The sequence below is a fragment of the Brachycentrus maculatus genome, unplaced genomic scaffold (assembly GCF_059751285.1).
Source record: "Brachycentrus maculatus isolate JH-2025_06_01 unplaced genomic scaffold, ASM5975128v1 h1tg000946l, whole genome shotgun sequence".
Taxonomy (NCBI): domain Eukaryota; kingdom Metazoa; phylum Arthropoda; class Insecta; order Trichoptera; family Brachycentridae; genus Brachycentrus; species Brachycentrus maculatus.
Genome location: NW_028281668.1, coordinates 39,586 through 142,108, shown reverse-complemented (window position 1 = coordinate 142,108; position 102,523 = coordinate 39,586). Strand labels below are relative to the sequence as shown.

General features: G+C 30.5%; 4 protein-coding genes across 6 annotated transcripts in view; 3 read left to right on the top strand and 1 right to left on the bottom strand.

Annotated features, from left to right (window-relative positions):
- The first annotated feature begins 7,248 nt into the window (after positions 1-7,248).
- On the top strand, positions 7,249-21,127 carry LOC148299788 (uncharacterized). Of its 3 annotated transcripts, none has more exons than XM_088275682.1 (8): positions 7,249-7,438; positions 12,966-13,082; positions 15,223-15,409; positions 15,775-15,848; positions 16,257-16,349; positions 17,180-17,775; positions 19,279-19,351; positions 20,892-21,127. In XM_088275682.1, the coding sequence occupies exons 1-8, from the start codon at positions 7,406-7,408 to the stop codon at positions 20,892-20,894; spliced, it is 1,176 nt and encodes a 391-aa protein (XP_088131808.1). In that variant the 5' UTR covers positions 7,249-7,405; the 3' UTR covers positions 20,895-21,127. The 3 variants fall into 3 exon arrangements, with proteins under 3 accessions (XP_088131808.1, XP_088131807.1, XP_088131809.1); XM_088275681.1 differs by having other exon boundaries at positions 20,895-21,076; XM_088275683.1 differs by having other exon boundaries at positions 7,249-7,547; positions 20,895-21,076.
- Positions 21,128-42,610: 21,483 nt separating this feature from the next.
- LOC148299787 (uncharacterized) lies at positions 42,611-89,230 on the top strand. The gene is made up of 2 exons (XM_088275676.1): positions 42,611-42,887; positions 86,724-89,230. The coding sequence occupies exons 1-2, from the start codon at positions 42,879-42,881 to the stop codon at positions 88,710-88,712; spliced, it is 1,998 nt and encodes a 665-aa protein (XP_088131802.1). The 5' UTR covers positions 42,611-42,878; the 3' UTR covers positions 88,713-89,230.
- Positions 89,231-92,275: 3,045 nt separating this feature from the next.
- On the top strand, positions 92,276-98,229 carry LOC148299786 (coiled-coil domain-containing protein 12-like). The gene is made up of 4 exons (XM_088275678.1): positions 92,276-92,558; positions 94,025-94,145; positions 94,765-94,983; positions 97,761-98,229. Exons 1-3 carry the CDS (start codon positions 92,428-92,430, stop codon positions 94,975-94,977), a joined length of 465 nt encoding a protein of 154 aa, XP_088131804.1. The 5' UTR covers positions 92,276-92,427; the 3' UTR covers positions 94,978-94,983; positions 97,761-98,229.
- LOC148299785 (carbonic anhydrase 4-like) overlaps positions 98,210-102,523 on the bottom strand; it is a 13,552-nt gene continuing 9,238 nt past the window's right edge. Inside the window, exons 4-6 of the mRNA XM_088275677.1 lie at positions 101,294-101,399; positions 100,542-100,769; positions 98,210-99,382 (exon numbers count right to left, since the gene is read on the bottom strand). Coding sequence (XP_088131803.1) covers positions 99,092-99,382; positions 100,542-100,769; positions 101,294-101,399 — 625 coding nt within the window. The 3' untranslated portion in view covers positions 98,210-99,091. The remainder of the gene's footprint in view (positions 99,383-100,541; positions 100,770-101,293; positions 101,400-102,523) is intronic.

Below are 102,523 nucleotides of genomic sequence, written 5' to 3'. Positions count from 1 at the left end.
CCAAAATATATTAATCCAATATATTTATGTGCTTTTAACCTCTGTAGATCAAACATGCTGACATTGCGATATTGAATCTTCGGCTTCTTGGAACTCGGTTATAATGTCGCCTTATTGATTTTACTCGCTTTAAGGAAGTTACCATAGATAAAACACAGTAAAAAGGAATTAAAAGAACTGTTTGGATACATGACAATTTGTATCATCGGATAGTGATCAATTTTGTACATTTTCAACACGTATGATTTGTTTGATTTTGAATGATGTAACATTGTTTATACCATACTTCTTACATTGTCCCTATTTATTTACATAACCAAATTTATTATTTTATTCCTACATTCTACAGTAAGTGATTGTTAGATGTCCCTACACTATGGGAATATCTTATGATTAACATAAAACATTATGGAGACATCATTCCACACCACAAGTAACAAATGTCAACTATGTTTAGATAAAAATGAGTAATTCTAATACTAAAAACAACAACAAAAATCATTTTAACTTTAAAAAAAAAACTCTTTCCAAAGAATTAAATAAAAATATTTTTGTAATTGGCAAAAAATATATTTTTTTCGATAACAGCCAATCATATTATTGATATGATTGGTTATTATCTCTCTAATTCAGTTTATAAAATGCTTTGCAATCATTTGGTATTCACTGGTCAATTCATTTTGTGTGTTTCAAGTGTAATTTTGTGAGATTCGGGGAATGTTATTATTAGAGAGTCCTTATTTAGAGATCAGTATCTAGCCGGAACTATTTCTCAGCTTTCAATGATTTCCTACCCGTTACATGGACATAAAATATCTGCATAGTTACAGCTGGTAGAATAGGGGAATGTGAAGAGTTTGGATAAAACAAGGTATGGTAAATAATATGGAATGTGCACTAATATTACCCATTGATTTTGTACCTGTTATTTTAAATAGTATAGCACAATTATATACCGTACTTTAAGTTTATTTGCATTCATAGTCAGCCATCCAATTGCAATATAAAGCTTAATGGTTTGAATATATGCATACCCGTACTATAATTTGAATATAAGACATAATTTAATTATATGTATTTACTTTTGAGGATAATTCCGCACAAAATATAATTATACACATAAATGATATACCGTCGCAAGCAAGTTTACAAATCTTTGTAATATATGTAAGAAAATTATTTGTCTTAAAAATTCCATATACAGTGCGATGCTCCTTTGTGTCATAGTGAAAAATTTATACAATTTATACAAGTTCGATCATTCCACTTAATGGCCCGTGGAACAAAGACATATTTTAATCAAATATTAACAATTTTCTTTTATTATAGTATTATATACTGGTATTATGTAATAATTCTAAATTATCTGTACATAAAATCATTTCATTTGGCTTAATGATAAAAGTGTTTATGTAGATTCACACAAGTACCTAAGCACGCTTAACGCGTGTTATTAAAACATACTTTATCAATAAATTTGCGTAAATAACCACTTTATGAATGAAGACAATACGGGCATTGTTTACCAGAGGGACAAAACTCTGGGCTGATGTACCAATACGCTATCAGTAATGAATCAAATGTAAATAGTATTTTCATATTGTATTTGATAGTGAATAACCTCCATGTGACATGATATAACTTATTGTTGCATATATAAAGGTGTGATTCCTGTAAAGCGGCGGAATGAATTACCACAACTTATTCAATGAGACAAATGCACGATGCAAATTTACCCAAAGAATGCAGCAATCCAACACCACATTGCTATACTGCTTACTTGCTTTCTTAGCGAATCGACTGCATTTCTCTTCTTGACGGCCTAGTTGCTTTTTAGGAATTCCACCTTTAAGGTGTCTCGACTTGAAACCAGTCCAACCTTTATATGTAAATTATTCATTTTATATATTCAATATAGGACCATTTCTTTTCCCTTGTAAAAAAACTGTCATGATTATTAGATTAGGAAATGTAATATAATATATAAAGGGATTGATTGAACCGAGAGTTTTGTTCAGGCCAAGAACCTGTATTCTTGTAATCGGTTGTGGGTTTTAATTCTCGTTAATCTATATTTACAGCGTTACGTTTGAAGCTGAATGAATCTGACGGCTTTTGGAAAAAAAATTGTGAACATTTTATGATTGTTGATGGACTTAAATAATATTATTTCTTTTTAATAAAATTATCCAAACAAATTATCTGTTTTATTCAATCTCAGGTACCTTATTTATTTATCTTTATTCCAAGCATTGAGGTGAAGTGTGCATGCCTCTAAGGTTCATATGTGAAAAACATTAATTAAACACAATGAAAAAATATAAATATTGAGTAAACTATACTAATACTTTTTGACAAACGATAAATAAGTCATTAACTGAATGCAAAACTATCTGAACTACACACGAGGAAATTTCACATAGGAGGAAATAAAACTTTTTGAATTATGTAAAGACACTGAACTTCCTTTTTACACAATTTAGTAAAAACACGGTCCCAAAATAAACAAAATGTGTGTTAATGGGACCGTCCACTGTCATTCATGAAAGTAATAGTAAATAATTTTTGATCCCTTTCATTTTTCAAAAGTATTTTTTTGATGAAAATGATACAATATACCTCAATGAATTTTTTTTTGATATCCTGAATTTGTTTTTACGCAAGGAAACTTATCCAACATTTTAAAATTATTATTTCAGTATACAGTAAACTTTTTAGTATCACATGTACAGTGGCGTGCAAAGAGAATTAATTAGGGTAGGTGGTAGGTAGTAAGGTAAGCTAGAAAGTACTTACTAGGGTAGGTAGTAAGGTAAGCTGGTACTACTGAGTAAGATAGGGAAGGTACTGGTTGCGTTTTTATATCACGCACGTAAGTTAGAATAGGCACTGCTTTTCTGTATATATGGAAGGTACGCATCCGCACATGTAACATATATACAATATGAGTGGGGACTTTAATGTACTCTCAATAACTTATCATTATTTTATTTTAACTTTTAGACTAACAATCTTATAAGTTTTTATTTCTCAACAGTTGAAAAAACTTAAAAAATTAAATGATATTTGTATTGTGGTGATGGATAATAATGATGTTTACTGAAATGCAATCCACAATATTGGCAGAAAGTATTAACATATCATGGCATATTGTCTCTGAGAAAATCAGGATCTGAATGGTTAAAATAGTGAAAAACTAATAATATTATTTTTTTAAATCGCAATCAGTATTTACAGAAGAAAAAGCTACAATATTTTCCTGCAATCATTGGTTAACTTTCCTGTCTTAATATTTTACAACAATCAGTTACCTTTCTTTAACTTACACAATAAATTAACTTTAAATAGAATTAATGCAAAATATATATTATTGGATACTAACAATTTTAATACATTGACAGTTTTACATAGAAGATAATAATTTTTATACTAGCTTAAAAGTTAATTTATAAAAAGGTAAGTCTAAATTCTAAATATTCATTTAGTTGCTTACAACTTTATGAAAAGATCCATAGATGTCAGTCATTGCAGCCTTTAACTCGACACGACTAATAAGTTATGTTGTATCTACAAATAATTAATATAACAACAAAAAAGTGTTTACAGTTACCAAGTTATTGAATAAACTGGTAAATAATTTATGTTTTAAAATCTCCCGAAATAAAAGCAAATAAAATGAAAAAAAAACTATTAATTTTATTAAAATTATACATACATAAGTACATGTTTTCTGTATTATCATTTTGATTGTTAATATTGGTATGACCCTTATCGTACCCTAACTATGCACAGAGCACCACATCGGATTGATGCAGTGCCAACTTGATCGTGAATTACATAAAGGTAAGATGATCAGTACTGTATTTCAGATTCTTGGCTGCAGAAGAAGATTACATGTATTTGATAGCATATAGTTGACACGAGTGAAAGAGAGTAGGATACGGGTTGTAAATGTTTAATGAGAAAGGAAATGGAGGATGTTAAATAGGTAGGAAAAGGTGAATAGCAGCAATACCTAAGGAACTCGGGGTTACATAACTGTAAAAATATTATATTCAACATTTAAAGCATTTACTTTGCGGTTAGTCATTTTTACTTTACAATGAGTGTGTAAATGGTACTATGGTGGTGAAGGGTGGCATTGTTTGCATGCAGTGATAGTGATTGTCCTGACGAAGAGACGGGAAACGTCTCGATACCGGTAAACATAAAAATCTCGGTGAGTGGTTAAATACTAATATTATTAACATTTTTTATAAAAAAATAAATAAGTAAACATATTAGTTTGTGTTACTTGGATACTGCTAATTTGCAACCGAATCCCGTTAAGGTTCAATTTATATTCTGTATACATTCAAATTTTGAAAACGTCTGAACCAATTTTTATTACGATATTTGTGTTGGGTTGTGGGTCCGTGGTTAGTGTCGCGGACACTTGAGTCAGAGTTTCTCGGTTCGAATCCACTTTATCACAATTTGATACCTATTTCTAATAATGAGCCGCCTAGGCTCACAGAAATAGAATGAAATTGAAGATTTTTTGTACACAATAAAAACACAAATATTTCTCTTTTATTATTAAAAAAAAAATTTAAAAAATGATATCGGGATTTTTTAATGCCGAAAATCTCGTGATTAAATGATTACATTAAAAAATGTGTTTATTTCACGAAAACGATGAGCTGTTCGGGTATTTTATTCAACAATAAAGCAAACGTTTAGTGGAATATAAAACTATAGATCGATGATGGACAAATTTGCTTTGCAAAATTCGTAAACGTATTAAAACCGAATGTCTAATAAAATGGATAGAAAATGAATCTGATTGAAATTTTTCACGGTGGCCTAGAACCGTCTGCCGCTTTAATGGAAGCAATGGTGCCCGTCACGGGATGGTGCTCGCTTTTACCACAGTACAAACCATGTATCAATGTTTTCCAACATTCTTTCGATCGCGATTAAAAATAAATATATTATTCTCAATATTATTAATATGTATAGCATTTACTTTGTGGTTAGTCATTTTTACTTATTTATTTTTTACAAAAATGTTAAAAATATTAGTATATAACCACTCACCAAGATTTTTATTTCTACCGGTTTCGAGACGTACCCGTCTCATCGTCAGGACAATCACTTTACGACGGTGGTATTGTTTGCATGCTGTGGTAGTGATTGTCCTGACGAAGAGACGGTTACGTCTCGAAACCGTTAGACATAAAAATCTCGGTGAATGGTTATTTACTAATATTATTAACATTTTTGTAAAAAAAAAAATAAGTATAAATATATTTTTAACTTAAGTTTAACTTTGTAAATACCACCATTTCTTAAAATGTATTGTGACACGTGTTCGATGCATTCCACACCATTTTCAAATACCGCATGTGAAGCTAATTCTAAATTTTAGAGTTGGGTTCTTGAAGGATGGACGTTGAAGTTTGAAGGTTGAAGGAGCTATTTTCTACATTTATTTATTTGTATTTATTTATTTATTTAGTTATTTATCAAGTAAAACATAATTTAATATTGATAGATTTACCACAAAGTGACTTCCGAATCAATTGATGGAACTAAAGGTAAATAAATATTTAAAAAAATCGGTGTTATTCACAAAATTTATATAATCTGTTTTGTTTGTTATATCGTTATTTGAAATTTATTTAACATTATATATATTTAATATCCTTCTGGACTAGTCGAAGAAACGCACCACTGATCACCTTGTCTTCATGCAATTAACGATCAAGATAATACTACGTCTTTACGATGCAGCTCCCTATGCATCATTGGGTGCGGATAGGAAGTGAAAGTTACGTACCTACGTTTTTCAAAATTTTAATTTTAATTTTAACGAATGTATAAATCCAGTTCAAATACTTAAAAAAATTTAAAAAAACGTAAAAAACTTTGGTGAGTTTTGAATTTTTTTACTTACGACACATAGTTTCGGAAACTTTGGCTTGTATGGTAAGGAGGTATGCAAAAATACGAAACGTCACCCACTAATGTCAGTTTAAAAAAATATTGTTGACTCAGAGTTGTTAGAATTAAACTAACCAAGTATTTCAGCATTCCGCTCAAAATTATTTGTTTTATGAATATAACGATTCAACATTTTTAGGGGGAAGAAAAACGAAATTTAGATGTATGTTATGGGGTGACACGCTTCATAGTAAAAGAGTTTTTTACATCACAAGCTACAATAAAATCTTATTTTTTAAATCATCTTCAACTGTCAATTACATGGTGTGTTTAGGTAGACAGATATGTGAATTATGTGTAAAAAAAAATCTATCAATTACCTGTATATTATTCAAATTTAAAATTCGCTGAAATATTCTCAATGAAATCTTATGAAAATAAAAATTAAAAACGCTTAATGAGAAAAAAATACTGCATTTTCTCAAAAAACCTTACCAGGGCCTAGATAACATATGGAAGTTGTCGTTCAAACTTCGTTAATTTACAGATATTCTCCCTTCGTCATCATTAATTTCTTTACAGTTCTGAACGACAACCTGATAAAAAAAATTAAATCGTTAGACATAAAAGTACAGACGCAAATTTACAGTGATGTACACTACATCGTTGACTATTTGTTATAATTTTTATTGTAATCAATTGTTAAAAAAGGAAGCTTTTAAGATCTAAAAAAAATGTTACACCCTTATGTAGATCTGGTATTACAAGCAAATGAGTAATTTTTGAAAGTTTGTGTTTACAATTTGACAAGTAAAAATTATTTTATTTTTATTCAATCAAATTAAATTTTGTTTTAATGTTATTAAAAAAAAAAATGATGATGGATGTCATGGATTGATATTTGTGAACGTTTTCAAAATACATTTTATAAACAATATTTTCACTTCTTATATACAAATATTTCCCCAATTTTAATCCCAATTTATCCCAATTTCGGACATGAAACACAAACCACGAAACCAAAAACCAACTTTACTCATTTAAGTTTCAAATATTTAAATTATTATATTAAAAAAAATTAAAAATGATTTCACTCGCCTGTTTCAACGCTGCAACGATACAATGAAGTGCTTTATGCACCATTAGATCCGTACATGGATTCACAAACTTATCTTAACTACGATTTTTCTGTTATTTTGAGCATAATCTTTTTTTAAATTTTATCATTGGATGCTGTTTAGGAAAAGATATCTTCAGAATAGTGGTGTGACGTTTAAACAGAATTTAAAACTGAAAACAAAAACAAAAAACACTTCTTTTATTTATGGTGGAAAATTTCATATCAAGAAACATATCGTTATTAATTCCTGCTAAAAAGTGACAGTTATTGATCATAATTTACCCAGAAAAGTTGTTCGCAAAGAAATCATATAAATAACTAGATTGCGTATTTTCCATTAAAATAGCATGACATGACAAGATGTATAATGGGTGGAAGCTTCCTGTTTTCAAGGTTGTCCTTTGATATTTTCCTGATGACAGCAAATTTTGCGTGTAAATTATACGATACTAGAACGGCCAAAACCACCACAACATTTTATTCGTAAAACTCGATAGTAGAGGTTAGTTTCCAATTTCCTTTATGTTTTGTTACTCTGAACAACTTGATATATGTAGACTTCACCTATGTATGTTAATTGGTTTGAATACTTAATAGATTATAGATAAGAAAGACATAATCAACTGGGTTTTAATTTTAAAGATAGTGAACTTATAAGTCTAAACGCCTTCATAGTGTAATGGTTATTTGCCCGATTGTTTACAACGCGTGTGGTCTTGGGTTTGCCCTCCAGAAAACCAATATAAATATTAGTGTATTTTTATAATATTATGTTGTATTGTTGGGATCTCAAGCGTAAGTACTCCACTTTCCCCCTTTAGACTCGAGCCGATTGACGACGTTTTTCATGGATATTTAAAAAAATATTCTCATTATCATATTCATATCATAATCCATACCTGTATAAGCGACCCTGAGGTAGTTTTTTTTTTTATGAAAATGGCTCTATTTAAATCATCCAAGATTACTTTTATTATTACTACTTTAATTTTATTTCTTCCACTTTAAGGGTTTGAATTGATTTTATCTCTAAAAATTTATGTACAAAGTTAAAATTTTAGTTCATATTTTTAAGGTATTTAAGGTAGTTCATATTGTTAAGGTATTTATTAAAAATTATCTGGGAAATATTAAAAAAAACACACAATTTTATTTTTAAATTTTAATTTTAATGATCTCATAATAGAATCTCAGAATAGATTATGATAAATAAATAATAAAGAAATTTAAAAAAACTACCTTCTTCACATTTTTTAAGATAATAGGTTTATTCGTATTTTTAATTTAAATGTATGATAGAATTGCTTAAATTGGAACAATATTACACCGAATATAAATATATAAAATTTCTAAAAAAACTTCTAAATTCCAATCTAAATTCTTTAGTACTAAAATATTTCGAAGACGATGTTAATTGAATAAGTAATTAATTATCTTCCACGCTAAGATAACAATCATTTGTTTATATACAATTTTACGATTATTCACACTGTTATGAAATTTAAAATAACAGTGTGAACGATCGTAAAATTTATTTACATATTTCTCCTCACATTTTATATCAAAACATTTCCTATATAAGTGGTAAAAAAACACTTTATAACACTGCTGTAAATTGTTGTGTACATGCACACACACACAAACATATAGAAATACTTGTAGGTATTTGTAACTATTTGTCTCTTATCCGCATCCAATCATGCCTGAGCCACGCGTCACTGTGGCACAGTGAGGTTAAATGGAAAGGAAATTAAAATAGGCAGCTCACAGTTATAATAAGTTTCATTTCACAATATGATCCAATAAAAATATTAAATATCTATGAAACAACAGTGGAATCTAAAAAAATAAAAATGCTAAGTGACAGCAGCTGTCAAGAAGCACGTTGTCCACCATGAGCAATGTTTAGTATTGTATGTATTGCCTTTACAATCGACAAACAGCTTTTGCGTTTGCGGTGAAAAAAACTTTAAAAGTAAATGTTTCAAAAACAACAACAAAAAACTGTCACAGATAAAAACACTTTATCGGATTAAAACACGCGCGTATTTGAATGCAACTTTATGTCAAAATTTCAACGCAATTGGTGAATATCTTAAGCAGATTTCAAATTTTGCATAAACGTACATCTCAATTTTAATTTAAATATTCGATTATTGTATATAAATATTTCTCTACATAATATTCGTCCGCCTCTGTAGTGTAATGGTCAGCACGCTCGGCTACCGTACTGGAGGTCCCGTGTTCGGTTCCCAGGGGGGGGGGGTCAAATAAATATAAGCGATGTTTTCACTCTAATGTTTATTCAATATTACCCTGGACTGGAGCCTGAAGCGGAAGGCTGATCACCTCCCCTTCAAGTGTGAACGATCAAGAAAACACTGCGTTTATATGATGCAGTGCCCTATGCACCATCGGGTACGGATAAGGGTTGAAGAAGAAGACATAATACTGTTATGATATGTTTGAACTAATACTAACAAAACTAAATTGCATCTTTTTTATTTTTGGCATCGTCTTAATTTTTACATAAAAATTTAATTTCCATCCATTTTATACTAATATTTTACGATTTAATTTATTACCAGTCTCGAAAAAGAAAGTTCACATGATTCGCTTTCCGCACGATATATTTAAGGGTGCTTTTAAAAACAAAAGTACATACTTTGATTGATTGAAAATGTATAAGTTTCTATGAAGTTTACGATGACAGTGAAAGAATTAGGTAACATCAACCGCGTAGCGGTTAAGGTAATCGATACTTATATTACTGTTTTCTGTATTCCGGGTAAAATTTTGACCTTGCTACGATAATAGCATTAAAAAGACATGTCGCTCACTCCTTTTAAGAACGTCATAAATAAAAAATCATCAATTTTCAATTTTCAGTGCATGTTTTCGGAATGCCCAAAAAATGTACTATATCCCAGCAAAAGGGGCATATTTTTAACTTAATACTAACCTGCTACAGGGCAGAAAATGTTGTTTTGCGTTTTGAAGAAAGTTATTGTTTAATTATTTTTTTAAATATACTAAATACCTTTCAAATGGAGAAAAAAACTTTAGGTATTACCTAAAAAAATCTGCTGCACAGTAAAAAGTTCAATAAGTGGCTTGATATTTATTTTTAATACATTGTGTTATATTTTTAAACTTTAAAAACGATCTCCTGAAAAATCAAGTTTTTTTTATTTATGACGTTCTTGAAAGGAGTGAGCGATATATGGAATCCTTACGTCCTGTACCTCAGGCTTCTGAATACAAAATCATATTTTTTCTTCTTTCTTTATTTCTATACCATTATCGTTAGAATTAAGAATGTATGTTGGGATTGTTTGGACATATGGAACGAATGAGTAAGGAAAGAACGGTAAAACAATTTTTTTGGCGACTGTAGTTGAAAAAAAGGGTAGAGGAAGACCAAGAAACTTGAAATGATCAGGTATGTCAAATATTTAATATTAATACTAAATGAATATTGGAGTAAAGAAACACTAAAACGAAAATTTATTTTAACCTCCCTGGGAAATAAAAGTGATCAGTTTTATGCTTTGAGTAACAGTTTTGGGTAATATTAACTATATATATGAATATTAGAGTGAAACAGCGATAAAATTTATTTTAAACTTCTTGGATATTGAACACAAGACATCCAGAATGGTAGCCAAACGCGGTAACTACTACACGGTGGAGGCGGATACGTGATCCTCATACTTAAAATTGCGAAAATTGACGGCACAGTGGCAGATCAAAGACGCCTGACATAACAGGGATAAGTTTTCTTTTTTTTTTTTGTTATGTTAAAAAATAACTATTAATCACTATTGTAGAACAGACCCAATAATCTATTATGCCGAATACGAAACGACGGCGTGTAATATTCTTGACCTCAGTCTAGGGCCTATCTTATTATGATTTATAAAGGTATCGTAAATACATGGAAAAATCGAGTCGTTTGTTATGGCGACAGTGGTTGATCAACAAATGAAGGTTTTAGAAAATACTGAGAAAAAAAAATCATTTGAAAATGTACACTTTATAAAAATAAATGAAAGGTATTTTATTGAAACATATTTCTTAACCTTTATCTGTACCCAGTGGTGCATAGGGCACTGCATCGTATAGAATCAGTGTTATCTTTATCGTTTATTACGAGAAGGAAGGGTGATCAACTCTGCGCTTCAATTACCAATCTAAAGTGATATTAAATACCAGTGTGAAAAATCACTAAAAAAATGTTAACTTTAAATGTCTTAATATATAAATGTTCAAAATAAAATTTTGTTATTTTTTTTTCACTGTAATATTTATTTTTAATCTGAATGACGCAGAATGTACAAGCAGGTGTCATAATAGATTTTAAGAAATAGTGGAATTTACTAAGTTAAACTTAAATAATAAAAAAAAAAAAATTACCACAAAATTAAAGAAATTATTTTAAATCTCGCTGGACTGGTACCTGAAGCACAGGGCTAATCCCCTTGTGTCATGTATTTAACGATCAAGATAACACTGCTTCTATAAAATGTACCATTAGGTTTAGATAAGGGTAAGAGAAAATTCGAATGTGATTTGATTCATAGTGTAGTTATTCTACAGACGGTCAAAAGTACCATTAAAAATACAACTTATATAAGTATATGTTCTGCGCGAATTCAGTTCTGCGAACCATTTCAACCACTGCTCCAAACTGTAGAGCCTTTTTGAGTTTCCATATTCAGTATTAGTTGAATTTCCCGACAGGACACGTGATTCACAGTTTTATTTAAGTTCAATATTGGCTATGATTTTAAAACTTTTTTTGAACGCGGTTGTACAATAAACGTATAAATAAAATAATACACATTTATGCATCAAAATAAAACTGAACTTATTCACGTTTAAAAATAAATGAAAACAAAACTATAATGTAAAAATAGCACTTTTTAAAAAGGAAGAAAAGGGATTTTTATAATCGAAAAAAATAAAATAATATTTGTATGAAATGCTTACTTATAATACTAAACGGTATCATGATCAGCGACAGGTAAGTTCAATAAAAGATCATTTAAGTAATAGTTATCATTGCTTTTTTTAACGTTGAGCTTTTTCACATGAAGTGAGAAAAATACAATGTTCGTTCGACATACAAGTATGTATATAGAGTATTAAAATTTCAAAAAGTACAACATGTGTGTAAAACATGAATGCATTTGTCTGCCAATTAAATCAAAATTAATATGTTTGATAGGATTTGTACTGAATTTACTGACTTCTCTTTTAGCATTTTTGTTTCTGCGTAGGGTAATAGAAAATCAATATTTTTTATTCCAGGAATAATAAGGTTTAAACAAAATTTTAGTACACTTTTAAATTAAAGTGGCTGTGGCGTAGCTGGTTAGAAATTTACTGCTTAACTAGATTCGCGGGTTCGATTCCCACCAATTGCGAAATGAATTCAAGAAAGATTTGTTATAAATTGTTCAGAGGGTTTTACGTGTTTTTTAACCTTTTCAGTCTTTATTATTCTACATTTAGAAAAGTTTTATAAAGACGGGTTTCGTGGATTTTTCCTATAAAAATATGGTTGAACATACTTAAATTATTTGGTAGTTTTAATAATAATATCATTGATGATAAAAATGTCAACCATTCGCTGTATCGTGTAACATTTATCAATATCTCATAAGGACAACCATTGCATGTTGTTGCAAATTTGATACCTAAGTATTTCTTGATTTTTCCTTGTTAAAAGTTTTTCATTCTTTCATTTATTTTTCCTCTAATGTTTAGAAATTATTTTTTTATTCAAAATAAAAGTCATGCAATGAAGGGTTAATGTTGCTTTTAAATGTTTAATGTTGTCGGTACACCATAAACATAAAAAAAAAAAAATTAACGTTTAAAATTAAAAAAGACGTACAAATATAATTTATTATAGGCCTTAGATTTACTGAGGACTTACAATCCTTGGGGAAGGCCAGGATGTGGAGCTCCAAATCCTACAGGGCTCAGAAGACATAACCTCATGCTGGACGGAATCTTCCCTGAAAACAAGGTTAGACCAGAAAACAACTCACAACACTACTCTTCCAATATACTCGTAGTACCTTAATTTAAGATGTTTTAGACGACACTCAGATAGTGAAGATTCTGCGACTTTCTTTAAAATTAAATCTCTTGATGATCTTAGTAAATCAACAGATGTGATAAAATTTTATAAATTGCTGAAACGCGAATATTTTAGAGTTCCCAGTCGAATAACCACGGCGATTAACACGTTAACGCTTCACATGAGTAGAACAAGCTCTAAACTAAATTCCTATATTTATCGTTCATCAAAAATCGTTAACCATAAATATGGGGATTTCGATATGTTCAACTCAACAATGTCAGTCGATATCATTGTAAGTCGACATTGATATCGTGATGTCACTCGTTTCGTACAATTTGTCTTTGATTTGAGCTTTGATCTTTCATCTTTCCACTTTTCCTCCCTCCCGTCCCTCTTTCGGATATTTTTACAAATGTGGAATTTTGCAATACGAGTATTTGTTTTATAATACTCTTATATGTATATAACTTGATGTAAATGTTCTGTTAAATTCCCAAAGAAAATAAAATAAAATGAACATGAATAGTTTTGGTCACGATACAATGGTTATTCATGCTTAAAGTACAAACGATGTTGAATGAAAAAGTTGTTCTAAACGAAATCTTAAAGGGCAAAAGATTTGATTGGTTAAAATCAATCTTTAATTGAATATTGATCGGTATCATTTTTGAATAAATCGCAATAGTGATGAATGGATCACTAATTTTGCTAACGATCAAATAATTTTTCTCATTGAAATATTTTCCGAGATGCGCGATTGTTTAAACAAACAATTATTTACTTTCGCTAATGGCTCATCAAATATTAATTAAAACGAACAAATAACGATAAAATGATAACTCTCTAAACATTAAAGTATGGCGATAGTGAAATATAATAAATAACATAAAAAAGCAGTAAGATTCGATTGCTCTAATATAATATTTGATAAATGAGACATTGAAACATTTTATGTTTTGTGGTCACGAAAATAGTTTAACATCGCATCTTTAGAATATGAATTTTAACAAGAATCAATACGAAATTTTACGGGTGTTTTATTTGATTGTTACAATAACATATTGTGTATGAATATACAATTCTTACTTGACACATACTACAAACCACACACGAGGACGTGACGTAATGATTATTTAGTTAGTTAATTCTTTTCTCAGAAATCGAAAAAAGGTATTCAAATAAGAATTCAATAAAAGCCAACTGTCAAACGTTTTTGAATGGATTAAAGCATAGATTTGTTTCATTTTGTAACTCTTTAGTGGTTAACTTTGAGTTGCTCCTACACACGGGAGAATGCTTTGACGAATGCATGTGGCCCAGGACATGCTTTGTCTCTACCTTTTGATATTATGTATCTATAGTGTTTTCCCTCAGCCATGCACTTTGCAGCGATCCGTTTACTGTCGGCTTTTGGTCTCAAACCGAAGTGGCGGAAATCAATCTGTCTCAGTCATTTTGTTTACAATTCATCATAGAGCCTCAAGGTGTTTTGTAATACCGCCAGGTTAGCCATGTTTACTATATCCATGGTCTCTTTGTTGCAATCCTTAAAAGAGGATGATCTCTTGTGGGGGGTGCCAACATGATATGATTAATACATAATATAGTGAAATGGATTGTGACAAAACATATAGCGAAACACTCCACCCTTAACTCTTCTGCCAAGTGTATCATCAATGTTTTACCAAATTTGTCAAAATACCAAATGAACCGAACTATCAAAAATCTATGAATTCACCTAATTCTTCACTATATACGTATTAGTCAACCTTGACTCGCGCAGTACTCGAAGAGGATCATTATTTCAGTTGTATGTATTGTAAAATTGTTTATAAGTACCTACTTATACTACAATACAAATATCACAAAGTCTGATAAAAAATTCAATAGTTATAAATTTTATACCACCCAATAGGAATATAGAAGTACATTTTAACTTCACATTATTTCTTTGACATCTCAACATAGATGAAGAAGAATATGGAAGTCTGGGTATTTACGGGGCTTACAACCGTCATAAGCTGGATTGAACTAATTAAAATGATTTTTTTCACTTCTAGCTAACGAAATATGTCTTCTTCAGTTTCAGAGGTATCAATTTCCAGAGAGAAGCACTATAGAAAGACGCAGAGTGAGGGGAAGGAGCGGGGGCCGTATCAGAAGTCGCGACCCACAGTTGTGTTACCATCCGGGAGCGCGCGCCACGGTTGAGAACCTCTTACGCTGGAGGACTCCCATACAAGACCAAATTCAATACAAGAAATGCCTCGGTAAATTATTTTCGCCCGTAGTACCTAGTTGTTATAATGCAATACCTAGACGTAAACTACAAATTTATTTCCGTCCGGGTCACAATAAATTAATGTTTTAAACATTAAGTTTGCTTTATTTTCTGAAGAAAATGGGTCGAACCACCTTATTTTAATTATTCATCGTTAATCATTTCAATCATTAATGTAACACAATGCAATATAAAGAAAAATAAGTAGAAAAAATCTTTCAAAGTATTCGTTTCTTTTCGTGAAGCAACATTGATTAAAATAATTAAGGTCGTAATATAATTTTAAGAGACAATATTAAAGCGTGAATATTAAAGGGTGAAAAAAAGTGCTAAAGCCCATGAATTTTATTTTAGATGAAATAATCAATTATAAAAGACTGGTACAAGAAGAAGAAGCGAAGAAAAATTCTGAAATTGATCGAAAAATGGTATGTTTAATAATATTTTGAAATATACATGAATTTTTTTGAAATAGTAACGTATCATATTAAGTCCTTGCATTATTTATTCTCCGCAAACTTATATAATATTTATTAGGCATAGTTGGATAGGCGTTCGACTACGGAACTGGCATTGCGGGTTCGTTCCCGACAGTTGCAAAATAAATTGAAAATTATTTATTTTTAATAAGTCTGGCTGTTTGAATTAAACTGAATGAAATAAATACTGTATTCTTGAATTGGTGAATTATTATTTACTTGTTAGAATGTAGAGTCATTTCGGGTTTTTCAATTTACTACTATTATTTAGTTTTTTTTTTATAATTTGTTTCATCTAAGTATTTACCAAATTTGTTGTTGTTATATTATGTTGATTGTTGTTTAATATTATTTCAGTTACTGTTTCATGGACCTTGGGGAGAAGTAGGTCCAGGAGGAAATCCCTGGAGACCTCCCAGGGATATAGGAAAGAACTTTTTCCATTCCATGGTATGTGTGTATGAATATTTTTTGAAGATAAAAAGGCAATTTACTGACAATATTGTGTCAAAAATCAGATCAAAACATTAAAATAATTATATCGAAAATGTTAGCATATTTGAGATTTTTGTGTACAAAAAATGACGTTTGACAGAAAATAGAAAACGGTGGAAGGTGGAAGGTGCTACTCAGAGAAGAGCCTATCTTTTGAATTTATTACGTGTTACAACCAGTAAAGTTTGGAATATTTTTTCATACTCAATCCTAGTAAATTTATCACTACTAGTAACTCCTATCAAATTCATAATCTGTAATAAATTATCGTAATTGATGAAGCTCGTAGTTTATTATTGAAAACATTTTCTTTCCGCCTTGTTCGCCTCCGTAGTGTAATGGTCAGCACGCTCGGCTACCGTTTTGGAGGTCCCAGGTTCGATTCCCAGGGGTGGGTCAAATAAATATAAGTGATTTTGTTCACACTTATATAAATTCAATATTACCCTGGACTGGTACCAAAGCGGAGGGCTGATCACCTTTTCTTCATGTGTTTACGATCAAGATAACACTGCGTTGATATGCGATGTAGTGCCCTATGCACCATTGGGTGTGCCTAAGGGTTTGAAGAAGTAATATATGTATATCCATTTTAATTTATACTTTACAAACTAAATACTGCTATTGTTAAAATCTTTTGTGATAGGCGTTACTATGCGTTCAGCATCATTATCAAACACCGTATAAATTGTTAGACAATGATTCTATATGTGTTGAAACGCGTGTCACAATATATTCATATAAAAAGTGGTATTTATTGAGTAAAATAAAAATATTTTTTCCAGGGATGGACTGGCGGAAAGTCATCAGAATTCCCACCGCTAAACAAAAAAATACCTGACCACCTGCAGCATCGCCATCCAGTGAAAGACATAAGAGATCCCTCGGACACTCTATTCCAAAATACGAGAAGGTATTCAAACATAGACAAAGAAAATATATATTCTAGAAAAGTACCAAATGCAAACGTATCAAAGACAAAGTATTTCATAGACGACAATTTACCAAAGATTGAGAATTTATTTTACAAAAATGGCGTGGATAAATTTAAAAATGCAAATGGTGCGGCTCAACGGGGCGGAACTACTCTGGGAAACGAGAATCGTAAACTCAACCAGGTGATCCAGAACAACCAGCATCCTTCAGGCGAATGCACGTGCAAGTTTAAGTGTTCGGATAGGTGTTTGTTAAGGGAAGATAGCGGAAAGAAGAGGAGGAGAGCTAGTTGCGAGGTTCTGCCGAGGAGCTATGTGGCGTCTCCGCGAGGTGGCCGAGCTGGTGGAACTCCTACTAAACAGCTGATGGAAATGACCGGGGGAGTGGAACTGGTTCCGTTATTGCGAGGGCGCGGTCGGCTGCCCCCTTCGTCCACACAACCCAGGTATATTTACATAAAGATTTTTGTATATTTACACTCATGTAAAAGACATTTATTTGAGCACTAACATTATACCTTTTGACAGTCTACCAACTTATGAGATTACAAATACAATGCTTCAAATAATGTTTAAAACGACTCACAGAAACACCATACCGATTTTTAACAAAGAAATTCATAATCATAATACACGAGGACATAACAAAATACATGTAGAACCGATAAACACTACTAAATTTGGAGTAAGGTCCTTAAATTATATTGCCAATACCCAAATTAACCAGCTGCCTGACATATATAAAATAAAACCCATTCAGGGATCCAAAATAAATAATCTGAGAAGGTACTTTATGGAAAGATATACTCTTATATATGTAGTGATTAGTCATATTTTCTTATTTTGTTTTTACCTAATGTTTTTTTTTATATTCTCTCGTTTGTTTATTTTAAATATGCTTCTTACCTTGTGTTTTCTCATTTATTTCTTTTAAATATGCTTCTTGTGCCTATTTATTATTTGTGTTACAGTCTTGTTAACCTTAATCCCATGTCCCAAAATGAGAAATATAAATTACTCATCGGGAATATTACATGTATATGTGATTTATATATGTAATATGTTTTGAAATAAAAAAATAAATATTTAATTATTTATTTATTTATTTAAACTTCATGTACAGAAAATAAAAAGTACATTGGCGGGCTTATTGCTAAAAAGCAATATCTTCCAACCGACCAAAGACGGACTAGTGATATTGATCAAAACGTTTGATATTTATTAAGTCCTCTTTTAAGAAAAATACGCATAGATAATTTATTTTCACGTGTTAGATAAATATATTATTGTTATTATTATTCTGGCTCCTATCCACATTTAAGTGGTGCATATAACACCATCGCACATCTATGTGTTAGTTAATTTTATCGTGATTATAACTGTACACATACACATACATGTTGCATATCTGTCTCGTGCTAGCTTGTGTAAGAAGTACACTGCTAATATATGAGTTCAGTATGGTTTAATGATTCAAATTTGTTAACGAAACTAGTTAACGAAACCCAATCTACTCACAAAAATATGCAAAACCGGTTAACTATTAATTATAATTGAAGTATTACCGTTAAATTCAAATCATATTACCGGTAATTTCAATAAATATTTTATTCATTTTATTAGTACCTACACTCATTAAGTAGTACTACAAATCTACGATCTCAAATCACCATATAAACGACCATGATACATGTTTTTTTGTTGTTGTAAAAAGTGTATTAATTATTTGATTAAAATTTTATTGCAATAATTAATAACATCTTTTAATTTTTTTCGTTTTTATTAAGATTTTGCTTAAAATAATATTTTAACACGTGGTTCGATGTATTTAACATTTTCATCAAACATCCTTACGGTTGTTGAAATTATTTATTTAAAACCGTTCGATACTTACACATGTTTGTGGTATTGTTGGTTGGTAAAGCCGGCATTTTTTTGTTTAATTTCAGGAGGAGAACTAGAGATTCGGAATATTTACGTGCTCTCACCGAGCAAGTCAAGATGCAACAGCGTCAAAGAGTGGTAAAGTCATCCCTGTTCCTACATAATATTGCTTTAGTTAATACAATATAAAGATCCTAACCAGGACCTTGACAGGATACTGCAGACTGAGGAAACATATGACAAAAATTGGACTACATGACTCCCCAGTATGGAGGATAATGAAACACCAATCCACATTCCCTATAATTGTAACGCACTCGCTCGCAAACGAAGTCACATCCTTGGAGGACTACTACTGGACTCCGAGAAGGTGAAGCTCTTACCACCAAGACAGGTCGTGAGCTACATGACTCATGTAGGTCTTGAAAGTGAGCTATGATACTGAGGGAGGTCACAATATACCTAATATGCTGGCTGTGACATAAGGGGTGCAAGATCCCTTGACCTCATATAAAAAAATAAAAAAATAAAAACACAATATAACATTATAAAATACAGTGGAACCTCCCATAGCGAGCAACTGCCATTAGAGTAATTCACATAACGGACAAAAAAATGTGGAAAAGTTGCTCCCTTAACGAGCGACATTTTGCATAGGTAACGAGTTACAGAGAAAGGTCAAGTCCCTTTTCACGACATCAACTTATGAGCCGGGACTTCTGCGCCAGTCAAAACAAAAAAAAATCGTTCAAAGAGTAAGATTCTGGAACGAATTACGCTCGTTATGAGAGGTTCCACTGTAATTATTCGGAAGAATTTTCAGAGTTGCATTCTTCATTACTTTTAAAAAATATCAGAATTTTAAATTCAAATTCTACGTTCTTAAAATTCTAAATCACAAAAAAAAGTAAATAAATTATTTACTGATTTGGTACGAGTATGAACTTTGTTTAAAAGCACAATGATTTAGACATAAAAACACTTTTCAGTTTATTAATGTATACATGACTAATTTCAATAATATTTGAAGTTCTTAAAGCATTGTTCTTAAACATTGTCGTGTTTACATTATTAAACATAAAAGTGTCTTATAAGTGTGTTTATTTTTATATTTGAGTCGTTTTTCAATTTCATAAAATAAGTACAAAGAAGAAACAATATGAAATTGTCGAAGGAAAATGGCTTATTTTTCAATCTCAGAATGTAAAATTATAACATATTTCGGACAATCTAGCATTTATAATATAATATAATATTTCAATTGCTAATGTGGCCCTACACTTCACGAACTCTAAGGAAAAAAAAATAAGAAAATTTACCAGTTAAATTTTACCTTGTGAAGTGTCATAAATATTTATATTTTTTATTTACTTATTAGTATTTAATTCTGTCTTTTTTCAGTAGGAACGACGCAATGAGTACAAAGAAGAAACAATATGAAATTGTCGAAGGAAAATGGCTTATTTTTCAATCTCAGAATGTAAAATTATAACGTATTTCTGACAATCTAGCATTTATAATATAATATAATATTTCAATTGCTAATGTGGCCCTACACTTCACGAACTCTAAGGAAAAAAAAATAAGAAAATTTACCAGTTAAATTTTACCTTGTGAAGTGTCATAAATATTTATATTTTTTATTTACTTATTAGTATTTAATTCTGTCTTTTTTCAGTAGGAACGACGCAATGCTGAAATAGAAAAAGGCAAACAGCACACTCTCGCCTGGGAACAAATTTGGGGGCACGAACCTAATGGGCGGTCACATCAACTACAGCCGATAGCGCTACACTAATAAATAATTATATTAAATTAATCAAATGTTATCTGTTATTAGAGACACTTGATAGTTTAGGCGTAGATGAATGAGAGAATATGATCACAAAATAAATCATACCTGAATAAGTTCAATTCGTGTATTTTAATTTCATTTAATACATTTATACCAATATTATTTTCTAATTTGGCATTAAATTTGTGGAATAATGTAATGATTCAAAAGTAAAAACAGTTGTAAAAGACCACTTTTAAATTCATTGATGTAAATACAAGCTGTTTGTATTTTCACCTGTTGATGAAGATATCAGTAGTCCTCGAAACTAGTCGTGTTTACATTAATAAACTCAAAGGTCTACACAAGTGTTCAATCATTAATACTACACTATTACACTGTGTTCTTGACTGTACGCTTTAGATGGTAAATAATGTATTTCAAACCACGATTCTTGGATGATGCTGACTTCCTTTATATTAAATAGTCGGAGTATTTTAATCGACACGGAATTCATACCATAATTTGTTCAATTCGTTGTAGAAAAGGTAGGTAATTTGCAATGAACATATAAAAAAACGACCCTATTTCCTAGCAAGCGAAATGTAAGGTCAATAATTTTCTTTTGTGTTAATCTTTTGTTATAAATTGATGGATTTAACCACGATTTATTCAATGTTGTGAAAATGTATGAAAAATTCGTGTCCATCTACTTATTTTTAAAAAAAATCTTCTGTCCTAGTGCAAATGAGAAAAGAACAATGGTATTTTGACCTTTTATTCCAATGTAAGGTGGACAATTTTGTAAGGTAACATAAAATTCTAGAGAAAAACTTACAGTTAATTTTCAAAGTGATCAGTTTTGCATTTCAGGTTTCTACTTTTTTTACTACAGTACAAGTACAAAGCTTAATTAGCTTTGTACTGCGTGAACTGTCATTTACGGACCGTATATGTGTCGCCTACTTTCAAAATGCGCCAGATCCATGTAAGTCGATTATACAAAAAAATAAAAATTCCCCGGGTACCATTTTTGTTTCAAAGATTTGTCTATCTTTAGATTTAATATTATGAAATAGAGAATTTTCCCATCTTTTTGGATTTTTTTTTGTATTAAAAAAAAACACGAGACACAAACCGATAATGACATCATCTCAATTTTTGACCTGTCTCCGCTCTCTGATTGGCCGATATAGGTCACAGGATAAGTTTCATGAATATAGCGGAATTTGAAACACAACGCAGTTTTTAAGTATTTTTACCATGGTTTTCAAGTAAATAAATTTTTAAACAAAAAAACCCACAATTGGCGTTCCGATAGAGTATTTATTTTTAAATCTTATCAAATTGGATCTGGCAAATTTTGAAAGTAGGCGACACATATGTATGTTAGTATTGGCAAAAAGGCATAATACTAAAGTGTTATTTTGGGTCTTTCATTACAAATCTATGCATACCCTTAAAGGTTTTATTGTAATAATAATAATAATAAAACCCTTATCCGCACCCCAATGATGCATAGGGCACTGCGTCATATAAAAGCAGTGTTATCTTGATCGTTTACGCATGAAGGAAAGGTGATCAGCCCTCCGCTTCAGGTACCAGTCCAGGGTAATATTGAATAAATATAACAGTGAAAAAATCACTAATATTTATTTTACCCCCCTTGGGAATCGAACCCGGGACCCACAGAACGGTAACCGAGCGTGCTGACTATTACACTACGGAGGCGGACAAAAAGTATTATTGTAAAAGGTATTATTATAAACTAATTTTTATTTTTAATATCCACAGTAAAAAGAGAAGTGATTTTTAATTAATATTTTGGTCATCTTTACACGATGATGCAACAACATGTCACATGGAGTATGTGTAATGTACCCGCACAAACGACAAGTACCGAAGGTGATTTCGTCACAAAGGAACACGCGTAGTGTGAAGTTTCGGTATGTGGGTCCATTGAAAGTAAAACGGAATGATAAAATAAACATCTCGGATATAAAATATGCGAAACTTTGGAAAGTTGTACGGCGCAAGCCAAAGCAAATAATATCTCGAGAGAAATCTGCCATTTTCTGTACGGAGCGGCATCTTCACAATATATTTTTATGAAACTCATCCGATACACTCGGGCCGCACCATCCCGGACTCGAAAATTATGCAGACACCTCGTCTCGTTTATATTACAACCGGAAAAGAGTGACTTTGCAGCGTAGTAAAACACTCAACTGCATATGTTACATGGGTTTTTTATGCGAATTACTCTATGGTGATCACCATTTTCTCAAGTATGTTATTCTAATTCTGGGTAAATGAGCGTTATATTGCGGTAAAGATACCCACTACAATATTTTTAGAACATGCATGATCAATTTTAGATAGATTCAGACGAAATGTACTTCTAAATCTATCTTAATTTAAACTCCTTTAACTTTAAGAATTGAAAGGAGTTCCTTTCTAGTAGTTCATTCCTTGTTCATAGCAACTGCCAGTTAATTAAAAATAAACATAAGTTTGCATAATTTTTATATATTGAGGATTTGATAAGAAAAAGAAGATGTGTTTAGATTTGTTATTTACAATTTTACCTACATTTTATTATTATTATTATAATATATGTATATATTTATATATATATATATATATATATATATATATGTATATATATATATATATATATATATATATATATATATATATATATATATATATATATATATATATATATATATATATTTATATATATATATATATATAAATAAATATATATATATATATAAATATATATATATATATATATATATATATATATATATATATATATATATATATATATATATATATATATATATATATATATATATATATATACATATACATATATCACTCTTTAGTTCAAAAATATGGTGCACAGGTCAATAGATAACCTTGCGCTCTAATCCAATGAATTATCTTTGTAAGCCAGCAATTAGCGTTTTTTTTCGATTTCAATGTTTACATTTTTTTAAACTTACGTTAGTTAGTCAAGTTTTTATTAAACCATACTGAAATTCTCAAGCAAATACCATTTGTTAAATCATGAGAATCAAAAAACTTTAAATCAATCAACTTGTTTTTTTTTTTAAATAACAACTAACTGCTTCATCGCTAAAATATTATAGCCAATACGCCATTTAAAAGCTTTCACTTTTTTTACACAACAGTGATAATGGAATTTTGATTAAACAGAGATGCATGTGTTTCCTTACATAATAATAGATAAAGAAGCTCTCAAGTCCTGAGTAGAATAAAAAATGGATAAATAAAAAAAATATTGAACTCTTTTACATGGTTCAAAATAAATTCAACCAAAAAATATTATAAAATACCATTCCTAAAATCATAGTACCATTTTATGTATATAATATTTATTTTTTATAAAGAATTTATGTTTATCATATAAAAGTCATCGAAATACGTTTGCAAAAATGATGAGTAAAATTTCGTTTCCCAAAGCTCAAAATATACGTGAAGATATAAAAAATGATATTAAAAAAATACATTAATTACCTACAAGTTAGTTTAATAATTTTCACCACTTTTTCCATTGTTCGAAATATTCACAATTCATGAATATGGCAAACGCACCGTTATGTAGTTAGAGTGTCAAAAAGCTGGATATATACTACCAAAACCAACTCTAACGATTATTATACAGTATAATATTTCCTATTTTTCTTCATAACCATTAATCAAAGTATCATATTCATATCTTAATCATTAAATACCAGAAAGAATGGCGATCAACCTTGTACGTCAGGTATCAGTACAGGGTAACATTAAATAAATATTGCAATGTAAATTTTCTTTATATTTATTTTGATCCCCTGAGGAATCGAAGCCGGGAATATTCAGTACGGTAGCCAAACGTGCTGATCACCACAAAGCGTTGTAAAGAATTTATGTAATTTTATCTGATTGTATTTGTGGGTTATAAAATAATAATAAAAAAAACACAAAGAATAAATAATAAAACGCTTATCCGCACCCCAATGGTGCATAGGGCACTGTGTCTTATAAACGCAGTGTTATCATGATCGTTTTACACATGAAGGAAAGGTGATCAGCCCTCCGCTTCAGGTACCAGTCCATGGTAATATTGAATAAATATTACAGTGAAAAAACCACTTATATTTATTTTTACCCCCCTTGGGAATCGAACCCGGGACCTCCAGAACGGTAGCCGAGCGTGCTGACCATTACACTACGGAGGCGGTCAAAACAATCACAAAGAAAGTGCCTCAAATATTGATTGTACAAGTTATTTGATTTTGGTTCTACCTTCTGAATGATAAATGATAATTTGAAATTTATTTAGGTACTACTCTTTTTATCGCGAATAAACATTTGAAAATATTATGAATTATGAGTTCGTATTAGGATGAGCATTTCTACAAACGTCTAAGTGTAATTTCAACATTATCATAATAATAGTACCTTCGTTATAAACAATTTTGTTATTAGTGATTGGCATTTAGACACGTGTTTTTATTAATCAAATTACTATCAGTCATTATTGCAAAACTTAAGTTTAAACATATAATAACATTGCATATAAATTAATCTACACATTGTAATCTCTACATAATTGAATCTCAAGGCGGGAGAATTGAGTCTCATTGAGTAGAATCTCAATTGAGTAGAATTGAGTCTCAAGGCGGGAGAATCAATAGCCCGCAACGTAATTTTCTTTAAACCCTGGTAACATTTAACGGCCTCCATAGTGTAATGGTCAGCACGCTCGACTGGAGATCATTCTGGAGGTCCCGGGCTCGATTCCCAGTAGGGGGGGGGGTCAAATAAATAAAAGTGATTTTTTCACTCTAATATTTATTCAATATTACCCTGGACTGGTACCTGAAGCGGAGGGCTGATCACCTTTCCTTCATGTGTTAACACAAGATAACACTGCGTTTATATGCAATGTCCTATGCACCATTGGGGTGCGGATAAGGGTTTGAAGAAGAAGGACATTTAACGTAATTACATTTTTTGCTTAAAACACCGATTTTGTATTGAAAAATCAATTCTTCGAAATAAATATATAGTTATGAAAAGAAAAGAGTTATTGAAGGTTAAGGAGTTAGAAATAATAAAATAAAAATATATTCATTCGTTAAAATTCCAATATGTACTCTAAAAAAATATGTGCGGACAACAAGTGTGGCTTCTCGCGCAGCCGGTCGAGTACTGACTTTGTATATTTAAGAGTAAACCCTTCAGGTAGTTTTTTAAACTTTAACCCATAAACAATAATGCACTTTACCTACAACATTTTGAGTGTGTCCAAATTCATGTTCACAAATCTGGATTATCTCCAATTATAGGATTTATTTTTCATATTATTTTTTTGACATCTCACCAAAGATAAAGAAAAATTTGTTCGGGAATGAAAAAGTCTGGGCATTTACGGGGCTGACAACCGTCATAGGCTGGTTCAAGTGATCATTATACATACGTGTAACATTCACCAATTCTACCCATTATTTACAACCACACTACTCAAATTCTCTGAAGTTCTATATATATATGAACTAATTTAGAACCTTGTTCTAAATTGGTTCATATATATATAGAATTACTAAAACTTCACTAGAGACATCTATTGGTGAGAAAAGAAACTTTTTATTGGTCGGAAAAAAAGAGTTTCTGCTCAGTAAAAAGCTTTTTTTATCTCACTAATAGATGTCTCTAGTGAAATTCTAGTGATTCAAGAACAGTGTTTCAAAGATTGGTTCATATATAGAACTTCCAAAAATTTGAGTAGTGTGGTTGTCAATAGTGGGTAGAATTAGTGAATGTTACATGTGTGTAAAGTATTCACTTAAGCCAGCCTATGACGGTCGTCAGCCCTGTAAATGCCCAGACTTCCATATTCTTCTTCATCTTTGATGAGATGTCAAAAAATAATATAAAAATAACACCTGTAATTGGAGATAATCCAGATCTTGTGAACACACTCACAATGTTGTAAATAAATAAACACTACAAAACAGTCAAAAATGACACTCGTTTTTTCACTCAGCACATTTTTTAAGCATTGGATGTTAAAAAGTAATACTAAAAACATCTTTTGATATTTTTTTACATAACTAAGTATAAAAGCTCGTGGGATGAATATTAAACGATTTTTATGAAAAAGCGCCCGTAATCGAGTGATCCATATTGAACGTTATGGAAATCAATCTCACTTATTCCTCCAGCTGTTATATTTGGCCATACATTGAATTTCTTCGAAAAAAGTCATTCATCATCTTCATTTCGCGCACACTATATGGGTAAGTAATCATAAGTCGCGGTCAACTGGGACCGTAACGTCAGATAGTAAAATATATTAAAATTCCAAAATAATACATCACGAACACATGTTTCCCATTAAATAAATCTAACACAATTCAAACAACTTTATTCCAGTGGTGTTATGTATTTAAGTGGGCAATAACATTAATAAACCGCTTTTTCTTAAGTGTAAAGAGAAATTTCTACAAAATTCTCCACTTTAAGCACGTGTGAATGATCAAAGAATCTGTAAGCCATTTTGATTCTGTAGATTAAAAAGTTGAGAAATTCAAACTGTAGATTAAGAAATAATGATTATACAAAGTAAATAATTACACCCATTACATTTTTAATTACTTAAACGGTTACAGATTTTGTTTTTAATTACGATATCGATATCGTTTTACTTCTTCACATACTTGCCGGACATTGATAAAACTTCACTTGATATTTTTTTTAATTGAAAGTGATTCACACTCGATGTAAAGCCACTTTTATGCCAATATGGGGCTTTTGTTATTTTTTGTGGAGTTGTTTTAGTACGCAACTATTCGATTCATCGCTTAACTTATATGATAATAATATTATTATTGTGTTATCACGTAAATTTGCTTAGTAATGCCACTATTAGTTACTCTTTAATGTATAAAATTCTTTAACAGTATTTTGACTGATCGCTAAGGTGATTATAATTAAAATTTTGGATAATTTAGATATCGCCATTTTCGTAAAATACTACCTCAAGGACGCTTACACAGATATGAATTATGATAATATAACAATAATAAATCCCTTACTGCACCCCAATGGTGCATAGGGCACTGCTTGATATAAACGCAGTGTTATCTCGATCGATTACACATGAAGGAAAGGTGATCAACCCTCCACTTCAGGTACCAGTCCAGTGTAATATTGAATAAATATTAGAGTAAAAAATCTCTTATATTTATTAAACCCCCCTGGGAACCGAACCCGGGACCTCCAGAACGGTAGCCGAGCATGCTGACCATTACACTACGGAAGCGGACAATGACGGACGGAATTATGATATGAAAATGATAATGATAGACAAAAACAATTGTTTAAAAAAATATATTCCACTAGACAGTTGTCCAGAGGAACAACTGTTTTGGGGATCAAACATCAGAGATCTAAAATTATTACATTCTCATATATCCTAATGACTCTGGAAGACTTAGTTAATGTATTAATTGAAAATATAAAAAAAATATAGAAAATGGAAAATATAATTTATGTATTAATTGATAAATCAAACACAGATTTTTTGAGTCCACTGAGTTGTATTTTATTGTTAAAAAAAACACATAAAAATTAATATTGTGAAAATTTTTGCGCCTAGTTATGGCATTTTCAAACGAATGTGAAGATTAATTTAATCCTCACATTCATTTGAAAATGCCATAACTAGGCGAAACAATTTTCATTATATTAATTTTTTGTGTTTTTTTAACAAAAAAATACAACTCTGTAGACTCAAAAAATCTGTGTTTATTTAACAATTAATACATAAATTAAAATGGAGTTTTACAAATTAAACGCCAAATCAATAAATAAGTGAAAATAAAATTCTTCATATTTATAAATATCACGAAAAATGCAATAAAGAAAAAAATGAAAATTGGTTTATATGAACTTAAATGTGGTTTAAATGAGCACGATTTCAAGTAAAGTGATAATAGCCAAAATAATACAATTTTTTTTTTAATTTTGTACTGACATTTCTTGGTGGAACTGCATTTTATAGAATAAAATAACAACTGTGTATTTTTTCCTAATGAATTTTATTTGACCAGCAACCAGGTTTCGTCGTAACCGACATCACCAGACTGGTCTTATACATATAATATAATTACTTTTAAAAAAATCAGTTCAGTGTTTAAAACATTGCCGAGCTTATTGCTTTAAATATATAGCAATGTATTCCAAGTAACCGAATGTCATTGAAGTTCACATTTGTATATTTTGTACAGGTAGAGTACTGGATACAATTTGTTAATGCTTACGTCATTAACAAATGATGTGGAATCGCTCAGTGATTCGATTATGGAAAAGGTGAAAGGGGCATTGATCCGATGGAAATAAAAATAAAATTCACGTTTCACGATGCAAATATTAATCATAAAATTAGCTACACAATTTTGAAAGTTAATTATTTTCTTATGTTTTCTTGATCGATTTCTGGAATTAACAAATGAAACGCCTCGTGAACGCACACGTGCGTATTTGGTTATTAAATTATATAACTTTAAAATATGTTTTAATTATATCTGCAAATGTACTTGTCTGAGATTAAAACATTGATAAATAAAGAATGCACGTTAATTATTTGTATGCGATACCCACAATCCGATAGTAATAAAATGCTGACAAAAAAAGACGTATTAAAAAAGGATATATTTATATAAATCAAGGGTTCATAACAATTTAACTTTAAAAAAAAAAACAGGAATAAAAACTAACCTTATTTTCTTACATATTCCTAAAATCCTACCCACTTTATAAATACCGTTGTTTTTATGCTATTGATATTATTGTTATACATCTTCTTCGAACCCTTATCCGCACCCAATGGTACATAGGGCACTACATCGTATTGCCGCAGTATTGTCTTGATCGTCACTCCTGCGCTACAGGAACCAGTCTAGGGTAATACGAAGTAAATAATAGAGTGTAATATCACTATCATTTATTTTTAACCCCCCCTGGCAATCGAACCCGGGACCTCCAGCACGGTAGCTAAACACGCTAACCATTACACTACGGAGACGGACGATTGTTATACAATATAAACATTATGCCATAAGAGTATTTTTTCGAACATCTTCAAAATAACAGCTTCTAACAAAACATATTTGTTAAACAAAATGGAATCTGACCGCACCAAATAAGCTAAGCCAGCTAGAATGTGAAATTTATAGCTTATAACATAAAAATCATTTCACTATTAAACCGAGTTATCGAACCTAAGAAGAAGGTTATGCATCAAATAACTAAATAAATACTATTTTGTTTAATATGCATTGTACGTATCACTTTCACCAAACTATTGAAAAGTTATAACTAGAAAAATTATTAGTTCACAAGTTAACAATAAATAAAAATAGGGTTATTTACAACAAACAAAATTTTCTCGCACAGGCTTGATTTAAAATAAAAATAAATTATGGCAAACGAATAACATATATTTTGAAAACATGGGTATTTCAAAATAATTCATCGGGTAAAAGCTAAATTTCAAGCAGGTATTTCGTTACAGATATCGCTCACTCCTTTCAACAACGTCATGTATCAAAAATTGTAAATTTTCAGTTGTGCATGTTTTCGGAATGCCCAGAAAATGTACTATATCCCAGCAAAAGCGGCATATTTTTAACTTAATATTTACCTGCTACAGGGGAGAAAGTGTTATTTTTGCATTTTGAAGAAAAGGTATTGTTTAATCAATTTTTTTTTAAATATACTTAATAATTTTCAAATGGAAAAAAAATCAGGTTTTACTTTAAAAAACACAACCATCTGTTGCACAATAAAAAGTTCAATAAGTGGCTTGATATTTATTTTTAATACATTTTATTATATTTTTAAACTTTATAAACGATCTCCTGAAAAATCAAGTTTTAAAAATATTTTAAAACCCAGGTAAAGTCAGCGAAAAATTGTACAGAAAATAACAAATTGCACAGAAATAAATAAATTGTATAGAACTGTGTACAGTTTATACGAATAATTCTGATGTGGTACCATAAATCTTGTTGATATAAAAACACGTATGATCTGGAAGTAATATTTTTTTTATTGAATACTTAAAGGATACTCCAAAGATCACTCCTAAGATTGAATTTGTTTTTTCCAGGTTAAGGCTCCATTTATTTTGGATATTTTTGTGCTTTAAAAACGGAGATGATTTTATTGAGGAATAATCGTTACAGTTGAGTATATATGTTTAAAAGAATAATCGTAACTGTAAATACTTCTGTACATACTTGTGATTTTGTGAAATTATCTTAATCTTTAAATGCGGGAATCATTAGTTTTAACTAATCGAAACGGAATATTTATTGAAGTAATAAATGAAAATTGTATATGTAGAACTATTATAACTGTCTTCTAGCGATATGTAAAAAATCAATTTTAAATAACCAGATAAAAAAGATCTACTCACAAAAAAGTAAAAACATTAATATATAACTGTATTGTTTTAAATAAAGATTTTGGGAGATTGTTATTCTCTGTCCCCAGTTTGAGACCGGATTTGATGCTGTAATGGATCCGAAAGAAGAGATGTGTAAATGCATTCCTAAAACCGGAACACCTGCGGTTAAGTATGCAACATCGCTTTGGGAGCTCGTTATCTCTACCCAGAAATTCATTCAGTGGCGGTTCGGACAAATTTTAATGCTGAAATTAATTTTTATTTGAGATGACATTGTGAAATATTTGTTAATTTTTTAATGAAAATATTTTTTTTATTCTTCAATACCGAAATGTTTATTTTATATACATTTCACTAGGTTATAGGAAAATAGGCTGTCTTTGTCAATGTCATCGAAAGTTTTTTTTTTATTTTGATATTGTATGAATTAAATAATTTTTTAAAACTTACTTAATTGGAAATACATACTTATGCCTTATTTTACAAAATACTACAAATAGCTATGATTATAATGAGGGAGTTTTCAAACAGTCACTTTCAGGGTTAGAAAATAACTTGCTATGATAATTGAGGGAATAATTAAAATAATAATATGCTGAAATATGGACGATTCCTTATTCTGATTTTTTAAACAAAATGAAAGCCACCCGATACTTCAATCATGCAGGAAAAATGTGACAAAAATTAACTTACTGACAAAAATCTCACTGCTTTTCTACAGGAGTAGGCAAAGAGAATAGAACGCCACACGACTCTGTCTTTGCAAACATTCTTCGCCTCTTCCACGTTCATGCATCTCCTCAAAATTGATATAGAAGATAAACTTTTCGCTTTGGTACCTACTTGATGAGTAATTTACTCGCAATCGTTGTGGAAAATAGGGCTTAGATCATGCAAAGACCACCCTAACGGAAATAATGCACTAAATATTCAGTGGGTATTTGAAATAATTGGCGACAATATTTAGAACAAATTATTGTAGTCGGTCTTTTTTAATTGCTTTATTTAAGCCAAGTATTAAATATATTTTTCTTCGAAATTAAAAAAAAAATGCGTTTTAAACGAATGACGTTAAAACAAGATATCACATTTAAATGACGTAAAATATCACGAGACGCCACTGAGGAATCAATAACTTTCACGCACTTCCCATATAACTATTCTGGCGCACTTCTTGTTATTTATATAACGTCTCTCTACATTTTCCCGACCTCGAAGATGATGTCTCCTTTTCAAGAGCCAGTCATTGTTACAAGTAAATAAATACTATAATCCTCATGCAAACTGTATATTTGTATGACTAAATGATCGAAGATGGAACACCCTATTTACAAAATTTTTCACGAGAAAATGGAACCACACCTGAAGAGAGTAAGGGTATCTGTCTAGAAATTCACCTAGAGTCTATCAAACCTCTACAGCGTCCATTAACTTTTATAATACGTATAGTACAATGTACTAAAATATTGTAATATGATATAACAAATACATAAGTTTATTTCTTGAATGTTTTTCACAGATACTTTGTGGCACATTTTATAAACTTTATAAAATTAAACAACTTTACATCAGTTAATTTTTTTTTGTGGCTTTCATCATATATCAATTATATATGGCTTTATTATTATGATAATTCCTTGTAAATCCTGCAATAGGAAAAATATTCACGGTATTTTTAGAAGTATACAAATATTTTATCACGACCTAAACATTCCTGATTATAGTTCGCATACTAATTTATACATTTCTCAGTAGCTTTAGTATTCGCTCTCCACTAACTCGGCTCAAAATATGTTGTACTCAAATATTATTCACTAATTACTAACTCAGTCTAAAATGCATAATATTCAAATGTCATTTGCTGTCCACTTACAGGGTTAAAATACACCAATTTTAAATATCATTCACTCTCCATTAACTCAGTTAAGAATAAATCATTTTTAAATATCATTCACTCTCCACTAAGTCAGTTAAGAATACACGATATTTAAATACCATTCATTCTCCACTAACTCAGTTAAGAATACATCATATTTAATTATCATTCACTCTCCAATAACTCGGTTATTAATACACCATATTTAAATACTATTCACTCTCCACTAACTCAGTTAAGAATACATCATATTTAAATATCATTCACTCTCCAATAACTCGGTTATGAATACTAACTAACTAACTAACTAACCATCACGCCGCTTCCCCGCAGGGGTAGGCAGAGAGACTCGAACGCCACACCACTCTGTCTTTGCAAACATTCTTTGCCTCTTCTACATTCATGCATCTCCTCATACATACCCGACGATTATTACGACTCCTGACCCGGCCGCTTTCAAGTATTTGACATACCTGATTGTGCCAAGTTTTCCTCGGTCGTCCTCTGCTTCTTATTCATAACCTTCGGTTATGAATACACCATATTTAAATGTCATTCACTCTCCACTAACTCGATAACAAATACGTCATATTCAAATTTCATTTAGTATACCTTAGTCGTAATCACGTTAGTATTCGCCAATCAATTACAATCATATTGTATATAATTCATATTGCATAATTTTTTGAGGAATGTTTGAACGTTGTATTGATAAAAGATACCTTTCAAAATGTTACTTCAGATACCATTTTCCATAGTTTGTTAAAGCCCGACATTTCTGTCTGTCAACGTCAGGAAGGGGTTAAAGGTGAAAAGTGAGAAATGTTTTACTTGATCACCGTTGACCTCTCAGTCTGTTTAATTTCGATTAAAGTAAGTACATATTTGAACATTATTTATGTAAACACTACTTTAGAATGAAATTCATACCATAAAAGACTCTATAAAGTTACTGTCTAACTCTTGAGGTTCGAACCAAACGGCTGTATTGGCACATTTGCCAAAAAATGTCTTTAAAAATTATGTTGTTTAAAATATGATAGTTGTCTTGTATAGAAAATATGTCAAAAATCCTATGACAAATAAATGAACTATGTGACAAACCTTGATTGATATAAAATCCATTGTATCCATTGCCTCTACTGTCTCTAGGGATCTCATTTACTATACGCATTCAAGAATTTTTTAAGATACATATACAGCAAATGCTATACATACTTGCACATAACAATTAAGGAGAATTTATATATGTACTACAAGCTTTATGAATGACTGACAATATTGGAGATAAATCAATTCGTAAAATTACACAAATTTTAAAATGTACATTCTATTTCAAACATTAGACAGTTATATATTATTTTAAGGCAAGGTTTTCTAAGATGCCACTAAATAAAACATTTTTATCAATCACGGTACATGTGTTGTTTAGCATCCTTAAAATAAACAAAAAAAATATATAAAAAAATTGAAGATTGGGTTTCGGTCCAGGACTTCAAAAAAATATATTATTTTTTCCAACTCTTTGTCCTCATCAAATGGTCCATAACTTCAAAAATTAAACGTATATAAGCAGTATAATATCTTGATCGTTGAATACTCTTGAATAATCTTATGCATCAGGTGCCATTCCAGGGCAATTTAAAATAAATTATGAATTTAAAAAAATCACTCATATCTAAATTTATAAGCAAAATATATTATTCAAGCCTGTAGAGTTTTAGTTCAATTTATGAATGATAAATGACCTAATATTTAAAGATAAAGTAGTTAAAATAATAAAAAAAAACAATAACACAGTACTAGAAATATGGAGAAAATAAAACTGCCATTTTTGAAAAAAAAAGCGTCTCAAAATTGTATTATGCATAAGAGTTTGAAAATATACATATTATGAGATGCCTGAATGTATGAAGAATGAAACGAGTCTGAAAGAATTTTAAAATAAATGTTTTGTTTACTGTCAGAATATTTAAATATTTATACATACAAATGTGATGTAAATTAAATAAAAAAATAGTTTGACTTAAATGTTATATAAGCTAACATAAGAAAAAAATTCAAAAGAGTCTAAGACGCTGTATAGATTTTTCTACCTTTTAATTTACAAACAAGATAATTCGATAAAATGTGGATATTGGAAAGATTGCAACTTATTCTTTTTAGGTTAAGAAAATATCTGGAAATAGGATCCGGTTCTCTGGCAGGCAAATTTTATGTTTGTCATCGCACTAGGCTAGGTAAAATTATCATTGATCACTATAATAATTTTTGCGTGAGAAGCTTACCTATATACAGTTAGATGTGTATCTAGTTTTTTTTTCCCTGAATGTGCGTAGGTGGGTTCAAATAGAAATCTTCATTCATTCGTCAACTTTGACAAGATTTCTACCGAAGCCCACACCCATACAAATGATCAGAGTAAACTATTACATTAGCGAGAGATTATAATAAAATACGACAGGGCTCGTGTGATCCGTCGCTCACTCCTTTCAACAACGTCATTAATAAAAAACTCGATTTTTCAGAAGATCGTTTTTAAAGTTTAAGAAATGTATTAAAAATGAATATCAAGCCACTTATTGAACTTTTTACTGCGCAACAGATCTTCTTAGGTAAAACCTGAAGGTTTTTTTCTCTATTCGAAAAATATTTAGTATTTTTTAAAAAATAATTAAACAAAACCATTTCTTCAAAATGCAAAAACAACACTTTCTGCCCTGTAGCGGGTAAATATTAAGTTAAACATATGCCGATTCTGCTGAAATATAGTACATTTTCTAGGTATTCCGAAAATATGCCCAACTGAAAATTGTCGATATTTGATATATGACGTTGTTGAAAGGAGTGAGCGACATGGCTTCGTTGTGTGGTATTGGTATTTCGCACTTGATGTCGAATTCCAAATCATAAGAAAGTCTTTCCACGCGGTGTTGGTATTTTATCAACACATATTTTATTAAAATATATTAGATGTCTTAACATAGACGAAACATGCTGCCATACGAAGGGAATATGGAAGTGTGGGCAGTCACAGGGCCTACAACCTGGTAGTGATTAAAAAATGGGTAGAATGGTAAACGTTACAATGTAAAAAATATTTTAATATTATATTAATATCACGAAGTATCGTTTTTAATTAGGGAAAAAAACGATTCCTTTACGGTACAGATCCATGAAACTACAAATCTACCATTGGGAATGACTAATGTCACATAACGACACAACCGATGTGAATCACTTTGTAGTATTATTATCCTGTTGATAAACGTATTAAATTCATAAAATAAACTGAAAACAATCAAACAATAAATGAATCTAGCTGAATAGATAGATCCAATTTTGTGAATTCACACTATTTTTTTTGCCAAATTTCTCACATACAAATAACGTGATAATGACAATGAGTAATCACTGACATGATAACTATGACGTATACTTTTGACGAAAATTAATTACGTGCTGTGCTACACAAATAAAAAATATTGTCGGGTTAAGAATGTTGTTAAACTTTAAATAAAAGATAAAACTATTTATAATTCGCAAGTTCAATATATATTAAAATAGGATTGATCATATAAGTGGTCCCTTATTGTATGCGCATTAGAAGGTAATTCCAGTATTTCTGAGAGCCTGGAAAGTTGGGGATATTGAAATGTTTCCCTAAATTTTTAAATAATTGATATGACACAAGGTTTATAAAGAACTTCATAGAAGGAAAGATTGAAGAAAGAAGAGACCGAGGTCTTGATCTACCAAAAAGATATTTTCAACAAAGAAAGGTAATAAATATCGTCGTAAGTGTCGTAACTAGGTTTACCATAAGATCTAGATTCTAGATTAAAAAAAGAGAAAATGTGTCAGCCATCGATAAAGATGCAACCCTAACCCTATATAAATTATATATATATATATATATATATATATATATATATATATATATATATATATATATATATATATATATATATATATATATATATATATATATATATATATATATATATATATATATATATATATATAAATATATATTTATATGTATAAATATATGTATTTTTTTTGACATCTCATCAAAGATGATGAAGAATATGGAAGTCTGGGCATTCTAAATGCCCAGACTTCCATATTCTTCTTCATCTTTGATGAGATGTCAAAAAATAATATGAAAATAACTTCTGTAATTGGAGATAATCCAGATTTTGTGAACAAGTAATTGGACACACTCAAAATGTTCTATATAAATTAAATTGAATATTTATTTTTAAAGAACTTTGTGTATGGCCGTAGGATTATCAAAATATTTTAACCTGCGATGGAAAGAGCCTATTCTTAATGATTGAAGTAAAATTCATCTGTCATATTATATTTTATTAACAAGGCTCATTGTTACGGCGATTAATGACTGTCCGCGTAATTATAAAGGTGAATTTATTGTACTCGTCAAATGACAGCTATTCGCTAATATGCCTGGGGTTAATGCTAGCTAGCTACAAGTACAATTCGGCTAAACATTATAGTTGTAAGATTATAGACGAGGCGTGACTCGCCGCGATATAATACCACAAGATTCCCTGACCTCTGTGAACTCCATTCTTTGCGACCGCGGATGAAATGGTTAATAAAAATTCTAACAAAACAATTTTTGATCTTTAAAAACTTCTTCTATCGGAGACATTCAATAAGAAAGTGTTTTTATTGTTTGTTATAAGATAAGACAAGCAAACAATGGCAATGCATGCGTCCATTTTTAACAGACCTTAAAATATTTTTAATGAACAGAAAATAATGTAGAAATTAAAATAGCAACAACAAAAACGAGTGAAAAACTGTACTTTAAAATTATTGGTGTGAAGTGTTTGGTGCGTGGCGTGTGGCCTGTGGTGTGTGATGTGTGTGGTGTGATGCGTTTGGTGTGATGTGTAAAGTGTGTGGTGTATGGTGTGTGGTGTGTGGCATGTGGCGTGTGTGGTGTGTGGGGTATGATGTGTGTCGTATGATGTGTGTAGTGTGTGGTGTATATTGCGTGGTGTGTGATGTGTGATGATTATGATTGTGATGTGTGTGGTGTGTGGTGCATGGTGTGAAGTGTGTAGTGCTTGGTGCGTGTGTGGTGTGTGGTATGTGATGTGTAGTGCGTGGTGTGTGATGTGTGATGATTATGATTATGATGTGTGTGGTGTGTGATGTGTAGTGTGTGGTATGTGGTGTGTGGTGTGTGGTATGTGGTGTGTGGTATGTGGTGTGTGGTATGTGGTGTGTGGTGTATGGTGTGTAGTGTGTAGTGCGTTGTGCGTGGTGTGTGATGTGTATTGATTATGATTGTGATGTGTGTGGTGTGTGGTGTGTGGTGTGTGGTGTGTGGTGTGTGGTGTGTGATGTGTGGTGTGTGGTGCGTGGCGTATGGCATGTGATGTGTGTGGTATAGTGTGATATGTGATGTGTGTGTGTGAAAAAATATATCATATTATTTGTCGTGTGTGGTGTGTGGTGGAATTCGTGTATCGTGGTATCGAAGTCTGGATCTTCTAAATAAAATTATATTCTGCAACACACCACGGTACTACAATATAACTTTACATGTATAATATGTATTATCTATCATATTCAATTACCCGACTCTCTCGCGATCCCAATTAGGTCGGTAAGTCGGGACTCTACTCGCCTTTATGCATCATTAGTTCACCTTCATTGTTCTGGCTCTTGACACGACCAGTTACAAGAAAGTGATTGATTTGGTCGTGTCGTGAATCCTCGACTTACTATCACGCTACTCCTCCATTCACACCTGCCATACTGTATTACTATTATTCTTCCATTCATGAAATTTACCCTAGAATAAATTAAAATAATATTTAGTAGGTGAAAGTTCCCTACGTAAGGTAAAAAGATATTCCAGGAGTGTTAGACGGCTGCCAACTGACTATGCGATTTATAACAAAGATAACACTGCTATAATCAAATTTAAACCTTTATGCACTCTTGGATTCCAATGAGAGGAAGATAAATATGTAGGTACTGGTACATGCGCCATTTATTTATTTTTTCTTCATATTTTCACATAATTATTAAAAAATCATTAATAACTGATAATTCCAACCATTTTTATACAATATTCAACCTTTTATACGAGAAAGGAACCGTGGCGTAGTTGGGTAGAAGCTTGACTTGACTATGAAACTAGCATTACGCTTATTGCAAAATAAATTAAAGAAAGATTAATTTTTATAATTGGTCGGGGCGTCTTTTATGTATTTTTTACATTTACCTTTTCTATCATTAATATCCCATCTGCAGACAAGCCTCTAAAACAGAGGCTTTGTGGGTTATTCATTTTAAAATTTATATCGTATTACATGAATTTTAATGTATTTACGGTACAATTATTTTATGTTATGCTGTTGGATTCCTAAACAACACATTTTTTAACCAATAAAAACGTTATACCTATGTTTCTTAGTAATTTATTCCGCCTCCGTAGTGTAATGGTCAGCACGCTCGGCTACCGTTCTGGAGGTCCCGGGTTCGATTCCCAAGGGGGGTAAAATAAATATAAGTGATTTTTTCACTGTAATATTTATTCAATATTACCATGGACTGGTACCTGAAGCGGAGGGCTGATCACCCTTCCTTCATGTGTAAACGATCAAGATAACACTGCGTTTATATGACACAGTGCCCTATGCACCATTGGGGTGCGGATAAGGGTTTTTATTATTATTATTATTATTATTTTGTGTTATTAGCTAAAACAAACAAAATTTAAAACTATGTATAGCATAATTATTTGTAAAATGAATCGTATTACAAGAATTTGTGGATACAATATTACAATACAATTAATGTAATGTTGAACACATAAGCTGAAAAATACGTAATTTTGAAATCATGATAGCCTATTGCAAGAAAAATATGTGTAACGTAATTATTTAATAAAAATCGTATTACAAAAAATTGTACATACAATATTAACAATACAATTATTTTCGCTCACTCCTTTCAAGAACGTCATAAATCAAAAAACTTGATTTTTCAGGAGAACGTTTTTAAAGTTTAAAAATATAATACAATGTATTAAAAATAAATATCAAGCCACTTTTTGAACTTTTTACTTTGCAACACATATTTTTAAGTAAAACCTGAAGGTTTTTTCTCCATTTGAAAAATATCAAGTATATTTAAAAAAAAAATTAAACAATACCTTTTCTTCAAAATGCAAAAACAACACTTTCTGCCCTGTAGCGGGTAAATATTAAGTTAAAAATATGCCTCTTTTGCTGGGATATAGTGCATTTTTTGGGCATTCCGAAAACATGCACAACTGAAAATCGGCAATTTTTGATTTATGACGTTCTTGAAAGGAGTGAGCGTTTTATGTTATTAGCTAAAAAAAATGTACATAAAATATGTATTTTAATCATGATAGCCTATTGCAAAGAAAATTACGTAAACGATGGAATTATTGGGCCCTTGGGCCTAAAAAATCGTAGGCACATATTAAAATTTCGAGTAAATTCCTTCGGCTGGTTCACTTAAGTAATAAATCAACATTACGCAATAGGACGCATCTCCTCCGCTCTGCGAGATTCACTTATGGCGGGAAAAGTAAAGTAATTATGTTTCAATGGAGAATCCAATTTAATCTTGGCGTAGTTTACAACGCAGTCCCTCCTATAAACAATAAATATTGATATCTCCCAAAGATAAATACCAGCCTCCTCGTAAATTGGGCGCCGCGCCGCTCTCGTACAAAGACGCCCTTCAGCTCGTAAATGCCTGAAATCAAATCTCAATCCGTAATAATTTTTTTTTACATCCAACAATATGTAGCTATTAGAAACATATATATTCCAGTCCGTGTGTACCACCCATTACACCTTTGAAGTACGAAGTATCGAGTATGCACGCATCCGAGGTGTGACGCAATCTTGCTGCATATTTATTTTAACACTTTGGGACCCGAACGTATTTTAGTATTTTTTTATAATTTAAAAATAAAAGTTGCATTTTATTGAATCTTTTTACTTATTTATTTTTTTACAAAAATGTTAATAAAATTAGTATATAACCACTCACCGAGATTTTTACGTCTACCGGTTTCGAGACGTACCCGTCTCTTCGTCAGGACAATCACTAACACAGCATGCAAACAATACTACCCTTCACTACCATAGCACCATTTACATACTCAAAACTACACAAAACGTCTAACACATGCAATTTTTGGTCGACCCGAAGACCAACATGCACTATAGTTTTCAATACAGACATGCGTTACGAGCCGAGGTTAAACGTACATTAAAATTAGGCCTATAATCGAATCAACTTATATACTTGTAGGATGAAAGGAGTGGGCGGGGCTCGAATTGGATATTGACGAATCGTGTTTAACGGATGTCGAATCAAACAATGGACTATATGTAAAATTTATTTGGTTGTTAATTAGAGGAATATTATTTTTAATTATAAAATCTTTTTATTTATAAAATCACTTTAGAGACTTAGGAAATTTGGCATAATTAAGTACTTTACATACCTACTGGGTGGACAGGTAAAAAGTTGTATGATAGGAAGTTGTTTGAATGGTAATATAAGGAAAGAATGTAAGGTAAGGAATGCAAGAAGGCTGATAAAAGTATTATCGATAAACTAAAAATAAAAAAAAAAGTGTGGATAGATGGTTTGGGTCTCCCTATCCTTACTTTCCTAAATGCAGAAAATACCTTTTAATATAGGTGGTTGAATATCATTAATAATAAAAAATTGCGATAAATCTATACAATTTTTTTTTACAATTAAACACTTGTTTTAACAAACTAACCTATGTTTTCATCCACAGGTGAAAAGTAAAACATGTTATTCTTTTCACCTGTGGATGAAAACATCTGCTAGTTATCGAAACTAGTCGTGTGTAATGAAATAAAACTCATTATGTGGTTATACAAGTGATTAATACAAAATAAAAAAATGCACACATTCATTCCACAAAGTTAATGCCGAATCAATAAATAATTTTAATTTTCTATTTTGAGTAGATTCTGAGATCCAATTTAACAAAAATAACATCACTTTTTTAAGCATATATATGAACCTATTATTTAATTTTAACCGATGTTCCTTTTCGTCCATATTATTGGCAGCTCGGCACGAAGACGTTTGAAACGTCGTCGAAGATCCCTGCCCCGAGAGCGACCCTCCCAGCCTCGGGCCGATGCTTTCTCCTCTGCATCATCCCACCTGGCGGTCCATACCACTATCAACAGTCTGTACTCAGACGTCGCCGAGACTATTCGTGTCCCACCTGAACATACCCATCGGTCACTCGAGCCACTATCCGAACATTACGAAGTTTCTGCGAATTTCCGAGTCGGTACGAATCCATTAATCCGATCATTCATCAGAAGCGCTACCGAGTTCTCACGGTTTCTACGCGGTTTTTTTATACCGACTTTTTTAGAACCGATTCTAGTGCAGTGCCGGAAATACTGAAATTACTGTTGAAAGTGCCAGGGGAATATCAGCCATGCTTAAGGTAATTTATAAAAATATATATTATGGCGTTTTTTGTTTGATTAATACTAAGCAAATTTTATACAGTACATACGTATGTTGCTTAAATGTTTTATAGGTAACATTTCATATCACATGGTAAAATTTCTTATAATCTCTTTTGTCATGCGAAATACTTTATAAATTTATGTAACTGTTTTTGGTCATGAAAATGAGTTTATTTTTATCACCCTTACAATCGGAAATAGAAAAATATTTTATAAATAACAACATTGCTTAACTTTATATATTGTAAACCATAATGATAATTTATTTAAAATAAGGGTAATTCGCACAACAGTATAAAGTCTTTAAGTCAATAAAGCGATGGATTTAAATCGTTTCATATAAAAAAAAACAGAAACAGAATATAATTGTGTAGTATTCAATAAGTAAGGGGGTGTTTCTCACCCCAATTAGATAAAATCATGATATACAAGTATGTACAATATAATAATAAACAGGTATGTGACTGAAGAAGCACATTGTAAAAATATTATTTTACTACTGCTGTTAAATTAAATGATATGATCCAATCCTGCCGATTATTTTTTAGTATTTTAATTATAAATATTTAACGCCATATTATTTCGGACACTGGATAATTCACCCTACGGATGAGATGTCAATTATGAAGGTGTCTCAATTTGATATAAAAACGTATCGTTCTTCCTGGGATTCTCAGATGTCCATCTTCTTTTATACAAAAAGTTGAGATACCTTTAAAAATGAATATTTATTTAGCTCTGATTTGTGTAGTAATTTTACATAGCAATACTTTACAATCAATTTTAATACAAAAATAATCTATTGGATTCTTTAATTTACATACGTATAAAGCAAAATTTCAAATCCATAATTCATTTAAAAAAATGTTTTTTGCATATATTCATACATTTCTTCTTCAAACGTTTAACCGTACCCAAATGGTACATAAGACACCGCATCGCTGTGTCTTATGTACCATTTGGGTACGCTGTGTCAGCTTGATAGTTTATATTTACTATGAAGCTAAGGAGATCTATCTACAGTTTCAGATGCCAGTCAAAGATAGTATGAATCGAATATAGAGATTTTATAAAAATTAGGCTACCATATATGGAATAAAAACGAGGCGACTTTGTTATTGGCGTGTCCGCGTATGCAGGTTTTTTGAAATCTTCAAATACATACATCCTCTGTCAACAAATAGAACTGATATTATTTTTTAACATCTCATCAAAGATGAAGAAGAATATGGAAGTCTGGGCATTTACGGGGCTGACGACCGTCATAGGCTGGTTTAAGTGATCACTTTACACACGTGTAATATTCACCAATAATTATAAGCTTAATAATAAAAATGAAAATGGTATTTTCTGGCGTTTCTCATGTGTGTGATTATAATCCAGGATTCGGACCTCACATACTAATATAAGAGTTTCTGCTTAGTAAAAAGCTTCTTTACATCTCACCAATAGATGTCTCTAGTGAAGTTCTAGTGATTCAAGAACAAGGTTTCTAAATTGGTTCATATATATAGAACTTCCAAGAATTTGAGTAGTGTGGTTGTCAATAATGGGTAGAATTGGTGAATGTTACACGTGTGTAAAGTGATCATTTAAACCAGCCTATGACGGTCGTCAGCCCCGTAAATGCCCAGACTTCCATATTCTCCTTCATCTTTGACGAGATGTCAAAAAAAAAATTAAAAAAATAAATAAATAAATAAATAACAAGGTTTCTAAATTGGTTCATATATATAGAACTTCCAAGAATTTGAGTAGTGTGGTTGTCAATAATGGGTAGAATTGGTGAATGTTACACGTGTGTAAAGTGATCACTTAAACCAGCCTATGACGGTCGTCAGCCCCCTAAATGCCCAGACTTCCATATTCTTCTTCATCTTTGATGAGATGTTAAAAAATAATATGAAAATAACTCCTGTAATTCAAGATAATCCAGATTTTGTGAACTAGTATTTGGACACACTCAAAATGTTGTAAATAGAACTGAAATGTAGCTCAGTGGAGATGTAGTAGAGAACTGCTTAAGAGAAGTCATTAATAGGCGCATAATTAACACGAGAGAATTAGTGAAGATAATAATACGATAATATGGGAGTTTCTGCTTAATAGGAAGGCTTCTTTACATCTCACCAATAGATGTCTCTAGTGAAGTTCTAGTGATTCAAGAACAAAGTTTCTAAATTGGTTCATATATATAGAACTTCGAAGAATTTGAGTAGTGTGGTTGTCAATAATGGGTGGAATTGGTGAATGTTACACGTGTGTAAAGTGATCACTCAAACCAGCCTATGACGGTCGTAAGCCCCGTAAATGCCCAGACTTCCATATTCTTCTTCATCTTTGATGAAGTGTCAAAGAATAATAGTGAAGATGACACTGCCAAAATGGTGAAGAGCGTTGTAAATTTTACATTTCACGTTCATTTTATTTACAGAAATCTCTCTTTCGTCAATAGTGAAAAGGAAATTCTCATCTCTCATAAATCAGTGATCAGTCAGTTGCCGGAAAGGTCGTTATATGTAAGAGCGGCTACAAGCTATAGGTTACCTGTGCCTGTGCAATATACATGCTGATGCTGAATTTATTGTACTTTAATTTCAGATGAGTTTTTTTTTATTTATAAAATATCTAAAAAAGGATACTTTTCGCTTGTAACAAATATATGATATACATATCCGCCTCCGTAGTATAATGGTCATCACGCTCGGCTACCGTAATGGAGGTCCTGGGTTCGATCCCCAGGGGGGGAGTCATTTATAAAATATCTAAAAAAGGATACTTTTCGCTTGTAACAAATATATGATATACATATCCGCCTCCGTAGTGTAATGGTCATCACGCTCGGCTACCGTAATGAAGGTCCTGGGTTCGATCCCCAGGGGGGGGGGGGAGTCAAAAAAATTGAAGTGATTTTTTCACTTTAAAATTTATTCAATACGACCCTGCACTGGTACCTGAAGCAAAGGGCTGATCACCTTTCCTTCATATGTTAACGATTAAGATAAAATTGTGTTTATTTGATGTAGTCCCCTATGCAAGGGTGCGGATGAGGGTTTGAAGATGGATATAAAAATTAATATATATTTTTATTTATATTTATATATATATATATATATATATATATATATATATATATATATATATACATATAAATATACAACATTTAACGGTAATTAGAAACCTTTTTAGCAGTAACTCTGTGGTCGGGATTTCAGCCATATTTACCATATTTACCAGTAAAATTCTTGACACAATAGGGGCATTCGCCCTAATCATTATAGAAACCTTAGTAGCCTCATTAGGAATAATTATTTAAAAATGAAAAAGTAAAAGAGAACATTCATTGGCAGAGCTTTTCAGTACACTGCCTAATTTTTTCGACATCGCTGGAACACCTTTTTACAATTGAGCAGCGGATGTAATGTATACAATTAATTTTGCTGTAATCTAACTTTTTTGGCAAAATTATTTAGCGTTTATAATCACCATTAATTTTCTGACAAATGTTTAAAAATATCCTATTAATTTCAAACATCCTGTGCATGAGCTTTTGCTGTAAACTTCTATTATACTAAAGTAATAACTACGATACAACATGAAGACAATGTATAGTACTTATTCTAAGTAACCTTTCTATGGTGGTTATAGTATCAAATTATGTCAAATTATATTTAAACTTATGCTTTGTTATGTAAAATGTGTAATTTTGTTGAATGTATACTAACTTAAAACGCGTTGTTAAACGCGATGCAGAATTCTTTTTATACTAAAACAATAGCGAGACTATTAGGTATATTACTAATGAAATGCCTTTTAATATAAAATTGTTAATAAATGACAATACGAAGAGAGAGAATTGTTAGGCTATTTTTAAATGAATTATTAAAATAGTGATAACTCTAATATAAAACTCGTAATATTACTTAGGCTAGCGTAAGTGATCACTTTATAAACATGTGTAACGTTCACCATTCTGCCCTTTGTAGAGCATTAATGTGCATTTACTTTGAAAGTAGTGTATTCTTATGCGTTTTTGTAGGATTTCTTTCGTATGTTTGTTGAAATTCTGAAAGACATAAAATTTTGGCAGATGGTGTTGCCATCAGTTTAGAATTTGAATATAGTAAGTTAAGTATATAGATTTCTCCAACTGAAGAGATTAATTAACAAACCTTTACTAAGGTGTTAGCATTGTATATCTATATAGTATTAAGGAGCGTTAGCAAAACAATACTTCTTGTTTACCCGTATAAACGTACTCCATACATAATACATTTAAGCATTACGCCTGAGTTGATCCTATTTTCGGATCAACTCTTATGGCGTTTACTTACAAGTTTTGCGGGGTATCGTTTTTTCTACAAATCCTTCTAATTATATGCTTTTCAAAAAAAAGAGAAAAAAAATCTTTTATTAATCAATAAAACGTTAAATTCATTTTTTAAATTTCAGATCGCTTCCAACATATTTTTAATTTAACACAATTTTTTTACATAAGGAATATATAAAACCAATTTTCGTATCTACCCGTCAAAGTTACTAATTACATAAAATCGTCAGTAAACATAAATATATACATAGGTACTCTAAATATCTGTGTATTGCATAAACGTGATGTTGTCACTATGAACTAAAATTGTCTAGTTACATTACAAAATCGAGTCCGACCAATTTATAAAAAATAAAGTCTTCGGAGTAAGTACGTTAAAAATCATTATTTTGTTTTTTATTATTACAATCTTTTAGTATCCTCATATTCTAAGAAAAGGGTTGGTAATACGTATAATAATAAAAGTATTGTTTTCCACATTCCTATTTATTTCAACGGTTTAATTTCCCTGGATATAAAATGATACTAAGGCTTTTTTTAATTATCCATGCATAAAAGTTCAAAAAATTTAAACACATTAATGTTTAAAAACACTCGAAGGGTAAAAAGCTTTAAGCAATAGTTCACAAGAAATAATCGCAAACAGGTATTCTAAAATGATTCCGAAGAAATCCACCTACATCATGTTTTCATAAAGGCATTGAACTGAATAATTTATGAGCTTTGCACGAGTCTAAAATGCATTTTAATGCACTCTGCGCTCTTATGTATGTGTACTTAATAATTACTATTCCAGAGCCAGAGCTTTATATGGAACATTGTTCCGGGTGAAAGGTTTCTAAACCACGTTGACAAGATTTTTTTTCGAAAACGCGATTATAATGCGCACCAAACATACGTAACATGCATAGATCATGCATACATAGGCAGTAGTTTTGTACAACATTTTGCATAACCACTTGGAATTATGTTCACATTTCACATCAAGGTAAAAAATGTTTTCAAGTAGGTTTATACTTCAGTAAAATCATAGTTTTTGTGTATTTAACGGTGACACGCCATGCTTTTTCAACATGTAGGTACAATTTTTTTTTAAAGTTGCGTAACAATTCATTTTATTGTATTATGTAAAACGAACTCTTGGTCTTAGATCCAGGGTTCGAGTATCACAATTGTATTAGGTAATGGAAATACGTTTTCGGTATTAGTTAATACTTATTATAATTATTTATAATTTGATCTACTAGGTAAATACCACCAGTTCATAAAATCTATTGTGATATGTGTTTCAATGCATTCCGCATCATTTTCAAACACTTTACGGTGTTATAGTGGTATCTTTAAGTAAAAATGGATAGATACTACCGCAAAGTGACTGCCAAAATGATTAATGAAAATACGTATTTGTATAAACCTTAGTTTACGTATATAAACAGCTAGTTGAAACATTGTCGTTTTTCAGTCCTGCTCTATCATTCTAATAAATACTAGTTTTCTATCATTATAACAATCGAATGATTAAAGAAAACACTTCGTTTTTTACCACTTGAGTTTTATTATAGAATACATGTTTCAGAAGTTAAACTTCCATCATTCAGGTCTGTATAATAACAGTATTATACAGACCTGAATGATGGAAGTTTAACTTCTGAAACATGTAGTCTATAATAAAACTCAAGTGGTAAAAAACGAAGTGTTTTCTTTAATCATTGTAACATGTCTTACCACAAAGTTAATGCCGAAACAATAAATAAAATAACAATCGAATGCATAGTCTACCGATTTTATAATGGTATAAAATTATAAAATCAGTAGCCTAAGTTATATGTATAAATGTTATAGTTTAAATATACATATTATATATATATATATATATATATATATATATATATATATATATATATATATATATATATATATATATATATATATATATATATACACATATATGTATGTGTAATCATATTTTTTTATTACAATACTTATCATTCCGGGCTTTAAGAAAGAGAGAAAGCGGTTTACCTCATTTAACCAGCAAATTTTGTGCGATAAAATATGTGAATTTAAAAAAACAAACACATTGTTGAAGAAGAAACCGCCAAAAATATTTTATTTGCAGCAAACAGTGGCCGAAAAAAAACTACCATCGTGTTCTACGGAAAATATCCAAACTTGATTATTCATTGTGACAATTCGTTAGCATCAATTTTATTAGTATTTTATTCTCTTATTACACTATAACCGAAAAATTAAAATTTGTATATTCCATTTAAGTAATTCGTCCATATTAGCAGTGCTAAACATACAGAAACATTTTTTTTTAAATTGTTTTATTTGGCAGTCACCCAGTGAAAGGATGTTTCTGCCAGTGTCAAGACATATTTTTGCACACAAACTTGACCAAGTACGAAGGAACCTATTCTTATTTATTCTCCATTTCATTCATCACAATTCCTTCACTAATATCATCTGTTAACTATCAAATTAATAATATTTGACTAGTGTATCCAAAGATCTGAAGCGAGGGACTGATCACCACGTCCTTAGGGCCTCGTCTTTATTTAATAATCAAAAAAGTTGACACCGTATCAATGCAATGCAGTGTTTCATCACCATTGGATACGAATACTTCTTTCTTTACTTTCAGACATTATTTACGCGCAATGGTTCATAGGACTGTATCATATTGCTACAGCCTTTTCTTGATTGTTTATTATATTATTGATCAGTCCTTCGCGTCAGATATCATAAAGCAGGGTGGAATTTATTTTTTTAATTGTATACATTTATTAAAATCATAATTTTTACATCTTTAAAACATTTTTTTGTAGAGACCCACCAAGTCACCTTGTGTGTCTTGTCAGTGGAGTTCTTTTTGAATACATTTTTTATTGTTTTTAACGATTTTAACCTAATATATACACAAAAAAAGATAGAAAAATTAAAAATATAAACATTTTACAATTTTCATAAAATTAACTCTTGATCATTTACCCATTCCTTTATTTTACCTTTACTAAATAAAAGGTTGAAAAATCATCGACATTAAGTACGAATACAGGTCAGAATAAATGAAGTAATAAAGCTTTGTTTTTGCAAAACTTAAAATATGAATGGTTATTATTTTAAAAGTTCTTGATTCAACCTTTGACTGGCGCATCGATTTATTGTGATTTTTTCCCTATTTCGTGATCATCTTGCACAAATATATGTACAAACCATAATTGGTATCATTACGAAGTAGACTTACGCACCATTGAAAAATAATAGAAGTTGCACAATAACAAAAGACTCATTGTTTAATATCCTATTCCATTAAATTTCAAGGCGATATTGCAAATATAAAAATGTCTCAAAAGATTGGTCGTGAAAATTTGCAATTTAAATTATTTAGTCTATTTTTATGAATAGTACTGTTTAGATTCAATTATTTATATGATGAAGAATTCATTCTGTAATCAATAGATATAAATTTCTTTCACTATTCATATAAATATTTTTCCTTTAATGGAAAAATATTTGTATTGATTAAATATAATTTAATTTAAGCCAATAATGGCTTACATTAAATTATATTTGATCATAATTAACTGGAAGTTGGTCGTAGAATCGATTGGTTCATCTTATAATAGGTACACGATATGAGGTCAGGTCGAGTCAGATTTGAATAGAGTCAATATCACGAATTTTGATTAACATAAAAGTTTTTCTAACTATTATTATCTATAATAATGATTATGATAATTGAGGACAGAGTTTAAGCGAAATTTACTGCAAATTGGTTTTTAAATTCATTGGAATTTTCTTTGTCGAATTTCATATTGCTGAAGATAATTCGAGTGATTGTCATTTTCGATTATAATATTTTGAGAGTGTTGAAATCTTTGTTTACAAATTCTGGGAAATGCATACTTAGAAATTATTTCTTTCAATATTTTTATGTATTAATATCTCAAAGAGAAAACGTAAGTATGGGCATTTACAGGGCTTATGACCTGTGATAGGCTAGTTTAAGTGATCACAGTATGCGCGTGTAAAATTTACCAAATTAGATGATAATAAGAATCATATGTGAAATGTTGTTCTTCACATATAGATCCGGAGTAAATAATGTTCGCCTCCGTCGTGTTATGGTCAGCACGCTGGGTTACCGTACTGGAGGTCCCGGGTTCTATTCCCAGGGGGAGTCAAATAAATAAAGGTGAATTTTTCACTCTAATATTTATTCAATATTACTCTAGACTGGTACCTAAAGCGGAGGGCTGGTCACCTTTCCTTCATGTGTTAACGATCAAGATAACACTGCGTTTATGTGAAGCAGTGCCCTATGCTCTTTCGGGTGCAGATAAGGCTTATAATAAAGTGGTGATCCAAAATATAATTTTTGCTTTTTTACCTTGTTGACATATTTTTATTCCGGTAGACTTTTGACAAATTTTGCTGAAATATACCTTTGTGTTTATAAAAGGATACATGTCATTACAATATACTATTTGTATAATTGCATATTTTTCTTATCGGTTTTTATATTAGTCAACCAAAAGTCTGTTTGAAAAAAATCTTAAAAATGGGTCAACATTTTTTTAACATTCGATTTAATTCGGTTACATACACTTTTATCAAATTATTATTTTTTTTTTTTTATTTATTTATTTATTTATTTTTTTTTTTTTTTTTTCGACATCTCATCAAAGATGAAGAAGAATATGGAAGTCTGGGCATTTACGGGGCTGACGACCGTCATAGGCTGGTTTAAGTGATCACTTTACACACGTGTAACATTCACCGATTCTACCCATTACTGACAACCACACTACTCAAATTCTTGGAAGTTCTATATATATGAACCAATTTAGAAACCTTGTTCCTGAATCACTAGAACTTCACTAGAGACATCTATTGGTGAGATGTACTTTTATCAATTTGAAATAAACACTTAATTTATGAACAGTATAAGGCATCTAGAAAAACTGAGGTATGAAATTTGTACGAGAGCATATGTATTTACGTATTGAGCAATAGTTTCAAGTGGTTTAGAAGGTTTTCTATAATGGAATTAATTATTTTGTAAAAACCATCATAAAACGAAAGAGAAAACACTCTTCGTTCATCGATATCAAGAATCACTCCAACATTCACTAATGTGTATGTACACAAAATAAATCATACATGCCTTAAAAACACATAGGTAAATTTTATCAGTAATTTTAAATTATGCATGTTTCAAAAGTTATTAGACAAGCATGTACTCAGCGCGTATTAAAGTAAGGTTAAAATCGTATTTTTAAGCGTTTTTAATTTTCAAACGCACATAAATTGTATAATCTGTTTAGAATTAAAAAGAGGTTTATCTGCACAGAAATATCTTGAAAACACTTCAAACATACACCTCAGAATATTTAAGTTAATGATATATAAATGTAGCATTTTTCATTCTTTGAGCTTCTGTTGAAAATTGAAAATTTTAAAAATTCTAAAATTTCAAGGGTACCAAATCTTCTTTTGATATTCGCAATTTAACTTTGGATTTATATGTACAATTATTTATTTATTCTATCAGACACTGGATTGTTCAACCTACGGATGATATATTTAAATCTTTCAAAATAATATCTAACACACGAAAGACATCCAACAACTGCATATATATATACATCTTTGAAAAATTAATCGCATATGGATGTTCAATAATTGGCAGAAGGGTAAACGCAACACAAATATTTGAAATAATCACTTAAGTCAGCCAAATCTCAGCCCTGGGTTGCTCAGACATTCATCTTTTTTCTTGTAAAAACTATAGAACTTCGTCTCACGATGAAACATCTATTATATTCATTGATTTTTTTATTTGATTGTTCTAATGTAGTAGTCAATACCGAATTGTAAGCTTAAGAATTCTAAAAAAATCCAATTTAAGTTTACATAGGAGACACCTCATATATTATTTCATTTGATATGCTTTCAATTTGACTAGTTAATTATTTAAAACAATATACATATTGTACCATGTACCAACGAACTAGATTTAACTCATGTGATCGATACATTAGATATTTCAACAGAGATGAAGCATCTTTTGAATGAAGAGAATATGGAAATCTAGCCATTCACAAGTATTGTTTACATATTAGCTTAAGAGGACGCACCGATCATATACTCCTAGAGACGGCCCTGTGTTTTAATAATGCGTTAAGTCAAGCAGTATTCACGAAAATTATTTGGTAAGAGGTCACTTACATGATACGGTACTCAATTTTAAGGTTGAGTCGTTTTGAAAAATTAAATTATTTTCTCGCCATATATTTAAATTATGCATGTTAACAATACACATTACTTATTACTTAAGTATGGAGATTTCACAAGGATAAAAAAATCAAGGAAATATTTATGAAAACATCGTAGTGCTTAAAATGAACGTAGGGTTTTCTTTTGAAAGACTATTCAGAATAATAATTTATGTGCATAAAATATCTGTTAATATTATACAAAAATTATATTAAAATATACACACAAAGTACACATTTCAAAATAAGACAAAGTAAGGAAATATTTATGAATACATTTTGTAAGTACGCACTTTTAAAGTAAGGTTGAAATTATATTCAAATGTTTGAATAATGTATGTAAAATATGTAAAAGTGTAACATCCTCAGCTAACCTGCTTAAATACTGAATAGTGTAACCTTAACTAATGCTATTAGCGGAAGGTTGTAAACTCTTGACGTATATATACGTATACCGAAGCACGCACATGCTACCGGAACAGTTTAGATTACATAAACAAACAGACAATGATACGTTTTGAATAATGCAAGGCTTAAGAACCAACGTCCGTTTTATAATAATAAGTTTCTAAAATATGACTATTGTTTGAACGAAGCTCTTGAAAGATTGCGTAATCCGTAATCCCAACACCTCTCGGCCGTGTAGAAAGTTCCGCTAATTTTACGCATGCCATCTTCAAGAGAAAATTGATTAAGTATGCGGGCGTAACAGACTCTCAAATCTTGTGTCAATGGTAGTTGTCCAACCATTCAAGAAAACCCTTTTTGTTTGCACATACATATGTATAGTATCACGCTGATTGAATGTTGATGTTTGATTTCACTTCTATTTACAGTTCAGGTGTTTTATTTCAAATGCCAAAGCATCAGGTGTTATTATAATCATAAATACTTTATTGTCTATGCATCTGTTGTGGCATCTTCATAAATATTTGATATCTATAATGTATGTTAAAATATGTAAATGGTTTTCTTTTGAGCAAGCAAAATATACCGCAATATAATTAAACACCTGATATTAAATAGAGAGCTTTATCGGGATGTTTTGTCTTTAAACAAATTAACAATCATTGCCCTCAAAACGAATGATTTTTTTTATGTCTATTATTATCCTATATTTTGGATCTTAACCTTCTAACCCTAAACTTTTTGCCTGATCGTACATTCGTTATATTCATCTTAGAAGCAAAAAATTCACTAGTGCTACAGCGTCGAGGTTACTTCTTGAGGGCCTTGTATCCATTATTATGACACTTTTTTTTACATTTTTAAATTGTAATTTTACTTGGTAACTTGGTACTTTTACCACTATTTCTAAAACTCGATTATGACTTGTGATTCGATGCATTCAGCGTCATTTTCAAACACCGCACGGTGATATTACCACAAAGTGATTGCAATCAATTGTGAATCAATTAATAATAATAAAAAAATATTTTTTGCGCTTCGCTGCATTAATGAACTCTGAAACCCGAAAATTTATTCTGGAATCCTAATAAAATATTAGGATCCCTGAATTAATTTTCGAGGAGTGCCTAATCACCATTTTTGCTTTCCTATATATGTAATAAAATACCTATACATTTTATTGAGTACTTACAAAAAGTACCTACATAAAACAGTTCTACCACCAGATGTCGCATGCGTCGCACTGAATAAAACAAAAGACATCAGATAGAAAAAATATAATATTCTGAACTGTCAGAATCAGATAGATAGATAGAAAAATATTATAAGGATAAATTAAGAATAAACTTTAATTATAAACTTTAATTACAAAGCAACACATTGTTTACTTTATTATTATACACCCACTTTACATATTATTTACACCCAATTTACAAAGAAAAATATACCACGTTATATATATTCGTAGTAGTATCATTTAAATATAATTAAACTAAACCTTAACGCATAAGATATGAAAAAAACCATTTCAAATAATGCCAGCACAGCGTGCTTACCACCGAATTTCAGGCGAACACGATTTGTCAGTGCTACCGCTATCGATACTTTAATCGTGAATCGTATCGTGAAAGATTTTAACTGGGGAGCGTAACATTATTATACACGATACATCCAAGAAAGGTAATTGATGGTGCTCATCCGTCAAAATTAACACACGATATATCGATTTACACGCACTGTCCATATATATATAAATATATATATGGAGGAAGTCCGAAATATGCCATGCTGGTATTGGACGGGCAAACAAATTACTGCTTACATAACTCGAAACACTTACGATTTTAATTGGTTAAACATTTTGTACTCATCAATTATTTTTTTATTACGAGATATTAACAATGTTGGTCGATTACACCGATAGAGCTTAAGTCGAATAAAGACGCTCTTAAATGCATTTAAGTGTCCATTTTCTAGAATGTTCGGTAGCGACGCGATGCACTAATACATTACGCTTTAATATTTTCTTGCAGTTATTGTTATGCAGTACATGCATTTAAGGGGTATTTGCGAGAGGCGCATAAAGACCAGGGGCGTGCAATCCATATAGGCAGAAAAGCAGTGCCTATCCTAAATTAACTGCGTGACATATAAAAACGCTACCAGTAACTACCCTACCTTACTAAGTAGTACCTAGATTACCTCACTCTACCTCTACTGCCTAAACTTATCAATTTTCTGTGCACGCCACTGATAAAGACATATGGCAATTAATTATGTTTTAATATAGAAAATTTATATGAAAAAATATACATTTACTGACTTAAATTTATTGGTATTCATTAAATTGAATTTAGAGTAACTGTTTAATTGTAAGGAAAGATATCGATTCTTTCTCAATCAAGTGCAATGCGTGTGTGTATGTGTATGTGAGTATATATATATATATATATATATATATATATATATATATATATATACATATATATATATATATATATATATATATATATATATATATATATATATATATATATATATATATATATATATATATATATATATATATATATATATATATTTATATAAATATATATATATAATATATATATATATATATATATATATATATATATATATATATATATATATATATATATATATATATATATATATATATATATATATATATATATATATATATATATATATATATATATATATATATATATATATATATATATATATATATATATAATACATTATAATACATTTATGCGAATATGACAACTTATATTACATACCAGTTAGAAAAATACAATGAATTTAAGTAAAACTTAGTTAAGTGCGGCATTGAATATGGTCGGTGAAGCCGCCAGCTCCCATGTGAGAGAGGTATGGTGCCTCTTAAGCAATGATCGTGAGTGAGAAATGTGCGTAAAGGTCAAAGTTGAGTGAATTAAACAACGGATCGGCGGCTGCCACTTTCTTGCTGGTGTTTATGGGACACACGGTACACGACGTAACGAGCGAAATCGCAGACCGACGCGACGTGGGTACCGGATGACCAAAAATGATATATAATACTTTGTTTAATTGCAACCTGGCAACATGTAATTACAACTATTTGTTTAGTGATGATTTACTACTTGGTGAAGTGAAATTACTGGTTGTGTTCCCGTGGTTAGTGTCGCGGACTCTTGAGTCAAAGTTTTTCGGTTCGAACCCACTCTACCACAATTTGATACCTATTTCTAATAACGAGCCGCTTAAGATCACAGAAATAGTATGAAATTGAAGTATTTTTGTAATAGAAGTTTTCTTTTAAAAATAAATAATAATAACAATCTATTTCAGTCATTAACCCTTTCCTACATTAAGCCCTTCCGCCTTCATAGTGTAATGGTCAGCACGCTCAGCTACTGTACTGGAGGTCTCGGGTTCGATTTCTAGGGGAGGGATTCAAATAAATAAAAGTGATTTTTTTACTGTAATATTTATTAAATTTTACCCTAGACTGGTACTTGAGGCAGAGGGCTGATCACTTGTCCTTCAAGTGTAAGCAATCAAGATAACACTGCGTTTATATGATGCAGTGCCCTATGCACCATCGGATGCGGATGAGGGCTTGAAGACATAAAGCCCTCATATGAGGACTTAATAGTTGGCGAAGTCTGATTTCTTTAAATTTCTTGTACATTCATGTGCGAAATAAAACGTATAAAAGTTTTAAAGTGAAGATAAAAAAGTTCATTTCGTTCATTCAAACCCTTATCCGCACCCCAATGGTGCATAGGGCACTGCATCATATAAACGCAGTGTTATCTTGATCGTTTACACATGAAGGAAAGGTGATCAGCCCTCCGCTTCAGGTACCAGTCCATGGTAATATTGAATAAATATTACAGTGAAAAAATCACTTTTATTTATTTTACCCCCCCTGGGAATCGAACCCGAGACCTCCAGTACAGTTGCCGAGCGTGCTGACCATTACACTACGCAGGCAAAAAAGGTTCATAGCCAATAATATTTAAGTCATTTGTTAGGAAAATTATTTGATTATTTGATGACATTTGTTGGCCCATCCTGTGATGAGATGTTGAGGAAAGTAAAAGCTACTAGAAGTATCTCGTATATGTAACTTATTGGAAACTTACAAGAAACTTGAAGACAGTCATTGAATAGCAACAGCAATCTACTATTTAGATCTCATATCTCGAGAATCCGACACATAATACATCATTAATGAACCAAGAGTATGTCACATATAAAATATATATTCATATATTTTTACTTTTAAAAAATCATTACAAAAAATCGTTATTAGGATTTAAAAAACCAGCATAGTCATCACCGTGTGAAATATTATGAGTTATATCGAAAACAGTTTGTCTGGAAATATACTTATATCTACCAGATTCTCAAAAATAAATTTATTGCTCAATTCACTGCATTAACATCTTATAAAAATCATCACAATAGCGTAAGTTTGAATGAAAATAATTCATTAACTATTTTCCAAAGGCTTTATATTTCTAGTAAACTCCATTATTTTTACGATGCATCATAGTTTAACACGTTTATGTGTTAGATTTTCAAAGGAAAAAGTTTTAAATATTTCTCTTGGAGAATGCTTTATATTCTGTATAAAATGAAAATGAGACAGGTAAAAATAGATTACAGGTAAAAATTTACATTTATAGAAGAACAGTTTTTTTTATTCAATGGCAGTGGCATCTGTTGAACGTAACAGCAACAAACGCGAACATAATCATCGCTCATGGCGGACAGCGTGCTCCCTGACAGTTGCTGTCACATTGCAATGTCTCTTTGCATTGTGAAATTATTTTATTAATTAAAACCCTTACACGCACCCCAATGGTGCATAGGGCACTACGTCATATAAACGCAGTGTTATCTTGATCGTTTACACATGAAGGAAAGGTGATCAGCCCTCCGCTTCAGGTACCAGTCCAGGGTAATATTGAATAAATATTACAGTGAAAAAATCACTTATATTTATTTTACCCCCCTTGGGAATCGAACCCGGGACCTCCAGAACGGTAGCCGAGCGTGCTGACCATTACACTACGGAGGCGGACAATTATACACATCAGAAACGTTTTTTGACATTTTTTTATTTATTCAGACTGAGTAACAGCAAAACGTGGCTCAGTGAAGCTAGTTTATATGTATAATTATCGTATTGTGTTTACACCATCGCTAGTTTAAAAACAATTTTGTTGTTAAACTTAATTTTTCTTAATGATGTTGTTGTAATAGTAAAATAAGAAAAATGTCAGAGAATTAATTAAAAATAACGGATATCATTTAAATTCCGCACGTTAAGTAGTTTAACACAATACGTAATAAGTACTTTATTAATTAGAATTAAGAGAAATATTAAAGGTGATAATGCTTACTTAATTACGAAAAAATACACCGCGAACTTTAAATACTTAAGCTTAAGGAACAATTAACTAAACGGGAAATGTACAATTGTGTTTATATAATATATACGTGTTGCGAAATACTTGATGCTTAAATTAATCTAAGCTGAAATGTTATGAATGAAATTTAATAGTAAAATTAATAGGTATTATGAATCTTACGTTGGTATTTTAAAATAATAGATTTAAAAAATAGCAACTCAAAAGTTTTGACGATTAGAGTGATCACCCACTATTGACCATTGACCATTAACCTCGCAAAAAAATTAATGGCAACTTTAAAATTAATTAATGTGGCAACTACATGCTATATTAGCCATTCTTATATCCATTTGTTCCTCCACGGTATTATTATCACGTTTTTAGGTCAGGCATTTGAGTTCAGATTAGGTAAATAGTTAAAAAAATGTTTTTATTAGTAAATACATAATTAACGACCTTATCACAACTTATCAATATGAAAAATAGGGCGAGTGATATTCAGTTTTGTCAAAAAAATAATATTAATAAAAAATATTTTGAGTATGTAACGCGTTATAATTATTAACAACATTTTGAGTGTGTCCAAATAATTGTTCACAAAATCTGGATTATCTCCATATATATAGAAATTCCAAGAATTTGAGTAGTGTGGTTGTCAATAACGGGTGGAATTGGTGAATGTTGCACGTGTGTAAAGTGATCAATTAAACCAGCCTATGACGGTCGTCAGCACCGTAAATGCCCAGACTTCCATATTCTTCTTCATTTTTGAAGAGATATAAAAAATAAAAATATAATAATAAAATAAAACAGTTATAATTGTTGTAAAACTACACAATTTTAAATACAAAATCATACGATCAAAGGTAAAAATCTTAAGACATGAACATTCAATTCAAACCTCTAACCACGATAGAAAAAAAGCGCCTAGAGTGACCTAAATAGAACATCATTCTTCAGTAATTCCTGTCTAATCGAAATTATGACTAACTAACTAACCATCACGCCGCTTCCCCGCAGGGGTAGGCAGAGAGAATAGAGCGCCACACCACTCTGTCCTTGCAAACATTCTTCGCCTTTTCCACGTTCATGCATCTCCTCATACATACCCGCCGATTGTTACGACTCCTAACCTGACCACTTTCAAGTATTTGGCATACCTGATCGTGCCATGTTTTTCTCGGTCTTCCTCTGCTTCTTTTCCCGCTAACATTCGCCTCATAAATTTGTTTTACCGTTCTTTCCTCACTCATTCGTTCTACATGTCCAAACCATCTCAACACACCTTTCTTAATTTTATCGATAATGCTTATCTCAGCTTTGCATTCCTTCCTTATTTCACTATTCGCACATCTATCATACATCGTTTTGTTACACATTTTTCTGAGAGATCGCATTTCGACTGCATTCAGTCTACTTTCATCCTTCTTTTGCCAACTCCATGTTTCACTTCCATACATTAGAGTTGGAACCAGGACTCCGTTGTGCACTGCCAGTTTAGCTTCCGCTGATAGGTTTTTATTTGCTATAACTGATTTCAGTGCACCGTTCACTTTGTTCCCAGCATTCACTCTCCTTTCTATATCTTTATCAATCTTTCCATCCCTAGAAAACATACTACCCAAATACACGAAATCATCTACCTGTTCCAGAATCTCTCCGTTTACCAATATTTCACATTCAGATCTGCATTCTTCTCTTTCAAAAACCATAATCTTGGTTAAATCGAAATTATGGAATCTAATATCTATCTATCTATCTATCTATCGATCTATCTATCTATCGAAATTATGGAATCTAATAATGGAATTAATTACATTGTGTAAAAAAATACATTATCTCCGATGACTTTTAACAAACGCCAGAAATATTTGATTTTATCCTTGAAACACTAATTGTCCATCACTCCAGTCTTCCTTGATTCCTCTACCTATCAATTTTATACCCGATCGATTCTTTCCCTTCCTTGTTTTCGTCCATTACACATAACACCATTAATATATAATGCAGTAATTATTAAGTCATTCATACTGCGATTATTTGTAAATATAGTTTTGCTTTTACAAGAACTCAAACGTCTGTAAAAGGTTCAAACTTTAACCAGTATTATAACTAGATTATGTTTGTAGGTTGGAAGCTATAGCTTATTAGCAAGAATCCCTATAATTTAAATATATTATGTATAAGAAGTTAAATAAATACATCCAATTAAAAAAAAACCTTGTTAATAGTTTAAAAGATCTTTAAAAGCTCTATACACTATAAAAGTTTGCAGTTATCACTCGTTTTTTTTACTATTTGGTCCTTTCCAAGTAGTCTTTTAGTACAAATGGTTTTATTTTGAACTGACCTGAACACCTACGTTTTAACCTGTTCCAATACATATATAACTATTTTGAGTTTCAAGCATACACAAAAAATTCGTATCCCTTAATTAAATGTTCAAAATAAATCTTTAAATAACAATGAAATTAAACTACAGCAATAAACTTTAAATAGTGTCAGAAAATCAAAATTTATATTTATATTTATATTTTGATAATAATAAAATAATCCACCAATGCGACTGTGATGAAATAATGATAAGTACAGTAAGAATAAGTTTTCTTGTCACTAGGAAATAAATGATTATAAATCTACTTCCTATGACCGTTCAACTACTTAAGGCCTACGTCTATATGAGTGATGACAAGATTTTTTAAATGCAATTTATTAAATAATTTAGTACAGAGTAGCTTTACAAAAAGAGATTAAATTTACATCTCTGCACGAATAACTTATATCGATTTTAGTAACAATACGTTTATTATGGAGATGGGGGTCGAATTAAAAAAGCAAATTAACCTAATTCAGTTTTTTGATTCGGTCATTAAAAGCTAATAACACCGAACGATTCATAAATTTGATAAAGAATAAATAATAATATGGAAAAAAGTATAAAACGAGAAAAATCCACGAATGCCATACCAACTAGGTAACTGACAGTTATCTATTATCCACAAATTTAGTTTATTATGTCCTAATTTTTGAAAAAATCCATTTCATGGATTTATACCTGTCTTGTATAAAGATGTATGGCTTTCATAGGCTTCGAATATGAACATAGATGAATGAAAATTGACGATGTCGTTAACGACGAAACCCTGTCACTGGTAAAATAAAATAAAAGTAGAATAAACTATGTAGTTGTTGTTTAATTATATAAATAAGCATGGTTATCAAGCAAAAAATCATGACAATACGAGTATAAAGCAATGAGTCAATAATGTATTTTTTTATATATGATAGAGAAACCATTGCTTCTTTCCGTAGGCGAAGTGGTCGCGGACCTTAACCAAATGATTCACCGAGATTGTATGACGCCTGTATTCCAATGAAGGAATTAAAAAAAAAACATTTTCTCTATATAATGACGTTATAATGCCGTATCACTACCAGTTTCGTAACGTTTAGTTATGTGATGAGTTTGGAGTCATTAAACTTGCGGAGATGATGGTTACGGGTTACGTACTATACACACATAGTCCGGTCCATAAACGTACCATATAACGAAACCCGAGATGGTCCGACATGTGGTCCAATTAAGATAACCCGTCCCTATTGATCCGAAATAAATTATTTAGTTTATTAACGTATGTAGGTATAGTTGAAACAATATAATTAAACAATCCAACAATGAAAGCGAACGCGACTTCAGATCATAAATTCGTCTTGACTTTATGATCGCTTTAAAATTCGAGTTATAAATATTTTAATCGAAAGTTGAACTTGAAAGCTGAAAGAGTAATAATTTTATTACATTCGTTATAATTATTATTACTAGTGATGCACAAATACTGGCTCGGCCGACTAACCGACTATCGACTATTTTTATGGAGCTAACTAACTAACTAAGCATCACGCCGTTCGCCCGCAGCGGTAGGTAGAGAGAATTGAACGCCACACCAATCCGTCCTTGCCAATTATATTCGCCTCTTCCATATTCATGCCTGACCGCTTTCATATATAAAAAAAACCCTCATCCGCACCCCAATGGTGCATAGGGCACTGTGTCATATAAACGCAGTGTTATCTTGATCGTTTACACATGAAGGAAAGGTGATCAGCCCTCCGCTTCAGGTACCAGTCCATGGTAATATTGAATAAATATAACAGTGAAAAAATTAATTTTATTTATTTAACCCCCCTTGGGAATCGAACCCGGGACCTCCAGAACGGTAGCCGAGCGTGCTGGCCATTACACTACGGAGGCGGACAGACCGCTTTCAAGTATTTGAAATACTCAAGCATGCCAAATTTTCTTCGAAATGCAATCTTTCAGATGAACGTACGGCAAAACGATGTAAGATAGATGTTCGAATGGTGAAATAAGGAAAGAATGCAAGGCTGAGATAAGCATTATTAATAAAATTGAGAAAGGTGTGTTGAGATGGTTTGGACATGTATGAGTGAGGAAAGAACGGTAAAACAAATTTATGAGGCGAGTTTAGTAAGAAAAAGAAGCAAAGAAAGACCGAGGAAAATTAGGCACGATCAGGTATGTCAAATACTTGAAAGCGGTCAGGTCAGGAGTCGAAATAATCGGCGGGTGTGTATGAGGAGATGCATGAATGTTGAAGAGACGAAGAACGTTTGAAAAGACAGGTTAGTGTAGCGTTCTATTCTCTCTGCCTACAAGCGGCGTGATGGTTAGTTAGTTTGTTAGTTGGTTCCATTTTTTAAAAGAACCTTGTGAAAAAATGACGATAATTGGGCAAATCTACATAAATAAATACATTAAAACACAGAAAATGCTGACGCTCCGAGTATTTAATGAGCCTGAGAAAAATAAACAAATACACCTATTACTCATACGCGAGTTATAATTACAATACAGGTGGGAATATATTATAATAAAATTGAACGTAATATTTTAATGTCATTTTAAGTGACTCGATAATCCATTAATACCATGACTGATCGGCCCTGATGGACCATCCATCTAACAGATTACCCAATCTGTCCCTATAATAATAATTTACTGGCCGTGTTTATGGACACTTCAAGCAGGAATGCGGTGGAGGAAGGTAGGTACCGTGTTCGGGTAATATGCATCATGAACTTGATAGTACCTACCTTAGAAAGTATAATATGGAAATTGATATTGGTTTATCTAATACTAACACTTTCAAGACGGGGTTAATAAATACAATGGATTTTTTACCTTAAATTAGCTGGTGTTAAAATGTAAGTTGTCATTGCGTTCATTAAACCTGCGTAAAATATATATATATATATATATATATTTATTTATATATATGTATATATATATATATATATATACATATATATATATATATATATATATATATATATATATATATATATATATATATATATATATATATATATATATTAATATATATATATATATATATATATATATATATATATATATATATATATATATATATATATATATATATATATATATATATATATATATATATATATATATATATATATATATATATATATATATATATATATATATATATATATATATATGTATATATTTATATATATGGGTGTATGTGCACTTCATTCATTAAGTTTTTAGAATCAAATAAGGAGTTTTATAGTAATTAACTTAGTAGTATTTAACTTTTTTTCATGAAATTTCTTACCTATTATTTATTTTTTCGGCATTCACTTTATGGTAAAACATGATTCAATTACGTTAATATTTATAGTTTATATTTATACCTCTGGATGAAAGCATCTTCTGAAACAAATCACTAAAAAAATAAATGCTCGCTCTGACAAGAAATAAAAAATAAAAAATTATGAATACATAAATAAATAACAATAGGAAAAAGGTTCTACCCTCTCTTCAACATTCAACGTCCCAAGGATTTAACTTTAAAATTTAGAATAAGCTTCACATGCGGTGTTTGAAAATGATGCGGAATGAATCGAAACAAGTGTCAAAATAGATTATAAGAAATAGTGGTATTTACTAAGTAAAACTTAAATTTAAAAAATATGTATAATACTAAAGTGAAAAAAAAACATTTCTAATTAAAATTTCTCACGTAATTATTTTAATTGTAGTCGAATAAAACATAATTTAATAAATCTCCTTAAAAGTTAGGTGGAGAGAAAACGTATATGTATATAATTTATTAAACATAACTAAATTTAATGGCCACATCCGTTATGTCCCATGTAGACAGATAATAAAATTAACAATTTACCGTCGATAAAATGTCACGTTGAAGTAAACATTGATAATTTTACTGACCATATGGGGGGGTCTTAAACATATGCTTGTAATGTGTCCGCCCCCGTAGTGTGATAGTTAACGTGATTATATACCGTGCTGAATACCCCGGGTTCGATTCCAAGGGGGGATCAATATAAATAGTTTTGATTTTTCACTCACATATTTTTTTGATATTGCCTTGGAATGGTGCCTGAAGCGTGGGAGTAAATAACTTGGTTTCGTGTTAGTAACGATCAAGATATGCGTCATACGATGTAGTACCATATGCATCATTAGATATTGATAAGGGTTCGAAGAAAAAAACTTAATTGAATAACTAACCATCCGCTGCAGAGAATAGAACGCAACACCAATTTGACTTACTAAACAATCTTTGCCTCTTTTACATTCATGCATCTTCTCATACATACCCGCCGATTATTCCGACTCCTGACCTGACCACGACCAAGTATTTGAAAAACTTGATCATGCCAAGTTTTCATCCGTCTTCCTCTGCTTCTATTACTAACCACATTCGCCTCGTTTTTTTACTATCGTTTCTTCACTCATTCGATTTACATGCCCAAACCGTCCCAACACAACTCTCAAGAAGAAGATCACTAAGTTAATTTTTGTTTCTTTTAACTAAATAAATATGTACATACTAATAAAATAGTTTCTGCTCAATCAAAAGCTTCTTTTCATCTCACCAATAGATGTCTCTAGTGAAGTTCTAGTGATTCAAGAACAAGGTTTCTAAATTGGTTCATAAATATAGAATTTCCAAGAATTTGAGTAGTGGTTGTCAATAATGGGTAGAATAGGTGAATGTTACACGTGTGTAAAGGGATAACTTAAACCAGCCTATGACGGTCGTCAGCCCCGTAAATGCTTAGACTTCCATATTCTTCTTCATCTTTGATGAGATGTCAAAAAATAATATGAAAAATACATGTTTTTATTTGAATCTGTGTTGGGAACAGGAGGGATAATCTAGTGTGGGCCAATCAGGAACTTGTCAGCATTTGCTCATTGCTGGGAGGAAACCACGTTGCACTCCTCAGGAGAAGGCGGACTGTTGACTGACATCAGCAGACCTTCCGTTCCACTAGATGAAGGAATTTTGTACCCAACTATATTTGGTTGGCGTCACCTCAAAGTGTTAACCTAACCATCCAGTAAATGTTGCGTAACATACATACTAAACCTCCTTATAGAAACTTCGGCAGAGGTAATAGAGGTTGAATATATTTATGTGTGTGCATTATATATTAAAAAGGCGATCAAAGTAAACTCGCGTGTCTAGTTACTAACTGATTCCAATAAAGTAGTCAATTCATTTTATCTCGACGTAAAATGTTTCCTAAAACAAGTTATATGGACAATTATAAGACCCAAGGCCGACAAAGAAAAATTTAAAATAATTACTTAAGGGGGTACTCGGAAACATGCAAATCAGTAAGTTCAGCAAGCGACCGGCTGCTCGAGGAGCCAAGTGTGTCCCTGCGCACGATTTTTTTTAATACACATAAATATATTGGAATTTGAATATATCGTAGTCGTACAGGAAAAACTGGCAAAGTGCATTTGTTTACAAAAACGTGATCATTGACTATTTGATATCTTACTAGCTTTATATTGCCCTGAAAACTTGGAAGTATAAAATATTAACTTGTTAAAAATGACAAACTGCATTGGTGTTTATTTTCTTGCCAAACAAAAGTGACTTAAATGGCCCTTCTGAACTATTTATATTTCGTTAGTTGGTCACTTTCTCCTGTACGACTACGATATATCGTCTCATTTTTTAACTCGTTGCCTTGACCGGGTTTCATCTTTACCGACATCGTCAGACAAGTCTGTTGACCATCAGATAGTCTGTCACTGGTCAAATAATTTAAAAGTGGAAAAAACTATTAAGCTTTTATTTATTACATTTTTTTTTATTTTTTTACTAAGCCTGCACTCGTTTACGATTCCTTTTAGCTCCAACTAATAAAATACATTGTAATAACAATAAATAAAGGAATAAATATGATAATAAATAGAGGAGATAGATAGAAGCAAAAAAACTATGAAGTTTTTATTTTATTATATAAAATGCAATTACACCAAATGCCAGTACAAAACTTAAAATATACGCTTATAACTTATAAGACTACTTTTACAAATATGGTTTGTACCTACATGTAATTTTAATGCTGTAAATGAATATAAATTTCTTTCCGTTCAGCTTTAAACTTTAGGTGATCCCACAAACAATAGGTTTGCAATAAGGATCAGTTATTGTAATAGTTTTTCAATTTTTACAATAAATCACTCCCACACCTTTATATGGGATCTTCCTAGAAACTTTCTTTGAACCGAGCTGATTAGGACAAGTTGTACGTTATATAACAAGAAATATCTTCTCTCCATTTTTTGCGAAACGATCTTACGTGGTTGGAGATGATTCTCGCTATTGTCTTGTATATATTATTATTTTATGAATAATGATAATTATATTAAAAAGTCGCGCCGATCAAAAGAAAGTGGCAGCCGCGGGCTGTGTGTGCGAGTACGTGTTAATATATGTAAGAGATGGCAAAGATCGACCCAAAATAAATATAAATATTCATGTATCCTCTCTAGTTTATTATACATGCATGTTTTGTTAAAGAGTACGACAGCAAGTCGTCATTCCCAATACCTTTACATGTGCTTATTCCGTTTATCACTTCCTGGTAACATTTATTTTATTATTATTATTGGCAAGTATATTAAACAGATTGTCAACGCATTATTGTGACATATTAATTCATTATTTCCTATATAGGTTTATTAAGAGAATTTAATTACAAGATTGTCCAAATTTGTAAGAAATTCATGCTAACATATTTTTTTAATTTAATGATATGTACGTATATTAGGAAATCCTCCGGAAAAAATATGTATTTATACGGGTATTTTGTAATTTATAGTCTATTTAAAATAATCTGTTGGCTTTGGGCACTAAAATGGTATAACGAAAATATGAATGTTTGCAGTTGACTCATGAAAATATTTTGTTTTATAAAATACATATGAAAACTGAAAACATTACGTGATTTACTTATTTTCATTACTATTACTATTAGAATATTAACAGCAAGCAAAAGTCGAGGCATAATTACAAGGTTAATTACAAATGCAATAAATGCCTGAATAATATACTATTTAATGCGATTTTATAAAAATAGTGGAATAATACACCAAAAATAATTAAGTGGATTTTGATAGAGTAGAAGAGAGAAGAATCAGGTATTTAAATTAGTATTGAATTATCCAAAACCATGGATTTTTTCAAAGTTTAATGAAATCACAAAGGTTTTTTTTTATCTGACCTCTATCTTTGCCCAGTAAATGCCGCATCAGATCGACACGGTGTTGATCGTTAAAAAATTATGAACGTAGATCGTAGATCAGTCATGCCTTCCTCGGTCTTGGTTATGAAATGCAATATATTTGAAGGTGCCAAGGTGAAATACTTTACTTTTAGATGGGAAAGTAAATATAGAAGTAACAAAAGAGAGGAAACGGAGAAAAGTAGCAATGACTAACGTACTCGTACAAGGTTGTGTGTTGTATAATTTTTCCAGTTCTCAAGAAATTCTCCTGTTTAATTAAAATTAACCCTGGTAAATACCACTTTTTCTAAAAATCTTTTGTTACGTGTCTTTCGACGCATTCAACGCCACTCAAGCATCGCAACACGGATCACAACAGATTTTAAGAAATAGTGGTATTAACTTAGTAAAAATGATTAAAGAAAACACTTGTTTTTTACCACTTGAGTATAACTTTATAACTCAAGTGGTAAAAAACAAGTGTTTTCTTTAATCATTGTAACATGTCTTACCACAAAGTTAATGCCGAAACAATAAATAAAAACCTAGTAAAATTAAATAACAAGTTAAAAGATATTACTAGAGTATTAAATGAGGGAGAGTCCGCCTCTATAGTGTAACGGTCAGCAAGCTCGGCTACCGTGCTGGAGGTCCCGGGTTCGATTCTCAAAGGTGGTCAAATAAATATAACTGATTTTTTCACTCTTAAATTTATTTAATATTACCCTGGACTGGTACCTGAAGCGGGGGGCTGATCACCTTTCCTTCATGTGTTAACGATCGAGATAACATTGACTGCGTTTATATGATGCAGTTCCTTACACACCATCGGGTGCGGATAAGGGTTTGAAGAAAGAAAAAGTATTAATAGAGTGTTGAAGCAATTGATACAATTATTGTTATTTCTTTATTAACTTCGTTCCAAACTCTATTATATTCTAGTATAATAACAATTTTAATCGTAAATATCCTATTTTGTTCATTTGAATTGGTCTAATAATATAAGGACAGCGACTTTATCATACATACATTCGCTAAGAATCTTTCATTACATAATGTGGGTACACGATCCAGATATGTAAAGTACGTCGGTTTAATGTAAGTTAAAGGTTTACATACGTTTAAATTGTGAAATAGCTTTAAGTACGCCTCGTTGTCTACCTCATTACTGAAAATCGTGATCCTCGACATCTACAATATTATCTTCCTGTGGCACGTCAAAATCATCACTCTCTATACCTTCGGCGGTACATATTGCAGGCGAGATTAAGCGCAAGCATGATCCATTATTTTCATCATAAATATAATTTTTTTCATGTTTTTAAGCAACCCACTATTACATTTTGATACAAAAAAAACTAGTTTTATTCAAAACATTTTGAGTATGTCCAAATACTTGTTCACAAATCTGGATTATCGCCAATTAAAGGAGTTCTTTTTTGACATCTCAACATAGATGATGACACACTCAAAATGTTGTAAACAAATTAAAAGCAAAAATAAACAAATGGAAAGGTTTTTTTAGCGTTTCTCATATATGTGATTATAAACCAGGATTCGAACCTCACATATCTACAAATGAAACAGTCATTTGCGCAATAAAAAACTTTCATCTCACCATAGACGTCTATAGTAAAATTCTAGTGATTCAAGCAGTATGTTTCGAATTTAAACAATATATATATATAGAAGTTCCAAGAATTTGAGTAGTGTGGTTGTCAATCATGGGTAGAATTGGCGAATGCTACACGTGTATAAAGTGATCATTTAAACCAGCATATGACGGCCGTGAGCCCCGTAAATGCCCAGACTTCCATATTCTTCTTCATCATCGTTGAGATGTCAAAAAATAATAGTATCACTCAATTTAGTTTACTAATTTTCCTCCTATTAGCTAATATCTTAGCAGTAATATCTTTCATTCTACTTAACGTCACAGGGCATCTGAATTCTATATATCAAATAAACAGGAGCGCAGGACTGACCACGTCTTCATACATTTATTATTTTGCCCTGTGTTTTCTTATTTGTGTTTTAGTCTTGTTAACTTTATCTTATCCCAAAATGAGTAATGGAAATTTCTTACCTGGAATATTTTGTATTTTAATAATGTTAGTAATTATGTTAAAAAAAAAAACAAAAATAATATTATAAATCCTTGTACAATTTGTATTTTTGCTTTTACAGTCAACCGATTTTGATACTGCGTATATATGTACATTTTACCAAAATTCTTAGAACAATTCATTATTTACAATCATTTTGGTACATCATGAAAAAAAAACAATAAAACAATACATCAGAAAGGGGCGTTATCTCTCGGTGAAATAAATGTCATAAGGTCAATGGCGAAAAATTCGCACGTTAAAATTATTAAAATTCTCTATCAAGATTTCTTCCAACAGTCTAAAAAATAAATATATTTATTTTAGAAGCACATTGAGTGTTCTCGTTATAAGATCACACACGTTGCAAATGATAAATAGCTCCAGTTTACATGTGTCTCATATTTCATTGTTGTACTATCGAATGATCGAACAATGCATACTCAATTTCTAATTTTATCGATACAATTTCATCAATGGACCTAATATGGTCATGGTAGACATGTACTACAATATATACGTAACATTAAGTATATCTTACACATTACTTGTGGATCAAAGTAGCATACGCGTGTATTTTTATACTTTTATTATAAATTATCTAAAATTGTTAATTTACTATTGTTCTGTCACTAAAAAATATTTTTTAAATTAAGTGATCAAGATGTTAATAAGACAAAAAGACAGCAAATTATGACGATAAAGATAATACGACAACAATAAATATTTTCATTCAAACAGCGTAGATCACTTCATGGAAGGAGATGATAGATTAAATGTTTGCATTAAAAAATAACAAAAAACAGATTTTTTTTATAGTAGTGTAAACTTAATTGAATATTTAAGGGGTAATAAACCAATTTATTTTTAAAGGCTATATTGATATTTGTGGTTCAACAAAATAACGCGTTTGTTAAAAAAAAACAATAGTCTATCCATCGACTACTCTTCTAGTTTTTCGGATACAAATAAACGGAATCTAAATTTTTATGTATAAAAATATTCAGATTTTTACAAATTTCGTCAGTTTTGACTGCCGTACCATAGTAGCTAAGAGGCTGTAGGTTCCCTATCTCTGTTATAGTTAGACGGTTATCTAAACTGTTTCTTTTTAACAAATAAAATCTTAATATTAGTATATTATTAGATTAAAACCAATATTTTTAGCTTTTCCACTTTTTTATTTGACCAGCGACCGGGTTTCGTCGTTACCGACATCATCAGACTGGTCAAATAAAAAAGTGGAAAAGCTTAAAATATTGGTTTTAATCTAATAATAAATTAAAAATGCAATTCCATCACGAAGTGTCAGTGGATAATATAAATCTATTAATATTAGTATACAAATGTCAAAATAACGTTTTGTATTATTGCTGTTGCGATTATGTTGTTCCGGCGGTACTGTACCATATATCCAAATGAACTTTCTTTATTTTCTATTTAATTTCCTTCCAACATATTACACAATATCATTCCTAAAGGTCACAGTCCACTTAAAACGCTTCATTATGACTACTTGTGGATGTAAAAGATCGCTGGCTCTCTTCCAATTCAAATTAACACCTTTCCTCGAATTTGAACTCTGCCACGTAACGTTCTGGGGCAAACTGCAAATTGCTATTGAATAAATCAGAACTAAATGCTGCATAATGCACCGAATACTGATAGAATTATACTAAATTGCATATCTGATACAGTAATTTGCATATTTGGCATTTTACCTCCATATATTTAGTAACAATAAGTGCGCACTGCATGCTCGATCGGAGAATTTGCTATATTTTCAACTAGAATTTAGTCTAATCTAATGTAATGTAGTAATTATGATCTAATCTAGTCGAAGTACATTTTCTCCTCTTCATAAAGAAACAGATCTCTGCTGTTTTTTTTGTACTATCAGCAATCCTATAAATATATTTTATTATTAGATTAAAACCAATATTTTTAGCTTTTCCACTTTTTTATTTGACCAGCGACCGGGTTTCGTCGTTACCGACATCATCAGACTGGTGAGAGGCTATACAAATTGTTATGTTATATATAAAAGAAGGCAGGAGTTGATAACCATGATTTGATATAATTTTATGAGAAATTAATTTAATTTTAGTGAATTTAAGTATTGTATGATATTTAAAATATTTTTTATAAAGGTTTTTTTGTATTGAAAGCACGATTTTATATAAAGTTATAAAAGATTTGCATTTTTTGTAAATGAATTTAAATTATGTAACGAGGTATCAGGAAATGCTGGTTGATTTTTGTAAATTCATTTACAAAAAATGCAAATCTTTTATAACTTTATATAAAATCGTGCTTTCAATACAAAAAACCTTTATAAAAAATATTTTAAATATCATACAATACTTAAATTCACTAAAATTAAATTAATTTCTCATAAAATTATATCAAATCATGGTTATCAACTCCTGCCTTCTTTTATATATAACATAACAATTTGTATAGCCTCTCACCAGTCTGATGATGTCGGTAACGACGAAACCCGGTCGCTGGTCAAATAAAAAAGTGGAAAAGCTAAAAATATTGGTTTTAATCTAATAATAAATTAAAAATGCAATTCCATCACGAAGTGTCAGTGGATAATATAAATCTACTATAAATATATATACAATAAAATCATTTTCGTTATCAAAATAAGAATCAGTATAATAAAATGAAATAAAATGGACTATTTTTCATACCTAAACATTATTATAAAACTACAATAATCAAAAGTTGAGATGAATTTACCCACGATTGGATATCATTATTTAGAAAGTATAAAAAATGGCCAGTGTACTAATTTTTCTACGTCCTAAAAAACATTTCGTTAGTAAATCATCGTTAAAAAGAATATTGTAGCCTACCATCCCAGTCATAAATTTATGATTTTAACCCGTTAGACTCTACATCATATTTACGCGTCCATTCTGGTGTTTTCCTTTTTAAAAAATATTTACGACGTAATTGCCGGCAGCAAACAAAAGTGAATTCACTGGAAGTGAATAAAATCAAATGGAATTTTAATGCGGAGCTAACATTCCGTTTCAGGAATTTGTGCTCAACAACGTGTTATAAAACATAAACATGCATCACTTATCGTTGAAATTCGAACTATAATAGTAACTATCAAATGTGCGTGTACTGGGTGCTTCAAAAAACGGAGTGGGTTCCGTAAATGGACCAGTATGTTTTTTTTTATATCAATAAATTGGCGAATATCCATTTTTTATGAACTGCAGATAATAAATGTCAATTTATGTGTATTGGCATGAAATAGTATTATACCTATAAATAATTTAAAATATAAAAATGTTGATGTTAAATGTTTATGAAATGATCACTTGAGCAAGCTAACTATCAGAGGTGGGAATATGCAAGTCTAAACATTTACAGGGCTTACGACATGTCATTGACTGGTTTGAGTAATCTAATTATATTAATCATAAATTGAATTTTAATATAAACATATACATAAACATAACATACATATACATTACATTTGCAAACACAAGTATAGTGCATACGTTTCTTGAAGTTTTCTGGTCAATGAAAACATATCAATTTCAATGAAATTAGTACTGATCACTTAAACCAGCTAATTGATAGGTCGTAAGCCCTGTAAATTCTCAGACTTCCATATCCCCACGTCAAATGGACTTTTTCATCTATAGTGAGATATCAGTAAAAATTAACATTTGAAAACAAAAATTTAACACACTAAAAATATTGAAAATTAAAACTGTTTGTACTGTTCTTGTTTGTTATAATCTATCGCTCTTGTTACATCTTGTATTTCAATATAGCTAGTTTGAGAGGTCGTTAGAGAACAAGTTTATAATTTACCCAATATCTCATCAGCATCCAATGCACTTCATGTACGTTGGAAGGTCGAAGAAAGTGCATGACGCGAGATCTCACATTTACGTGATCAAGCGCCTACTGGTTTAAATAAATTTAATATTTCACATAGCATTACGTAAACCCGTTGTATTAACAACCTTTTAAATCCTTGACTAATATTTATGATTCTTTCACTTCTTCGCTGCGTGTGTGATATGTTAATAACATATATTATCTTCTCGACTCGATAAAATTCATATATATTGTTTTTATATCGTCTGTGGATGAGTTTATAATACCTTTACGTAAAATGAAAAGCTGTTTAAAATCTTTTCTAAATTTGTCCTTGTGATGAAAAACCATCATGAGTTCCGCTTACAGAGTATTGGGTGAATACAAAAATATTATTCCTTACATGACATGCACCGTGGTGTAGTTGGGTAGACACTCGACTACAACTGGGGTCGCGGGTTCGATTTCGCCAATTACAAAATGAATTCGAGAGAGATTTATTTTCAATTGGTCTGGGCGTATGTGATGTATTTTTAACAATTTACCTTCCCTATCCTTACTATCCTACCTGCAGACAAGCATCTAAAATAGACGCTTTGCGGGTTATTTCTTAAAAAAACTTATTTGACATCACAACATAAAAGAAGAAAAATATGGAAGTCTAGGTATTTACAGGGCATATGACCTTTCATAGGTTGGTTAAGTGATCACTTTACGCACGTGTAACATTCACTATTGTAACAATTGACAACCACAGTATTTTTTTTTGGAACTAATCTTCCTTACCTTATTTCACTAAAAACCTTCACTTTATAGGGTAAGTAATAAAATATTTTATTTATTGATTTATTTTTCATCATGCATATAGTAATAAAAATTTACAATAATGTGTCCTTACTGGGTTTTCCCATGCCGAAGGCACATTTTACAATAGGTACTTTTCTTTATAAAATTATTTGATAAGTAATTAGTTTATCATGCAAACATGTATGACATGCCAGAATAATATGATCTATGTATTTCAAATCTATTTACCTCCATTATCCATTTATGAATAGTTATTTTAAACGTTGCGTCGTTATTTAATGATATTACGAATAATGGAGACAGGGTATTCAGTTTAACTGCGTATTATTCAAAGTTCCTGTAACCAAACTAGGTATATGTTGAATTTTGTCTTATGCGTTCCTGTGCTCTTGATCTTATGGTTTTATGTATGTTTTTATATTGTGTGTTACTGGTTGATCTGCATGTTTTGATATATATACTTTTTGAGAAACTGCCTTAAAATATACCCTTTACATATAACTGCATATAGTTTTATACATCGCATGATAATCTGAATTATATTAAAGCTAGCAAGTGGATAATATGTCAACAACTGAGTTACATCTTGGGGTATAATATCATGACATAGATATCGTTTGATCATTGAAATCCATCTTAAATCCCTGATAGTAGCAGTAAGCCCGATGAAGACGACTTTAATGTCAACTAATTTTCTAAAACATTCCATTATTACAATAGAGAGGTAACTCGTTACATAAATATTACATCTTTTAGTGTTAGTATGGTTATTAATGTTTTCATTTTGAATTGGGTCATTTTTCCATTAAAGGAGCGAAATTGTTTAAGTTATATCTACATACATACAAGGAACACATTACATAATTACTATAGAAATAAGAAAGAAACGCATTTTAAACACCAATCATTGTTTTGGGTTTCATTACATTTTTCATATAAGGAATGTCTCATTTTCTTTTCTTTGAACCAGTGTCTGGAAACTTTGACGTTTTTGGTAACGAATAATTATTTTAAGACAATAAAATATGAATTGTATTCTCAACAAAAAAAAGGATTGCGACATGTTTTTCTATTTATAACATATTTACATATTAAATTAATTATTATTATAATAAGTTACCATAAATGTCATAGCAAATTCCCTCCCTAAATCGTTACTTTAATATTATGTGTTGTTGTATAGCTCGTTAAGTATTGTCTCATTGGAAAACCAATGGTGCATAGGGCACTGCGTCATATAAACGCAGTGTTATCTTGATCGTTTACACATGAAGGAAAAGGTGATCAGCCCTCCGCTTCATGTACCAGACCAGGGTAATAATGAATAAATATTACAGTGTAAAAATCACTTATTTGACCCCCCCTGGGAATCGAACCCGGGACCTCCAGAACGGTAGCCGAGCGTGCTGACCATTACACTACGGAGGCGAACATTATCTCATAATTAATGTTATAATGAAAACAAAATTAATACAAATATTTATAGTAACAAATTAAATTCATTGACGCAACGATACAACACAGGTTTTTTTTATTATTCATTTTATCATTATTTTAACTAACGAGTATTTTGGTAACTACAGTTTCTTATGGTAATTTTAGATTAAGAATGAATAAATGATCGATGAGAGAAAAATCCCCTCTTTATAAGATAGTCTCTTTATAAAATATTATGTCATAAACTATTTTTTTTAATTAGCATTGGTAACAATATAAAATGGCGTTCATTGCATCACCTCCCCGTTAAAATAGGAAGACAGAAAAAACGGACATCTGCCATATTTCCGTCAATATGCCAGTTAAAATATAAACTGATGCACTATGTTGCATTATAATTCAATTATTTAAATATACATGCATTGGATTTCTTTCTAAAAATTGTATTATATTGTATCACTCCTGTACTGAGCAATAAATCGTGATGTGTATTTGAGTTTTGAAAGAAATTGCCACAAATTATTAATAAATAATAATATACTCGCTTCTGTGTCAATTCAGAGATACATCATTTGTATTGAATCCGCAACCAGAATGCATTGTTTAAACTCAAGTTAGAATGATACTCTTCCTTGACCCCAGCGATTGTTCTGTGACTTCCTCAGATTCTGAACTCACTTCATCATAAATCATTTTATTTAATGAAACCTGAGTGATGTTGTCAGCAGTGGATATGAACAACAGTATCTGAATTATCATCGTAGCACATCGCTCACTCCTTTCAAGAACGTCATAAATAAAAAAAACTTGATTTTTCAGGAGAACGTTTTTAAAGTTTAAAAATATAACACAATGTATTAAAAATAAATATCAAGCCACTTATTGAACTTTTAACTGTGCAACAGATCTTTTTTGGTAAAACCTGAAGGTTTTTTCTCCATTTGAAAAATATTTAATATATTTAAAAAATAATCAAACAATACCTATTCTTCAAAATGCAAAAAACAATATTTTCTACCCTGTAGCGAGTAAATATTAAGTTTAAAATATGTCTCTTTTGCTGGGATATAGTATATTTTCTGGGCATTCCAAAAACATGAACAACTGAAAATTGTCGATTTATTTATGACGTTCTTGAAAGGAGTGAGCGACATGTTTTCACCTTTTACAAACATACTTTTACAAACGTATTTTAAGGTTAAAATAGTTTTAAGCGAGTAGCCCCTAAATAAATAATTCAGAATCCAAGTTCTATTGCTCTTATATACAGTTTGTCCGGTACGGAAAAGAGGCTATATTTTTTTAATGATAACGTTTAATTTATTCGATTGATAATTATGATATAATTTAACCATAACGCAGGGCTTTTTCCAAGTTACCAGTGGAATAGCGTTCCGGCACATTTTTTCACGGATATATAATTTTTTTCTAAATTTTCTTAATCAATTAGACGAAATACTTGCGCTTACGTAATTACAATCTTTATTATGTTTTTCTTGAAAGTTTTCCGCAGATACTTTGTGGCACATTTTATACTTTATAAAGTATTATGTAATTCGCCAAAACGATAAAATATGGTATTGTAATGAATATTTAAATGATATTTGAATATTTATTTTTAGTAAAAAGCTTGACATGAATTGAGTTCAAAGAACTTTTTTTCTGATTCCCTGCCGTAACCTACTGTATTTTTCAAGAATTATTAAAAGAATAAGCCCTTTTCATTCAAGATAAACTGTAAATCAAAGAGTCGAGAGTTTACAACAGAGATTCCCAATTTTTCATTTCTAAATGTGACATTCATTTATCTGATTCAAATTATGGCTGCGTTTAAAAAAAATAAGATAACTAATCCACTTTATTGAGTTTTTCTTTTTTTAAATTGGTACAAGTCAAAAGAGTAGCCAAGGGCCGCAGGTTCCTCACCCCTGGTCTAGAACAATAAAACCCAGACTTTGATTCTCTATCTATTATCTGTCTATTTTGGTAGTGCCCACCATAACTTACCACCTACATCCATTAATATCGTTGTTCAGATAATGGTCATTAATTAATAATTAACACTTACAGTCATTGAGAAATAAATTCTAACCGCCCCTTAACGTCGATAACTTAACGTAAATGCTTTGGATCGGCACCTGAAGCATAAAACTTTCTAACGTGTGAATTGTGGTAAAACTGATGGTGTTATTTTCTAATTATACAAACTTACCCATGGAAATATAAACATAAAACAAATACATAAAATTATTTAAAAAATACACTTAACCCACAAGAAATAATTAGTTATTTACAATAAAGTTAACTGGAACATTTATATATGTATGAATATATGTATGAATATATATATATATATATATATATATATATATATATATATATATATATATATATATATATATATATATATATATATATATATATATATATATATATATATATATATATATATATATATATATATATATATATATATATATATATATATATATATATATATATATATATATATATATATATATATATATATATATATATATATATATATATATATATATATATATATATATATGTATGTATGTGTGTGTATTAAAGTTATAAAAACATTTATTTATATGTGGTGATCTTGTATAATTTTATTCAAAGACATGCATTTTGTCAGCTTAGTGATTCTATTAGGCATGAATTTCATTTTTCATTAAGTGAAATAACGCTAGATAAAACTGGATTTATATATATATATATATATATATATATATATATATATATATATATATATATATACATATATATATATATATATATATACGTTTATAACGAGCATATATGTAATAATCAGAAACTAATTAACCTGAAATAGTTTTTTTAATGTCAGTTAAAGATACATATGTTTATGCATTAATTTCTACGAATTCTCATTACATTGTTACATGCGATGAATAAACCAATTCTCACGAATCAAAAAATCTGAATTCCCGTGTGTCAATACAAATAATATAACTAACATTCTAGATTCTGACATACCGTAAGTCTGCGACTATTACTATTGTATTCCTACGTATGGCGCAACACTCGATACGTTATCGGTGGATATCCCTCGAGTTCACTTCCACATAGCATTGTAGGACTTTTTACCATTGATTCCCAGGCTATTCGATACAAACGCGAGAACGATAAATTCATGCTTTGAGCAATTCAAGTCACACAAAATGTCGATGGGAAATTTTATAATTTGATTTTGAAATAGGTACGATAAAATAAACTGTCCGCTTTTATTAGGGGAGAGTTGCTGTATATTTTATTGTTATCTTTATTAGGTCTTTTTACATGAAAACGCGGAATGAATTAAAAAATTCAAGTCAAATTTCTTGCACATATGTTTTACTATTTTTTTATTTTATCAAATCGATTTATTGTCAAATTTGTACATTTACTACTTTAATGCAGATGATTATTGTACTGCTGTTGAAGTCTGCTCATGAATGGGAAATAATGAAACAGTTTAAGAAAATTTCTACTATGTCTTATGAATAAAAAAATTCCCAGTAAAAAGTTTCCAAATAACGATAAAATTTAAATCAGTTAGTTTTTGATCTGGTAAGTAAAGTGGATGACGAAGAATTTCCAGCTACACCTCTTGCATCTTAGGGTTGTCGTCTGGTGTAGAATGATGGTCGTGTGCGGATTGTTAAAACCGAATGGCGAAGGGTGAATGACCAGACTTGGTTATTTGATAGTGAGCTATTCCATTAATGTTTCTGTATGTGTATTGTTGAAAAATGATGAAGAAGCATTTGCTGTAACTAGTATCTTAGATAACAAGAAGTTGTAACGGGTAACACCAGCTGAGAAACATTTGCCGTAACTGGTATATTAAATAGGACGAGAAGTTATAACGGATAATACTAACTGGAAAAAACATTTTCCCCAACTGGTATCCTACATGACAAGAAGTTGTTACAGATGATACCAGCAAGAGAAAGATTTGACGCAAATGATATCCTAGACGACATGTTATGGCGGATACACCAGCTGGAGAAACATTAGCCATAACTGGTGTTAAGAATCCATTATTTGTCATATGTTACGTAACAATTAATTAATTTCAGGATTCCCTTTTTTATGTGATAAAAGTAAAATTACTATTGAAAGTGGTGTATTGTAAAAATTGCTAGTAGTTAGATCGCAATGGGGATAGCGTTGATTTTCACGTGACGTTATACGTCACATAACACATCGGCACAATGGACCAAACATTCCCACGAGTCTGCAATTTCCCACTGAATAAAAGTTGTCGTTTGTCGCGACGCGACGCTGCTTTTCTACGCCTTGCCCACAAACCATTGACACGAACTCCGACATTTAATGCTTCATAAAACAAACTCTTGACGTGAAGCGCCGAAGGTATTTCGTGGTTCGCGATTTATTGGCGTTCGCGGGGAAAGTTCTCTTCGCGAAAAAATGCGCCTACGGCACAAAAACTAATAACAGTGTGACAATATGCCCATTAAACGGATGTGAATATGATAATAATCTATAATTGCGATATACCTACGTATTGTAAATGTACTAATGCTTAAAAATTATTATGATGTTTAATAATAACAGTAACGTTTTCATTTAAATCTTTTTCACGTCGTAATTTTTTTTTATAATTTTGTAGTAAAACCCTTTGTAGAAGAACAAACTGTTTTACTTTTAAAATGTTGAATAACAAAACTTAATAAGGCTCATACTACGCAGGCGTTTTCGTTTTTTGCATTCGGAATTCCGAATGCATGAAACCCTCGCTAAAATTTCGAAAGTTGGCTTAGAACGTAGTTTTTCTTCTTAGTGGAAAAAATCATTGTGTTTAAGTCCAATAATTTGGTTTTTCAATGTGTTTGTCGCAATACAGCTTAATCGATCGTATATTTTGAATTAAGGAAAATCTTTGTTTAGAAAACATGATACCTCTTCTTAATAAATGTATTTTTTAACATAATAATTGTTATTCATTGATTAATATATAATAAATAAATAATTTGGAAACGAGCGTAAAACAATATGGCATTTCTTACTTTCTTTTCAATACAAGTGGTATTATTGAAATGAATAATTACTTAGCTAAAACGCGCATTATAATTAGTTCTACAATAAATAGGAAAGGCTCTCATTATCTCCAAAATCAGAAAAAATACGATGTTCTTATATATTCGTACTAATTACAAATCAAATTGTTTCATTACAATGACTTCCTACGATAAAGATTTTTTTCATTCAAAATATAAATGAGAAGAAGTTATTAATTAATTACGAGTATATTTATCAAAGCTTATTTTAACAAATCAAACAGGTCCGTATTAAGAAAAAAATATCGTATAAAAAATATATGTAACGCCTGAAATTTTACTCACTTGTTTCCCATCTAAAGCTTAATCTTTGAGCTGATTTGAAAAGTACAAATCGTAAATATCTAATTGATAAGCGATTTTTTAAAAAAAAATAAGAAATCTGAAATTCTACCCATTTATTTCTCATCTAAAGATAAATCTAAGTCAGATCACCTTTCCTTCGTGTATTTAATGATCAAGATAACGCTGCTTCTGAACGATGCAGTGCCCTATGCACCATTGGGTGTGGATAACGGTTAGAAGAAAGATTAATCTTAATAAATATTAATCATACGTAATAATTCTAATTAGATTTGTGTTCTTAAGTGCATAAACTATTTAGTGCATAAACTATTTATTACCTTACGAATCTAATCAAATATAGTAATCTCATTCAGTGTTATAGTAAGTAATAACGTCATTCAGTATGAATGGACCAGACTAGATTAACGATCAAGATTGTATTATTATTTTAGAAGACCATCTCAGTAGGTGGTGTCACGTAAATAGGGACATTATTCGGGTTTATTACTCATTGTTTTAACTTGATATGTAATGTTACTTCTAGTAGTCTTACGTTAATGTATAGGTCTACAATAAATGTTATGTGATGGGCAGTATTATTGTTTCAATGTGTTTCGTAATCCACATACAAAATTCTGCTTTGTATTGTTTTATATTTGAGATGACCTTTATTAAGCTGATTTTAATATTGGTTTAGATAAAAATATTATTAAAATTAAATTAAATGTAATTCGGTCATTAAACTTTGTTGTAATTCATATGGCATGATCTTTGGCATGTTTTTTTTTTCACACACGAATGCATTATTGGCTCTTTCCCTCAAAAGTGATTAACGTTCAATTTTTGATATTACAAAAAACTTTAAAATAAAACGTATCCATGTTATATTATGCGTTTTCCATATTTAATTGCGCCATTAATTTTGTCATTTTTTGGCAAAAATTTCCCGTTTATTTGATATTTTCAGGAGTATAACGATATTTTTCATCTAAGGCTGATAAAAAATAAGACGTTTATAAAAATAAATAAAAATCATTCACGTTTCTTCAAAGAACATAAGGCATAGAGAAAGTGCATAAATTATGGTTTAATCCAAATTTCTTATTGTCGTTAGAAATTTCATAAAACACATCGAGAAGGTTCCTTTTGCATTGATTTTAAGCATCTAGTGCGCAAGGAAACTAATAGAAATTAATAGAAAATTATGATTTTTTTATGATTAAGGGAAGGAAACATATACTTAGTTACATATATTGACAGAGGGAAGGAGTCATTTTCAATTCCCTTTGAATTTAAAGTGGTAGGTATGTATGTCAGTATCAGTATTTTTCAGAAGTTATATACCTATAAATAAATCAAGTGAGTTCCCGAGAGAACGAGTAAAAACGGCTTTATTATCTAGAACAATCTTGATGGTGCAATATCATTAAACAAAAAGGAGAAGAAAACGCCTATATTCAGCACCCAATTATACTTTTTGTATGGAATATTACAATGATTAAATATTATATAGAATATTACAATATTAATGATTTTATTAATGCCGAAACAATAAATGGAATATTAAAAAAAAAAATTATTTTTAATGAAAATTCATAAGTTCATGGTTCTATTCCTCAGAGGCAAATTTTCACCAATAGTACTTAATATAGACGAAGGAAAAAATCAAGTCAGCAAGTAAACAATTTTATAAACGATACGAATATTCGACTTTTTAACTTGATTAAGATACAATAACAGTATAGAAATATATCTAAATATTTCTTAATTTGCCTCTGTCGCCCATCTAAATATTTGAAAAACGTTAAAAAATGCTATCTAGACGGCAATCCAGTCGGAATCGGATGAGATTAACTCGTTATATTAATAATTGGACAATTCTACTGCTAATATAACAGTAGCATTAGGTACTATTGTAACCAGAAGACTAAGGAAATTCTAGTTCCCATGACTCGAGAAATGAAAAGTAAAGAAAATTGTTCTACCAAATTACTTTCATCTGTTTTTTGCTAAACACGAATACCTCTTACAATAATGTAATTATTCTAATGCCCATAATCTAATTTAACCCTAAATTACTCAACTATCCTACGAGTGACGTTGTTACTAAACATTTGTATAAATACGACATAAAACAGTAATAAATAAGATAATAAAAAACTTTTATTATTTTAAAAGTAATAGTATCTAACATTCCTTAGATTCAAGAGATCACGTAATAATTAAACAAATTTAAGGCACATTAGGAAGGTTTTGTGAAGCAGAGGGCTCGAGAACGACGCGAACAATATTTTTTTTAGGAACCGTCATTTTGCCATCGTAAATTTTACGATAGTTTAGTATTCTAGGGTTAAGAAACAATGATTCCCTTCCGCCGAAGTTACGACTCGTTATTAAAAATAGATATCAAATTGTGGTAGAGTGGGTTCGAACTTTTAACTTAGAAACTCCACAACCCGACCAATATTACCCTATCTACAATACATATTTACATACTGTCTTAATTTAAATACCTTAATTTATGCGCTAATATACCTAAATATTGCGTAATTAAATAATTGACTGGCACATTGGTCTCTAATTATTACTCTTTTTTTTAAAGACAAACAAAGACCTCGGTTCTTTTTTAATTTACAAACATACCTAAGTAATATTAAAATATTTTCATAACTAACTTACTTTTTCGTAATAACTATAACAATATTTTCTTACATACTTCAATTCGTAAATATTTAACGCCACCTGCTAAAATAATTGCATTTTAGTGAAATTTGAATCTTCTTTGATACTCGATTAGTGACATCTCTAATTTATGTAAATTAAACCTGTTTCATAATTCACAATATTTTAAAAACCAAACTATTCTTGCTGTAATTCAGATTTCATATACAATTTAATAAAGAGAGGAGAAGAACGTATTTGGAAACAGATATGCATTAAAAAAGTTATGTAAATTTAATCTTAGAGTACCGATTCTTATTTTTAAAAGGTAAAAAAAACATCTACGCTTATTAAGTGGCTAACAAAGAGAAGTTTAGGTGGTCATACATAATACAAAAAAAGACATTTCAAAAGTAACATGATAATAATAGTAAAAATATCTTTACACATGTAGATGAATAGAGGTAAGTACATTATGTATCAGAAATAGGGAGTGTAAAACATTATTTGTCTATGTATTCATTTTACATAAATGTATCATTTATAATTTATGTTTAGTGACGGTTGTGATGTCACGTTGCTATAAAATCTTATGGTAATGAACAATGTACTCTTTATCTTTATTTTGTAAGTAATTTATGCTTCTTAAGTAGGGTAAATAATGTATATTATGAGTATCAATTCAAAATGTTTATGTATGACTAACTAACTAACTAACCATCACGCCGCTTCCCCGCACCACTCTGTCCTTGCAAACATTCTTCGCCTCTTCCACGTTCATGCATCTCCTCATACATACCCGCCGATTGTTACGACTCCTAACCTGACCACTTTCAAGTATTTGGCATACCTGATCGTGCCATGTTTTTCTCGGTCTTCCTCTACTTCTTTTCCCGCTAACATTCGCCTCATAAATTTGTTTTACCGTTCTTTCCTCACTCATTCGCTCCACATGTCCAAACCATCTCAACCCACCTTTCTTAATTTTATCGATAATGCTTATCTCAGCTTTGCATTCCTTCCTTATTTCACCATTCGTACATCTATCATACATCGTTTTGTCGCACATTCTTCTGAGAGATAGCATTTCGACTGCATTCAGTCTACTTTCATCCTTCTTTTGCCAACTCCATGTTTCACTTCCATACATTAGAGTTGGAACCAGGACTCCGTTGTGCACTGCCAGTGTCAAATGTTTATGTATTATCTGTATAAATGTGTGTTTTATTTTTATTTTTAGGGACATAATTCTTTTTTCCATAAAAAACATCAATAAATAAATGCCATAATTCAATCGTAGCGTATTAAATTATTTCCTGTTGAATCACAGATCTAACTGCATCAATTAGGAGATGTGTTTGACACTAGTACATACATGCATTAATAGCAATCCTATTTTTTTAAATGATTTGTGTAATGAAAATACATTTATAAGTTGCCTTTTTCTATTTATTTGCACAAATTTATTTATTATTTTTCTATTATTCCAGATATTTGCGGTGCTGATTTTCGTCTGGAGTATTTCCTGGGCAAGTTCCCAAACACCGGACAGCAACAATGATATAGCACCTAAACCGCCAGCCGGACTAGATCCAGTATTAAGACGTGCACTTTTGAAAGCTATTTCCGATTTGGAAAATGAGACTGTACCACCTGCATTAGATTCGACCACGGAGTACTCTGAAACAACTGATGGTTCTACGGATAACAACGAAATTCTAGAAACCAGCGATAATTCCAACAATAGAAACGACTTTGACGATTCTAATAACAATGTGATTGTTTCACCACAGCAAAAACAGAATGAATCAGTATACTTTCAGTCATTCGCCGTGGATTCTCAAAAAGTCCTAGAAAATAGCGCTACTTTAGAATCAAGAGAAGTAACTGAAATCGACCTCGATAAAGACGTCGTACCTCCAACTAACGAGCTTCCAAAAAATGAGGAAATAAACAAACAAGTTTCTGAAAACCCAGAAGCGAGACGTGGCAATAGCAATATTGAAGCCGAAAATGTACCACAAATCATTAGACCGATATATAACAAAGCAAAAATTTTAACTCAAAAAACTTCCACTCCAAAAACTATCACAACGACAAAACCTTCACATAATGAAGATGGAGAAAATATCGAGGAATTGGAGGATGTGCAAGTATTTAAGGCTCCTCTTGTTGCTGCATTCACAGTGCATCAAGATGTAAATGGTTCACCGAAAAAGGTCATCCCAATATTTAAACAGGCTATCCGTGAACCTATTGCTCCAATCGCTCCACTGAACTCGAGAATAAATATCCCTTCACAAATTTTACAATCAAACACCCTTTCTCCGCAAGCTTCTGAAAAACGGAATGTTATTAATCAAAATACTTCCCAACGGCCTAATACGCTTCCTATTTCAAGTGAATTAAGTCAACAACAGATCAGAGTTCTTCAACAGCAATTAGAACAAAAAACTATTCTCTTAGAAGAGCAACTTAGAGAACTGCAAAAACAGCAAAAATATCACGAAGAGATTTTAAAGCAACAGCAAGTCATTCACAATCAAAACGAACAACTGAATCAAAGGTTTCAATCTGCAGTTCAACAGCAAAATTTTATCAAGCAACAGCAAATTTCGCAGCAAGCTATTCCTCAAACTAATTCATTTTCAATTCAGCCCAGTCTTGCCGTACATTCAACTCTTAGCAATACCGAATTGCAGCCTCCTCAAAAGGAAGCCGTTGACTTTTTAAATCAACTTCGTTCTCAGTTTTCAAATCAACCAGTTTCTCAATTTTCCAATCAACAGCAACAGTTCAATCAACAACAACAACAACAACAGTTTAATAATCAACAACAAACCCAATTTTCTAATCAACAACAACAACCACAGTTTGTTAACCAACAACAATCACAATTGTCAAACCAGCAAAACTCTCAAGTGTTCCAACAGTCCCAATTTTCACAAAAGAATCCTCAATTTACGTTTCAAAACAGCATTTCCCTACCACCAACACAACAACAGTTGCCCAGTAATAGACCATTTTTGAATAACTTTGTTACACCAGTTAAGCAAAGCCTTGTTCAACAGCAACTACCTCATGAAAAACCGTTCCAGAACACGTTTTTAAACCCCCAGGCTAGTTTACAACAGCAACAGCTACCCAAAGAAAAGGGTTTTGTAAACTTCAACAGCAACCAGCAGGGCCCTACTTCAAACAGGGTATTTAGACATGATTCCGGTACAGGAAATTTAGGATTCAACAGAAACAGTGATTTCAAAAATATCAATTACTTCCCCGGAAATAGCAATAGAAACTTTTTGCAGCAGCAATCTAGATTCAGAGCTGACGATAAGTTGAAAACCCTTCTGTTTCAATCTGGTCTAACATCGGGTGGAAAGTCACAGGAAGATTTAAGTATTGTCTCCAAAGTTTTATCACTAAACCATGGTTTCTTACCCCTGCAGCCTCTCTTCAATCAACGCTTCAATCCCTAAACTCGATGTACCTGCCTACTTAGCAATAGAAGAGCAATGATATTTATGCGTGTTTAGAAGAGAGTAATATAGTGTTACATCGTACTCTAAGGTTACATCTAGTGGATATAATAAAAACAGATGCCTCGATGTTATACCGGGAACACATAGGCAGCTCCATGTTGACTGCATATGTTCCGATATAGTGCCTGTCATATAAATAACATGTATTGTGCCTAATATTTATTGTAAAGCATGCATGTAGGAAAAATGTTTGAAAAAGCATGACTTTAATAGTGACGATCAATCTGCATTTATTTTTTTTAATAACACCTAAACATGGTGCTTATATTTTATATAAGTGCGAACTATTCCAAAAATCGTAATTCCCTTTTTTTACAAAAAACAACAACATTACAAATGCAAACTTTTATATTTTAAATAATCCACGGAGCTCTTCATTTATATTTTCATATCAAATCGTTCATAGAGAAGTCACAAATTTGTAGGTTGTAATAATTTTAATTATTTGTAAAATAAGAAAATAGTTAGTAATAATTTATACTCTTAAATAAAGTGCTCTAATCATATATTATATGTAAAATATTTATGTTTTCATATTTCACAATAAAATAAAATAAAAATTAGAGACCGATAAAAGAATTAAGGGATAAGCCATTTTGAGCCGAAAGAAAATCTAGGAAAAAAGGGAGAAGTAATAGTTCACTTAAAGCTTTTACTGTATACTAAAACAAACAATTTAAAGATACTTAAATTTGTAGGTAACCATGATTTTCTAAGAAAAAAAAATGGTGACTTAATTCTGGAGCTTAAGATTTTCGAAATTTTCTTATACCGTGTAATGTTTATTTCAGTTTTAAAAAAATATTTATTTCACTTTAAATTAAAAAAAAAACTTTAATTTTGGAAGAAATGAGCTAAGTAAATACGTGCCAACAGGGTGTGGCTGTATCACGTATGGAGGGCCTGTATGCTAATAAATATTTTGGGCTTAAGGGTTCATCCGGCCTTGATTCCTTTTCAATAAGTAGCTTTTTGAGATTAAAATCATAAATAAATATTGTCTTTAATAAACACCAAGAACAAGTTTTTTTTAAAAGTTTTCATAATTAAAATGTATGTGCTTACGCATACAACATATGCTTAGTTTTCAAATTTTCAAAAGAAGTACATAAAATCTGATAAAATTGTTACAAACTTGTTCCACACTACGAATTTCATTGAATTATCTTAATTTAGCATGTAAAGACATTAATAACACTTCGTTATTAACATTTTAGATGCTAAAATTATAGTTTGATAAGTTTCATATTCACATATTAATATATAAGTATTATTTATTGACATACATTCATACTGACATTACGAGTATTTAAGTGAGAATACATGAATTATTGTTTGCCATTAAAATGTTTATTATAATTATTATTATTACTGTACGCAGCCTCGTAGTAGTTATTACATTGTAATTTTATTTGTTAATTAGTTAGTGAACATAACATTTCATTTAGCAAGTATCTATTTCTCTAATCTCTTTTATCATAATTAAATCACAAGTATTTATCATTTGATAAAATACTATATTTGTTATTAATATTAAATCCAGAGGGTAAATTTATTTGTATTGAAGTATATGAGCTTAATACATCGACGCACTTTACTTGCATACAAACATATATACTGTGATGCCTCACAACACTAACGCCTCGGATAACGAATGGTGCGCACAACGAACTTTCTGTTCGTCCATTACGCGACTCATAAAACGATCCTCGCTTCACACAACGGACTGTAGTAAAGAACTGACAACTGAAGAGCTCCAGCTACATGATGAAACTCAAAGAGAAGCTTCATCTGACGACGAGAAGGAGCAATCAAATCAACCAATCTCAATTGCTGCCATCGAGGACATTCTGTTCAAATAGGGAGTGGTTCAGGAGTTTACCAACACTCACCATCCAAACATAACGAGGCTAATGTTATAGTACCATATTTTGAACGACAGAACGATTTTTTTTAAACATGTATTGTTATAGAAAAACGAGTTTCACAAAACAAACTTTTCGCATAACGAACATGCTCCTGGAACGAGTTAACTACTTTATGCGAGACATCACTGTACATTTAAAAAAATCTTATAGTTCTACAGAAATAAATAAAATATATTAAAAAAGTACCTACGCAATATCCAGATTTATTTATTGTTAAGATAAATAATGAGATGTTTGAAAATTAATAAATTACACGATTTATATGTAGTTTTATATATATTTAAGTTGTTCAATTTTATTATCAATAAAAGAGAATTCAATATATTCAGCGTTTTTTACTATTGTTTTATTTTTTATAATTCTTGTACCTTATTTATGTATTTCAAAATAATGAACCATTGGTAAATTTTCAATATCTATCAATTTTTAATTAAAATATTTTTTGCCTATCTACGACTGTTATATTGTTTCTTACTGTCATTATACCAAGGGGTATTGAAATGTAAAATAAAGTATGCAAACCCACTTTTCCTTCCCCATTTTTTTCCAAATAGCATAAATCTCCTTCACTCTGATATTCTTCACTTTCATCTGTATTATATCACTCCTATATTCAAGAATTTGAAACGTAAAGGTGGAGACTGACCGGAGCATTTTGTCGTAACATAACGTCGTAACATCGCTCGCGGCGAGCATCAGCGAGCATCCGAAACTATGGATGGAGCGCTCGGCTCGGTGTACTGACTGTCTGAATACTCGCATTGTAACGTGTTACGTTACGACGAAATGCTCCGGTCAGTCTCCACCTTAAGGCTAATATCACCTTGTCTTTATATAATTATTGATTTAATTAACCTCGCTTCGATCCAATGCTGCGCCATATGCATCACTGAGATTTTTTTAAATCATCCTCTTATTCGTCATTTTTCTACCTAATAATACCTAATAATAATACCCAGTAATACCTAATAATTCCTATGGTAACAATTAAGTACAAAAAAAAATACTCACCAAAAGGGCTTTGAGTTAATATTCGACGATGATGTTCTTTGCAGTTATCTTACATTGATGTTTGTGTGAATGCACTAAAAATAAAAATAAAAGAATGTGAAGTTCTAAGTCATCTAAAAAACTGAAACAAATGATAAATATTTTTTTCGCAAACTACATAAAATTCAAAATACACGTAAACAAAAGTCATATTAATTTTTAAGAAATATGATTAGCTTTAATAATCCAAAAGCTGTATTAAACATATTTTTTCCATAAAAATATTCGAACTAGTTTTATGACAAAATTATTGTTGCATCTATTTGTATATTATTATTATAAATAATATTTTATTTAAAATGTATTTCAAAAATAATCAGACCTAGATTAATATAAAAAAATCCAATTCCAAGCGTAGAGTTTAACTATTTAAAATTATTGTCTGAATTTCAGTAATTTCAGGAATATTATTTGACGTAAACGTGATAAAAAAAACCACTATACACAAAAACAAAACAACAAAAAAGTACACAGAAGCGTTTATTTAAGTAGATAAGTACTATCGGATATAAATCATACTTTATGGTTAAATTGTGTTAACACTGGCAACACCGCATGTTAAACCAAAAGTCAAAACTCAGTTTTGAATGTAAAATATTTTTAAAAACAAGCCAGCATTTTTATCGTTTCGTTGTGAGATAAAAACATACATATTATAATAATATTTATTTGACATGGAAGGAACTAAAGTTGGATCCCTGGAAGACGAGGCATTGAAAAGGAAGGAAAGATTGAAATCTCTTAAAAGAAAACAAGATTCCGAAGACAAGACGACGGATGGCAAATCCGTGGAATCACTGCCCAAGTAATCATTTTTTTTTTAAAATTATTATCAATAAGAATACCTATATTATTAACTGATTTTATAGTTGTACGATATGTTTTACAATTAAGGTTATATCGTTTATTTAAAAAAAATAACCTACAAATGTATAATTTGGAGAGGAAACTTAGTACATGAAACTAAAGTAGTAGTCCATGGTGACATGTTTTGTATGAATAGAGCATTTATGTCTCCGGTATTATGTATAGACCATAAAAAATTAAGTACATAGACTAAACATACAATTTTGTAGGTACTTTTTTTAATGAAGACAACAAAATAAAGGCTCTATTTACATTGTTAAATATTGATTTATATAAAAAATACTTGTATTGTGTATGATGTTGAAATTTTTCTGCAAATACATATGATGGTTTTCCCGCCTATTGTATGAGAAAAATGGCCAGTCGATTTATTTTTAGCAAGGGAATTTGTTACACCACAATTGTCTGTTCCCATTGCTTATAATACGTGTCACTTTATCTTGCATTGATATGCTTCAATTAGCTTCACCCCTCTGACTCACCCAAGTTTAGTCCATCTGCTAAATCTAAAACCTTTTAGTTTTATCTTTAACAGGGACTAATGTGGACTTATGGATTCACTTGCATCTTGGGAAGAGTACCTTATAGCAGTGCTCCGCAAAGTGTGTACCGCGGCACACTGGTGTACTGTGGTGATTAGTTAGTGTGCTGCGGAAAAAAGTTTAGTTTTGTGAAAATAACAGCTGTATTCAACAATAGGGTATTATCACTAAGGAGGAATATCTAATTTAACATACTCAACCTATAAAATATAGTGTTTTACACTTTTTTTGTTTTTATAACAGCCGATATAATCAATATTCATTCATCATTTTCTTTTGCAAAATTTGCCTTCGTAAACACGTTATTTTCGTAGGTTGGTATGAATGACGTCACAGAAACGAATCCACACTACCACTATTACAGCACTATAAAAAATATATAAAGGGATACGCCCCATAACACATCTGATGATGTAAAATTTGATGACGTATAGCGGTGTCAGTTTTTCTTTTTATTAAAATATCTAATGTTTAAACCTTTATATCTCCCTTACTTCTCTACAGATTTCAATAATAATGTTACCGATTGTCTTGTGATTTTTCATATTAATTTATCAGTTAATAATAACACATCGTGAGAATAATCTATTGCTCTAAATTTTGATCGCCTGCGCTCAGTTAAACAGGCTAACATTTCGCATTAAACATATGTTATATATGTTATTGCTTTACATTAATTTTTATTATAAACCAATATTAAATAAACTTTGTTTTTTCTTTGGTGTACCTCAACAATTTCTTAATTTGGCAGGTGTACCTTGAACAGAAAAAGTTTGTGGAACACTGCCTTATAGTATTGATAACAAACGATAAACCTGCATATTACTAACTGCGTATTATTACTATTTATTGTGTTTTTCAGGCCAAAGTTTCGCAGTTATAGACCTCAAGATGAGTCACTTAAAGAATCTGCCCTACCCAATGCAGAGCCGGGAGATGTAACCTCTGAAGTTAAGAGCCAACTAGAGGCCGCTAATACTAAAGTAAGTGGCTTAACTGTTTGATTTTCTTCCTGTTCCTAATATTGCAGGAACACATGACTGGTTTGCCATGATAATTAGCAAACCTTCTATTTTTTAGCAATTTCTTATCATTGACACATTTTACTAGCAGTATTAATCCTTTATTTCAATACAAATGTGTTATTAAATACTAAATAAATAACTTACGTTAATCATACAAGGCATCACAGAAAGTAAGGTATGGTAAATTCTGCAGCTTGGATCAGCACAAAGGCTTACATTGCAGCGCTCGCAGCAGTACCAAGAATCTCTTCGGATCTTTTCCCCCCTCTCGTCACTTCCCCCGCTTCCACATACCATAAATCGTATTTATTTTCACCGGTACACTCTGAGTATATTTGGGAGTGGTTTTTTCTGCAGGTAAAGTTTGCCTGAGTTATCTTGAGTGTAGGAATTTCACATAAAATAGCCGCTAGAGTATACTTGGGCGTAGGTCTCTTATCTTGTCTTTACAACCCATCTAATATTGTTTAATAAAAATGATATATGGATTGAGAATAAGGTAACATAATAATGTACATAAACACCATTTTAGATTTGTTTTAAATATTTTATTCAATCATTATTTTCTACTTTACAGGTGGTAATAGAAGAGCTTGACATTACAAATTTAGCACCCCGTAAACCCGACTGGGACTTGAAGCGAGATGTTGCTAAGAAGCTGGATAAATTGGAGATGAGAACACAAAAAGCTATTGCGGAATTAATCTGGGAGAGGCTTAAAGAAGGACAGGAAGATAATATAGGAGCCATGGTTTCCCTTGCGACTGCAGAAGCTAAATCCAAAGCGTGAAAATAGGTAATAAAATTCAGATTACATGAAATTCTATTACAAAATTGTATAATTATCAATAAAACAATTTTGGTATTATGTTTTGAATATTGAAAGCATTAACTTTGTGGATCATATTGATATATTATTTTGAGAAATAAAAAGACTTTGTTTTTTGATCCACTCACATTTTTACTAACCCTGAGTCATAAATTAAACCTTGAAGAGGGCAACACGTTGTTGCCGAAACTAGTTGGTTAATAAAAATGTGAGCGGATAAAAAAACAAAGTCTTTTTATTTCTCAAAATAATATATAATTTTAGTATTATTGATAATTGTATAATTATCAATAATACCTTTTTTTTCTTCCTATTTTGATGTCTCTGAATTTGGCATACATCTGCAATTAATGGCATCTTACAATCATTGTCAAAACTATGCAATTGTATGTGGGTTTTTTTCTAAATATGTACCACATTTAAAATTAAATATTCTAATTATCACAAGCGATATTTAAATATATTCTTAATTAAAACTAGTAAAACTACTATGGTGGTTTTGCAACTATGTATAATCAATATGTTTTTATAATTTAAATGAAAGCATCAATTCTTAAATAATACCCCTAATTTATTATCCATATAAAAATAATCCTATCATAAAAAGCATGTGTCACTTCATTAAACACTTACAATAATAGAATTCATTTGTTACTGTGATAAACCTGGCAATAACACAATGTTTTGATAATTATTTATTTCACAAAATGATTAATTCATTGACCATTCTAACCAAAAGATTAGCATGTATTTTTGCTAATGTGATTTGGTCAGTATCAAGCCAAAATATATTGATGAAAAAATGCTACGCCTTTACAAACTTATCGGTGAGGGGGGTGCCATTGTCGCCATTTTTCTGTCCTTACAAAAATTTATACTAAAGAGTGTATAATATTTACTTTTTTTTTAAACCGCCCGTTCATTAATGTTTTTAAAAAATACATTTTATTTCAAACATGTATTCACTTCTAAAATTAATCAAATACATGTAAAAATCATGCTTTTTTATTGGTCAATGGATCATGGCTAAATAATTGTCACGTAAAATATAATCAGACTCAAAACTTTAGTTGTACTTTTACATTTGTTTGACATTATTTGTAATCATGAAAATGTCATCTTTCCCCCACTGCAGTGCAAAATACTAGAATAAAATACTGAATATCAGATAATTAACTATAATTGGTGTATTATGATTATTTGCACTATTTTTTATTGTTATTTCTAGTGATATTCTTAATCTATGACTGATTATTTATTTAAATTATGTGATAATATTAATTTTCCTGTAATCTAAATCTTATATAAAATAAAACATATCGTATCATTATGTCAACACCAAAGTCATGAATGTATAAATAAAATATGTTGATGTTGGAAGTTTAAAATTGGTACCGTAGAACGGGGCTACTTGAACTTTGATGTGTTACTTAAACCCAGTTCAAAAAAAAAAATAGATTTGTATTTGGTCTACAATAATGAACATATCGACATGATTCATTGTTTCCCTCACAGGTGACACTTATTGTTAAATATATTAGTCAATAATTTGAGATATGTGAATACAAATCTGACATATAGCTTTTTTCTGCTTTACATATTTCACATTGTCCATCAATACTGGAAAATGAGAATTCCTGACTTTGGCATTGGCACAACGCTTTTTCATCTTCAAATTCTTCTTAAAAATGTTTATACATATCAATATTTTTCACACAGATTTTAAAAAAATTAAAATAACAAAGTTCCAATTTTTTTTATATTCATTTGTACTAAAAAAAAGAATTAATGTCATTTCTAAATCTTTATAGATTAGGAATGCCAAATATATCCTTTGAGGGATTGTACTAACATTTATTATAGATGTCTCACAAAGACGAAGAAATTTATGGAAACGGAATATGAAAGTCTTTGTTCATTTACAGAAAATCAAAAAAACTGTTATTATTATGTAGTAATAATCTTCTATTAGTACATAATTACAATGTGTATAGTGTTTAATCTTCACAAAGATCTCGCTAGGTGTTGCTTTGAACTTGTGAACTTGTACACAAATGGTTGCATGGATAATGTAAATACATATAAAAAAACTCCCGAAAAATCAAACGCCATAGATGTTCAAAAATATATAGATATAACAGTTAACCAATCAGCTTTAAGTCAGCCAATGAGAGGACATAAGCTCTATAAATGCCTTAAGACTATCATATTCTCTTGCCATTGTTTAATTGCTTTGTCTTTGTATGACATATTTAATAAATCTCAGCTCCTAATTTTTTGACCTTAAATTCCAATAATTAAAATAAAGTATATAAAATATAATAAATCAAGGTTTTTTTTATTTTCTATGCCATAAATATAAATAAACAAACTCACAATTTATTTTAAAAAATTAAGAATTTCAGAATATAAAAATATACTATGATTATAATATATATTTTTTATAATTATTGATAGAATAAATATTCTATATTTAGAGACTCCAAAACTTATTGCCTTATTATTCAAGGTAATATTGTTTTTTTTTTAAATACCTGTAATTGATGTTTTTCATTGGGAAAAACTATTTTCAAAATACCTAATTACATAATTATAAAAAAGTACAAAGCAATAAATATAAATTATTTTGAAAACATGTATGAACTTAAATATTAATTAATTATATTATCAGTGCAAAATAACTAGTGTAAAAAATGTATTTTGATACTCATTTATTGAATCTTTTGTTTTTTTCATTTGCTCAGGTAGTTCAAAATATGGATGGACTATCAAGGTGATGAAAATTCAATACAAACACATCATACAAGTCATCGGACAAGATGAAAGGACAAAGAGGAATTTAAAATATATGAAGTCATTTTTAGATTATAGCCGATGAAATGTAAAATATATTTTGTGATTTCACTGCAAATTGATATGTAAAACAGCTATCATGCATGTGTCAAACACGTAAAATATTTTTTAATATCACACATGAATAATAATTTAAATTTTAAATTGATACATATTGTTAAAGATATGGAATTACACAAGGCAATTCTAAAACTACATATATACCTATTTACAATTTCTATAAATAATAATTCACAATACTTTATGATGTATTTCTTTTCTGTAATGCCACAGTTAACAAAATATTTGAAACAATCTTTCTTTTAAAAAGCTGCAGTGTAATACATTTTAACAAAGATAATTTTTTATATTTATTTTTTTATTAGTTTGTTTATTTGATGTTAAATATAAATTAGTATTTTAAAACACACAAACCTTAAATTTAAATTGAATGTATTTTTACTGTATTTCAAGAGATATCAATAAAATTTATGTTTTGCAGAAATCGTTAATGTTTTTTTTTTTTTTCAGACTCCAATTTGATCCAATCGAGATATTGCCATTAATTGTGGTTTTGTTTTTTTTCGTTTTTTCAAGTATTTTATTTTTTGAAAAATAAATCATCATATTTTCAGCTTTATCCTTTCAACTTCAAACCAAATATTTAAAACCCAAAACAGATTACATATTTCTCTCTATTCATCTCCAATGCATCACCACAAATAGATTTTTTACCCTTTTGGTTATTTTGTAGTTGATCTGTTTTTCACTCATTTTGTTTGTTTGAAATATAATTTCACTAATAAACAAGATGTGATTTGAAGCATCTGTAGCAAATATCTACATATGTAACAATTTGTGAATTATGCTCAAGATAAATTTACTGACCTGTTATCTTAACAGAAATTTTGTGAATTTTGCAGAACAAAATCATCATATTTTGATAAATGTTTAAGCCTTACAGTAACATAGCTGGCATTATAGGTAAAAAATATTGTGCAACTATGTATATCAAAAACAGTATTAAATTTTTTTTCCAAATGTTTATTAAGGTACATACCTTATTTTTTTCCGAATGTTTATAAGCTATTGATTATCAATGTTGTCTTATATGACTTATACATATCTTACATAATTTTTAACCATGTCACCTTGAGACATTAAAAATATACCATTTTGAGTATTTTAGTTTAAAATTCTACTGATTTGTTTTAATGGATAGCAATCACAATATTAGTGTGTTTTAATTTAACACCGAAATACATAGAAAAATGAGTATTACATATAGCTTGGAATTTCTCGTGCAAATTGCGCTGTTTTTCGGTTTTGTTTCTGTATGTGGCACAATCTCATATTCGGGCTGCGGAAGTATCGGGACGAAGGTAGGAGAGATTTCATATTCATCTATAGAGTTGTCAAAATATCCATTCCTTTCAGTATTGTATAGAACTATACGATCGCCAAGTGGCTGTAACGGTCTGAAGTTGTGAGTAATTCGGCCGTGGTCCGAACGCATTCTTCGGAAACTGTCAATCTGCAATTAAAAATATTTTTGTTACTGTTGTAAAAGATGAAAAAATATACAATTATTTATATCACATATTGCTCACTCCTTTCAAGAACGTCATAAATCAAAAAACTTGATTTTTCTGGAGAACGTTTTTTAAGTTTAAAAATATAATACAATGTATTAAAAATAAATATCAAGCCACTTATTGAACTTTTTACTGTGCAACAGATCTTTTTAGGTAAAACCTGAAGGTTTTTTCTCCATTTGAAAAATATTTAGTATATTAAAAAAAATAATCAAACAATACCTTTTCTTCAAAATGCAAAAACAACACTATTTGCCCTGTAGCGGGTAAATATTAAGTTAAAATTATGCTTCTTTCGCTGGGATATAGTACATTTTCTGGGCATTCCGAACATGCACAACTGAAAATTGACGATTTTTGATTTATGACGTTCTTGAAAGGAGTGAGCGATATTTGTTTATTTATTTTTCTATTCATTATTCCAGCATGATAAAACCTCAATTTAAAAGCTAAGAATGTTAGCGAGAGTGTTAATACCATTTGATAATTTAATTTTGAGAACATCATTTTGAGTATGTCTAAATAATTGTTCACAAATCTGGATTGTCAAATTTTTTTAACTTTTAGATATATGTATCTATCAATCTGACACTGCTATAGTAAAAGAAATAGTAGTGTGGTTTTCAATCATGGGTAGAATTAGTCTGTAACGTCATTACTTAACTAACTCAGGTGGTAAGCCCTGTAAATACCCAAACTTCCATATTCTTCTTCATCTATTTGAAATATCAAAAATGTTAATTTTGAGTAACCGGGAAAAAACAATTGTGCCTTTGCTCATATTCAATTTTATTCTATTGACATCTCATAAAAGATGAAGAAGAATATGGTAGTCTGGGCATTTACGGGGCTGACGACCGTCATAGGCTGGTTTAAGTGATCACTTTACACACGTGTAACATTCACCAATTCTACCCATTATTGACAACCACACTACTCAAATTCTTGGAAGTTCTTAAGTGAAAAACCAGCCTATGATGTCAAAAAATAATATGAAAATAGCTCCTGTAATTGGAGATTATCCAGATTTTTTGAACAAGTATTTGGACACACTCAAAATGTTGTTATTCTATTGACATCACAATTTTTTTTACTCACTTGGTCATGCGATAATCTGATGGGCTGTTCGAAATCTATCCACGTAACGACTTCGGAACAAGGAGGAGTTGTTAGCGACCCGTTGTATGTGAAATAGTGGTCCAAATCATATGGCATAAGTTCAAAGAAACTCAAAGATGACGATAATGGCATCGATGTATGTGGCTCCGTTACATTGGTAAGGGCTGCTGTAACCAAGTCATAAGCAGGGTGCTTGAATCTGTCCAACTGAAAAGAAACAAATAAGAAATAAGTGTTTAAAATGTTAGCTTGAACTAGGACTGTCGAAGTTGTCATGAGCTGATATAATAATAACCAGGGTATGGAATACCATACCCTGGCTGTTTTTTTTTTAATGCACATTTGAACATGAATGTGGATATCATAAAGCAATGGAACAACATTTGATTATTCAACAAAAATGGCCAGTAAATTACATTACGAATTTGACTGACTTCATGTTGATGTTTCACAGTATTTATTATTATTATTATGAGTTAAATTAAAAAGAAATACATTTTTACTAAGCATGAAAGTTCACAAAGGTTCAAATGTGTACTTACATATGATGTGGGCTCAAGTAGTAATATTTTACATAGGTATATGGTAAATTTAACACGTACACATAAAATTAAAATATCTTATAGTGAATATTTTAAAAGTGCAAAAACAAACTTTAAATGTGAGCTGTAGTATTTATTTAATCTTGAGAATTCAAGAATTTTTAATAACTTATGGAAATTTTTACATACTTCAAAAAAGAATGCCAGAACACACAATCCATCTTTGTGGTCCAACGCATTCTTGGCGTCACCATATTCCGATTTGTAAAATACCATGTGGAGCTCCATGGGAAAACTGCAAATGAAAGAGTCAAATTATTAGCATTTTTTTCATTTATTTACGGCCGTAGCTAATTTGTGCATAATAAATATATGACATATAATAATTGTTATATAAAATACATAATAATCTCTTTAAGTATATTAAACAAGGATGAACATAAAAGACAAGGAATTATACATCATTTAGTAGACTCAAAAAATCTGTGTTTGATTTAAAATTAATACATAAATTATACATCAACCTGAAATACTGTAATCATTCTTGCTTTATAGTTAGGAAGTGACATATTCTAGATATCGGTATGGTCTACCAAATCATTACCGAGGTTTTGCATTCGGTGAATAGGAGGATTGAATCCTGACACTGTCCGGCTGTTATTAAAATAAAATATTTGACATTTTCTCGTGTTTCTGGTTGGGGCATAAATATTTATCACCTGTAATAACAATTATCCGCACCCCGATTCTGCATAGGGCACTGCATCATATAAACGCAGTATTATCTTGATCGTGAACACCTAAAGGAAAGGTGATCAGCCCTCCGCTACAGGTACTAGTCAAGGGTAATATTGAATAAATATTACAGTGAAAAGTTACTTATATTTATTTGACCCCCCCTGGGAATCGAACCCGGGACCTCCAGAACGGTAGCCGAGCGTGCTGACCATTACACTACAGAGGCAGACAATTGCAATAACAAGAGACAGTCTAAATTGTTTAAAATCTGGTATAAGTTAATCAGATCAAATAGCTTTCTCCGATCACTCAACTTCATTAAATTTAGTAAACGAAGCAATTGATAAAAATGTAAACGTTAAAGTTTTATCGAAAGAATACAATGCTAATATCATTTATAACTTGTTTACAAACATATTTAAAAATACACAAGTATTCTGAAGTTGAAATTTTACATTTATTATAAAATATTACATATTTAAAATGTTTTTTTTTTAAATCACTCTAAATATTTTATTATAACTTAATTATAATGTCTACTGGTTTCGAAGCTAACCGCTTCTTTATCAAGACTGAGCATTAATCAATTAATAGTAATTATCAGTCTTGATAAAGAAGTGGTTAGCTTCGAAACCAGTAGACATTATAATTAAGTTATAATAAAATATGTATAGTTATTTT

Bases quoted from the DNA above. Each gene is read 5' to 3' on its own strand.
- LOC148299788 (XM_088275681.1), top strand. From the start codon at position 7,406: ATGTATAATGGGTGGAAGCTTCCTGTTTTCAAG. The intron at 15,849-16,256 runs GTATGTTTAATA...ATATTATTTCAG, and splicing joins CTGAAATTGATCGAAAAATG to TTACTGTTTCATGGACCTTG. The intron at 16,350-17,179 runs GTATGTGTGTAT...TATTTTTTCCAG, and splicing joins AGAACTTTTTCCATTCCATG to GGATGGACTGGCGGAAAGTC.
- LOC148299786 (XM_088275678.1), top strand. From the start codon at position 92,428: ATGGAAGGAACTAAAGTTGGATCCCTGGAAGACGAGGCATTGAAAAGG. The intron at 92,559-94,024 runs GTAATCATTTTT...TGTGTTTTTCAG, and splicing joins TCCGTGGAATCACTGCCCAA to GCCAAAGTTTCGCAGTTATA. The intron at 94,146-94,764 runs GTAAGTGGCTTA...TCTACTTTACAG, and splicing joins TAGAGGCCGCTAATACTAAA to GTGGTAATAGAAGAGCTTGA.